The following is a 132,037-nucleotide window of genomic DNA, read 5'->3' as shown; positions in this document are numbered from 1 at the left end:
CTGTGAGTGGCATCAGTAGTAATTGGTTCAACTCTGAAGTTGACTGGCTGCTCAGTCACTGATATGAATTGCTTGCTAGAACATGGTCCTATGGGTCAGAATAATAAAGATGGAGAGCTACTCTATATGCTTGTAGTGCAGCAAATTTAGACTAAATGTACCACCATGGTGCACATATTTAGGATCAGAGTTATAGATGTGCCCATTCCTTCTTTGTTGCTATCCGTGACCAAGTTAGACCTGTAGGGCTGAATGCCAGCTTAGTTCTGCCTCTTGATCTTTGCTTTTCTTCTCCTCCAAACAACCCACCCTTAAAAGATCAGCTTGCATAATCACAGAATCATAGAATTGGAGAGTTGGAAGGGACCCTGAGGGTCATCTAGTCCAACCCCCTGCAATGCAGCTTCTTTTGCCCAATGTGGGCTCGAGACCACGGCCCTGTCAGGATGCTGTCAGTGACCCCTGGCTGGTTGCCCAGGAAAGTATAAAGAGAATGAAAAGTTTCTTACAGGCCTTTTATATTTCAAACTTTACAAAGAGAGGCTATAGAACAGGGGTCAGCAACCTAAGGCTCACAGGCTGAAAGCGGCCCATGGAGATAATTTGACCGGCCCACGAGCCGCCCCCGAACCGAGTTTCCCGCTTGCGTGCTGCGCTAAACCGGCGCAGCACAGCGCAGGGACTCACTTCTGTGGCGCCGGAAATAATGGGCATGCACACTCTCACGTGTGTGCAATTTGGTCCATGGAGGGATCTCTGCGGGACCGATCTGGCCCAGGCAAGATAAACCTTTCTGACCCCTACTATAGAACCCAGCCTCTTGGATAATGGCATTGTCCCAAGTGAATCTCCACTCCCACTTCCTCATTCGTCGTCACCATCACCTTCTCTACAGGTGCTGCTAAGTGCCCTCTGTCTTCAAGCTCTTTGCTCTCTTACTTTTAATGCTCATTGGGTTCTGGGAGATGGTGGGTCTGAAATGCTTTTTAGTGAAAATGTGTCAGCCAGCTGCTGCTCCGGCTCTATCTGCTCCTCCTCCTTTGATTATTTCCCAACTTTCCCCCTCATCTGCCTCTGAGCTATTACCTCCCACAAACCACTGTTGTAAATCTGTCTTTCTCTTCCTCCTCCCTGGAAGGGTCAGGATAGGGAGGCGGTCTCCACCACTCCCCCTCCTCAACCCAGCCCCTGACATCACCCCCATCTCTAGTGTCCTTCTCCTCTGCCCAGTCCCTGACAGGCCTTGAGATTAAGAGTCTCATGCTCTACTACTGACTGAGCCATCAACGGTAAGAGAAATCATATCAGCTTACACAGAACAAACAGGCGATCTGTCTGAAATGCCTGCTGCAAGGTGACAAGTAACATTCAACAAAGTGACACAGCCAGATAGCCCAAGCATGTAAAGCACCATGCAGGTAAAAATACAAGAGAGTGAAGTTATCTCGTGTTAAGGGGAGCTTCTGCAGTTTTTGCATTCCATATCTTTCTTGATTTTGAAAACAGACTTGGTTAAGTGCTTGCAAACGTTACTTTATAGCAGGGATACCCAGTATGGTGCCTTCCAGATGTTGTTGGACTACAATGCCCATGAACCTCAGCTATCACAGCCAATGGTGTGGGATGATGGGAGTTGGAACCCCACAACGTCTGAAGGGCACCATGCTCGCCCCCCTGTCCCCGCCCCCGCTTTATAGATCATGTGCAATCAGGACAAAACAGCATAACATTTAGTAGATTCCCTAAAGTGAATTAGGCAACCTGATTTTCACACAGAATGAATGTAAGCCACAGGGCAGAGCCTGCTTCTGCAATGCTGTCCCCCCAGCCCTGCTTTCTCGTATTCATGATGCACAATTAGAATAACTGAGCAGGGCTCACAGTCTCTGTGAAGATAGCCCATAATATTATTTGCAGGTAATACGTGTTTACAAGAAAACCAGTTGCAGTGCAAGCCAGTACATATGTACTGTGGGAAACACACACCCCTAACTGAAATGGGGCTTAAGCACAGGTAGGTGGGCATAGGAGTGCAGCCTAAAGGTGTCCATGAGCTTCCTAGATGACAATCTCAGTTTTCTTATTATTCCGTCATACCCATGCTGAGGGATGCTGCCAAAGAATGTTAAGTGCACTTAATAGTACTGCTAGATATTTGTACATATTTATCTGGGTTTGATAAAAAAAATCTGCCAACTGTTGCCTGTGTAATAATAATAAAAAGTTAATATGTGACAAAAGATTTGGTGAGGGTTGTTTCCAGAGATGGTTGAGTGTGTGTGTGCCTCTGTTACCATCCTGCTCTCACACAGTAAAACTAAGCTAAACCAGATGACTTTTTTGGGGCGGGGTGTACAAACTGACCTCATAAGCCAAAGGGAACTCTCCCCCCAAACTCTCTTTGAGGGAAACAGAAGATGGGACTGACTTTCAGCAGGCACAGCATGGAGACCACACAGGAGGAATGGACTGCAGACAAATGTTGCTCCGGTTGCACAACTGGCAAATGTGAGATCCTTTGGTGCATGTGGAGAGTGCAGAAACAGCTTTGGCTTCTGTGGAATGTGAAGCTGTTGGGCAGCCTGTGTTCTCCATGTATACCATATGGTTGTAGGTGTCTTCCAGGACCGTGGCACTTTCCAAGGAAGCAGGATCCTTTCTAAACAGCATTATAGCCTGTGAACCTGGACCTTGCAGATTATATTCTGCCATACTGTTACCATGCTATGCTGCAAATACATTCTCCAAGTTGGGCTTGGGGGAAGTAGTTAGTGCTGCTGAACTCAGAGATTTTACTCAGAAGTATGTCTCTGACTGGATTAGGTAGGGCTAAGTCCCATGGGTAGAATGATCCATGTGCTGTCATTTCAGTAGGAATACATAGGATGCTGCAGAAATCATATTTAGGTGTTTAGAATATATCCCTCTTCATAGCCCCAAGAAACTCTCAAAGTGGCTTATGAAAGACAGTTATAATAAATATATTCAAGTCTGGTATCCAGAACAGAAATAACAAGGTGTCCCTAAGGTGCCAGGATTATCCGAGTTGACTGGCATCTCCTGCCTTCATCTTTGGTCTTCCATGTCATTGCCCTTTGGGTACTACTGCTGAGTGGGATGAACTCTGGGGCCACAGAGTGGGTCTGAATAGCCGGAACTCCCTCAGCCCATGATGGAGGTGAATCTTCTATTGCTGGCAGCTGCCAAGCAACAGCTCTCACAGAGAAATCAGAATACTTCAGAAGTGCTGCTCAAGCAGTGCAAAGCAAAATAGCTGGAGATGTTAGGATTAGGCCAGTGGCACAGCTGGTGCAACAACATCTTCTCACAGTGGTCAACCAGATGCCTATTTTATTTTGTTTTGTACATGGCTCAGTTTTTTTTGATATATAGTTGTGTTTTGGTTTTATCTGGTTTTTATCCATGTTTTGTGAAATTTTATTGAATGTTGCTGTGTTTTCTCATTTTTGTGGAAGCTGTTTGGAGATTTTTATTTTCTCAAGCAGTACATTTAAGAAAGGAAGGAAGGAAGGAAGGAAGGAAGGAAGGAAAGAAAGAAAGAAAAGACCAGCCCATTGCCACCTTCTCCCAGCTCTTTGCAAAGATCTGTGGGCCTGGACCCTGGTCAGAAGATTCCTTACATCCTTACATCCAATCAGCGGTTGAGGCGGAACACAAGTTCTGGAATGAACTCCTGGAGGAAGATCAGAAATGTCCCTCTTTCTCTTTCTTAATCTTTTGATAGCTATGGAAAAAGTCTCCTGTTTAGGAATGCCTTGGGAAGCAAACGCTGGCTTGCTGCGTGGGTTCCCTTTTTGCAGCTGTCTTGCAATTCTTTTCTAAGTGGATTGGTTTTTATTAGGGTTTGAGTGTGAGGAACTGCAGATTCCATTATACTCTGCCAGCTCCCTCAAGCACTGGAGAAGCAGACTAAAAAAAACCCCATAATGCAAGTAAATAAACAAGCACTGAATAGCCTGTTCCAGTTATATTTAAAAACAGCATTTGGGAGACAAAGTTGCAATGTGCTTGTTAATCCCACCTGCATTTAAGGTTTGGTGCTGTTTTACAAACACAGGGTTTGGGGTTCATTTAGCTAACCTAGGAATCCTTGGGTCTGTAAAAAGCACATAGATACAGTACAAACTGTATGGAGGCACACTCATTTCATCCCTCTAGCTCAGTATTGCCTGCACTGACTGGCAGCTGCTCTCTAGGGTTTCTGACAAGGAGCATTTCCAGCTCCACTGAGAAATGCTGAGGATTGGAGTTCGGACCTTCTGCCAGTGCGCTTTGTCCATTCCCCATAGATTTTATTCATTCTGTAGTTCTGCATTCCTGTGAAAAAATAGCAGAGCAAATCAAGAGCTCCTGCTCCAGCTGTGCACTACAACAAGGTTGTCTACAGGAAGTGGCAACTTCTCTAGCTAAGAAGGATGTTGGCAGCTGCTTCCTGTTTTCAGGCACATGTTTAATGATGCACTTGACAAAGTCATCCATAAACAAGGCAAAATGATCAGGGATGATCTGACACAAGATACTTCCTCCTCCTCCTCTGGTCTTCTGGACCCTCCCTCTTTCCCAGCTCCTATAATTTCCCATTATATAGTTCACACTGGAGACCTAACGGAAAGCAAAGAGTCTATGTTGATCTTCAAAGGAGGCTTCAGAGAGATGTTGCTTTGATGGGAAAACCTTTTTGTCAATAAATGCCTTTGAGGAAGGTTGTCTTCAGGTGAAACACATGGCGCTGCTTTAGATGTTCACAAGAACTATATTTGGTGAAGACTGATTTCATAGCACCATTTTGAGTTCCCACCTCTTTCTTTCCTTCCTTCTAACCCATTTGTAGCACATTCGTAGTTTTTCTCAGCCTGGAATTGCTCACCCTCAGCATTCAAGATCCAGTCATCCACAAGGTTATGGTGTGGTTATTTGGCATGCATTTGAAAACCAACCTCTTGGTTAGGTTATCCATTCCTTTTCCTCCCAGTACAGGTGAATGAAGAAGGAAGTGGCGACTGGTCAGGTGTGAATACAGTATAGCCCTCATTGTCAGGATCAACTACATGTGTTTTCAAATGGAAAACCCTGCAGGATAATGCAGAATCACCCTGCATTGATTATTTCTGGAATGAAACCAGTTTCTCAATAAGTTTTTTTTTCAGGGGCAAAAAATATGCAGAAATATTGTGTGTGGACTATGTAGAAAAAACAAGTACTCCTAGAAGTGACCACTAGGTCCAGTCGTGACCGACTCTGGGGTTGTGGCGCTCATCTCACGTTATTGGTCGAGGGAGCCAGCGTACAGCTTCTGGGTCATGTGGCCAGCATGACAAAGCCGCTTCTGGCGAACCAGAGCAGCACACGGAAACGCCGTTTACCTTCCCGCTGTAGCAGTACCTATTTATCTACTTGCACTTTGAGGTGCTTTTGAACTGCTAGGTTGGCAGGAGCAGGGACTGAGCAACGGGAGCTCACTCCGTCGCAGGGATTCGAACCGCTGACCTTCTGATCAGCAAGCCCTAGGCTCTGTGGTTTAACCCACAGTGCTACCCACATCCCTAGAAGTACTGTATGCAACCCAAATCCCCAGTTGCTGGGGTAATTAGGCGAGAATTTCTTTTCTTTCATTTTTTGGATGAGGGAGAAAATTAAGATGGGTATTCAATACCAGCCAAACAGGATGTTGTAGATTACTATGCTATGAACTTGGATCTTTTCTAGTACAGAGAGGGAATTTTTTAAAGCTATGGTCTGTTTGGAATGCTGAAATATAGGCAAATGCTAAGGCTGCCAGATAGATTCCTGAACTCCCTGAGCACTCTGGCTAGCTTAATTGTTTATGAATGTGTGTGCCCCTCAAGATGCTTGATGGTGGATTTGCTCAATGCTAGTTTATTCTATATTCTGGCAGGTGTCTTTCTTGTTGGGGGCAGGAATCACTGAAGATGAAATATAATTCTATAACCTTGGATCAAGAATAAGCATTGCAGCAGAAAGCATTATTTACTGACTTTTTTAAAAATGGAAAGAACACAATGCAGTACTGTACAGTATATCGCATGTTGATACAGCCTGGAAACAAAGAAGCAATATGCAAAAACCATGTTCATGCATAAATGTGCATATGCACACACATGTTCATTACAGGACTGCCCTGAAACAGTTTCAGCAACAGAAATGTTTTGCAGGTGGCACATAAGGTGTAAGGTGAATTTCTAGTGAATTGTGCCCCACATGTTAAAATATCTGAAAAAATATAGTATACGATAATGACGGGTCCAGCAATGGGGTGGGGCAGAGAGGGGATCATTGTTTGCCCCCTGCCCCTCCCTCTGGTGCCACCCATTCCCTGAAATCTAAAAACAGAAAAAAGGCTGTTTTGACTTCAAATCTATATTTAAACATTTGCCACAACAGCAGCAAACAAACAAAATGAAACACCCAAACATATTGAGAAGATAGCTCAATTGGTAGAGCATGAGATTCTTAATCCCAGGGCCATGAATTCAAGCCCCATGTTGGGCAAAAAGATTCCTGCATTGCAGGGGATTGGACTAGATGACCCTCATGGTCTCTTCCAACTTTACAAGTCTATGATCCTTCCATCTGTGCAAGCATTTCTGCATGCCAGATGGGAAGATCTCCACTCCTCGCCTTGTGTGGTGTTCTGGTAGTGCTCCTGAACTTGGGCCTTTCCCACTAATATTCTCCATTCCTGTTTCATGTTAGCCAGATAACAAAACAGAACCTCCATCAACAGAACCAGTGTACTTCTGAATATCAGGTGCTGGGGAGAGACAAAAGGGCAACATGTTCAGGACCTGCTTGTGCAGGTCTTCATGATCTGCTTGCAATCATCTAGCTTAGATCTCAGGTGAGCTGGTTAAAAGAGGGACGGGCTTCAAGAGCTGTGTAGAAGAGGGGACTTCGGTGGGTTTGTACCTTCTCATGCAAGCCAAACCTTCTGAAATCCCCTCTTGCACATGACTGTTAAAGCTGTTACAGCCATCCTTTTTACCTGCTCACTCTAGGTGGGACTTTTGGAAGCAGTCCAGCCTGCAACGAAAGTGAAGTGCTCCTGTTCAGGGTTCCAGATACACACTTTTCCAGGATACTCCATGCCATTCTCCCTTTCTGCTGGGGTTTCTACTCCCTTTCCCCTGCAACACTCAGTGGTCTTGCTTGCTTGCTTTAGCGATCACTCGTAGCAGAGTAAGATTGCTTTCCATGAATATGTTCTTAACAGAGGCCACTAAGCATGCTCAGTCCTCATTGGATGCTATGGGTCCACCCCACATGCTTGTAGGGTGTTTTACCCCTTAATTGTTATGTGCTTCCACAAACACAAGCTTTGAGTTTAGCCCAAACTTGGTAATGTGGTCCCTTGCTTGGGCACGAATGCTGCTGCTTTGGCTATGAAACATGATTGGACTGATTTAGCGAGCAGGGTTTGGAATGAGTGAACAAATATCAAAGCACAAGATCCTGCTGAGGACTTTGGCGCCATCCGGCTTCCCCTTTGACTGTCCTGGTTTCCCCCCCTTTTCTTCCCACGGGGAGACAACGGAGGGGCATTGATACTGTTGGGCAATCATACAACGTTAGTGTAGTTCCGCTATGATGGAAGCTGAGAGTTCTAAGAAGGAGACCCCAGCAGATTTCCGACAAGCCACTCATTGTGGGAACTGGGATCTGATCTGGAAATAATTAGATGCCCTAGTCAAAGGTTAAACTGTGGAGGTTAAGTTGCTGTATTGCTGGGGCAGAGTGCCATTTGCGGATACATTTGGAAGATAGTTGGGATAGTAAACCAAGCAGGTAGGTTGCCCATGGTTTAAAACCAGCTTCCTGAATTTTAAATAGCACATTCTCATTTATTTTTTAATTCATTTTATTGCAGGGATCACTGGGACTGGGTACCAGCAGCATCCCTAGGGAGGAGTTAGAGTGCTGGACTTTGGTACTGGGGAGACATTTGGGGGCACAGCTAAGGAAGGCAGCGCTAACCCTCCTCCACAACACACCCACAATGCAATTAGGCTTGGGTGGGGAAATCCCTGTTAGATCTAATAGCATTTTCTAAAAACTTAGATGCAGCGTAGGAGGCTGTCTTTCAGAGGCTGTTACAGAGCATAGGGCTGGGAAGAAACCCTATTTGGCCATGCCTACTTTTGTTTTGGCCAGTCAGTTTGTGGACCCTAGAAGATTTGTGGGAATGTGGCCCTTGGCTTGAACAAGGCTCTCCAACCTCAGCCATGGAGATCTATTGGAAGTGTTGCACTGGAGGCTGATTTCTCTGTATGGGAAAGAGTAGAGACAGGTACCTTCATGTTTCCTAGACTCTCTTCATGAGCCTAAAATGTGCTAACTCACCTTTCCTCAGTTGCTAGATACACTTAGGGCTGCTGACCTCATTTCCTATTTCCTTCTTCATCCTCACCTCAGGATAGGAGATGTCTTTGGGTCTCACCCACTGAGATGGTTCAGGACATCTCTGCCGTTTGAAAGAAATGGGGATCTTTCCTATCCAACTTGCATTTCCTGTACTAATCATAATTTTCTCTCTCCCCACCCCCCCTAAATTCAGAGTCTCTCTGTGATTATATCCAGGGTAAAATGTGCTCCTCCAACATGAATTCAGTATTAAGTTCAACTTCTGCTGCGTGTTTTAACACCAACAGGATGGGCATCCATTTTATTTTATTAGCCTCAAAGACCTTCATTACACACTTTTCTTTATGCCTTTACCTCTTCAGAATCTTTTAAAACTGCTGGAACAGTTTGGCCTCCAGTCACTCCAAATGGAGACAAATGGGACTTTGAGGAGGGTGGGGAATTACTCAAGCAGGGGAAAGCTTAACTTGTTCAGTTTTATTATTGTTGATTGTCAAAGTATGTTTAGGGGCATTGCAGCCCATTGCCAGAAACCCCAGATATACCACACTGCCACATGACTGAGGACCTATCATTATCCTGGAATCTTGAATAATGACAAATCCTCAGCCATGTGGCAGTGTGGTATATGTGGCATTTTTTGGCAATGGACTGCACTGTTCCTAAACATACATGGACCTAGAAGACAGTAATTGTTCAGTAGCTACCCTCTTGTAAGCTACTGACAAATGATCCCCCGTTCTCATGTTCACCAAGGTATCCGTCTTCTGGTTTTGTTTTATTTCAAATCTCAACATGGTAGCGGCTATATTTTTAGGATTTGTTTTTATACTTGGTGGTTTGATTTATGATCGCATATCCATGACATTTGAATTGGTGGTATTAAATGTACAAATTGCTTCCCCAAATCTACATGCTTCAGAGGGATGGTGGGTTGGTTGTTTCTAAAAGAAATGACAAGCATAGGCATCCTAAATTGTTTATGAGTGGCACTGATACAAACTAATCCTGCATATTGACTGCTTTGAATTAAAATATGGGCCCTCTAGCAGATTATCACACTTGAGATTGAAGAGTGCCATTTAGGTTAAATGTTTGCACGAAACAAACATTTTTCCAGTGTGGTGTAGTGGTTAGAGTGTTGGACTTAAATGCAAATAATAATAATAATAATATTTCCCAGAAGGGGTGACAGAGGCATGGTTAGCATCTTGCAGCAAAAGCAACAAAGGAGTCTTGTGGTGTCATAAAGCTTGCAACATTAATTTATTATATATCATCTATAAAACCAGTGCATGTAGCTTATGCACATATAAAATGCACTAGCACCTTATAAGAAGACTACAGTAATAATCTTTATTTTAATTTTTTTATTGAATTCCTCCCCACGGAGCCTGGGGCAGGAAACAGATAGACACTTTAAAAACAGAAACATTCTAAAACAGATTAAAACTTTCTAAAAGCAATGACAAAAATATTTAAAAGCAGTTACCATTAGAAACGTACTTCCACCCAATTATCTGGAGGTTGCCAGAAACAGTATTCTTCAGCCAATAAATGCCTGGGTAAACAGAAATGATTAAATAGTAAATACCATAGAAATTATAGTAGTAGTAGTACTTCTTAATTATTTGTTTATTGCATTCATACAGCACCCTTTTCTCCAAGGAGCTCAAAGTAGTGACTGTGGTTCTCCCCGCTCTTCATTTAATTCCTACAACAATTCTGTGTGGTAGGTTAGGATGAGAGTGAGTGACTGGCTCAGTAAAATTAATGGCTGACTGGGGATTTCAACTCTGGTCTCTCAGGTCCTAGTCCAACACTCTAACCACGACACCACACTATCTGTTTACCTACTTACCTGCCTATCTTATTTTTTTAGGTTTTTCAATATAGCAGCATACATGGCATAACAAGCTTTTTCTATTCACTAGACAGCTTCAGAAGGTACTTTCTTAAAATCATTCCATAAAAAGCATCACATTTCTTCCTAAACAAAGACCCCCTGCTGTCCAGTAATTGTTAGTCAATTCTCTTACATAATCTTGCTTGATGTTGCAAGCTCCTTTGAGTACGGTTCACCAAGGGCAAGCAGCATACAAATAGATTTTTTTAACACCCACCCACCCACTTCTCCGTCTTCCATCCAGGAAAGCAAGAGGCTCACAGCTCAAGGACACTTTGCTGTTAGGCAAAATGTCTTGAGGAGGGTGCAGAGCAGAGCTGGTCAAGGGTGAGGCTTGGGGAGAGTCCTAAGGGCCAGATAGAAATCCCTTGAGGGCTTCACCTGGCCCCTGAGGTACTCCACCTCAGTTTAGAGGTAGGATCTGAGAGATAGTCATCAGTGGTGTACTTAGGTGTCTGCATTTGATGGTTTTACTGCAGGCTCCCTCTCTAGATATCACATGAATTATTTTGCCTGCTTCAAAATGTGGCAAGCCATCCCTGCTGTGCCCTGCCGCCCCTGCCCCAGCTTGTTGCTCATTCTGATGACCCAAAGCCCTGAGAGCACCACCATAATCCATTGATATACAGTGGTACTTCGGTTTTCAAATGTGTCTGTTGACGAATGTTTTGGAACTCAAACGCTGTAAACCCAGAAGTAAATGCTTCGGTTTTCGAATGCATCTCTGAAATCGAACCGGAAACGTGGCTTCCATATTGAGTTTTCCATATTGAGATATCTGTTTTGAGACTTTTGAGTTTTCGGTTTTTGAAAGTTTCAGAACTCGAACGGTCTTCCAAAACCGTTTGAAAACCGAGGTACCACTGTAGATGCTCCTAAAACATAATTCTATGTGGTCTCAAACTCAATGTGTGGGTCAATCCATCTCCCCTTCCAACTCTCCTAGGTGGTCAGTTAGCAACTATGGCCTCACGCAGAAGTCTAGCCTGACTAGAAGTAACTATTGATTTGGCCTCCCTTGGTAGAAACATCTCCTTAAACTTTGGTTGTCCATGGTAGAAGATCTCTCTCCATCACCCCTGCCCACCAGCCACATTTTAGTCCATTGATGGTAGAGCCCTGGCAGAGCCATCAAAGGACTTGGGTTCCGACTGGTATTTTCTGGGCAGTACAATTAGAGTGTTTGCCACTGGCTGCTAGGATCAAATGACAGTAGGGTCGGTAACTGATCTCCAGGCAGATTTGTAGGACGGATTTGGCCTTTGAAAGAACGGCTTCAGCGTACAACAGAATAAATTACGGGCTTCCCAACTTTACAGTGAATATAATACTTTATCTATGGATGCAGTCACGCATGGGTTAATCCCTCTGGGCAGCTATTAAAGGCTAAGGATCGTTTGAAGGCAATCAGATCTCACACATGATGAATTCATGGAAAGTTGCTAGATTCCAGGTGGCTGGTTATTTGATGGGGGGAGGGGTGCCTTTAAAGGATTACCAAGGATTACTAGTGGAAAATGTACACTCAGTGGAGTTTATATATCCCTGGTCTCCTTGCTGGCCCTAGCACTGGGTTCCCCCCCACCAAAAAAAATGACCCTGAATTTTTTTAATTTTATTGACATGGATGCTACATTTATGTTGTATTTTATGCTGTTTTTAAAGTCGCTTTTAATTAATGTTTCATATTTGATGTTAGCCGCCCTGAACCCGGTTTTCAAATCGGGAAGGGAGGGGTATAAATAAATTATTATTATTATTATTATTATTATTATTATACACATACCTTCAACTGTTATGACCCTTCCTATTTGCTTTGAAGAGTTCCTCTCTTGATGTGTAGAGCAGGTCTTTAACATGGTGCATGTGGGCACACAGGTACCCATAGAAGCCTTCCTTGGAACCCACAGGGCCCCCTCCTCCACTACCAAAACATTCTGTTGTAGGCAATGGAATAGGTTGTGGCGTGTGTTTGGCTGCAGGGTGTCTGTGTGCTGCAAATGTGCTCACTGGCCCCCAAAAGTTGGCAATGTCCCTGGTTTAGAAGTAAAGCAATTTTGTGGAATATGGCACAGAAATGTTTCGGTGAAACCATGGAATTGTAGGCTGGATACTGGGAATCATTAAGTCACACACAGACACACACACAAGAGAGAGAGAGAGAGTGGGGGGGGGAGTTCTAAAAGAATCACCTTCGTAGGATAGGTAATAAATACTATAAATCAAGATAAGAAATGAAAGAATGCACTTCTTCAAAAAGGCAGAAACAAAAAAGCCAGATTTTCTACAGGCTGAGAAAATATGGAGGAAACACAGGGAACCACAGGATTGGCAGGGCACCCCCTCCTCAGGGTATTGCTATTTTCAAGATGGATTGATTCCCATAGTAGCAAATTCAGGTGGCACAAGTAAAGTTGATTTGATGCTCTGGGGCAGTAAATGTGCTTTCCTCGAAAGGGTACTTTTTTGGGGAAATGATGGGGAAATGCAATGGAAAGTATGGGATAACAATTGCACCATATAAAACGTCCCTACAAACAAATCAGAATGAATGCCCACTGAATAGCCGAGACCATCTAAGCCCCCTGAAAACTTTGTGCAAACAAATCGGGGGAATGGTCAATAAACTGGCCCTCTGCAAGTGACCTATGTAGATGCCCCATAAGAAGCGAATGAATGAAGCATAGAAAATCCAAACTAGATGCTTAATGTGCAAGCACAGTCAGTGAAATTAGCCACTGCTGTTTTTTTTTGGATTTCCACCTGCCCTCTGACAATCAACACAAGTACCTGCAATTTCCATGCCTGTGACAGGAAATGCAAGTAGCGGAACATCAACTCAACATCTAAAAGCAGAAGGAAATAAAATGTCTGTGGTTTCCCTTTTACATTTTTTAAAAAATAAATGCATCAATTCATTGACCTCTGAGGATGAAGTGTAAATATTGGTAGATTGAAAGGCTAGATCCATCTCTGCTTCCACTACTATCCTTATACAGTAGTCTCTGTGCAAGCCCTGAAGATCAGTTGTTGGTTGGGGCTTGTAAAGAACTGCTCACTGCGCTGTGCTAAGCCAAAGAACCATTTGATTGGCACTTGCGAAAAGCCTTTGCAGTGCTTTTAAGCCCTCTTTGGCTCCCCCACACCTGACATCATATATGGCTTGGCCAAGATGGCCTAGCAGGCCAGATGGGGAGGGTTGGCAAGACTAATATCAGGAACCAGAGTCAGGTGTAGGTCAGCCATAAACAAACATGATGTCAGTGAAGTTAACTCTTTCTTCATAGAAACCCAAACAGTGCAGGCCAAGTGACCCCAGCAACACTTCCCAGTAGCACTTGTCCCAATGAGGCAGTTGTGAGGACTGCCTTCCCACAGCTGCCTAAGTCCCCTTCATTCCATGGTTTCCCCCCAAGCATTCGGAAACTGCATCTGCATGCAGCCAATCTCTCCTCTGCTCTTTTCATTTATCTCCATGTCCTGGGAGTCTGGCGGAGCTGGGAGCTGATTGCAACATGAAGGGGAGATTCCCTTCAGCAGTCTGCCTCCACTCAGCTTCTTGCTCCCCCCCCCCCCCGCTTCTGCCTCTGAATCAGAACTGCACTCTGTTACAGCCTCTTTCTGCTCATTAAACCCTGTTGCCTCTTCAGCTTGCGACACCTCCTCTCAGTCTGCTCCTTCTTCTCCCTCTGAAATATCATCATCATCCCACCACCAGTTCCCTGGCTCTGAGGCTTTTCCCTTGGGGGGGTTCCCCAACTGATGCCTTCCACCACTCCTCTGCATACAGCCTCTATGACATATAATCAGGTTAGCAGGCAAAGGTTCCCCACCTCTGTAGAGTTTGTGAACTGGTGACTTAAAGCAGCCAAAGTGAGCACATGGCTAGGAAGGAAAGAAATTAAATTGTGAATAATTAACCCCAGCATAAAGGTAAAGGTACCCCTGACCATTAGGTCCAGTTGCGGACGACTCTGGGGTTGTGGCGCTCTTCTCGCTCTATAGGCTGAGGGAGCCGGCATTTGTCCGCAGACAGCTTCCGGGCCATGTGGCTAGCTTGACTAAGCTGCTTCTGACCAACCAGAGCAGTTCACCGAAACACTGTTTACCTTCCCACCGGAGCAGTACCTATTTATCTACTTGCACTTTGATGTGCTTTTGAACTGCCAGGTGGGCAGGAGCTAGGACCGAGTAACAGGAGCTCACCCCGTCGTGGAATTCGAACCGCTGACCTTCTGATTGGCAAGCCCTAGGCTCAGTGGTTTAGACCACAATGCCACCCGCGTCTGTAACCACAGCATAAGGGGAGTCTTATCTGTTTTGTTGGTTAATGGTGCAATAGTGAGGTTTGTGAGAGCTTTCATTTCCTCTCCTTGCTGCTGATCTGCATGTGCAACGTCACTGGGAGCAATCTCTCTCTCTCCCTCCCCCCCCCCACCGGCTATTGCCCTGATTCAGCAACCAAGGTCAGTGAATATGAGCAGAATGTAATGGTCCCTGGCGATGTGAATACACACACCTATCTCCATAGGGATGTTGATTTGAGTTTTGTTTAACTGTCTGGATACATCTGTTGATTGATAACAATTTGGATGTGCCTCTACATTCAGGGCCAAGAGTTATTATGTGTGACTAGTTGCTCATGGTTATAGCTAGATCAGGGCCCCAGAATTTTTTTTAAAATAATTACATTGCTATGAAAATGCATAGATAGACTGTTTAGTGGAAGAAAATCTGAAACAGTAAAGCAAGCCAGGGTTAAGTTTAAGACTCTGTAATTATTTTCTCCAAGCTGGTAGAATGTCATCCACTTCTTCCACAACCAAATGCCCTCCAGATGTTTTGAAGTCCCGCTCCCATCCTCAGCCAACAGACCCAATGCTCAGGGGTGATGGAATTGTAGCCCAAAACATCTGCATGAGCACCAGGTTAGGAAAGGCTGCATTTGATCTTTCGGGTGCACCATCAACCCCTTCCCCTTGTTCATGTCACAACAGTACATGAATTATTTGTACTGCTGCTGTCCTTTGTAAGATTGGGGTACAGGGCAGCAGGGTGCAGGGAGAGACAGAGATTAAACCACATAATAACATTTGCAGGCACATTGTCCACGGCTGCCAAAATCTGAACTGTTGCCTTGATGTGGGATGATCACAATGGAAGGGAATGCAAATCGTAATCGTTTATACAATATTCCCCGTGATTTATTGTTCTAACCATATACATTCAGCAGAGCATTATGAAGAAAACTCAGAAGTCTCAAAGATGTATTTACAATTCCAATGATTTTTCAAAATATGATTTGTTTTGTATTTGCTGTTACCTAAGAAAAACTCATTAATGGTGAATAGTTGTTATTCTTTTTGATAGCAGTACATAGAACGTGTGTACATAGAACGATAGCAGTACTAGAACATGTGGCTAGGTTGTCATCCCCCCATCACACTTTATTTTTGGTGGTTATTGGTTCCTATCCCCCAGTGAATTGTGCAACTCTCTAGATCAAATAGAAATGAAACATTACTGTGGCATAAGTTGAGGGTTATTCACTTTCAGTTATTTTTATTACGAAATGTCATTGCTATTTTTAATTATATATATTGTTGTTCTCATTGCTAGTGACTTTCAGCAATTTCTCAGGGCATGCTAACATACAAATAAACCTGATGATGATTGTGATGACTAGGGAGTTTTGTGATGTCAGAGACACCATTGCATCCTGACTGCCCCATTGATGCATATTGAAGTTAGAAACACGTTTCTAACTTATTTCTCCAGTAACTGTTTAAAAAGAAAACCGAGAAGAAGAGTCCTTGGGCCACTCAAAAGTGTCTTAGGAACTGAAGCAATCCCTTGGCCCACTCTTGTAGCATTATTCACAGAAGGTGGTTATAGTGGTTAAGTTAAGCTATGCAGTACTTGAGTTACAGGACAGCTAGAGAGGCCCTGTCCCCATTCCCTTTATTAAACCTTCATTAGCTACTGCTTTTAGAAGGCATGGATTTGCTAAAATTGTGAGGAGTTTGAGATGAGGTTTGTGGCTACCATTAAAAGTTCTCCTCTGCCCCCCTAAAAAAAAAAATCAAGCACTGGCATCACGTGAGAAAATGCCTTCTCTCGGATTCTGCACTTTGTGGTGAAAGCTTCCTGTTGACTTCCCCTAAAAAGGCTGTTCTAAAAGCCCACCCACCCATTTTCTCTTATACATTCTGGGCAAAGACCAACATACATTTCTGAGTAGCATGTGTAGCTTTGGAAAAGATGATAGTTTTGGACACATGTCCCAGCCTTTCTCTCACACAAAAACCAGAGACTGTAAAAAAATAAAAAAATAAAAAGGGCTATTATTAAGCTCCTGAAGAGGGTAGTTTCAATATATTCAAGCAGCTGGCAGGACATTCTGAGGCAAAGTCCGAAGGAGCCAGCCTTACTGTGGTTATATGGCTTTCTAACTGTTACATAACAATTTAAGTACCTATTTCTTAAACAGATCTCATGGCTGAGTGACCACATTCGAACCAGTGTATTGTTGACAGAAAGCCTGTAAGCTGCAGTTCTGAGACAATAATGCAGGATGATATTACTTACCGGTAGAATGCTGATGTATGCTGCTAATGTTTATATCAAGTCATTAATCATAGAGTCCTATATATTTTGTGTGTGTGTGTGTGTGTGTGTGTGTGTAATTAGTATTTGCTGAGAATATACTCAGCAGATTCTTTCCTGGAAAATAAAGGAGCCTTTATTTTGAATAAGGGGAGGGAAACATGTTGAGAGATTTTTTTAGAAAGCCTAATTTCCTATGACAAACCAGATCCATTTCCTATCCCGCTGGTGGATTTTTTTGATTTCCTAGCCTTTGCTTCCTACTCATCACAACTGGTATACTTGCTATATCAGAGCAGCAGTTACAGTACATAGGAGAAACACAAGTTGATGCCTGAATGGGAAAGCGGATCAATGTATTTGGTAAAGCTTTTGTAATTTTAAGGTAGGCAGGGAGACTGTCTGAAATATGGAGGTTACGGCTGGACAGATGGCTAAACCAGCATATGATTCACTGGTAGTATCTAACCTGTCATTCAAATTTTGCACCACGGAGGAAGCCAAAGGAAGCCACTGTAGTCTTCTTCTTCTTCTTCTTCTTCTTCTTCTTCTTCTTCTTCTTCTTCTTCTTCTTCTTCTTCTTCTTCTTCTTCTTCTTCTTCTTCTTCTTCTTCTTCTTCATGTCTGTTTTCACCCTGACTTCTACAGGGGAAACAAATGCACTCTATGTGAGGATGGCCAAACCAAGGTCACTGAGAATCATACTTCTAAATCCTTAAATACTTCTAAATTGCCTTAACTACTCTCCCAGTTAAACTCACATCTCTTTCATAAGGCAGGTTTGGGAGGAGACACTCATTTCTACACACAGTAGCCATTGCTATTATTTAACTGGGGAAACATCCAAGGGGAGATTGGGAACGAAAACGTGGCCATGAAAGGCAATAGCTGAGGGAAAGCTGAGTGCTCTTTTGGCAAGAAAGTCAGATTTGTACAAGGGTTTTTGCTTTGCTTTGTTGAGCAACACTCGTTTCGGTACATTTAAACCCTCTATTTTGAGAATGGTGGAAAGGCAGTGACTCAACAATGGCATCCTCCAGTTGGTTCTGCGAAAATCATGCTCAAACGAGTTATGGTATTCCCTCTTTAATCTACTTATTTAATGGCTTCCCGTCTCTGTACCGAGTGGCTGTATTAGACTAATTCCTTGCTAAATGGAAGCAAAATGAACTTGAGTGACCCCTTTAAATCCAGACGGAGTATTTTAAGAAACTGAATTATTGCTCCTGTGCCACGGGAAGGTAACTGATACATCGTTCAAGCATCCTGAATGTGATGTATTTTGTCTAACCTTTTGTCTGGCCCAAAGTGGATCCAATTCATCATTTTGGATATAACTCATTTGGAGAGAAGGAATAAAATCTCAGGAGATAGGTGAAACAAGCCAAGCAAGCCAAGATTTACCAAAAGGATGTTAAAAATAACTCTCTCATACTGTGTTATGAGCACCTGCATTTAGCGCCCCTCCCATATTAGGTTTAAATTATACTAAGTTAGAACCAGATCACAAAAAAATCATAGCCAAAAAAAATCTGCCTACTGATTTAATGGGAAATGCTGAAGTCCTCTGTGCTTAATATGGTTTTGTTGTTAAGTTAAATTGGCACAAGGCCAACAGACAGTATAGTGTTTAAGGAATAACTTCCTGGAAAGAGAAATGTAGATACAGTTTATTTTAGCACCAGCCCTGCCGTTAGGTAGACTTAGGTGGCTGCCGCAAGCAGCTGATTTTGAGAGTTATTAATGGAAAGCAAATGGTTAGTTAATTGATTTATTTACTTAGGCTGCAATCCAAACTCCCCTTGTGCCAGCATATGTAACAGTATTGTTGTTATTGATTTTATTGTTACACACCACCCCAATCTCTTAGTGGTGTGAGATTACAGAGGACCAGGCGTTTACCCAGGGTTTGTGTTACCATTGGAAATGAGATGCAGCAGAAACTGTGCTGTCTTGATTATACATTGTTTATTTGCACAGTTTGGACTGCCCTGTTATTGAGTTAATAACTGACAGTGAGGAGGAGAGAAGCATGTGGACTTTTCTGCTTGGGTGCCAAAATAACTTGGCCAGCCTTGGGTGCTATGCAACTTGATTTGGGGTGTGTATGTGTGTGGCATTCACTATTCTGTCTCAGGAAGCAAAATGTCCTGGGAACCTCTGAGCAGTGTCAAGAAAATGTATAGAGCAAGGATGGTCCACCATACAGTTTGTACTATTCACAGGGAAAAGGACAAGGAGGCTCCTGCAGCCAATCCGAAGTCACGGATGCCTCTGGGCGATGCCCCTTCCTTCCCACTGAGGCAGCCACATATGGTCAAGAGCCGAGCGGGAGGAAGTGGTGGCGGGGAGGAGGCTGCCTCTGCCACCCAGGCCAGCGGCTTGGGCTCTGTGCCCTGCGGACCCCTGGCTGAGGCAGAGACAACAACGACGCTGTCGAAGATGATGTGGCATCGGTGGCTGCAGTGTGAGTGGTAGCAGGGGGGTCCTTTCAGGAGGGGAGGGTTTCGGGAGAGGGTGGGTCTGGCCCCACACAAGGTCTGAGGGACAGTGGACCGGCCCCCTCCTGAAAAAGTTTGCTGACCCCTGCTTTAGGCTTCTAAATACCTCTGACACTCTGGCCAACATCAAGGACCTTGCTCCTCATTTGAATCATGGGAGGTCAGGAATTGTGGTGGTAGTGATAGCATCACTGTGAACATAAAATCAGGTAGTCTCATTTGGTTAGGAGGCATCTAACATTGGCAAGTTGCTAGCTTTCTTTCTAACGTATCCTACATGGTTTCTAGGAAGATAAAATGAAGAAAATCCCATGGGTTTGGTTGGTTGTTTGAATTCCTTAGTGTAGGGGTGAGGAACATAATATCCAGGAGCCAAATGCATTTTCTCCCCCAAGCCTCACTATCTGGCCCTTGGGACATTTCCTAAACCACACTCCCTCCACCACCATCTGGCCTTGTTCAAACCTCCATTTAAGTATTTTTGCCTGGCTGGAATGTATTACTGAACTCTGATTATGCCTCTTGCTTGCATGTATGATGGACAGGGAGGGGTGTGTTCATAGCTGCCAAGTCTCCCGTTTTTTGCGGGAAACCCCTGGATTTTAATCCGTTTCCCGCTGTTATCCCGAATAGAAAAAAAATCCTGGAAATCCCCCAGATTTCCTACCTGCCAGGGAGGCTCCATTTCGGGTGCTGCTCTGCCCATGTCTGGGCACTAGAAATTGGGCAGCGCCGGCCCCGGAAGTTGCTTCTACGAATGTCCAGACATGCATAGAAGCGACTTCCGCTGCCGCACCGCTGCTGATCCTGCATTTTTCAGCAGGAGACTTGGCAGCTATGGGTGTGTTGTGTGTGAGTGTGCATAGAAACCAGCCTATGGAACAAAGGTAAATGTTCCATTCATTGCTCCACCCACTTTTGTATCTTGGTCTCCAGAAGGTTGGCTTGGTCTGAATGTGGCTCTTGGTTTGAAGTGATCCACCACCCCTGCTTGTCAGGATGTAACAAATGAAATCCCCAGACCATGGAACTGAAGTTTTGGGTGTCATTGGATCTCAGTTTTTGGATAAAATACTGTACAGGTTGAGATTTTTTTCAAGAATGAGTGATCCCTGCTTAAATTCATTACACCAGTTCTTCTCCCCTTGTCATTACAATAGACGTAATGGAAAAATGGCTAATCCATTCCCTTGTATTGTGGCCACACGTTCATGAATGAGTCTCAGGAAACGTAGCTCAGGAAATCAAGGAAGCGGTTTTCACTACTCTGCCATTTCCGAACACATTCATCTTTCTGAACTTCCTTTCAAGTGAAGTTGAGCAAACTTGCTTGCAGCTAACTTTAGCCTACAGTGCACACAAAGGCTTCGTCTCACCTCACCACCTCCTGTTGCAGATATGTTTATTGGTGACAGGGTTTTCTCCCTTGATTCAGTTCCTTCAGTGGAGGCAGAACATTTTAGAGAGGACAGAAAAAGATATTCCAAGTCACATAGGTGTAGTGGCAGAGTGGTATAATGGTTAGATTGGGGAAAATCAGCAACCCAATCTCCATTCTCCAATTGTACCTCAGCCTACCATACATCAGTGGCTTGGATCCTGACTAGCCACCTGCAAACAGAAGGCATCCTTTCATTTACAGGAGAAACACAATGGAGGCTTATCCATTAGAGCAAATGGGGCAGTGCCCCACCAACCTCAGTCTTCCTTCAGCTAGCCTTCACCTGCCTGTGTGATGTCATGGACTAGCTGGATGCAGAGAAGTGGTGGGAAGTACCAGTTGGGGAACCCCCAAGGGAAGAAGGCTCAGAGCAAGGGGATTGGTGGTGGAACAAAGATGGTCAGAGGGAGAAGAGGGAGCAGACTGGGGGGAAGGAGGTGACAGAAGCTAAAGAGTTAACAGGGTTTAGTGAGCAGGAAGAGTCTGTGGCAGATAGCAGTACAGAATCAGAGGCAGAAGTGGAGGCTGGAAAGAAGGGGGTCCAAGAGGCAGAGATGAGTCCAGCTAGTAAAGAAACCAAAGCATCTCCCCCCTCTGCTGTGACCAGCTCCCCTTCCCCCTTGTCTCCCATGACCCGAAAAGGTATGAAGAGGGCAGAACAGAGACAGACAAGGCAACAGAGTCTCAGAATGCTTGGGAAGAACCTGGATAGTGGAGGAAGAGACTTAGGGAACTGTGGGAAGGTGGGGACCTTCAGTCCCCATAACTTCCTCATAGGGGCAAGAGCTATTGGGACAAGTTGCTGTGCTTACTAGGCCTGGCCTCCTGTCTTGTTTGTTTGAATCGAGTTAATTTCATAGATGTCATTTGAGTTATTGCTGGCAAGGCCGGCTCTAGGGGTAGGCTGGGTGGCGCGGGGTACTGGGTCAGCAAGGGGGCGCTGCACGGCAAAGCAGCGTGGAAACCACCAGCCATGGGAAGAAATGGGGCAGGGCGGGGGCGCCGGAGCAATCTGCGCACCACTGCACCAGGGCACCCAACCTGCTTAAGACGGCCCTGATTGCTGGCCTGCCCCTGACACCCATGCCTGACCTCTTCCTACTAAAAACCAGTCCAGGGGTGGCGGTGGCTTGTCAGCGTCATCTTCCTTAGACTCAGCATTGCCTCTGTTTAACTCAGAAGGGAGGAGGATGGGGATAAAACCAGCATTAGTTGGCTCTATCTCTTACTGGCTCCAGCTCCACCATTCCCAATGGAGATGAGAAGTGTGTAATCACTTTAAACCAGAGTTTAGTTTAGACCAGCCGAACAGGCTTAAATCCAGATCCAGTGCCATGATGAGCTGTGATTCTGCAGCAGCCGTTGAAATGACCGATCCCTGCATTTGCAGAGAGATGCACTATGTGGATTTGAATGGTTTCTTGAAGGGGGGGGGGAGAATCTAGGTTTCAGCCAAAACATGCAGATGTTCTTTTACCTTTAGTAGGAGAATTTCCAAGTTTCAAAATCAGTGATTCCCAGTAATCTACAAATTTGTGCATGCATGTGTGTGTGTGTAGTAGTAGTCGTAGTAAATGGCATTTAAATGTGTAAATATTTAAGTTTGGAATGGAGATAGGAAATTTTGTTCAAGCAGCTACATTTTTCCCTCAGTTTTTGGAAGTCAGATAAAAAGAAAGGAGGTAGTTGGCTCCTGCCTCCAAATACCAGTCCATTTATCTCTCATGGGAAGTGCAGATTTAGTCTTTTGCTTCCAAACAGATGGGCAAAACCTTTGCCAAGCAAACAGTTTTCCTCATTTGCTGGGAAGAAGAAAATCAGGCACTTTTGTGTGTGTCTGTATGAGTTTTACTATCTATAAAAGAATCTACAAATGTCCCAATGTATTTAACGGCATCAACTATGGATGCAAAGAAATGGACAAACTTGGAAATGATTCATGTTTATATCTAGGCTGACAAAAAAAACAACAACCCTGAATTTCATTTGCTTCAAATGTAGCAATCCTAGAACGATGGTTTTCATGTTCTCTTATGTCTCGTGTTTTTAATTCATCATTGTTAGGTCTGCAATGTTTAATTCATTACTTGGTTAGATAAATGCACTGAGCATTTTATTTGGGTAGAATTATGTGTTGAATCAAAAGCCAACCAACAACACCTTCATTTGATTTGGGGGGGGGGGGGCGACTTCTGCAGGCTATCAACATAAGAGCATATGAAGAGCCTGCTGGATCAGGCCAATGTCTCATCATATGTCTGTGGGAAACCCACAAACAGGATTTGAGTGCAAGACCATCTCCCTTCCTGTGTTTTCCAGGAACTGATATTCAGAAGAATTACTGGCTCCAGCTGTGAAAGCATAGCATAGCAATAATGGCTACTAGCCATTGATAGCCAAATTCCTTAATGAATTTGTTTTAAAAGTCATCTAGGTTGGTGGCCATCACTGCCTCCTGTGGAACTGAGTTCCATTCTTCTGAATATCAGTTCCTGGAAAACACAGGAAGGGAGAGTGCTCTTGCACTCAAATCCTGTTTGCGGGTTTCCCACAGACATCTCGGTAGTGGCACCCGCCCTGTGGAACGCCCTCCCAGCAGATGTCAAGGTAATAAGTAACTATTCTACTTTCAGAAGACAACTGAAGGCAGCCCTGTTTAGGGAAGTTTTTCATGTTTGATGCTGTACTGTTTTTAATGTTCAGTTGGAAGCCTCCCAGGGTGGCTGGGGAAACCCAGCCAGATGGGCGGGGTATGAATAAATTATTATTATTATTATTATTATTATTCCATAGTTTAACTGTGCACCGCATGAAGAAGTGCTCTCTTTTATCTGTCCTGAATCTTCCAACATTCAGCTTCATTGGAGGTCCATGAGGTCTTGTGTTAGTTCTGAAAGAGGGAAGAAAACTTTTCTCTATCCACATTCTCCATGCCATGCATAATTTTATAAACTATCAAGAATAACAGTAGTATTTTGGGGGCGGGGGGCAGGGGAAGGGAAAGGTAGACCTAACTTCTAAAAGGTAAGCTGTTTTATAGACATCTACTGTGTTCTTCTATTAGTCATTCCCATTGAGAAAAAATGGAAATTACTGGACAAGCTAATAATGAGCAGTAGTGACCACTGGTGAGCTTTTCTCCAGTTCCACACATAATAAATAAATTTACATAACTATATTACTTATTGCAATCTGAGCACTGTGCTACTGTTGATGCAAATTAGAATTGCATTGACTTTTTAATCTGCTGGTTTATGTTTATTTTATGGCCTTTGAATTTTTTTTCTTAGTTTGGGCTCAATTCTCCATCCTATCATGGAGCTGTAGTAGTGAGTTTCCTGCATTGTCTCAGGGTTAGACTAGATGACTCTGAAGTTTCCTTCCAGCTCTATAATTCTTTATAAACATGATTAGAGTGGTAGAGTGAGTCCTTTAAGTTCTTGGGCTCTATGATCTCTCAAAAATTGAATTGGTCAGATAACATTAATATTATTATTAAAAACGGTACACCAGAGATTGCATTTCTTGCGACAACTAAGGAAATTTAATCTGCCCCAAGAATCGTTGGTCCAATTTTATGGAGGTACTATTGAAACTGTTCTCTGTATTTCCATTACTGTCTGCTATGGTACAGCCTCTAAGCTGGATAAGAAGAGGCTCCAATGAGCAGTAAGAACTGCAGAGAGGGTGATTGGTGCTAGTTTGCCTCCAATAGAAACACTTTATGCCACTCGAGTCAGGAAGAGAGCAGAGAGAATTGCTGTAGACCCTTCGCATCCTGGTCATTACCTGTTTGATTTACTCCCATCCGGACGTCGGTACAGGACTCTATATACAAAAATGTCTAGGCACAGGAATAGCTTTTATCCTTGTGCCATCAAATTGTTGAATCTGTAGTTGTGGGTGAAAGGGAGGTCAGTCGGTAGTATGTGGCTTTTTCGCTGTGCTGTTGTATTGTGAGGGGAATTGTGTTTGTATGAGGTACATTTTTCTTACATAGCAATGTAGTCGAAGCAAAATTCCAAGTGTGGTTGATAATTGGCAAATAAATATTCTATTCTATTCTATTCTATTCTATTCTATGGTCATTATAAACTTCTTGATGTGCTGCTCAGCTTCCCCATTGATACATTATAGAGCTATTTGGCCCACAATTTGTCAGACTTTAAGATGTTAGTAAAGTTTGAGCTAGGATATCATTTGAAGGTGGGAATAAGGAAGCCCCCTCTATAGATTCAACACAAGTTTGTGACTGAGATGACTTGCAACTGGCAGAGAAATTCAGCAGTGAAGTTGGCCGTTGGCTGTGGCAAGAGCAACAGAGCAACAAAGGCAGAGCAAAAGATGTCCATCAGCCATCCCAAGGTCTCAGGCTACAATAAGATGAAAAGACAGAAAGAATTATGCTTCTGTGATATCTGAGCCAAGGAACCCACCCGTGGGAAATCATATTGGACTGACCAGCAAGAAGAGCTAGCATGATCCCACGCAGAAATGAGACAGCTGTCTGAGGATTCTGTATCCAGAAATATTAGGTACAGTACTGGGAAAGTTTAAGCCTCTCTTTCAAAAGCTACTGAATTCATTTCAGGTCTCCGCAAACCAATTTATGTGGTTTTACTTTCTTCTTCTTAAAGAAAGTTTTTTTAAAAATATTTTAAATGAGTTTTACATAACCAGTTTCAATTCAAACATTGTACATCAACACCATCATTCAGGATTCCCTGAATCCCTTGACTCTCCTCTGCTCTTCCATGGTTACCATTATCAATTTTTAACCATAGTTCTTCCTATATTACAAACATTACTCAAATCCTGCCATCTTAAAGAAAGTTTAATTAGGCTAATTGACAATAATACACAGCATAGGCACCAACTCTATGGGGCTGAGGACACCTCAGACCCCCCCCCAAGCTTGTGGGGATGGGACTGAACTTCCCCAATATTGAGGGGCCAGGTCTCACCAGGCCTCCCCACTGCCACTGCAGGCCTCTCTGGGCCTCTCTGTGGCAGAAGCGAGCCTCATTGGGCCTCATGGCCTCCTCCTGACTTGCATGACGAGCCCCCCCCCCCCAATTTCAGGCAGAACTCAGCACCTCTGATACACAGCTTTAGGTCAAGTCCTGTTCCCCCCCCCCCAAAAAAAAACCAAGGCTGGCTTCAGGTGCATTCACACAGGTGTTTTGTTTAATTCAGGGAGATATCAACATGTGGGTAGGATTTGGGCTAGTTTTGAAATGGAAGAAATAGCAACATTTTCTAGCTTTATACCTACAGAAGACCGGACAAATCCTCACAGACAAAATTAGGACCCTGCCAGGTCAAGTAGGGCCATAAGCCAGAGGTTGTCCATAATTTTTTTAATATAAATTATAAGATTTTAAGAAATAGCAAACTTGTTTGCCATTTCAGTCTTTGAGCTCCTAGAGCAAAGTGCTGTCTTCTTTTCAACACTCTCATTCCTATGCTGATGGATGGCAAACAAAAAACGACCGCGACAATGGTTTGTTTCTAGGCTCACCGTAAGTCACACATTGTGTTGGGGTCACATATTGATGTAGGGGTAACATTCCCTTGAATTGGCAGCCACACTAGCCGAAGGGAGAAGCCCTTCTTTTAAAATCCTCCCTGCATCTCTACAAGAATGTTCAGAGAATTTAATCTGAGCTTTGAATGTCTAATTGGCCATGTGGCAAGAAGAAGCTTTTCCTTCTCAGAGTTAACAACTGTGTTCCTCTGAACCTTTTGTTTCAGAGGCCAAAGAAACATTTAGAACAAGGAAATCCTGGATAGGAAACTAAATGTCACCATAGGAAAGAGCAGAAAAATCTGCCAAGAAGTCTAAACTGGATTTACTATCATGACTGATAATTGTCAAGAAGATACAAAACTGCAATGCTTACTGCATATTGACCAATTGTATTAAAAATAAATATATATTTTTACTTTATTTTTTTTAAAAAACATACAGAATAATAAAAGGAAAAGAAATAAACACAACAAACACAACATAAACAAAATCTTGAACAAAAAACATACAAACAAAGAATAAATGTAAATAAAACTTTAAATCCAAATCATATATATGTAAAGATAACATAAAATTAAATCATATATATAATACCGGTAAACAAGAACATCCTGAAAAATAACAAAAATCTGAAAAGCTACACCCCACCCCCACCCTCTCTACCACTTCTGACTTCCAACCTCTCCTATATACTATTTCCTTGATAAATTGCATACTTTACTCTATTATAATTTTCTTTTCTCTTTTTTTTTACTTTTTTACTTTTTGTGCCCTTCATACCTCTGCTACAAGATTCGCTTTTTCTACCTGTTTCTTTAGAAATTGTTTAAATAATTTCCAATCCCTTCCTGCTTTCTCTTCACTTAACCCTTTCAATACCCAACTTTTATTGCTAAACTTTGATATATTGTTAATTTAATTAGCCAATCTTCTTTACTTCTAACTTTATCGCTTTTCCAATTTCTTGCGATATTGATCAATTGTAAGCAGGACACCTCCCTTTCAGAAAGCTGGATAAACTATATTTTGTTTAATTTTAATTAATCCCAGCAAGGAAATATTCTGTCCCCAAATTACATGCAAAACAGGTTGAAATGCCAGTTAACCTTGTTGGGCAAAATACGCACCAACTGAGTGGCAACAGCGGCAGGGTCGACGAAATAACAAAGTCGTCTTCAGTATCTTTGCTTGCTTTTATTTACAATTATATACACCACACTCCTCTACTCCTTTCCTCTCATTTCACAATACATCACCACCACCACACCCATGAACCATTTGCTTAAATACAGAATTCAAAATAGTCAATTACCCAATCACATTACAGTAAGCAAACTCTACCTTCAATTATTCAAATTAGCAAAAGCTCACAGGTGTGCTAACATTCAGACAAACACACATCTCTGTGTAGCACCATTGACCACATCAATCTTAAAGGAAAAACCTAACAACCCCCTGCTGGTCAATGATGCGGAGCAGTAACATTCAGCATTTTCTGTGTATGTTTAAGATGCGTAGCTGTTGGCAAAGCTTTTGTGAAAATATCTGCTATTTGCTCTAGTCCAGCTATGTATTCAAAAGTAATCATTTTTTCATCAATCATTTGTTTTGCAAACTCCAAACGTAACCGTAACGTTCTGGTACGTTGGGTATTGCCTTCTGATGTCAAAATGGCTATTCCACTTTGGGAATCAATGTGCACAGGTATTGGTAATTTTACTTTTATTTTAAGGTCTGCAAACAACTGCAAAAACCATTCAATGTCCCTTATGGCTTCAGAACATGCACAAAGTTCACTTTCTGTGGTTGACATACAAATTATATGCTGTCTGCGCGTTCTCCATTCAAATGGACATTCATTGTATCTATAAACAAAACCGGACACACCTTTATATTTGAAAAGTTCAGATGCATGAGATGCGTCACAAAAAAATATCGAACCCCGTATCATTATGCGCCTTAAAATGTAATCTGTAATGCAGTGTGTGTTTAAGATAAAGCACCACTCTTTTTAACGCTCGAAAACACTGCTTGGTTGGATTCTCCACAAATGTGGAAAGAAAATTAAAACTGAAAGATATGTCTGGTCTGGACACGCGCTGAATAAAGTTCAGCTTCCCTAATATTGACCGGTAAAGTGTTTTGTCATGAAAAGGTGTATCCTCTTTAGTAAAAGTAAATCCACATGTTAATGGGGTTTCTTTTCCTTTTGCGTTCTCCAAATTTAGCACTTCTATTAAATCCTTAATTTTTGCAGTTTGATGTACAGCAAAAGAACCATCTGCATCCCTGTCTATTTGCATGGACAGGTAATTCTTAACTTTCCCCAAATCTTTTACATCAAAGCGTTTACAAAGTTGAGAAAGAAACAACTGGTATTCCTTTAAATGTTTACATGAAAATAATAAATCATCAACATAAACGGCCAATTTGACAACAGAATTACCACATTGTTTGGTAAAAATGCAATTATCAGCTTTCCCCTGCACAAACCCAAATTCGATCAAGGTTTGTTTTAAAGTTTCGTGCCAATTCCTGCCACTTTGATGCAGGCCATACAGAGATTTGTTTAATTTACAAACTACTCCAGGTACAGCATCTACACCATCCGGAACTTTCATGTATATGTTTTCATGCAAATCAGCATTAAGATAAGCTGTGGAAATATCACAATGGTACAATTCACACCCATTTTTAACAGCGTCTAGCATCATCAACTTTATACTTTCAAACTTCACACTTGGAGAAAACACATTCTCGTAATCAATGCCTTCCAATTGTTGGTAACCCCTTGCTACTAACCTAGCTTTATATCTCATTGCTTTATTTTTATCATTAAGTTTTACTTTGAACACCCATCTTGAGTCTATGACCCGCATATCAGGTGTTTGCTTCACAAAAGTCCAGGTGTTATTTTGATTTAGAGATGCAAGCTCAGAATCTATTGCTTTTCTCCATTGTTGAGCTTGTGATTTTGGCATGGTTTGTATCTCTTTAAAACTTTTTGGTTCAAAATTAACTTGGTTACAGTATACATTGTTTGCAACTTCCTCTTTTTCCTCATCAACAGTAGCAATATTTCTACGTTTAAACAACTGCTCCTGTCGTTTCTGCCTTTGTAGTTGTTGTTCATTGATGTAACGCTGTGGCTGTCTAGTTATCCTACTGGAGCGTCTAAGCTCTGGTAAACTTTCACTGTCAGCTTTTAAATTTCCTTCCAAAACTTCAGAAATATGGCTAGTAGAGGGTTTTGGACTTAAAGTATGGTCTGAGTTGTCCATTGCCTCTTGTTCCCCTTTAAACTCACATTCTCCAATCTCTGACTGATTACTGTCAGGATCGGTATCAACTGGCTGTTCTTTAGCATCAGCTGTACTCTTTGGGGATATGTCTTTAAGACCATCACTGTCTTGAAACTCAGCTACACCATCCCAGTGTACTGATGGTATAATGCTACGGGTAAGGTGAAACTTTTTTGTGTCTGGTAAATAAATGCGATAATTCCCTTGTTGATATCCCATAAATTTACCTGGGACACCTCTTTCCTGCAGCTTCCCTTTAGCTGGGTAATGCATCATAACATCACTGCCCCAAACACACAAATACTTTAGATTGGGACGCTTTCCAAAAAGCATTTCATAAGGTGTTACTGTTAATGCAGAATGATAGGATCGATTCTTTATATGCGTGTAACAGCTCAAACATTCAGCCCAGAAGCTATCAGGAAGTTGAGCATCATGGAGCATTGTTTTTATCCCAGATTGTAGGTTTTTGTTAACAACCTCAGCAATCCCACTCTGCCAGGGACTCCTAGGTGATGACACTTGGTGTACTGTCCCCTGCGCATTTAGGAACTCTTCAAAATCCTGCGACATAAATTCACCTCCAAGATCAGAGTACAGGTTTTGTATATTTTTACCAAAATGAGTCTTAACCCAATTGCAAAACTTTTTATACATTTCTAGTGCTTGAGACTTCTTAGAGATTGCATATGTCCAAACATATCTGGTTTTCTGGTCCACAAGTGTTAGCCAGAATCGGGACCCTCCAAGTGATTCTGGCAATGGTCCTACTAGATCACAGTGAACCCTTTCAAAAGGCTCTGCTACTTCTCTCATAGTGCTTTTGCCCTTTCGTGCCACCTTAATTTTATGCTTGCAGCATGACAGGCAGTTCATGTAAAATTTACACGGTTTAATTTCTAGGCCATGCACTATATCCCGTGTTTTCAAAACATCTGCAAAGTTTTTATGACAAAGCTTGCGGTGAGCTTCATGTAAGCAGTTTTTATGTGGCTGGCAATTTGCCAACCCCTGCCTGCTCCTATTGGCTACACCACAACAGCTATTGCTTCCTCCTGAAGAGGAGTGAAACTTGAGTCTGTAAAGCCCATGAGTCTGTTTTGCATAGAGAACCTGCTTGTTGGCCCGATAAAACCGGCACATTTTTTTCAGTAAATTTAGCTCTAACACCTTGCCGTGCAAACTGATAAACTGATAATAAATTCCCACACAGTTCAGGGCAATAAACAACATCTGATATAGTAATATTCAAACTATGCAGTTTTATAGTACCCTTTCCAAGTGAGGGCAAAACTATTCCATTTGCTAAATGCACATTTCCAGTCTCTGGTGTGTAAGTTATGAAGAGACTGCGATTGCTGCTCAAATGCTGCGATGCGCCACTATCGATGATGAAAAAGTCCCAGTTACCTTTTTTAACCTCACAAGGCTGTGGTTCTGCAAAGAATGCTTTCGGCTCGGGTCGACTACCTCGCTGCGGTCGCTGTGAAGGCTTCCACGCCTGAGTGACTGTGTGTCCCTTTTGCGACCTAGAGGAAGTCTTTTTACTCTTTGCTCTGCATTCCGAAGCAAAATGTCCCAAAAGGCCACAGGCAAAACATTTCTTGTTGGCTCTTAAAGCTACAACATCCCCATTGTCATTTGAATGCACATTCTGCTCTTTGGGAACCGGCATAACAGAGGCGTCTCGCCTGTCCAGCTCCGCCATCAATTTTGCAGTCACGCCTTCAATACTCAGCTGGTCAGGAGGGACCAAAGCGAGCTGGCTTGCGACTGCATCATACTCTTTGTTTAATGAGCAGAGGATTATAAAACAAAATTGATTAACAGGAACCACAACGTCTCTTCTCAAAAGCTCCAACCTGATTTCTTGTAAATGTCTCAGGTGAGCTGCCAAGTCACCGCCAGGTTGCAGCTTTGCCTGATAAAGCTGGCGGTAAAAAGCCAAGGCTGATGCAGACTCTTTTCTCAAATGGACCGCAGCCAAACTCTCCCACATTTCTTTAGCCGACGTTTTATCTCTGATATATACAACTTGCTGGTCGGACACTGCTAAGTTTATAAAGGCTTTGGCTTTGTTATCCCCCCGTATCCATTCAGGGGTGATTATCTGAGGAGGGTCATCTGTGGCGTAGTCAAACAGGTCCTTACATTCGAGTAACCCTCTCATTCTAAAGGACCAAAGACTATAATTACCATCAGTTAGTTGAGGAAAGGTAAGCGCCATCTTTTCACCGTCATCCATCCTGGATATACTTCCAGCTCCCTTTTGACCGGCAGATAGCTCAGCTTCGCAGCCCTCTTAGCAAGCAGTTCAAACACCCATGCACAGTTCCTGGGCCCATAACCGGATGTTGGGCAAAATACGCACCAACTGAGTGGCAACAGCGGCAGGGTCGACGAAATAACAAAGTCGTCTTCAGTATCTTTGCTTGCTTTTATTTACAATTATATACACCACACTCCTCTACTCCTTTCCTCTCATTTCACAATACATCACCACCACCACCACACCCATGAACCATTTGCTTAAATACAGAATTCAAAATAGTCAATTACCCAATCACATTACAGTAAGCAAACTCTACCTTCAATTATTCAAATTAGCAAAAGCTCACAGGTGTGCTAACATTCAGACAAACACACATCTCTGTGTAGCACCATTGACCACATCAATCTTAAAGGAAAAACCTAACAAACCTAATCAGGGATTCTGCTTACGGTTCTGAATGAAGTAGTGAAACAGCAATGAAGCAGGCGAAGGCTGCCAATACTGAGCCATTTCTTACTCATAGTTTGGCCACTGTAGGAACACATGATTTGTATTGTACATTCATGATTATTTGGGCTCCGTTGCCATTATGAGAGAACAAGGGAGGTGTTCATGGTGAGTTCCGGCACCTCGTTTTCTAGAAAAATAGCACTGGTTGGACCCACTATTGGTCTTGTCTGCTCAATCTTCACATGCAGGGGAAGTCCCAAACTCACTGAGCGTTTGAGACCCATCGGCTACCCTCACCTGGTTTAGCCAGCCAGTCAAATTCATTCCTGGGGTATGACAGCTTCTAGGAGCCACAGGTAAGAGCTGGGTGCAAGGTGGGGACCAAAGGTGAACAAACTACCCCAAAAGAAGCACAATGTGTCGCCCCACCAAAGGTACTACCCCTCCCCTAACACCCAATACACCCCAAAAGAAACAGTATTGTCTGTTTTAAAGACTGATCACCTTTTTCATCTCCTTTTTCTAAAAATCCAGTCCAATAGCTAACTGGTTAGGTTGCTTGAAAGTGGGCCAAAGAATAATGCTATTATAATTGCCTGGGCCTTCTCCATAGAAGGGTTTCTACCAGTAATTATCCTGAGGCCCCCTTGTTCTTATTTAAACATTGCTGCTGTTTCAATGCTTGGAAATAGTTACTGACCAAAAAACATTGACAGAGCTGCATTCCTGGCTCGAGCGCAAACCCTCTTGACTTAGCTGTGGGATTTTGTGTGAATACGACTGGCGTATGTGAGCATTTCTAAGCCTCATAATTATATATCATCAGTATTGCATAACATTTGCCCAAATGAGATCATTTTACCAATTAGGACATCACTGGGGAATGTCTCAGCTGAACTTTTTTGCTCAGCCAACCTTCAGATGAGAGTCAGGTACAACTGGTTCCTTTCAAAGATGTTTGGGAGGGAAAGAGAGAAATAAAATGCAATGGCATAGATAGATAGATAGATAGATAGATAGATAGATAGATAGATAGATAGATACAGACATACTCGGTTTGTGTTAGCTGCGGGTTGCGTATTTGCAACTTAAGAACACGGCAGACCCGGAAGTGTTTACTTCCGGGTTTTGCCATGCGTGCATGCGCAGAAGCGTTCTGCGTGTGCAGAAGTGCTCTATCGACGGCTCAAAAGCACCGCTCTGGATGCGTACTTTTCGGGGTGCAAACGGCACCCCGGAATGGATCAGGTACGTATCCAGAGGTACCACTGTAGATAGATAGATGTGTTGCATTGATGCATCCCTAAGATTTTGGGTGATGTGGACAAAGTTAGCAAATACTAACCATGCACCTGTCTTCTTATGGAAGCAATTCAGAGTGCACATCTGACCTACAAGATTCATAGAATCATAGAATCATAGAACTGTAGAGTTGGGAGGGACCCTGAGGGTCATCTAGTCCAACCCCCTGAAATGCAGGAATCTCTTGCCCAACGTAGGCCTCAGACCCATGACCCTGAGATTAAGAGTCCCATGCTGTACTGACTGAGCTATAATGATTCGGAACAAACATTTTAAGAGACTGCCTATATAAAAAAACTGAGGTGTGAATTATATAATCTGTGGCCTTTTTTCAACTTGAGAAACAGTTGTGCTGCTGCTGCTGCTGCTGCTATTATTATTTTATAATAACGAATTACATGACATAATAAAGATAAAATCAATGATTATGAGCGCGAGAGTTTTAAAAACCAAATGGGAGTCTGCCTGAAAAAAATAAAAGCAAAATAAATTGCATTCAGAATAATTTGAATAATCAAAAAATAATTTAACTAATCTGACCAATTTGTAATCTTGAACACTTGGATTTGGCCATTGACAACCTCTTCATTATGCTGGAACAGGAATGGATAGACAAGGCTTTGTTAAACTTCATAACATGCATAGAATCAGAATTGTAGAGCTGAAAGGGATCAGAAATTGTTTTCTGGACATGGACTCATGATAGGGTTCCACTGCAGTTCTAGGAAATGAGAAAGTTGTAGATTCCTCATACAATATTTGGTTCAACTAGTGCAGGCATCCCCAAACTACGGCCCTCCAGATGTTATGGCCTACAACTCCCATGATCCCTAGCTAACAGGACCAGTGGTCAGGGAAGATGGGAATTGTAGTCCAAAACATCTGGAGGGCCGAAGTTTGGGGGTGCCTCAACTAGTGTATTTGGAAACCACTTGCTGGAGAAGCAGTGGAGCTAGAAGAAAGCAGCAGAGTCCAACTCTTACCTTGTGAGTGAAATAATCTGGTTTCTGGTTCACCGTACATGATAAAGGACCATAGTATTGGATACTATCTGAGAGATTTTGTCATCTCTTTCCAAAGAAAAAAAGAGAGGCCTCTGCACACACTTTTAGAGCCTGGAAGCCTGGTCTGAAAAGCTGAAAAATGAAATATAAAGTAAAGCTTAAACACGGCTTGCCTTAAGTCATGTCATTTACATGATAAAAACCTACTTTTCTGATGTTATTGGGTTTTGTTTTGTTTTTAAAGAAAATATCTTTTATTGATGTAAAGCAATAACAAAAAAAATTGCAGTAAGAGGCAACTTAATGGAGCCAGGAATTTTATTGAAAGATGCAGATCCCCTGGGCTTGTCTGGAAAATAAGAAACATGTTCAGAGATGATGCGTCCTGCAGGCCTTTGAGGTTCACAAGAGAAGGTCTACCAGGAGGTTTGTCTAGACTGAGAGTTAACCTTCTCGTTTGAAATGAGGAAAATAGCACCAGCATTTTGCTTATGAATGCATAAAGTGTTCTGTGTTTGATTAAGGATGTTGGGTGGGTGGGTGTTTTTAGCTCAGCGACACCACAGTGTGTTGTACTGTCAAAGAGGAGTACTGTCAAATGTGTGCAGAAAATAAACAGGAGATGTAATGCAGCAAATGACCTCTAAACATATGAGAGGGTTTAACAACCCTTGGCGTCTTCTTTCCAGAATCCAAGAATCTTTGATTTATTTTTTTTAAAAAAATAGTTACGAAGGTTGCACCCCATCCCCAATCTCTGCCGAGTGGTAGCAAACTTCCAGGGGGTTCTAGATACTTACTCAGGGTTTTGTTTCCGTTGGGAATCAAGGTGTGGCGAAGACTCCTGGGGTTTTAAGAAATATCATTTATTAACACTTATTTACACTGGAAGTTTTCAATGGAGGGAGTGCAGAGTTTACAGCATCTACATTCACATCTCAAGAGGGAATTGTTCTCCACAGTGTTGCAGCATCAGATTCCAACCCCAGGCTGATTTCTGACCCTCAGCCCCTGCATGGAGCCTTGGCTCCACCCTTCTCATTCCCAAGAACCTTTGCAGAAAACAACTTTCCCCCCTCTGTCTGCTGGCACCCCTTATCCAGACCACTGTTTTTTCATTTTTCCTGCCCATTTTTCCTGTGTGACATCACGCCTCTTGTATCCTCCCCCTCACTGGCAGAGAATCTCTTGCCCTGATAATGGTTTTCACTGACGTGTTAACGCAGTGGTTCTCAAAAAACTTTCTCTGGAGCACACTTTTCAGAGTAAAAATTTGCTCGCACCTAATTTTTAATTGCTAAGAAATACGCTGGGAAACAAAAAGAAACAGTTCCTAGCAGTGCTTGATAAATAGGTTCTTTATCTTTACCTTTACCTATCCCTGGCCTGGCATCTTCCCTTCAATACTCCAAATACCAGCTAAATTCTACCCCTTTACTAATTTCTAATATTCACTATGTCCAGCAGTTATGGGTACCCTTGCACCCCTAAACTCTGTTACTCTAGATCTGTAACAATACTATTGGAAGATTTCCCCCCCTCCCTTGGCTCCCAGATATACTCACTGATCTGGTTTGCATGACTTAGTAAGCCAAACTATGGTTTCCTGGGATTTGGCTTAGCACAGGGAAGAGGTGGGAATAAGATGTCCTCAGTTCAGTATATATTTAGGTTTCGTTTCAGTAGCAGCTGAGGGCTATAGGGTTTTCAGAGCAACTGCCCTCCATTACTGCACAATCTCTTGAATAATAAGCATCCCATCTGAATCCAACTTTAGGCAAAGTTTCACCAGCTTTTGGTTTCATTGTTTGCAATATGATCCTCTTTTGCACAGATCACATAACCTCCAGCATTTCTCCAATCAAAATAGGGACATCCTATTTAATGATGGTGGTGGTGGTGATAATTTTATCATTTATTCCACTTACCTTATACTGAAATCAAGATACACTATGTCCACAGCATTTCCCTGATCCACCAAGTTTGTAATTCCATTTAAAAAATAATAATCAGATTGGTCTGGCATGACTTATTTTTGAGAAACCCATGCTGGGTCTTAGTAATCACAGCATCCTTTTATAAATGCTCACAGACCGACTGTTGAATTATCTGTTCTATGACCTTCCCTGGTATTGATGTCAAGTTCACCGGTTGGTAGTTACCGGTACCTGGGTCTCCCCCCCCCTCCCCGCTTTTGAAGATGGGGACAACATTTGCCCGCCTCCAGTCAGTAGCGATCTCAGCTGTTCTTTAAAATAATGCATTTAAAGAAAACAAGAGAGGGTCAGCCAAACAATTTTGTTCTTGTGCTCCTTTGTCCAGCACTTCTTTGTTTGCATGGCTCTGCATGTAATTGTGTGAGCCTTGATAAAATCATACAAACATTTGGCAAGACCACACCTTGTTCGCCTGCTCCCTGAGTAGTTGCTAGCAGCTCCCCCAAACTCTTTCTTCTGCACTTTGGCCTGAATGCCAGGAAACAAACCCAATAGGCAATAAAACACAATGGCCATTATCATTTTTGCAACCCATTTCTCCCCAAACAAATGCTCCGAAGAAGAAAAGAACTGCTGAAGCCTTGTAATGAACTGTTTGAACAAACAATGGCTGGGGCCCAGGTGCTTGATCTAACAGGGATGCAAACTCACCAGGCAGCCTTTGCTGGGTGTTTGTTTCCTCTTGCAATTTGTACAGCTGCAGAGGGAGCAAGGGAGAAACAGGCTCCATCAGGAAGCACTGGCTATGGGGTGGAGGGATACTACTGTATGTAGCATCTGGGCCAGAGGTGTGGCATCCAAAGCAGCTGCTCAAAAAACCAAATGATCCCACAAACTTTAAAAGGTTGGCGACCATCACCCTGTTCATTTCAATGGGATTTCTACTGACCATGTGCATTGCTAGGTTCTTAAAGGACACAGGGCACAGTTCGCACACATTGGTGTAAAATCTCTTTATGCTATTATCTATGTATCGATGACTCTGGGAAATATTGCCAGCGGGTGCTGAGGTCTCACAAGTGCTTTGCTTTGCACTGTGCCCATCTGTCCAATAAGCAAAGTCCAGAAGATTTAAATGGAGGAAGGAGCAGGAGATCTGAGGTCTGATTCAGAAGACCAAGGGCTCAGCCCCCCTAAGCCAACAGCTAACAATTCCCCGGCTACCAGTGCAGAAAGAATGGGGCTGGTTTGCTCTGTTTCATATCATGAGCATTGTTTTTATTTTGTAAAGTGTTGGAACAAGTTTATAAGTTGAAATAAAATATAAGTGTTAGCAACAGGCCTCTTCATTTTTCTTTTCTCCCTCTTTTCTCTTCTTGTCAGTAGTACTTCAAAAGAATGTAAGATCTGGTGCTCTGAAACATTCTGCTGTATGTGTGTTTTATGGATTTTCCACTCTCTGATACTTCTCAGCTGAGATCAGGCCACCTAATAGGTTTTGGGAATTGGCAGCAATCTGATGCAAGAAACAGACAGAATAAAGTTCAAAGTAGAAAATATGCTTCTTTGCTGCTTATTCATGTGTTTTTAAAAATAGGATGTCTGCATTGTATAGCATCGGCATGAATAGGATGACCCCGCCTGCTTAATGAATCAGAATGGTGCAAGAACTTTTTTTGGATGAAGTAGGGGAAAGAAGGTTACCTTTTTGCATTAAAAACATCCAGTATAATACCGGGACCACACACACTATCTCTCTTCAAAATATTTCAACTTCAAATCAATCAGTAATTAGAACATGGAAACCTCCTACTTGCATCACATTCCGACACTCAGAAGCAAGGCATGCCTTTCTCTATATATGTAACTACATGATTAAGAAGGGACGCGGGTGGCGCTGTGGGTTAAACCACAGAGCCTAGGGCTTGCCTATCAGAAGGTTGGTGGTTCAAATCCCCACGACGGGGTGAGCTCCCGTTGCTTGGTCCCTGCTCCTGCCAACCTAGTAGTTCGAAAGCACATCAAAGTGCAAGTAAATAAATAGCTCTGGCGGGAAGGTTCACCAGAAGTGGCTTAGTCATGCTGGCCACATGACCTGGAAGCTGTACGCTGGCTCCCTCGTCAAGTAAAGCGAGATGAGCACTGCAACCCCAGAGTCATCCATGACTGGACCTAATGGTCAGGGCCCCCTTTACCTTTACATGATTAAGAGAGTCGTCATGGAATCAAGATTTGGCTTTAGGTGATATTTGGTTTTCAGGCAGTAGTGGTTAGTCCACTGCAGATGTGCCTGAAGGAAGCAGATTATCTAGATCCTGTTTCTGGTTTCAGGCCCTGGAACAGTTTTAACCCTAGAACAGCCTTGGTCGCCCTGATTGGTCACCTTTATTGGCAGAGAAACAGGAAGAATGTCACGCTGTTGGTTCTCCTGAATGTCTCAGCAGCTTTTGATACAGTTGACCATGGCATCTTTCTGGAACCACTGAGAGTTGGAGGAACTGTATTGCAGTGGTTCCACTTTTACCTGCAGGATGGCTGCCACAAAGTAACACTAGGGAACAGTTGCTAAGCCCCATGGCTTTGGGGCTGTGAAGTCCGGCAGGGGTCTGTTCTGTCTCCCAAGCTACCAGTATTCAACTTCTATATAGTTATTGGGAGCTGTCATCTGGGGATTTAGAGCACAATGCCATCAATATATTGATAACACACAGCTCTATCCATTCCATCTGAATCATGAGAGGCCGTGAAGATGTTGGACTGGATGGAAGCAGTCAACAAACTGATGCCTAAAAGATGGAGGAGTCACTGTAAGTGTGTGGTGTTGTATCTGGAAAGTAGGTGGATTACCTGCTCTGGGAGAAGTTGTGCTACCCCTGCCACTGGAGTCCCAAGTGGCTTCTGTGGATAGAAGTGTTTATTCCCAGCTTAGGCTGTTTTGCCAGCCATGACCACCCCTGGAATGGGATAGACTGGCCTCAGTAGCCCATACTCCAGTGAGTCTGGTGAGAGGGTCTGCCCAATGGGCCATGTAGGGTTTCCTTATGTCCTTACATTCTAGATTGGGGCAACAGTGCAGAAGTTGGGCATACTGTAGATATTGGAATAGTTATGGCAGCAGCACCAGCCTACACAAGTGTATACAGTACCTTCTTCCCTTGATGTTGGCTGGATACAAAGGGCACAATTGTGCGCTGAGCCTCTGTATGGGAACGTGCGGATTCTGTTCAGCCCTTCAAGTTTGTTTTGAGTGGCTAAGTTAAGCATCCATTCATGGGTGGGTAGGAAAAGCCTGAGGCTACAGATTATCATGATGTTTTCTAATTAGGCCCAAGTTAAAATAGCTCTAAATCCCTAGCACAGACAAAATATGCTCTCATACTTAGTGTCGGATAATAATTATGGTTTCTCATAAAAGCTGCTAATGACAGCTTGCTGTTTTGTGACCCAAGGGAGCATCGACTTTGAGTTGTTTCATGCACACTGCCTAAACAACTCCAAAGAGACCACCACAATGTTGGGCTGTCTCCTGGCACAGGGAAGTTCTTTTCCTCCATCTGCCTACTAGCATTAAAAAAGAAAGAGGAAAGCATGCAATACGAATGGACAGCCTCCCACCTGCTTTCTGCCAGCCTTCCTCCCTCTCCCTCAACCTCTTCCTCTAGTAATGTTTCTCACTTCCTTCAAATCCTTCTTTGGGACAAGTTGTGTGTTACTGGGATAATGTAGCGCCCATTTCTGCTCTGGCATGGCCGGATGGCTCTCAGTTCAGTTTGGTAATGTCTTTAGGAATGAATGGTGTCAATTAGCAACTGATCTGAATGCTGCTCAATCCAAACACATCATTCCACTTAAGGTTTGGCAAAACTCAAAGCATGCCATCACTTATTTAAGGGAGTGTGTGGCGCTGTGGTCTAAACCACTGAGCCTCTATGGAAGGTTGGCGGTTTGAATCTGCATGATGGGGTGAGCTCTCGTTGCTCTGTTCCAGCTTCTGCCAACCTAGCAGTTCGAAAGCACACTAGTGCAAGTAGATAAATAGATACCACTGTGGCAGGAAGGTAAACGGTGTTTCCGTGCTCTCTGGCTTCCGTCACAGTGCTCCGTTGCGCCAGAAGCGATTTAGTCATGCTGGCCACATGACCTGGAAAGCTGTCTGCAAACGCCGGCTTCCTCGGCCTGAAAGGTGAGATGAGTTCCACACCCCATAGTCACCTTTGACCAGACTTAACCATCCAGAGATCTTTTACCTTTACCTTTACCTATTACTTATTTAATAGTATATGCTGTCATCTGATAAAATATCAGGGTGTGATCAATGATAAAACACCATTAAAAACAATACAAATAATAATTTTAGTGATTATTTCACCCAGTCTATGTGGCTCCTTTCTCCAGACGCTATGGGAGCCCCTAAAATGTGGGTTCCATGTGTTTCCGGTATCATATTGCTCAGCTTTCCCCACTTCCCCAAGAAATCAAATTTCTAGGGGGCATTGCTACAGTTTCACTTCCTTAGGTTGGGAGTGCAATGGAGATGTCATATCTTTTAAATATCTGTTTTATGAGCATATAAGCAGAACAAAGTGATCTTCTGCAGCAGTCAGCAAAAAACACTGAGCCTGAGTCAGATCCCCGAAGCATTGGTGTGGACTCCCACAAATCTCTGGCTTCCAGGCCAAATAAACTCCTTTCTTTATCTCTATCTTTCCCTTTCTCCCCGCCTCCCCCCTTCCATCCTTTCCTCCCTTCCTCTCTTTGCCCAAATTCTAAGAGTTATCCGGCTACAGCTGACATGCAGTGGTGAAGCTGCATGCTCCGGCACCGGGGGTGAACAGCAGGCGGGTGTGTGGCTGGTGCGCATCCCAGGGGCTGTGGCATGCGTCCCGGGGGTGTGGCACACCGCCCGCAGGGGCGTGGTGTGCACCCTGGGGGGCATGGCATGCTGCCCACGGCAAAGTGGCGTGCGTCCCAGAGGCGTGACGCGCCACCCGGGGGCGTGGCGTGCAGTGTGTGTGTGTGTGTGTGGCGTGTGTCCGGGGGGGTGGCCGCGATGGTACCCCCCTCCCTGATGGTGCCAAGGGCGGTGTGCTCCCCCGCCCCCCCCATTTCTCCACCAGTGCTGACATGAAATAGCATTTCATATTTGGCTGTTGACAGCCTCTGTGAATTTTATTTACCTGTCGAAATTTAGATATGCAAGAGATGCTAATAAACCTAAAGTGTTTGAATTCCTAATTTCCAACTACTTGTAGTAGCTGAATTCACAATGCTGAGCGAATATTTCACATTCTACCATTTTTCAAAATGTGACTTCAGCTCTGTCCTGGAGGAAGCGGCCCATCCCTGGAGTACAGGTGTGTGAAAGCATCAAGTGTTACTGAACTGCAACTCCCACCAGTGCCAGCCAGCATGACCAATGGCTAGGGACGACAGAAGTTGTGGTTCAGCAGTGTCTGGAAGTCCCAAGGTCCCCCACACCTGCTGTAGTATTTATTAATGAATGTGGATGTGTTGCAGATTTCCAATGGTTCTCCAGTGGATATCTCATTTTAGAAGTGGTAGCTGGTTCAAGTGTTCATGAAACAGAAGCCCCAGAAGCCATTTCCCCATATTAGAGATGCATAGAGTTGCCTATCATCATCATCATCATCATCATCATCATCATCATCATCATTTCTATACCCTGCCCATCTGTTTTAGGACTAGCTTTTTCTGGGTATAGTCATATGGCACAATCATTGCACGTAAAAAAAGGTTGTAGGAACTAAATATATGACAGCAATATCACATGCTTTCCCTGCCTTTCTGTTGATTTATTTTCGACTCTATCATTCCAGGAAGCTGTGTGGTGCAATAACCCCTGTGTCTGTGGGTGGGGAACCCATAAAATAATTCACCACTACCGTATTTCCATGGGTGGAGGGTGTTACTATAAATAGGTGGGGGAAAGCAACTTCTCTTATTTCTCACGTCTGTAGGTTTTATTGTCAAGCGATGAGGGGAAAACAATGATGGATGTGGAGGACTTTTCTGTGAATAAAATGGAGAGAAAAACAGGGAGAAAGACAAATGTAGAGAGAGATTGAACTCTTGAATTAAAACCATGTGATTTCGGCCTTACTTGAATCCACCATTATGGGAGAGCGTTCCAGGCCTATGTGACAGCAAATATATTCAAGAGGGAGCCTTTTAATCCCCTGAAAATATTTGCTCCAACTGCTATGATGGCCTTGGAAAGGCTGCAATGGAAGCATCTCCTATGGGAGACTGATGGGGAAGGAATTGAGTGTGCATGTATGCATGTATGCCCCACCCACTGCTGGCTCTAGCCACGCCCACTGGCATGTGACTCCTGCCTGCCCTTCCATCACCACATGTGCCTGCCCCCTCCTATGCAATTCTTCTGAGCCCCTGTGGTTTCTGCCACAAATAAACCCTGTAGAGTGGGTGGTGACTGTATTTCAGGCTTCCCCACAAGCATCAAAAAGAGATAAAAGAACTTTACTATTATTTATTAAATTTGTATACCACCCTTCATCCACAGATCTTAGGGTGGTTCACAACGTAAAATTACTACCGGTATATAAAACCCACAAAATGCATAGTACAGATAAGAACAACAAACCAATAATCCCCCTCCTACAACACATTTAAAAGGGCATCAGATGATAATCAGCCAAAGGTCTAGCTGAAGAGGAACGTTTTTGTCTGGCACCTAAAGGTGAACCTCCCTGGGGAGAGCATTCCACAAACGGGGGGCCCACTGCAGGAAAGGCCTGCTCTCATACCCTCCAACATTTCTCTGATGAAAATAGGGATTTCCCATTCTATAATGAAAAGGACGTGGGTGGCGCTATGGGTTAAACCACAGAGCCTAGGGCTTGCCGATCAGAAGGTTGGCGGTTCGAATCCCCACGACGGGGTGAGCTCCCGTTGCTCGGTCCCAGCTCCTGCCCACCTAGCAGTTCCAAAGCACGTCAAAGTGCAAGTAGATACATAGGTACCGCTCCGGTGGGAAGGTAAACAGCGTTTCCGTGCGCTGCGCTGGTTCGCCAGAAGCGGCTTAGTCATGCTGGCCACAAGGGAGCTGTATGCCAATAGAGCGAGATGAGCGCCGCAACCCCAGAGTCGGTCACAACTGGACCTAATGGTCAGGGGTCCCTTTACCTTTACCTTATTCCATAGTGATAATTTTACTACCGTGTTTCTCATATTATAAGACACGTCTTATATTTATTTTTTCCTCAAAAAAACACACTATGGCTTATTTTCAAGGGATGTCTTATTTTTTTCCTCCTCCTCCTGCCGCGGCCGGCATTGCTGCTGCGCCTATCACTATGTCTTATTTTCGGGGTATGGCTTATATTCCTTGAATGCTTAAAAATCATGCTATGGCTTATTTTATGGGTATGTCTTAAAATATGAGAAACAGGGTATTTATACCCCACACATCTGATTAGGTTGCCCCAGCATTCTGGGCAGCTTCCAACGTATATAAAAACATAATAAAACATTAAACATTTTAAAAACTGGTTTGCCTTCAGACGGCTTGGGGGGGGGGGGTTGGATAACTCCATACCCTCCAACATTTCTCCAATGAAAATGGGGACATTCTAAGGGAAAGCGGGACATTCTAGGATCAAATCAGAAACTGGGACGGCTTCTCTAAATTAGGGATGTCCCTGAAAAATAGGGACACTTGGAGGGTCTGTATTCTTTGTTGCCATCCTCCACACCTCTCATGGAGGAGGCACATGAGGAAGGGCCTCAGAGGATGATCTCAGGGTCTGCATGGGTTCACTTTTCTGATCTGTAATATAAGGAGGGGCATTTTAAAATCCCTAGTGGGTTTCCTATATTCTTTTGCAGAATCCTAGATCGATATTCTTTTCTATGGTGTTTGAAACAAGAATATTGGAACTAAGCAGCCAAGCCTCAACAGAGAGTCAGAATGGTGTGACCTTGTTTGAGCACCAGAATGGTCATGCTTTCATAGCATCGGTCACTTCCTTTCACAGTACAATATAATTGTGAATGTGGAGGAAAATGTTTATTATCCTGGTGTATATTCCCACCTCTTCCTCCTTCTTTTTCTCTTTGTGTGCTTTTTGAATATAGCATAAAGTAGCAAGGTAGAAAAGCCATGAATAAAGAGAGAGAGAGAGAGGAAGGGATCTGTTTCCTGCATTGTTATCTTTGAACTATGTGTCTGCTTCATAAAATGAATGAGCATTTCAGAAGCCCTGGGAAAAGGTCAGCAGATACTTCAGGGGTTGAAATATTTGCACTGAATCACTTTTTGCCGTATGTCGCTGCCTTTCGTGGGAGGGAGAGACAGGAAAATGTCTATATGGAAGATAAGAAAGTGGGAATAGGATGGAGCAGGTTACAGAGATTTTAGGGTGCATAAATTTCTGGAACTTAAATATTACAGAATGTATTGAAGAAATATTTATATGCTGGCTTGGAAGGTCAGAAAGTTTAGACTGAAGCTGCCATTTTATACACACTCAATGGGGAGCAAGTTCAATTGCATTCAGTGGGACTACCTTTTGAAGTGAACAGGGATAGGATTGCACTGTTCATTTAGAACTTAAAACAATCCACTAAAACACACTAAGCACCATTTAAAAAAAGTTATCACCTACCACATCTAATGAGGCTAAGGAAGGCCAGAGCAAGCAGGTAAGTTTTTAAAAATTGATGGCGTATCAGTTCTGTCAGTGCCTACTGGATTTCCGGGAGGAGACTGTACCACAAGGTATGTGCTGCCACATAGAGAGTAAGATCTGTGCTTTTGCTATGTATGCTTTTACATAAGAATTTGTGGAATTTGGAAGTACAAGATGCTGGTCAGCAACATATTTTGTTTAATATAATGGCTTACTATGTATTCATAGTATTGTTCTTTATATTTTCTTTTTGATGTTGATTTATCATGGATGAATTTGGTGTGGTAATAAATGCTGTCATGTAAATATTAATAACTCCACAATTATGTTTTATTGAACGTAAGTACGCACTTTATCATTATGCACATTACCTATTAATGTAATTTTGAAAAAAATATTATTATTATTTTTAAAAAATCATAGAAAGGCAGCCTGGATAGTTATCATGTCAATTTTATCTCCCTACCTTAATGTAGGGACCATTTTTGAGAGTATAAGATAACCTATTTAACAAACAAAAGTTGCCATATATTTGGAGGGGGGGGGAGGTGATCCATAAAGTATTTTTCTCTCTGTTACAGTAACACAGTGAAGAAAAGGTGGGATATAAATGTAATAAAAATAATATGTAATTAAACAACCTGCAGCTAACACTACTATTACTCCTTTTATAACTTTCATCTCATACTGATCAGCTTTGTTTTTACTTCAGTGGAAGTAAGAATTTCATTGTAATACATAATGACATTGTCTCTCTCTCCCACTCTCTCTCTCTCCACACACACACACAAAATCCATGCAAAATAATTGCAGAATAAGAATATTTTTAAGTCCAAAAGTTGCTAGAAAAATAATTTTGATTGCCCCGATGCCGTGTCATGTTCTTGTGCCATGAAAAGAGCTGCAAGGTTCAGCCATTTCGATCCCCTTATTATTTACTGCAGTTGTTTTCAACCAGTGTGCCGTGGCATTCTGGGGTGCCTTGAATGATGGTCAGGGGTGTCACACACTGGCCTCTGCCGCTCTGTCCTTTTCTCACTTCCTCTGATGCCCTCTTGCATCTCTGCCTCCCAGAGGCTTGCACAGCTGTTTGTTGCAACAGCCCTGGCTACAAGCGCCCCAGGCAAATGCCGCCTCTGGGGCTGGATAGGGGGTGCTTGCCAGGCCCCTGTGGGGCAATGTGAGGAGGCACCTCTCTTTGGGGCAGGGGGGCCAGCTCAGAGATCAGGGTGTTCGAAAAAGGGTGAGAGGCTGTCACCTCTGCAGGCAAGCGGTGACATATCTGGGCTCCTGAGCCCCACAGGGGTGCCGCAGGAAGAATGTAGTTGGTCAAGGGAGCCATGGACTCAAAAAGGTTGAAAACTTCTGATTTACTGAAACACTTCAGCAAAGCTGCTATGATAAATAACACCGCTAGATTCCATGATTGCCTTCTATTGGGGCAGTTCCCAAGGGGTTCTGCCATTAGAGAATGAGAATGAAAAGTCTGCAATGGTGGCATTGTCAAACAAGAAAGCTAAATGAGGTCAGCCAGTGAAGCAGCAACAGGGATCCTTGGGAGGATGAGTGATCATCACTAACCATATGAATGGGAAGCAGAGAGAAAAAGACAAGCCTGACCTTTCTGTCAGACCCTGAAGCAGCCATACACACAAAAAAGCATGGTCACCAGAGGAGAAAAAAAAGTCAGACGCCATTGTAACTCCAAGGTCCTTAAACACAAGCACAAAACAAAAGTGCTTATAAGTATCTCTTCTCTACCAAATGGAAGCGGCACTACAGTAAAGCAAAGATTTACTCAGGGCTGGTCCAAGACATTTTGCTGCCTGAAGTGAAGAAAAAGGTGGTGCCTCCCCCCCCCCCCCAAATCTCATGTACAAAAGCCTGCCAGGCTACAGTTGAATTTTGCTTTGACACTGACAATGAGATGATATCCTCCACCTAGCTTAGGAGGCACAGGCCAGGCGTGTGGCACGCACAGCTCGGTCAGCTCCGTGCACCTCAGCATCTGCTGCCTGAGGCAGCTGCTTCGCCCTGCCTCATGGTAGGACTGGCCCCAGATGCACCATCCCCTCAGGGAGTTTTGGAATCCGAAAGATGTCCTAAAAGGACATTGCTGTTGCTGTGAAAATGGACCTATACTGGTGGCCACCTATCACATGGAAATAATAGGAGGGGACACCCCTGAGTGGTCTCTATCTGCTAGCACACAACTGTGTTATTGCCATACTATATTAAGTTAAATTTGCAACTCTTGAACCTTCACATATGGCACACCTTTATCTGCGCTCTCCCTTCCTGCTGCGGTGCGCTCTCTCCCTGGACGGAGTCAAGGGGCGGGCCAGCGAGGGGCGTCACAAGCGTCGCCTCGCTGGCCCGCCCCTCAACTCCACCCAGGAAGAGAGCGTGGCAGCAGGAAAGGAGAGCGTGTGTCGGCCGAGAGAGCAGGCCGGTCCCAGCAGCTGCCCAGCAAAAACCTCGCTAGGTGCTGCAGGGGCTTGCTCAGCACAACATGTGCTCTCCCTGCTGTGGCGCGTGCTCTCCCTGGACGGAGGCGAGGGGCGGGCCAGCGAGGGGCGTCACACCACCCACAAGCGTGACGCCACCTCACGTGCGTTTTGGGGTGTGGCGTGGCGCGGCGCGCACAGGGGCAGGGCACGTGTTTGGGGGGTGGGGTGGGCAGCCGTGATGGCGCCCCTGGGATTGCGCTGCTCGGGGCGGCCCACCCCTACCGCCCCTATCTTCCTACGCCCCTGGTCAGACCCTTGGAGCCGTCCCACAGGTGAAGGAGAGAGCGCCAAAAGCTTAAAACAGGCATAGGCAAACTTGGCCCTCCAGATGTTTTGAGACTACAATTCCCCTCATCCATGACCACTGGTCCTGTTAGCTAGGGATGATTGGAGTTGTTGTCCCAAAACATCTGGAGGGCCGAGTTTGCCCATTCCTGGCTTAAAAGCTCTTTTCATGCTGAGTCCACTTGGCTTGCCTTCTGGGCAAGGTTTGCTCACTGCATCGGCTCTGGAAGGCTAGGGATGATTGCACAGGATCTCACAGGAACTTAGATTGTTCCATTATGAGATCTCACAAGAGTATCTCAGAGCCTTCCAGACCTGGTGCTTGCCCGACAAGCAAGTGGGAGATCTTGAAAGTTCTTTTCACACTGAGTATCCCCAAGAGGACTCTGCACAAAAAGAGCTTTTAAGCTCCCCTCCCCACCCTGCTTGGGATTTGACTTGAGCAATTTCAGCCAGCTCACCTTAAACTGCATATGGTTGGAATCATGCAAGTCAAATGTGCTTAAGATGAGGGATTACTGTACAGTGAATATTTGCAGTGGATATTTTCTCTGTCAATCTCCTTACAGTGTAAGGCTTACATTAGGTGTAATAACCTAATCTAGATCAGGAGAACAGCGCTAGGTCAGTGCCTTGTGGCTGCTTTTTCTTCAAAATAATAGTGATAGCGTTAGTTACCACTCTTTTAAAAGTGTGATTAATGTAACATGTAGTTTGGACCTGAGGATTCTCTATTCCATTGGGTAAGAGAGACGACCACTTCAAGTAACAGATACTGAGGGATGTGGAGTGGACAAGGCTATGTGTGCTATATGACCAGCCCATCTCTGCACTCCCTAAGCTAGCCTGCTGCCCTCAGGTGCAGTGGAGGACACAACTCCATTGTCAGTGTTGTAATAAGACTCAGTTGCTAGTCTGGTCAGCATTTGTGCATGGAATGTGAGGAAGTGCCACCTTCTCCTTTGCCTCAGGCAACAAAATGTCTTGAACTGGCCCAGTGGTGACTGGAGTCCAGTGAGACTGGTAGGGTGGAATGCAGGCAGTCGAAACAGTAGATGGAACCAGAGCCAATAACAGGCAGAGCCAACTAATTCTGGTTTTGTCACCATCCTAACTGCTGAGTTCCACAAGGCAACATCAAGACTAAGGAAGAGGACCCTAGCAGATGGTGTTGCCCCTTGTCTGATTGTAAGAAAGATAGTGGGCAGGTGGGAGCTGGCTGAGGGCAGACCAAGGTTGGTGGGGCAGTGCCCTGTTCCCCTTATGGACCACTCTCCAAGAAGAGTTCCCTAGCCCCTCTTTAAGAACTACAGTTCCCAGGGCTCCCTGTGGCCAAAGTGAACCTGTGGTATAGATCTATACCTTGCATTTTTCAGTGATTTTATCCTAAAGGAAATATGCAGAAAGCACACAGAGCTCCAAGGACAATCAGATCCAATCACCCCCAGCCATTGATCATAGTAGCAGGGGCAGATGGGAGTTGGAGTCCAACAACACCTGGAGGGCCCCAGCTTGGGGAAGGCATGGAATTAAAAATAATAACATTTGTCTGTGACTTTTAGTAAGGGAGATGTGAATGAGTGAGAGACAGATGGTGACATCTTTAAGAGTAAGCTACGTTTCTGCTGTTGCCAATGCTGGAAGGGGAGCGTCTTTTTGGACTGGTTTTTGTTATGCACCATCTCCAGTGAATCTAGATGGCTGGAAATGTTTCAGTGATACTGAAGCTGAACTTTGACCTGAGGCATTAAAAAAAACAAAAACTAGCCAGATGGAAACAACCCACAATCTTCTCAGAAAGGCATATTCCAATTAATCCACAGTCATCACACATAAAAATGTTTCTCAGAAAATCCCCCCCCCCAGGTTTCTGATTCTATTTTGGGTTTCAAAAACTATTTGGGGTTTCTTTTGTGCCTTTTTCCCAAAGTCTGAACTCCTCTACTTTTTCATGCTGTCATTTTACAAAATGCTTAAATCCTTTCTGGGATGGAAAGCTAGAGTCTGGCTCCAGCAGATGCTTTGTTTCCAGATCCATTTAAAACACACACACACACACACACACACACACACAGAGAGAGAGAGAGAGAGAGAGAGAGAACGCTCTTTGGGATTCTGATTAGCGACTTTTAATGGAATTGTTTCTGTGCTTCTTCCCTTTCGTGATGTCGGCTTTTCAGTGTGTGTATTTCTCTGTGTTACAATCAGTGATACATAAAACCAAGGCTGCCCCTTAAATATTTGCCTGCAAAAATGTGGCCTGTGCTTGAAAAAGTGGTTTGGCACCAAGCAGACATTTCTCAATATCCATTTACCAGATGGATCAACTTGTTCAATACAACAGAAAAAGTAAACTGTGTGGAATGCTCTTAAAATACATTGCATTGTTTACTAGATTCCTCATTAACTGTACGTCTTATGGTATTTTATAATAAAGTATTCTTTAAAATATTTTTGTTTTAGTCTGTAATATTTCCTAACAATAACAAAAAGAGCTGTAAATGCATTTCTACAATATCACTATGGAAAAATGTGCTCAAGTGTTTCCATAAATCAAATGTAGCACTTTGGCATTAGCTCCGAGGCAGTAAATTTAGAAAATTAGGACCAGATGAGTTTAAAATAGAAACTTACATAACTTTTCACCGAGATACATTTTTATATGTGTGTGTGTGTGTGTCTGAGAGAGAGAGAGAGAGAGAGAGAGAGAGAGAGAGAGAGAGAGAGAGAGAGAGAGAATGTGTGTGCTTAGAATTAATCAAATTTTACTTTCACTAAAATATTTTGGAAACTATCTGAATGCCATTTGATCATTAAGGAGAATCTTCTAGGATTTCTTTGGCCCACCAGCTAACAGGCACCAACACAAAGATCAAATTGTTCAAACTTACGTTAAATCGTTTTATAAGCAAATAATGCATACGGTACATTGCCCATCTTTTTCTTGAAGAAAACAAAACAAAGTTCCTGTCAAAAAATTGACTGGTGTTCTGTGGTTTTCAGCAGTGGGAGATGGATCTCTGCTACTGAAGTACAGTCCATCTGGAAGTTTGAATTTGAAGCTTTTGAACTTGACTCTGTGGAGTGACACTGCTGTCTGCCTTTCACCTCCATTTTCCTGGAAGCAACAGCTCAAAGTGCAGACCTAATTGGTTCTGGGAAGAAACAAAACAATCATCCATTTCCTTTCCAACACACCAGAGCCCATCTATGAAGCAACGTGAGGTGACCAACCTCAGGCAGCAGAATCCACAAGAGCAGCGGATCCCAATATAGATCTTTATTCCTCCCTTGTTCCTCATGTTCCTCCCAACATTCCTCTCCTTCCAACTAGTCTCTGACACCTACCTGCCTCTCTCTTCTGGACTCCTTCCCACAGTTCTATCTAGAGACATCAGGAATTGAAACTAGGACCTTTGGCACTCAAGGCCTTGTCCTCTGCCACTGAGCTATTGTCCTTCCCGGTAAGCTACAGTGAGCACTGAAGGACAATTCTATCAAATGGTATTAGCCATGAGGCTTCCTTGTTCTCAGGCAGAGCACCTCTGAGTACCAGGTGCTGGAGACAACCACAGGGATGGCCATCACCTTTATCCTCTCCCCATAAACTTCCAGAGGGACCTGGCTGGCAGATATTGGAAGCATGAATGTGGACTTTGACTGTCACCCACAAGGCAGATCTTCTATTCCAATTCTAATTCATTCCTGGTTGTGGGCGTTCACCATTTCTACTTCTTTTTGACCGTGGGTGTTTCAAAAAAAAAAAATGCCTCCACCCAAAAGTAGTCAAACAGAGCATGAATTGAGCCTTTTCATGCATTGTTCCAAAGAACTGTATCACAGTAGCCCCATTGTTCTGCCCTTTTAGAAGTCAGATTTCCCATTGATTTGGATGGTGATGGAGGAAATTAGGACGCGATCCCCAGGGTGGGGAAGGAAGAGAGAGTGAAGGCTGGGGAAGGGGTAAGGGAAATAATACATTGGGGTCTGCATCAAAGGTACATGTGACTTAAAGAGACACTTAAAAATGCCACATGTTTTTGAGACTATTGCTCCGCTTCTGTTATGGGCACAAATATCACTCTTTCTTTTCCTCTGGCACAAGTGGGAGGTTTGGCATTCTCAGTTCGACTGCTGGAGCACATCTACAAGGAAGAAGCATTCAGTGCAGAAGTCGACGGCAAGTTGGCTTTGTTTCAGAAATGAAAGAATATTTTAAAGTGTCATTAGAAGCAATAAGCTCCAGCACACCACATCCTCCCATTCCATTCCTCCTGCTCTCTTCCCCACATAGTTCAGATTCCTCCTTGACTCCCAACAACAATGGCTTGTGCCTGAGTGGGCCCAGCAGAGACACTGGACCTGCAGTTTAGGAGACGTCTATCTTCTTGGTTCTGACTGTTCAACTCATGCAATGATCTGGAGGAAAGAGGCGCAGGAGAGAATGTACCTTCGATGATGTTGACTGGAAACCACTGTACAGTATGTAACATGATCACCCATCTATCATATTGTTGTTGGATGTTAGGAATTTGCTTCTTTATCCATCTAGAATTAGAGCAGGGAACTATGTGTTGCACAATAGCACAAAACAGGAAATTGGGTTTCTTCCATTAGAGCTGGTGGTCATTTGGGACATCTATTTAAATTGTTCTGAGTGGGAAGGGTCACACTCTCTCCTCTTCTGCTTCTCTCTCCCACCGCTACTTTCTCTTTTGGCACAAAGTCAACGGGGGGGAGTGTGTATGATCATAGCATTAAAACAGATATGGGAGTTAGCTTGTTGTTGTTGTTGTTTAGTCATTTAGTCGTTTTTGACCCTTTGTGACCCCATGGACCAGAGCACACCACGCACTCCTGTCTTCCACTGCCTCCTGCAGTTTGGTCAGACTCATGTTAGTAGCTTCGAGAACACTGTCCAACCATCTCGTCCTCTGTCATCCCCTTCTCCTTGTGCCCTCCATCTTTCCCAACATCAGGGTCTTTTCCAGGGAGTCTTCTCTTCTCATGAGGTGGCCAAAGTATTGGAACCTCAGCTTCACAATCTGTCCTTCCAGTGAACACTCAGGGCTGATTTCCTTCAGAATGGATAGGTTTGATCTTCTTGCAGTCCATGGGACTCTCAAGAATCTCCTCCAGCACAATTGAAAAGCATCAATTCTTCAGCGATCAGCCTTCTTTATGGTCCAGGTCTCACTTCCATACATCACTACTGGGAAAACCATAGCTTTAACTATACGGACCTTTGTAGGCAAGGTGATGTCTCTGCTTTTTAAGATGCTGTCTAGGTTTGTCATTGCTTTTCTCCCAAGAAGCAGGCGTCTTTTAATTTCGTGACTGCTGTCACCATCTGCAGTGATCAAGGAGCCCAAGAAAGTAAAATCTCTCACTGCCTCCATTTCTTCCCCTTCTATTTGCCAGGAGGTGATGGGACCAGTGGCCATGATCTTAGTTTTTTTGATGTTGAGCTTCAGACCATATTTTGCACTCTCCTCTTTCACCCTCATTAAAAGGTTCTTTAATTCCTCCTCACTTTCTGCCATCAAGGTTGTGTCATCAGCATATCTGAGGTTGTTGATATTTCTTATGGCAATCTTAATTCCGGTTTGGGATTCATCCAGTCCAGCCTTTCACATGAAGAATTCTGCATATAGGTTAAATAAGCAGGGAGACAATATACAGCCTTGTCATACTCCTTTCCTAATTTTGAACCAATCAGTTATTCCCTATCCAGTTCTAACTGTAGCTTCTTGTCCCACATAGAGATTTCTCAGGAGACAGATGAGGTGATCAGGCACTCCCATTTCTTTAAGAACTTGCCATAGTTTGCTGTGGTCGACACAGTCAAATGCTTTTGCATAGTCAATGAAGCAGAAGTAGACGTTTTTCTGGAACTCTCTAGCTTTCTCCATAATCCAGCGCATGTTTGCAATTTGGTCTCTGGTTCCTCTGCCTCTTCAAAACCCAGCTTGCACTTCTGAGAGTTCTTGGTCCACATACTGCTTAAGCCTGCCTTGTAGAATTTTAAGCATAACCTTGCTAGTGTGTGAAATGAGTGCAATTGTGTGGTAGTTGGAGCATTCTTTGGCACTGCCCTTCTTTGGGATAGGGATGTAGACTAATCTTCTCCAATCCTCTGGCCACTGCTGAGTTTTCCAAACTACACAGCTGCAAATAAAATGTTTTAAATGTGTTGTAAAGTGTGATATACAAATATGACACTGGATGGTGACAATGAGCTATGCAAAACTCAATGTATTTTTCAAAACAGTTTTTTTAAAAGTATTTTTGCAGCATTTTTTATATGTGTGTAGATTCCACCATGAGCTGCCATGTTCAAAAGGTTTGTTTTCTGAATCTTAAAACCCTATGGTGTTTAATGAGGCTTATTCCTTCGTAAACGACTTTAGGATTGCAGTGTCAACACACTTTTACCACTCAGAAGAAAGCCAATAAGGCCCCCATCTTGGTTAAAGATTGACCTTAACATCATGTTTATTGCCATCTACAGTCTATGAAAAATATGGTGAGCTGGGTTTTAAATTGCTGCTTTTTTTTGTTTCTGTAATTGTTGTATTTGTTTCTTACTTAATTGTTTCTGCTGTATTTGTTTTTTTTTAAAAGATATCTCTGTGGCTTTAATTATATTTTGTAAGTCACCTTGGGATAGAAGTCAGCATGTAAGAACTTTGAATAAATAAATAAAGGACTGGAAAAATCTCAGATCTCACTATTTGTTAAAGCAGAGATTAGTGGGCATTTCACTTCATTGACCTGACCTCTGAAAACTGTAATCAGTATGCTTAAGCTCTCCCTCTTAAAACACACACACACACACACACACACACACACACACACACCACAAAGCGGGTCTGTTAGCTACACACTTTCCAGCACTTTCCCATTCCTTTTATATATATGTATCCTTTTCTATATATATAGTTTTACTAAATCAGAGAGAGTAAATTTTCCAAAAGGGACCTGTAACATAATATTGGGCTGTAAACCCATTAACATCCACAAGGTTGTTAAGAAAGCCTAAGTAGTTGTATTAGCCACAAATATGCTCTTTATAGAGGTTTGTTTTATTTTGTCATTAATGTGCAAGGATAGCAGTTTCACATTCTCTAATGTCCCTTTCAAACTGTATCCAGTTTCTGACATTTTTAAAGTCACGGGAAACACTGTAGATCAAAATGACTGTTTTAAGCTGGAGTCCTTTAGCCCAGAGGAAAACAAAAATAATTCCAAAGGAACCCCTGAGAGCAATTTGATATTTTCAGTATTCTTGTATTTGACATTGTTGTATGTTGAGCTTTAAATACTGTGAAGTCCCACATTTTAAACACTCTACTTATTATTCAAATTACTTATGTGTTTTGTTGCTAAATACATAGCTGAAGGTCTGCTGTGACGGCCTTAGAAAAGCTTGGAATAATACAGGATATAAATCCAAATGCATAAATGGCAGAGCATTCCAAACCCCCTGATATATTGTGCTGGAGGGGGCTTGGATGGAATAAATATATCCCTCTGCCCAGTCTTGCCCAGCTCTGCTGATCTCTGTGAGTGAGAATTTTGCTCTCTTCCTTAAACAAGGACATACCCTCCAAGTGTCCCAATTTTCCTGGGACAGTCTTGGAATTACAAAAACCATCCTAGTTTCTGATTTGATCCTGGAATATCCTGTTTTTCCTTTTCCTCCCCTCCTCGTTTTTGAAACAAGTCTTTGCTCTATCTGTGTGTGTGAAGGTGCAAAAACGGATTCCTGTTTATACTGAATATAAAATATCCGCACCACGAAGCCCTTCCTAAAATTTTGAAGGAAAATGTAACCAGTCCACTTTAAATTCTTTAATTGCAGTGATTCAGCAGCCAGTCATTTTTTTTAAGGAAATGCCTGGAGTGTTTATTCCTTTACTGTATTGTAAATGGAGCCTTACACTGTCTACTCATAAGTAAGTCCCACTGCATTCAATGGAGCTTACTCCAAGGTGTCTGGGTAAGGACTGTGCAGCCTTACACTGCAATCCTAAACATTTTTTTTTTACTCAGAAGTAAATCCCACTGAATTCAATAGGATTTATTATCGGGTATGTTAGGGACCCAGGTGGCGCTGTGGTTAAACCACTGAGCCTAGGGCTTGCTGATCAGAAGGTCGGCGGTTTGAATCCCTGTGACGGGGTGAGCCCCCGTTGCTTGGTCCCAGCTCCTGCCAACCTAGCAGTTCGAAAGCACGTCAAAATGCAAGTAGATAAATAGGAACCGCTACAGCGGGAAGGTAAACGGCGTTTCCATGTGCTGCTCTGGTTTGCCAGAAGCGGCTTTGTCATGCTGGCCACATGACCTGGAAGCTATACGCCGGCTCCCTCGGCCAATAATGCGAGATGAGCGCGCAACCCCAGAATCGGTCACGACTGGACCTAATGGTCAGGGGTCCCTTTACCTTTATGTTCCTGATCATTCTCACAGTTTCCGTTGTTGTTGTTTCCTGCCTTTTCCCCTGATAGAGACACAAAGCAGCTTACAGCCTGGTACGCAGGCTGAGACCCTACCTGCCCACAGACTGTCTCGCCAGAGTGGTACATGCTCTAGTTATCTCCCGCTTGGACTACTGCAATGCGCTCTATGTGGGGCTACCTTTGAAGGTGACCCAGAAACTGCAACTAATCCAGAATACAGCAGCTAGACTAGTGACTGGGAATGGCCGCTGAGACCATATAACACTGGTCCTGAAAGACCTACATTGGTTCCCAGTACGTTTCTGAGCACAATTCAAAGTGTTGGTGCTGACCTTTAAAGCCCTAAATGGCCTCGGCCCAGTATACCTGAAGGAGCGTGTCCACCCCCATCGTTCACCTGGACACTGAGGTCCAGCTCCAAGGGCCTTCTGCTGGTTCCCTCACTGCGAGAAGTGAAGTTACAGGGAACCAGGCAGAGGGCCTTCTCGGTAGTGGCACCCACCCTGTAGAACACCCTCCCATCAGATGTCAAAGAGAAAAACAACTACCAGACTTTTAGAAGACATCTGAAGGCAGCCCTGTTTAGGGAGGCTTTTAATGTTTAATAGATTACTGTGTTTTATTTTTCTGTTGGAAGCCGCCCAGAGTGGCTGGGGAAACCCAGCCAGATGGGCGGGGTATAAATAAATTATTGTTATTATTATTATTATTATTACAGCTAAAAATTTATTTCATTCCATTTATCTATGGAAGATGTTCTACATTATCCTTTCATTTGCACATTTTTTCTTTACAACAATCTTGTGAGGTAGGTTCAGCAGAGAGGTTGTAATTGGCTCAAGTAACAGACATATATATGATGCATATGTGTGCAGCAAGATCAAGTACGGGATAAGCTTCCTGATGCAGAATAGAATGTTCCTATTTTCATCTGAGAAATGTTGGAGGGTACGTGAGCAGTCATAGGGAACTCCCATAATAGCCTAAGTCCATTGCCAACTAGTCACTGAACCATATAAGGACAGTATCCACACAACCACATCACATAGTCTACTTTCTGTAACTTGGAAAGGCTGTCTATTCCAGATTTGTCCTAGACCAATGGTTCCCAACAGGTGGTCCGGGGACCCCCAGGGGTCCGCGCGCTATGCCAGAGGGGTCCGCAAGATGCTATTAGAATAAAAAATATATTAAATATATTTCGTATGATAACAGATTTTTTGTTTTGGCCGCTTCCTGCATGAGCAGAGTCTAGTGCAAAACTAGAATTAGATAGAGGCAGTAGGTCTGCTGTATGCCGTTAGGTGGCGCTTTACAAACACTACTGTTTTGCATTGAGGCAGCACGCGCATTCTACTAACGCTCACCTCCCCAAGATGCTTTGCGCGCGTCGGCTTCATTTGTGCGCTACTGCGCAGGTACCCTGTCTTCTCCATTCCCCTCCCTCCTCCCTGGTGCGCGCTGCCTCTTTGCAAAACAGTAGTGTTCGTAAACAAAGTGTTTTTCACGGAAGCTACAGTTTGCGTAGTTAAAAATGGACCGTTGGTTAAAAAGTGGTTCATCTCATTAAGAACTGAAAATTAAAACTAACTGTATACTGATGGAGTACTCTGTTGTAACTGTAAAAAAACTTATAAATATAAAATATAAAAAGACTCTTAATTTGGCTCTCACTTTTTAATTTTAGGATTAGGAATTAATGGGGGTCCTTGTCACAATAGCGGCTCGATGAGGGGTCCTCGAGAAAATTTTGTTGGGAACCCCTGTCCTAGACTAAGGCAAGTATATGAGAAGGAGATTTTAATACGAATGGTAATTCTCCCTTGAAGAAAAGCTCTGGCAGGAGGTAGGAATCAGAGTGTAGTGTTCAAAGTGCAGAATGGTTTAATTCTGGTTTGTAAATACATTGATATGGATTGGTACCTATTTATCTGATATCTCCACATAAAATGCTTGGCTGTAATATGGTGTCCTTCCTGCCAACCTAGCAGTTCGAAAGCACGTCAAAATGCAAGTAGATAAATAGGAACCGCTACAGCGGGAAGGTAAACAGCGTTTCCATGTGCTGCTCTGGTTTGCCAGAAGCGGCTTTGTCATGCTGGCCACATGACCTAGAAGCTATACGCCGGCTCCCTCGGCCAATAATGCGAGATGAGCGCGCAACCCCAGAGTTGGTCACGACTGGACCTAATGGTCAGGGGTCCCTTTACCTTTAATATGGTGTCCAAAGGAAAGCAGACCCTCCAGGTTTCCCCGTTTTCCAGTGACAGTCCCAGATTTACAGAAGCCATCCCGGTTTCTGATTTGATCCTAGAACGTCCCGCTTTTCCTTAGATCGTCCCTATTTGCATTGGAGAAATGTTGGAGGGCATAGAAAAGGGCAGAGCACGCCTAGATCAAGATAAATAGCTGGTCTTCTCTAGAGCCTCTGGAGCTGCCTTTGCCAACTGATGCCTTCCCAAAGTTTTGGACTATAATTCCTTTCAGCCGCAGCACCCAGCTGTAGTGCAAAGCATTTGAAGGGCACGAGGTTAGCAAAGCCTGTTCTGAAGACCCAGCCGTGTCTGCTGAAATACTTGTAGAGCAGGGATGGGGAAACTGTGTCCATGCTGGCTGGTGCTGAAGGGCCACTGGTCCCCCCATCCCTAGTGCATAGTAATCGGGTAACACAATACAGCTTACTGTTCATTTTTATATCACTGGAAGCAATCCCAGTCCATCTGCAGCACTTAGAAATACTGGTGCAGGTCCAAGTTGGTCAGAATAAAAGAAATAAACGTGGAGCTCTCTCACCAGAGGAATGCTTTGAGACTCAGTCTGGAGACTTTTCAGTCCAAATCATTTTGTCTGGCTGGAGTTCCTCCAGTCAAGATAGTGAATGTCTGGCCAGGAATCATCTAAACCTAATAAAGAGGCCCAGTTTAAAAGAACGGCAACAGCATTTCACATTTGACTCATCTCTGTCCTGCCCCCACATGAACCCAGCGGGCTTTTCCGATTTGGCCATAGTTTTATACCACCAGGCATTGGGGTCACTTTAAACCAGTTTGTCTTCCAACACCTAAGCAGCATGTAAATACAGACGTTTTCCCCACGCAAAACAAACCTTTGGCCTTTTTATTTTTGGACTGAGGGGACAATGAGTGGGTGTTATGGGAACATCTTACAAGGAAAAAAAGGGGAACAATTAATGTGTTAATGGGGGAAGAGATCTCTACTGAACAGGAAGACTTGCAAGATGCATTTTGTCCCTCAAAATTATAAATCCCGCCCCTTTAGTCAAAGTTTGTTTGATTTTTCAAACAAATATTCCACCTTTATTTCAGGCTCTCACCAGCCCACACAATGTTATGGGGCAACACTTTCAGGGTATTTAAGTGGTACAGGGGTCTAATGAATATTCCGATATCTTTGCAGCGCCCTCTGCTTTTGCTGTCTCAGTGAAACACTTCAGATATATTGTCTTTAACGTTAATAGGATACACCCGTAGAAGAAAGCCTTCCATGAAGAGAATGTGCATGCTATACACCATATAGTAGCACCATGTTGGTGCAAAATACACATTTGCTGCTTAAAAACAAAGCTTGGGGGGGGGAACCACACAGAAGGCTACTTCATATGGGGTTAGCCTATTTGTCCAACAAACCCAGCCTTGTCTACTCTGAATGGAAGCAGCACTCCAGGGAAAGGGTCTTTCACATCATCTGCTACTGGATCCTGGAATAGCATGAGACTTTTAATCTCGGGGTCATGGGTTCGAGTCCCACATTGGGCAAAAGATTCCTGCATTGCAGGGGGTTGGACTTGATGACCCTTTGTGGAGCCTTTCAACTCTACATACTAAGTACCATACATAAAAAGTAAAATTATAAGTGTGGAATGGGACATCCCCATTTTAATCGGAGAAATGTTGGAGGGTATGGTACAGCTTGGCTGGTGGTTGTGGTGCAGTGTGGCAGAGCACGGTGTCAACTTCCCTAACACCTAGTAGATTGCCAGAAATGTATAAATCATAAATATGTGTTGGAAATGTAAAGAGAAAGAAGGTACTTTTTCCATATGTGGTGGCCTTGTAATAAGGTTAAAGCGTACTGGGAAATGATATATAATGAACTGAGAAAGATCTTTAAGTTAACATTTGTAAGTGAGTGTCCCACGGGTGGTGGTGCTATGGTAGTGTGGCTGAGCACGGTGGCACTTCCTGGTTTGCCTCAAGTGGTGAAATGAGACGTACCACCGCTGACCTCATGATTTGAGAACTTAAGCCTGTCAGTTCTGATAAAAGGCAGGCAAGGACCTACAGCCCAGGTGGGGCTCACTAGCTTGGGGAGGAGTTGTCTGATTTCTCAGCTGGAGTAGACTCAAGACAGGTGGGGGGTCACATGCCTTGTCAGTCTCAGAAGGTCTAACAGGAAAGCTGTCCTGGCCGACAAAAGTCGAACAAGTGAAATCTTCCATGATATGTTGGGCAATAGATATTGGTCACAATATAGAAATGGAGGCTTTGGGACAATTGTGGAATACGGATGGAAGATTGACAGCGTGCTATGAAAGAAGAGAAAAGTATATGAAAATGTTGTATAGATGGTGCCGAATACCAGCAGATTAGCAAAAATGTATAAATCAATTAAATGTTGGAAATGTAAAGAGAAAGAAGGTACCTTTTAACCTAGCAATAAGGTTAAAGCTTACTGGGGGAAAGATGTTCCGGAAATCACCACAAACACCTCCCTTGTTCTCTTGGTATGGCTATGGTGGCCACCTGAGATGCGCCAAACTGAGTTCCTGTGAAAAAACAAACCCTGCTTGTGGTATTGTTTTGCTGGGTGATGCCTCCCTCCAGGATCCCTAATTCCATTTTGTTTCCATCAGACCAAAGGAAAGGTTGTAGTCTGTCTTTTCTCACCACCAACTGTTGAAGGCACATTTATGGTATTTTTATTTTTACGATTAAAACATCTGTTTTGCATAGAAATGAATTCGCACAAAAGAGCAGTATTAAAAATAAAAAGTTTCCCTTGCAGGTACAAGCATGGGCGTAGCCAGGATTTTGGTTCTGGGGGGCAGCCAAAGTTGTTGAGGTTTTCTTGGGAAATCATGGGCAAAAATATCCTGTAAATAGGACATTGTAGGGGGCAGGCTTCTGCTGGGGGTGAATGACAGAACCTCAGATAAATGAGTACTTCCAATACTTTTCAATAATTTTTGTGGATCGGGGGGGGGGGCGACACTGCTCCCCTGCCCCTCTTGGCTACCCCATGGATGGCAACACTTTCTGAATGCTCAAAGCCCTTCATGTCCATTATCTCCGCAATCTTTGCAACAGTAATTCCTAAGTTGTGTGCTGAATGACACTAATGCCGCAAGAGACCTGCTAGTCTGCAGTGAGAAGTGAATTCATTAAAAAGATGGATGGGAGCTCTGGGCCCCTGTGAGTCCAGCGCATCCCATCTGCAGAGGTGCTGCCCGCTGTGTGATTTAGCGTCTGGCCTTGCAGTCTTCTGATCAGCCTCCACTGGGAGAGGCAGTTCTCATGTTTACACAAATGATAATTCCTGAGCCAGAAACAGAGAGGTATTCAACATGGTAACTCCCCCTTCCAAAGTTGTTGAACCTCAGTTCCCACCAGCCTCAGCCACCGAGGCCAATGATCAGGGACATCTGAAGAGCCACAGGTTCCAGAGGAGAAGAGGTCCTAATTGTTAGAATAACTCCACCCACCCAGACCTGGTCTGCAGATGTGATGTGAAGGGCAACATGCATCACCAAGGGACCCAAGGGTGACATGCCCTGCCTCCAAGGAAGAACTGTGTGGCAAAGGCAGACCAACCCATCCCCTTCTACTGGCCACAATAGAAGCAGAAATAGGGAGTTCGTGAGAAGTTCCTTAGTGAATCCGGTGTCAGCCTCACTTGGGCTCCAATTTCTTATATGCGGCATGGGTGTAGCGGCAGCCAGGACTTTTCCAGAGGGCGGCAGGACTGGGGGGGGGGGCAGAACCGACGTGATCGGTCAGTTAAGTATGTGTATCACTTGATTAAGGGGGGGGACAGCTACCCCCCTAGCTACGCCCAGGATGTGAGACCAGTTTACAAGAAGAACGTTTAGCGGCTTCCCCACGTTTTACTCCGGGCGGGAGCGACGCGTGTTGCACGAAGATTTCATTCAGTAGGGGGCGTTGCCCTCCGCCGCAACGCGTCTGGCTCTCTAGCCAATAGGCGGAAACTATGCAAATGAGCGCCGCGGTTAGCCTGCGAGCGAGCAAAGCAGCTAGCTCAGAGTCGCTGTCTGAACGCAGCTCGGCAGTAGCGTCGCGGCGGCCGGAGCTGGCAGGCGGCTGTTTTCGTTTTCGATTGCAAGCAGCGGTCAATGGAGTATAAAACCCGCCAGGGCTCGAGGTGGTGGGACTGACTTGTCCAAAAGGGAGCACATCTTCCATTCCCTGCCCCAGGCCTGCGAGAATGAAGTACAAGGTAAGAAGATAGGTTGCTTTGAAAAACCTTTCTTTCCGTGCGTGGGGCAGGAAACGCGCGTGGGACGGCAAAAGTTGTGCATGTACTTTTCCTGCTCCGGAAGATGTACTGGCAGAGCGGGGAATGACGCGAGCCTGACCCGCCTATGTGCCTGGATTCAGGGTCGAGCCAAAGTTAAGGATCTGTCGCGAAACTTTTCCAAACTTCTCCAGCGGTGTCTCAGTTGTGTTCAGTAGGTCTCTTGAATTTAAAAGCAAAAACAAAAAAACCGAGTGAATGATTGCGTTTAGTCCTTGGTAGCAGCCGGTTTTTTATTTTGTATTTTGGAGGGGAGTGTTTTGTTGCTGTTTGAAAACTTCTAACCAGCCACCTCAACTATGCCTCTGACAAGCTCGATATTTTCTCATCCGCTGTTGATCTGCAAGACAGCTAACGCTGTCTCTCCCTCTAGCTCCTTACTTGTAGAACAGCCTCGCTCGCTTACTTCGGAGTAAGGCTGCCGTTTCAGGGAGAAAGACCGAAACAGCAGCACAGCCCTATACATATGTCTACTCGGAAGTAAGACCCATTGAGTTCAGTGGGCCCACTCCCAGGTGAGTATAGGACTGCAGCCTCAAAGTAAAGGAGACACTTGAGATTTTATTACCTACTTTCAAAGCTCTTCGAATCCTTTTTTGGATAAAAATATGTGTGGGTACCTTTTTTGGGGTGTGTGTGTGTGAAACAATGGGTTAAAAGAAAACTGTTGTGGAGCAATTTAAACCTTTGCCAGCAGAGATATCATTGAATAATAGATAACTGAGAAGAGAATGTCGTTTACAGTCAGTGATAAAAATGATTTTCAGAAAAGGTGTATCAGAGAGTTTCTCTTGGAGTGACCAAAGCAAGATAGCCTGTCCTTCTTTCCTTCAGAAATCAGGATGAGATCAGGATTATGTTGACTGAATAGAAAATATTTAGATGTCAGCATAAGGTTTAGCTGTAGACTGGGGCTTGGATTTATCCCCATTTTGCATGCAAATCTATGCAGAAGATCTGAAAAGATTTCCTTCCATCACCTAATGGAATTGCTTTGATAAAGTATAAAACATCTCAGTTCCTATTAAAGAACCAGTTTTAAAAACTTAGTGCAGTGGACCAATGAGGTCTGGGTTCAAGTTCCTCCTACTCAACCAATTTACCACACTGGCTGCCTGCGGGTCAGTCCCTGTATGTCTGCCTAGTTGTGAGGATAAGAAGGGACCGCCCCCATGTTGTTCACCAGCTTGGACACTTTGAAAGATGAGTGCTTTACAAAATGGGGCAAACAGAGTTAGATTAAATATAAAATTCTAGACCTGTACTTTTAGCAAGAGGGCTCACATGTTGATTTAATGTGATTCCTGCTGCAGAGATGTTACCCATTAATTCAAAAAAGTGTAGCCAAAACCCTGCACATTTCAGTCTCTTGGAATGAATTGTTGTCTAGCATTTTCCCTCTTTCCAGTTTGCTTAGTTTCTAGAGTTCATTCTAGTCATGTTAAAAAACGCACATTCGGGCTGTGATCCTGTGTGCATGCTTACAAGGGAGTAAAGACAACTGAAATCAGTAGGACTTTACTTGGGAATGTGCGCATTGTACACAATTCTTTAGGTAGCTCTGAGCAACAATCTGGACGAGTATTTGGTAGCAGTGACCCCTGTATTCCTTCGTCTCCCAGGGGTCTTGGAAAACTCTTTCAAGTTAAACTGGGAAAGAGATTGAGTTTTGCAGAGCTCTTTCTAAAGGAATTTTGTTTCAGAGCTTTCATGATTGGCTCCTTGCAGTCAGTCACAGCTCTATACTGATTAAAAATATGTGTGCTTGGTACAAGAACACCCCGGGGCATCAGATCAGCAAATAGCATCTACTGCAATCTTGTTTTGTTGGACTCAGAGGGGAGGGGGAGGGAAGGAAAGGTTGTTCCTCTGCCAAGAAAAAGGAAACCTGTCAAGGTCAACATGAAACCAAAAGAGTGAAGGAAGTTCTTTACCTTCCAAGTCGAAGTTTGTAACTATTTATAATGTTGTGAGTTAATTTGGCCACAAGTGGTGCTCTTATTATATGGCTGTACAATGCATTGTACAGCCATATAATAAGAGCACCACTCCATGCTAGTCCCAGCCTATGATTATAGCCTCTAGAATGCAAAAATAAATAGAGTAGCAAATAGTCATAATGATAATTCATGCCTGGAGGTACACTAATTCTTAACTGTAATAGCATACATGAACCTTCTCAGAATTTCCCGCATGCCGCAGGGGAATTTAGAGCCAGATCTCATGAATGATGGGCCCAAGCTTAGGATTGCTATAGAAGATTCTGAACAGTGTCACGTGGTTGAATCTGGCCACCATTTTCATTTCCCACAATCCCCATGACCTAGGATGATAAATTTAAAGGCTGTTTAGGCCTGGCTCTTCTTGAAGCGCCGCCTGGCACTGCTAGGAAAGCTTTCCAAGGTTCACAAATGGAGGAGTGGGTCTACCAGAGGCCCCTGAAACCCAGATCAGACCTGGATCAACACCCAGGCAAGTGAGCAGGTGGAATTGTGAACTTGGGAGTCTTGGAGAGGGCAAATGAGTAGGTAGCAGGTTCTGGTGGTCAGCAGTAGAACCTCTGTTGAGGTATGAACCTGGGCAGGTAGTAGATAGTACCAACTCTGGGAGAAAAGGAAGGGGCTTACAAATATTGGCTTCCAAGTAATTTTTGGAAGAAATCTATTGGCTATTCTTCGTGGCTGCCAACAATCCTGCCGTTTCCTCAGTTCCCATTGCACGGATGGAAGATACAGAGAGCAAGGATCTGTGACTTAGTGCTACTCTTTGAAAGCTCTCAGGATCTCAACCAACCTCAGTTCAGAAATACACCCACTTATAAACAGTGTTTTGAAAGGAAATGCGAGGCCAATGTACCTTCCCAACTATTGAGATCAAGGAAGATTTTGCTTTTGGCTTCAACTGGATATGGGATACTCTGCCTTAATTGCACAGTAATCCCTTTGGGGTTATAAAATCACCTTGACATTTCTGGTTATCCCTTTTTTAATCCTTCCCCCACTGCCACAAGTGACGATCCTATTTCATATATAGATGCAGTCTCCTTCAAAACACTGAGTGCATATGAAATGAGTAATTTAATTCAGATGACTGACTGAGTGACTGAATAGCCATACTATGTGATACTCTTAGATGGAGCAGGCCAGGCAACAGAAAAGTGCCAGTGAGCAGGCAAACCATAAAATCAGAAGATTTTTGGCCTCTATAAAACCTTCCTGGTAAACTAGTTTGTTTACATTTCTTAGGGAGCCTGAAGTATTTATTTAAACAGTTTACCCAAGGCTAACATTCTTAAGCTTGAAGTCCACAAATCATTCACCCTGGAGTAATTCTATAGATTTCACTAATACTACTACAAACTTAAAACCGTTTATCAAAGTTGATGTAACTTGAAAAACTGCTTCTATTGCCTTTCTTAAAAGCAAGGCAACCAGCCAGCATCTAATATATTGCTTATTTTATGTCTTGTCATTTTTATGTTTATTTTGCTTTTGTTTGCATACCAAAATCAATACCCCTGGTGGTTTAATGGATAGAGAATTGGTTTGGCTGCAAGACTTCAAAGTCTTGCTCAAGTATAGAGCTCATTCACTGGTCATCAAAGTCATGCCGCTAATCACTTTCCTCAAATCCATTCTGAATGGCAAAATCTGGACACTTCTCTGAAGCATACATTTTATAACTTGCAAGAATACACATGTTCCAACAATTTCCCTACATCTTTTTAAATGTCCTGGAGTTGTAATCCTAGAGTTTCTACTGTTGTGTGACAAAAATGCCTACTATTCTAATAAACAACCGTTGTTTTCCTAACAACAAAGCTTTGATTTGGTCGCTACTTAAAAATGGACACGTGGTAAGATGGATAGTTGGCCTGAGCATGTTACAAAGATTCACCTGCTGGGGCAATAAGCTGAGTATATTATGCTTTCCAACAAAATATTGAAACATCATTGATACACAGCAATATTAATCTCCCCACTCCCATACATTGCACTTTGTGTATAATTTAGTAGACGTTTGAATACTTGTAATGTGGGGGGTAGGGAACCCTTTTCAGCCAAAGGGCCACATTCTCTTCTGGAAAACTTTCCAGGGGCCGCATGCTGATGGTGGGTGTTGCCAGAGGCAAAAGTGGATGGAAGAGTAAGCGTAAATTTTACCTCTGTGCAGTAGGGTAGTTTTAATCAATCAATCAATCAATCAATCAATCAATTTTACATCCTGCCCTTCTTCCCAAAGGAGCCTAGTGTGTACACACCCACCCCCTCTGTATTCTCCATCCAGACCAGAAAGAGGCATGATCAGAGTTCTAGGACACAATCCAACCAAATTTGGAGAGTATTCTAAGGCCAGGTAGAGAGGCTGGAAGGATGCAGTTCACCTTCAGGCCTGAGAGTCTCCACCCATCCTGTAAGGCATAATAAGAGTTGGGTACGACAACTGGGGTTCCCCGGGGAGCAATTTTCCTAGTCGCACCATCGGAGAATTAACTTCCAGGTTTGCACTGTTGAGAACCACCTGCCACGTTTGAGCTTCATTGCCAAGAGCATTCTATCCCATTAAAATAATGAGAGCTAGGTGTCTTCCTTCTGTCATGGCAACAAAGGGTCTTTGTTGTAGCACCTCAGAGGCCATCACATTGGTTAAGACCCAAGTTGTCAGAAGCATTGGAAATATATCTGTGCATTTCTCCAAGCCTTTCCCCCATGCCCCTTTGTGTGCCAAAGTCTGATGTGCATAGACCCTGGCAAATAAGTCCTCCCGCCCTATAATTTTTTCTGATGGGAGTGACTTGTGGGCGGAGGCCCAAGGCAGAAAATTGTAACTTGGGAAGCGGCTCTGAGCTGTGCATTCCGAGAAACAGAGGCAGCCACCAGGACGGGCAGTTGCCAGAAAGTGTCTGGCCAGAGGAGGAACAAATGAAAGGCAGCAGAGCCTGAGCTTCAATGGCCTGCAGACAAATTCCTTCAAATGGCAAACTGGCTGAGGAGAAATGCCTCAGAGGGCCAGTTTATGGGTGTGGCCCCCCACATCCCTGACCACAGCTGCTTCTCGTCTTAAACAAAATGGCCTTAACGACAAATTTCCCACGGGTGTCTATATGCCATTTTAGAAGGATGCCACAATAGAACAACTCTTCTGTTGCCTTAGAGATGCTCTACTGGCAGTGGCATGTAACCCATGGGTGTAGCCAGGATTTTTGTTGGGGGGGGCAGACCTTTCGTGGGGGGGGGGAGAACCTCAGTTAGCTATGTAGTTTTATTGACTTGGGGGGGACAGCTGCCCTTCCCTTCCCCCCTTGGCCACGCCCATGACATAGCCTATGGTAAAGGAATCAGAGAGCATATATAATCTTGCATCCAGAGAGACTGGAGGGATGTGGTCCATCTTGTGAGGAAGAGTTGGAGAAGCTGGGTAGATTGTAATCTGGAGAAGAGAAGGTTAAGGAGAGACATGATGGCCATCTAATATCTGAAGGGCTATCATGCAGAAGATGAAGCAGGCTTGCTTTCCCTTGCAGAAGAGGGCAGGACTGAATCCAGTGGGTGGGTGATGGCAAGAAGGGGATTTCAGCTAAATATTAGGAGAAACTGACAGTAAGAGTTGCTCAGAAGTGGGACAAATGGCCTTGCGAGGTGGTGAGCTCTCCTTCACCAGAGGATGGCTGTCTCAGGGATGCTCTAATTCAGGGGTGGGGAGCGGAGCCTCATGCCAGGGAGGCAAATGTGGCCCCTGAGACATCTCTTTCTGGCCCTTGGAATGTTATCCAGGGCATCCCCCTCTCTCCAGGCTACTCCCCTCACTGGCACTGCTTCAAACCCCAAGGTTTTTTTAATCTACCTGGAACACATCCTTGAACTCTGATAAGCTCTGATAACATCTCTTAGAGACTAGCCTACTGTTCAAAGGCAAAACTTACATGTGTTGCTCCACCTGCCTTTGCCTCTGGCTCCGCCCACCACTAGCACATGGTTCAACTGGTTGCCTGGAACAGACTGGAAATGATTTTTCCTCCCTTGTTGTGGTTGCAGATTCTTGTATGGAGCAGGGGGACTGGGCTAGATGACCTGAAAGGTTCTTTCCAACTCTAAAACTCCATGATCGTATTGAAACAGATTTCAGTCAACCAAGCTGTAGGCATAAAATTGGGAAGAAATGACTAATAGCAGCGAGTAATTGCAGGTGTATATTTTTTAAATGAAATAACATATCACTGCACATCTTTCAGTTAAGAAATAGGTGAATGAGCCTCTCTTTTTTTAAAATGCCCCATTAGAGAGGGGGAAGGGATTAGCATTTGTTTAAAAGGTGATTTGTAGATAATAAATTGGGATTTCGAAAAGACTTCAAATCAACAGTGTTTTAAATAGCTCTGTTGCTGTAATTAACACCCGCCTGTTACAAGCCCTCTCCCCACTCCTGTTCATTGCCAGTGTACTGCGAACAGACCTTAAGGTCAAAGCAGAAGAGGACTTTATAGAATGAATGGCTTTACAACCAAGGATCTGACCGCTGTGATTTTTAGGAAGTGCAGGGTATTTGCTTCAAGGAGGAGTTCTGAAACTGTGCCCTACCAAGCCTCTTTAAGGTCTGGTCCGTGTGTTACGCTCAGCCAGGGTGTGGTCCACAGTGATCTTGCAAACATGGTTCTCCCAAGGGGGACGTGGCACTCACTGTGTTCCACGCTGGAGCTTTTTAGGTTCATGCAGGGCCAACGGCTAATCCACGGTTTGGCTTGGCATGTCATCCAAACCCAGGACAGTGCTGAAGGTGCTTCCTGCTTGACCATGATGGGCAGCCATAGGACAAACTGTGGGCCTGCAGCATCTTCCAAGACAGAAAGGGACGACTACAAAACGTTTTGTGCGCAGTCGCTGGCATCTCTAGGAAATCCTGCTCTGTGAAGCCCTGGAGAGTCAGTGCTGCTCATTGTAGACCAAGAGTGAGGAGCCGAATGCCTGGGGGCCAAACGCTACCATCCAGGCCTCTCTGCTGGTTTTCAAAACTCTACCAGTCCTAATTTGTATTCTTCTCCAGTATCCCTGGATTCTGATAACACCTCCTGCTGGCTTGAATGGAGGACAGAGAGGGGTGTGTGAATGCATGTATAAACCAGACTACTGTTTTCCTAGCCCTCCCACCTCTGCTTAGCTGGAGGTGTCAAGGAGTGAACCTGGGGATCTATACTTTCTGCACATGCGGTACAAGCTCTGTTGCAATACTCCAACCTTTCAACCTAAAGACCCTCAATTTTCAGCAGCCCTCCTAACAGCAGCAGCAGCAATAACAACAACAACGATGATGATGATGTCACTTGAGCCCTCTCTTCTTGATTCAACAGTTGTGGGACAGATGTCACTCTATCCTCCAGTTTTTATGCGGACAGGAACATATGTAAGCTGAAATGTGCATGGATCCACTGATGATCCTGCATACCTTTTTACAGCCTTTTTTTACAGCCCTGCATACCTTTTTACAAGTGAACTTGGCACACCTACCTAGAGTTCACTGGGGTTTGGTAGCTAGCTGATCATCTGAAGCAAACCTAGGGAAATGGCGGGTAGTTCACAATATGCAAGGCAGGGGTTGGGCATGTGTTGCCGCTGCAGAAAGCTTGAGGTATTGATGATATATTTTTAGGTACTTGGTAGGAAAGGGAGAAACCTGAGCAAATTGGTCTGTGAGGCCTTCGATTTGGGCTGCAGCAGAGTTGTAAATACGACGTCGGCATGCCAAGGCAAACACAACAGTACTGTATAACTGGGAAGGATTACTGTATTCCTAACCATAAGTGCTTGCTTGCTGTCTGTAACCAAGGCAATGGAAGACCTGGGGCATTAAGCCATGTAAAAAAAAAGGGGTGGTGGTGGTGGTGGTGGCGGCATGTACTTTGCTGACCCAAACTCCATGGTTGTGTTTATTCCTGACATTCCCCTCTGAATGTCACGGCACAAAGTGTGGTAAATGAGATCAGTAAAATCTTCATACTAATAAAAGAGATTCCTCTGATTTCACAAGGCATGGGTAACTAGCAGCCTTTAGGCAGCTATAGTCACCCAATACTTTAAAGGCTGTGCACATTATTTTGCCTCAGCATTGACTCAAAGAGAGGAAAGATAATTAATGACACTCTTGGTCACTGTTTGTAGTCTGTTGTAAATCCAGCACGCTATCCGTCTCCTGTTACAGTCTTGCATCCTGATGAAGTGGATGCAAGATGAACGCACTGCATGTTATGGGAAGTCTATTTTAGCATGAGTGAAGAGAACAAATGCAAACGAAAGAGATTCTGTGGGACATTTTAAATTAGAATTTCAGGACATCCTCATTTATCTGGATGCCCTGGAGAACAATGAAGGGAGCTTTGTCTGAAAAAGGAGTTATTATTTTCCTGAAGGTTACATGAGGAACTGTCTGCACTTTCAACTACACTATTAATGAATTGTTTTTGTTTGAGACGTTCATTTTTTATTTTACATTAAGGCTGCAATCGTGTACATACTTACCTAGGAGTAAGTCTCACTGAACTTAGTAGGACGTCCTTCTGCGTAGGCATGTCTAGAACATAGCTGTCAAGTTCTCCCTTTTTTTAAGGGAAATTCCCTTATGCTGAATAGGCGTCCGAGCGAGAAAAGGGAAAACTTGACAGCTATGGTCTAAAAGTGCACTGCCTGAACCAAACATTACCACTCCGTATCAACTATAGTTCTGTGGATTTGGGCTGCACGTTTTGAAAATATTCGTTGCTTCCCTCCTTTTGGATTATCAGCTGGCATTATAGTGGAAACCGCCTTTTCTAGTGAGAGTTTTGCTATTTAAACAGATCTGTTTGATTCATTTTACTCCCAAGGATCTCAGAGAGCAGCTGTACTTTAGCCTCACAGTAAAGCAATCACATGAGGCAAATTGGGTAAGAAAGTGATAGGGATTTGCCTTGTCTTCAGAGAGCCTCATTTCAGAGCAAAGATCTGAACTTCGTTCTCCCACACCCAAGCTGGACACTCTAAAGATATCTGCATTAATCAGTGTTTCAGGCAGAAGGCAACAGTTGGCACCACCTATGTAGCACATGAGATGTTTCTTGGCTAGAATTCTCATCATCCCTGACCATTGACCATCTGGCTGGGGCTGATGGGGGTTGGAGTCTGGAGGTCCACACAGGTTCTCCTCCCCTTATCTAGCATGACTTTCAGCATGATCCAGGCTTTGCAAACCCACACCGCCTTGTGTAATCTTGTAATAAGCATTGGCTGTTACATTTTCAGAATTGTGCTAAGAATGGGCATATAAACCGACCCAGAACTGGGTAGAATTTGCTACCCAGAAGGACAGTGTTGGCGGTAACAGAGCCAGTGGTGTTTTGCAGAGAATTGTATTGGTTGCCATCTTAAGACAGTGATGCTAAGTAAGTGTGTCGTCAGCTAGCTGCCCAGTGACCATGTTCATCTGTCCATGAAACTGGAGACACTATGCACTGTATGTGTGGGAACTTTTAAGAACTAAGCAGAACCAGAGTCTCATAATTCTTTGTTCTGAGTCATTTTTGAATCCAGCTAAGTGGGAGTGGGAATCTGCTGCTGAATCACAGATTAGCTAGAATTCAGCAATATGTATTGCTCCTTCTGTTAGTCCACTAGATGTCCCATGTACAGCTAAGCACGCTCAGCGAGAGAATTGGAGTGAGTTTCTGCATACCTAGGAGACCCCTGAGATAAGCAAGAAAATCTTGGCTTCTTGGGGAGGAAAAGTTCTTGAAAAACTTGTAAGGACCAAGAATTGTACTTATGTGCAGAATTGCTGCTGTCGCTGAATGTTGGCAGGAGCAAGCCCTACACAGTCACTTGGGTTTCCTCATAAAGGGAGAGAGGGTTAGGTATTTGCACCTCTGAGCCCAATTCTCTTACAGGATTCAAACAAGATATTTCATGGCTCGAGCAGGGAGGCTTCTATGGCTGTCGGTGGAGCTGACTCCATGCAGCCAGGTTCTCCGACCCAAGTAAGGAGACCACTGTGCAAAAATACATGTTTGCATCACTTGCTGGATCAGTTGTGCAGATGCTCATTCATATACACATCTGTGTTCAGGGGCCACATATCTTGTTTTGCATTGCTTTCAGCAAGATGCATGTGGATCTCCTTAGTTGGATTAGAGCAAGACAGCAGAGATGGGAGGATGTAGATATTAAAGAAGATCAGACTTACAAAGTGAAGTATTTTCACAGGTATACACTTATGTATCTGTAGATGCATTTTAAAATACCGTTAAATGCATCAATGAATTGTTCTAGTAATAAGGAGAGGCTTATGTTACAGCACAGGTAATCTACCAATCAGCAGTGAGAACATTATGTGTATCATACAGAACAATTTCTGCCAGTTACAAAAATCTAGATTTATGCATCCTCTAAGCCAAAATGTGATGTCATTTACCTTGGGCCAGTTTGTCTCTGACAAGCTCATACTGTTCTTTTAAAACGACTATTTTCTTTCCGCTTCTTTATTCTGAATAATAGTGGAAATTCTTGTTTATTCTTTGCCCTAAAAGAAATAATTAAAAATGAGAAGAAACAGGGCTGTTAAAATTTCAGTGGAGAAACATAGTTTCTGTACGGTTGGTGAAAATGACCCAACTTTTTCGTCTCAAAGGGGACAAGGCCAACTCCTGCTGTTTGAAGTTTGTGTTTTTACACCCATTCATTCATTCATTCATTCATACAACCAGGCTGGATTAGTATGCTCCAAAAGAAGGGGAGAACTAAGAATGGATTTAGTCTGCATGAATGTAGTTGGCATATTAAGAGGCCCTTCTTAAGATGTGCCCCATTGACTAGGAAGTTGAAATTTCAGCGGGAAACCCTGTGACATGTACAGAGACAATAGCTTTTGAGGAATGCTTAAAAATCGTGGGAATAAAGTCTTGTTTCCCACTGAATGCAATCTAGCTCTCACTTCATCATTATTTTTTTAAAGAACCATGGAGAATTGATGTTTAATCTACAGGTTCAAACAAACTGTGTACGTAGAAAAAAGTCTTTGGCATTGTAATTTGTAATAGTAGAGTCTGGGTTTGTGCCTTCATTCTTTTCACCAGCTAATTCTTTATAGAACTAAAATGACTCTGGAAATCAGCTGATGTGGAGTTTTCACATATTGCTACTCTTAACAAGACTATACTGAAGGGATCCTACTCTCTCAACCCAGCTCTAGTAGGTGGAGGTTTTCCATTCTAGTTTAAAAGTTGTGTGGAACCTCCTTCCATTTAAAGTAGTCCGATCTTAAGTAATTACATTTCACAGGCATAATGGGGATGAGAATGGGCTTTCCTTTGGTATGTTCGGCTTTGGTTCGATCAGAGTTTTTTTTTTAATAGCATTGAGTACTACGATGCCGGATAACATATTTACATGTTAAAGTTCAGGTCCAAATTATGCCCCCCATCTCTATTGCACTGTGGGGGACACCTTTTAAAGCAATGTGTTGGATCCATCATTCGTCATACTTGGAGTAGATCCATTGAAATTAATGGATATGACTCCTGGTAGATAGAAGTCATGCATCTGAGCTAGGTAACCACTAACAGTAGCTCTCCTGAAGACTTCATTGATCAGGCAGGGATATAAGAGATCAAGCAGCCCCTGAGATATCATGGACCCAAATTGGAAATTAATACAAAAACCTTAACCCTGGCAACCTGAGCCAAGCTATTGAGTACTGTTATGGAGTAGCTATTGGTTCTCCCACCCCCAATATGTTATGGGAATTTTATTCTAGATTGCTTATATGGGAAAAATACAGAGTGGGGGCAGTTTCAACCACAGCAGATTTCAGTGGGTTCTTACCTCTTTTGTTTCTCTCATGTCCACATTTCCCCCCCCCACTTAGCTTTTTGCCTCCTAGCACCCAACAGCCAGTCTCCTTTCACAAGGAATTTCCTGGTTTGCCCGAGGGAATGAAGTTAGCTTTTCCACCACACACTTCTGGGTTTTTGGCATGGTAGTACAGTATTTAAATCCTAGTGAGATCATCCTTGCTTTGCTTGGTTCTCTGTCATCTGCTACCATCCCTTTGGTTTTGTAGTTTTCCTACTTCGTGCACAGAAATGATGGTGTGGTCTTTAAAAGGAAGCCCCCTTCCAGTTTAAGAATTATTTTAAAATAGATAGCTCTATAGGAAAAGGGTGAGGGAGGGGGGGTTAAATATATATATGACCAAAATCCTTTGACTTTGTAGAGTTTCCAAACACTTGGCTAGTCTGAGCTGGGAGGCAGAGGGTGGGGTCTGTCTCTTTCAAAGGATATGTAAGGGCACGTCATTGCTAATGTTCCACTGGAAAAGAAATGAACGCCCCATGGGGTTCTGGAAATGCGATAGGGTAGCTCGGTTGCCTCTCCCCTGCTTGCGATAACTGCTTCATCTGGAGTTGTACTAATGTGTGTCTCTCCCTGGTCGCTGTCCGTCATGTGCTTTTATGAGCTTACACCTACTTCACAGCAAGGCTACATAGAATCAGTCGGCTGGTGATCTCATAAATTCCTCAAGTCTGCAGCAGAATCACCGGCCCTTTGACACACTAACCTACCTAAGCCAGAGGATAGTGTGCCAAAAGCAAAGCAAGGGAGCAGACATCTCCTATCAGCACTTGGTAGCCCAGGTAAAAGCATAGTGTTTTAGATATTACAACACTGTTTCTCTTGTGCCACAACCTTTGGGCATATTCTGATAGAGACCCGGGATTTCTGAGTATGTGTACATTCAGAAGTGCGTGGGGATCAGGGTAGAATGTGCTGGGTTGTGTGTGTGTGTGTGAGAGAGAGAGGGGGGGGGAACAGTGTGAGAAAACAAGCAATAAAATGAAATCCAACTCCACCCTGAAATCTGTTTTGGGTTTTGTAAAGCTTGTTCACAGGTCTTTTAAATGAATAACAATCCTGTAGGCAAACAAACAAGCCAAGAGCCCAACCTTCACCCAGACTAGCACCACTTAGCATGTGTTGTTAATTAATTGTCATTGTTCAGAACGAAGATCCTTGGTGAGCATTCATATGATTTGCTGGAAGGGACAACCATAAAATTCCAAGGGAGGAATTCAACAATGCACTCTTCCGCTCTTCCCATCAGGGCAAACATTTCTGCTTGCCAGGTGGAATGAAGCCCCTCTCCTCTTGCCATGTGCTGTTCTGGGGGTTCTCCTCACCCTCCAGAGGCAATCTGAGCGAGTTGGCACAGGGGGCAAACGGGGAGGAGAGGAGGTGGAAGCCCCATTGCACTAGTAGAACCCCTTGTATTGACATCCACCAGCACGCTGGCTTAGTTAAATCTGTCCCTGAGTGTTTGCACACCTAACATCCTGATTCTTGCAGGGTGGTGGCACTTCTTTGTGTGGGCGCCATGTGACAAGCTGCTTCTGTGTAGTGCTTCTCTTGTGCTGCTGTGGCAAGGTCAACCTTCTCAGTGTGGCCTGTTTGGGGGAGCAGAGAAGGAGGGATATTCCACAGGAATGGCTTGCCACAGGCACATCCATGAAATTGCATTTCCTAGTGTGGCAAGCTCCCTATTTGAAAGAGGCCAAAGCAGTCTTGCATGGTTTCTCCATCCCATGTGATGGAATGAATGTGCTGCTACAAGGATTGCTGCATTTTGAAGCAATGCCATCTAAAGTAAATGTATCTCTTAATATCAGGGTCATGGGTTTGAGCCACGCATTGGGCAAAAGATTCCTGCATTGCAGGCGGTTAGGCTAGACGACGCCCATGGTACCTTCCTAGTCTAAAATTCTGTGATTCTGTGAGGTGGCCATCTGTAAGAATATTAAGTCTGGAGTCTTACAGGATCTGCAGCAGCAGGCTCTTGCCACCAGTTCCTTCTGCTGTAAAGATATAGAATAGCTGAAACGAGAATATCTGTTTGTTTCCTAACTGATCCCCATCTTTTTGCTGCAAAAGAGAGTATAAATTAGAGTAAGAGAAAAGGGCTGACGTGCTTTCTCAGGATCATTCATGAAGCCTCAATCATCCCTGGACTGCATCAAAGTCTTGAAGAGTGAGTGAAACATCTGGAACCTAATAAACCTATTGGATATATGCCCGACACACCTTTAAAATTAGACTGGCATTGCCTGGTTCATCTTGGAAGTGAATCTGAGTTGTCGGGCCAAAAGAGAAAATGCAACTGGTATGATTTTCCCGCCTAAAGCAAAAGACCTTAATAATCTTTTTTAAAAAGGGGGGGGGAAGCATTATGGTTGAGAGTGCATTTTTAAAAAAACTTCTATTGTTTGAGGCTGATAAACTCCACCACTGCATATTCAGACCCTCCCGCTTTGTAATGTATAGTGAAACAAAGGCAGGCAGCCCGCTGGAAGAGTGAATTGAGAGACTTGCTTTTCTCCTGCCCAGGCCAACATTTTTCCACACTCTGCTGCTTCCAGACAACTTGGCAGGGCTAGTGGGCTCAGTGACTGGCAGCCTCTGCCCTGGAGATGCACAGGAATGAAGTGGCTGGGCATTCAAAACTCAGCACCTTTTCATGGCTCCTGCCAAGGCTGGGAAGCCATCACTCTTTATTTGCATTAAAAACACATCATCCAGTTTTTTGGTGGGGGGTGGAATATCTTGCTGCCAAATAAAGCACACTGGTGGAATTATTGTTGGCCAAAGTGTTCTGCAAAGAGATCCCTCCGATCTCCTCTCACGAAACTCTTTGAGAACGGTTTGTACTTGATATGAAGGTTTGGCCTTCTGTGATAATGGTTGTCTTTTGCCTGAGGGTTGCAAGAGTAATGGCGAACATACTGGCTTCTTAGGTCTGTACTTTGCAAGTGTCTCATTGCTCTAAGTAAAGGCATATCAGCAAAGCAGTCTATTGATGAACTTGGTGCAGCTCCTGCAGGCAATTTTAGCTCAGCATTTGCATGATCAAAATGCCATCCTGCAACAACATTGAGAGTTAGGGCACTGCTCTGCTACAACCGCGGCAAGAACTTTATTGGCCCCAAAATGGAAACTACAGGACTTACCGACAGTTGAGGAGTGGAGGACGAAGATGATGGACTATGCAGAACTAGCCAAGTTGACCTACGGGATCCGATACCAGGGGGAAACAAGGTTCCAAAAAGAATGGAGTAAATTCGTTGAATACATGGAGAGGAACTGCAGACGTTTAAGGACACTCGCAGGTGTCCTTAAATAAGTCCTACGAACTGACTTTGAATAAGTAGGTAAAAGAAACTGTGGGATAAGAGTGGAAAAACAAAGCCAAAGGATGGGAGGGAGGGAAGTCTTAGCTCGGTAAGATACAAGAGTATAAGATGCAAGAGGTTGTGTTATGTGTGTATTTCTTTGTGTGTGTTTGTTTTATGTTTGTTAATTTGTGTGTTTATGTGAAAACCAATAAAAATCTTTTAAAAAAGAGATTTAGGGCACTGATCAAACAAGGTGTTTGTTTTGTGCTGTCCGTAAGTACTGTCTTCATCAAAATGCCACCCCAACCCGCAAATTCAATCTGGATTTACAATTTTCATGGAAAATCCACTTAAGTAAAATTAAAAATGTGGAAACAAAAAATAAAAACAATACCTTCCAGTAGCACCTTAGAGACCAACTAAGTTTGATATGTGGAACTGGGAAATCTGGCTTAAAGGGAGGGTGCAGGAAACCGAGGGACATTTTGATGTGTGCAATATTGCGCGGACAGTGTGAAAAACTTTCATGTTTGTGTAGCACTAAATTCACAGTAAACTCTGATGTGGAAGTGAGCTTAATCTCAATACTGTTGTGGCAAACCACTTTCTGGAAGCTGTTTCATTTTCTTTAAATATATAAAAAGATCATCAGGTTGGAAGCCCACCCCATAACCCTCTTGTATAATAACCACCCTGTTTAATATTTCTGTGACTAAGGCAGCTCAAGGAACAATCCTCAACTCCCACAAATGGCAGCTGAAGGGGGTCATAGGATCCTGTGGACTTCCTCTCTGTGACAGAAGGAGAGGTGGGTTAGGTTAAGAGACAGACTGGCCTAAGGTCACCCAGTGAGCTTTGTAGTTCAGCAGGGATTTGAACCTGATCTCCCAGTCCAGTGCTCCCAGTCCTTTGCTGCTACCATGATGCTTGCATGAGTTTTTAAAGCTGTCAGAGAGCACCAGAACAGAACAATCATCTGCATCCTTTAAGCAAAGAAACAAAAATCAAAAGAATCTAAAGCCATCATGTTTCTATCTGTGGCGGGATCTGCACAGCTCTAGTTCTCACAGAATCTCCTGCTTTCCACAGACAGATTTGTGACACACAATGCTTCAGTAGTTTTCCTCCTTGACGGTACAATACAATAGGCACTTTATTCCAGGGATGGGGGGGATGAGGGAAGCGGAAGATAAAAAAGAAACGACACTGATCTGCCTGCCAGCTTCCCGACTAGAGATGTCCATTGTCAGCCTCCACAACACAGCATGTGCTTCTCTCTGTTGATACCCTGGCCCTGCTTTATGACTTGGGGCGTTTTTGCCTCCTCCTGTCTGCTGTGTCAAGTCTACGCAAGTTACTAGCTCACAAGGTTTAATAGGCCGGTGGCGCACTGGTGGGAGGAACTCTTTTAACTTATTAAAGCTTCCTTGCTGGCTCACCAAGAGGCTGTTCTTATTTGCCATGTTGAGAATCAGACCTCAATTCTTCAAGCTCATTATGGGATACTATGCCACTCATTCTCTCTCTGCCTAGCCTACCTCACAGGGTGGGTGTGAGGGTGAAATGAGGAGAGAAAACTACATACACCACTCTGAGGAACTTGGGCAGTGTGTGTGTGTGTGTGTTTAGAAAACAACAACTGGGTTTTGTGTGGAATGTCATCATTTTACAAAGCAAAGAGTCGTATCTGCTGCTATCATCACTGGCCCCTAACAGGTTACTCATGAAAGGACTGCGGCCCTCAGACTGCCAATTCCTTTAGACTTAAAGCCATGCATATAGAGAAAGGGAGGCAAACAGTATTAGAGACAGACCATTCTATCTGCCTTTAAATTTTTAGTATTACTGTATTAATAATCTTGGGAAATTACAGTCACTTGCTTAAGCTTCTGCTCGAGAGGCTTACATCATTCTTTTTTTTGTTTGAGCTCTTACCGCTCCTCCCTCCTTTTTTCCTGTTACTGTCTAAACATGAGTGAGAGAAGTGGATGACCTGTTTAGCGTAGTTTAGAAACGGCTCCTAATAGGAACGAGCAGGCATTTCTCCTTTACTCAAAGGTGATAGTTTCCTTGGTAGCTGTAATAATAAACTCTCTGTGCACGTAGGTGGCATTAGTTGGGGAGGCGGGGGCAGAGAAAGAAAAGTTAATCATTCTGGTATATGATAGCTCAATGTACACAAGTGTACGTGCCTGGGAGCAATTTCCCCCGCCTCCTGCTATGGCAAAAAGATTCTGGGGAAAGAATGGATGCTTAAGTTGTTTTCTGATGAATAATTGTTGTCTGGGGAAGAGGCAGACAAAGGGTGCTAGGTTGTTGTTTTTTTGTGGCCAGTTTTGTTAGCCTTTAAAGAAGCCATTGTGCACAATCTCATGGTGCTGCATCAGTTATCTCTGTTTGCTCCAAGGCTGCAACACCCACCCACCTACCACTGTCTTGCAATGGACGTCATTCGGCCTGTTTACTTTATGAGGCCGGATGGAATACTCCCTGCGTTCCCACCCCTGCCTCTGGCTGGCCTCTTTCCCTTTGGCATTTTAAAGCTGTCACTTCATAACCCTCGTGAACGTTTCTTTCATCTCCTTGCCCTGGTTTTTTATTTTAATGAGTAATTTAAAAAATAGCAGACTCCTGTTTTTATATAGCTACTTTTGTGGCCTAACAACCCACATCATGGTGTCATTTCATGGAGGGGTATGCTGAGATTAGCATGAAGGTTGGGAGAGAGCTGCAGCTCAGTGGTTAGAGCAGGCATCCCCAAACTGCGGCCCTCCAGATGTTTTGGCCTACAACTCCCATGACCCCTAGCTAACAGGACCAGTAGTTGGGGAAGATGGGAATTGTAGTCCAAAACATCTGGAGGGCCGAAGTTTGGGGGTGCCTGGGTTAGAGCATCTGCTTTGTGGTCCCCGGTTCAATCCTTGGCCTCGCCAGGTAAGGCTGGGGAAGAGCTGCTGCCGGTCAGTGTCAACAGCACTGATCTAGATTGAACAATGCCCTGACTCAGTATAAGGCATCTTCCTATACTGTATATTGTAGCAACCTAAACATTAAAAGAAACACAGAGGCTTCAAAGGGTGGGAGCCCCACACAGAATGATGCAAAATAACTGGCTATGTGAGTGATCAGTGCTACTAGTTCTGAGGAAATGGAGGGAAAGTGGCTTTTTTCAATAACTGCCACGCTTGTATTTAATTTGCTTGCTTGCCACAGGTATCCAGGAATTCCATGCAGGTGAGTGAGCGGGCAGGATCCTCCATCCCTGACTAGTTGTCTTACTTTCTGTGCAAGCTGCAGATAAAGTCATTCTTTATTCACAGCTAGTGAGAAGCTGCAGCAAGGTGGCAGTGAGGGAGGGAGGGAGGGAGCAAGCACCCCTTCCCACCTCCATTGGTCCACTTCGTAGGCTGTTAAAGGACTAGCATCCTGCATTTCCATTCTGGCTGCAGAGGAGGGAGCTTCCCCCTACACACTCCATGTCCAACACAGAACTGTACAGCACAGACGACTCGCCTCCTAGAAAACTAATAACATTTGCAGTCCAGTAACTTGTGGGCTTACTTTAAAAAACTGTTGTAACTTTCTTTATTTGCCCCATTCTTTAGCAGGATAAAAGATTCCTGGAGCAGTGTACAAATATAAGTACAGACAGTCCCTGCCCTCAGGTTTATAATTTAAAATGTATGACAGGCAAGGAAAAAGCAGTGGGGAGGGAGGAGAAAAAGGTAAGCTCAGACTCCAGTATATTTGTTTGCATTCATCTTGAGCATCCTTAACATTTCATGTGAACAGTGGCCTCCCAGCTTGTGATGCCAGTCCAGCAAACTGAGGCCATTTTAGCTCACTGGCCAAGTCCTGGTCAAAGGAAATAAAAAAATCCTTCCAGTAGCACCTTAGAGACCAACTAAGTTTGTCATAGGTATGAGCTTTCGTGTGCATGCACACTTCTTCAGATCTGAAGAAGTGTGCATGCACACGAAAGCTCATACCTATGACAAACTTAGTTGGTCTCTAAGGTGCTACTGGAAGGATTTTTTTAATTTTGTTTTGACTGCGTCAGACCAACACGGCTACCTACCTGTAACTGGTCAAAGGAAAAGAGGGAAGACTCTTATTGATTCCTGTTTATTGGCATTCGTGGTTCTTTTTTCCCTGGCACCCAAAATTATTACTGACATTTTGTCTCTCTTATTCCCCCCCTCCCCCGCTCCTTCTTCCTTCGGTGCATTTGTTCTAATTAAAAGCTGGAAACCTGAATGGTTCTGCTTGACTACTCAAATTAATGTTTGCTTCCTGTTCACCCAGCTGTAAATCAGGGACCTGGCATGTTAGGTTTTGGATAAGCCAAAGGTAGTTAGGCTTGGTGCTTTAACTGGCTGTAGCACCTCCCCATAAAATGCAGGCAGGAGAAAGTGGTGTGCTATAGATACATCTGGCCGAGGGTAGAACTTTGAAAAAGAGAAAGATTTCAACAGTTGGGGAAGTTTTCAAGTGACAATTATCATAGAGTAGATCTATGCTTCGGGTGTGAATTTGGTTGCTACACAGGAGTAAATAGATACCCCTAGCACAGGGGTGGGGAAGCAGTTGCCTTCCAAATGTTGTTGGACTGAAATTCCCATCTGTTCTGGCCAGCATGGCAGATTGTCAGGGGTCACTCATCTGTGATATCTAGCTCTCCTGGAGAAACAGACTTGCCAGGCTCTGCTCTCCAGAAGCTTGATCATACCTGATACCTTCTATGCAATTGGGCGTTCCTTTATCACATATTAATCGTGGCTCATCTCTTCCTAGTCTGGCAGTCTTTTTGGAAAGATAGATTTGGCTAAATACATTTTTATCTGCTTATACAGTCCTGTTTAACTCACACGATAGCATCTTTATTTGGTCATATGTGTTTGTCTCAAAGCTGGATATGATCTTTGTTAATTTGTGTTGATTTGTTCTTCTGTATTCATTTTGCCTTGTATCCTGTTGATTAACCCAATAACATAGAATTAGGATTTTCTGGCTGACAAGCTGCAATTGACCATATTAGTTGAGCTTTTGTTGAGTAGTCCAAGGGGGCCAGTTTTCATTTGTTGAGAGAACGTATTTTAATCAGTAGTAGCATGAGTGTAAAGGTAAACCAACTTAGTTGTTCTATACAAGGCAGAGGCAACCTTGGCTCTCCAGATGTTTTGGAACTACAACTCCCATGATCCCTAGCTAACAGGGCCAGTGGTCAGGAATCATGGGAGTTGTAGTTCCAAAACATCTGGAGAGCCAAGGTTGCCTATGCCTGTTCTATACCATCTTTGGTTCTTGTTCTTGCAATAGTGAATAAAGCATTTAATCTTGAACATAGCCTCTTACCCTTCTCAAGAAGACACCTGTGTTGATATTTTGGTAATATGCAAATTTATTTAACTGTAGCTATGTTATCAGTGAAAAGTCTGATTAAAATCTCTCTTAATTAGCTGACAGCCCTACTTAAAACGTATTCTGTTATTTGTGTTGCTCTCTCAAGCTTTCTCTCCCCTGGGCCATCAAATCAGCATAATTTCACCTTCAAATAAGAATACTTATTAATTAAAGGCAACAGAAATGCAGGTTGTTGGTTTTTTTAAATAAAAAATTAATCTATATTTGAGGCTCATACACTCATTCCAGATTGACTTTATTCAGCATGGTAATCAACCATGTAGTACCTTATTTTAAGATACATTAAACTTTAAAAAAATTACTTCGCGAATCCACTCCCTGCCCTTTTTTGAACGAGTAAATAATAAATCTTTCTAGTACTGTTAGAAACTTTTTTTGTGTTTGAGGCAGGGAGAGACTGGAGCTTCATCCTCTGCTGTCAAAGTTTGGCTTTTTTTCAAAAAGTAAAACTGCTTTCTCCTTCGTATAAACTGCCTGCTCTGAAAAGGACTTTCCAGAAGCCACCAACCATCAGCTTGTTTAGGATGGGCTGTAACCATTCATTGCTATGTCTGTGTGTTTTTTGCACTACATATACATTTTCCTCGGAGAGAAGAGAACCCGTGCAATTCATCTACAGCTATCTGGCTCCTCTGGAGTACAGGAATGGGCAGCCTAATGTCTGCCAGCGTGCTTTGCTTAGGACCACGTGAGCCAAGAAGTAAAGCGTTCTGGGCCTTTGTGAAGGCGTCCAAGAATGACAGCCTATACAGCTTGCCTGTTTCCCACTGATTGCCTAGTTTGGCTGACAGCTTCAGTACCGAATGTGCCAGACGGCCATGTATACAGAAAGAAAGAAAGAGCGTGAGACAGGCAAAGCATGTTTTGTCTGTGAATGGAAACGGCATATTTTTTAAACGAGGTTATGGGTTGGCTCATGTTATGAAGTCGCAGAGCCGGCGTGCTGCTCTGTAATGGTGGATGCAGAGTTAGGCCCAGTGCTCGCATTATTCTGGTGGGATGGGAACCTTCAGCGGTAAACAGCTCCTTCTTGAGAAGCCAGAGACCATGCAGGGAGAACCTGGTCCAAAGCTCCTCCCCATGGCAGGGTTAACCCATGCTCCTGAAACATGAGGCTGGCATGGACAAGCCACATTGCAGCCCTTTCTGTAGGATCTTCTAGGGTGTCTCTTAATCCTATGGTGGCTCAGGAAGCAGTGGGGCTCCAGGGCTATCAAGATAATGTCACCGGGGGCCTTTCAACCTGGGAAGGTTGCCCATCTAGGAGAAGGAAAGCTCTGATCCTAAACCTCCACAGCCTTACGGGACATCTTTGGAAGAAGAAAAGGCTCAGGAATACAAACCTTTTTTCAGCAACTCTGCAGCCAGTCTGGTGCCCAGATGTATTGCTCTGCTTTACTTCGAACCACATCATCAAAGCCAGGAGGGGGATCTTGTTGTCTAGGCAGACCAGGACCTCCATCCACCATGCCCAGGCTTGTGCCCCAGGGAAGTCACTTCGGTGCTGCTAATGCAGTGGTTTGACTTCATCCCCGGAGGCACACTCCATTGCTTTTTGAGATAGATGGGTGCCAACGATAACAAGGACCTTAGGTTTGGTTTTGACAGATGAAGCTTTAGATCTCAGTTTGTCCAAAGGCTTTCTGGGTAGCCAAGAGAGTGTTGTGCCTCTGCTTCTCTATTCTGCATCTTTACAATTAGTGTGTGTGTGTGTGTGTGTACAGAACCATGGGCATACTTTTTAGTGGCATGTTTTCAAATCTTTAAAACAAACAGAACAAAACTTTTTTTTAAAAAAAAGAGAGCAGAATTAGTTACATTTTAAAATTATCCAAAAGCTATGTGGAAAGAAAAAGGTTTTAATGGCCCACCTAAAATGAAGCAAAGTGGAAGCCACTCCCTAAGGAGAGAGTTGTTTCCACTTTGCTTCATTCCTAAGGAAAGAGTTCCATAGTTGGAGGAATCACCACAGAAAAGGCCCTGTCCCATCTTCCTCAGCAATTTAGTCTCTCTTGGCAATGAGGCACCAGCAGGTTGTCCAAAGCAGATCTTAAGCTGCCAGAATTGCCTTTTCCAGGACATTTGCATGCTAACCCTTGCAACAGTCCAGTGAAGTAGTTTTTTCATAGTTCCCATTTTCTAGAAGGCAAACTGAGGTTGAGACACAACTGACTGAGCAAACATTTGAACCTGGGTTTCATTCCAGCATGATTATCCCTTTTATTGCTATTAAATAAGTTAGCAGTTTTATGCAATATTTAAATCAGGCATCCCCAAACTGCGGCCCTCCAGATGTTTTGGCCTACAACTCCCATGATCCCTAGCTAGCAGGACCCAGTGGTCAGGGAAGATGGGAATTGTAGTCCAAAACATCTGGAGGGCCAAAGTTTGGGGATGCCTGATTTACATCATGCCACATGAAGTAGTAGAGATTTACCTTCCATTTATTCCTTTCAATACATGACTTAACACTTTTCATACTTGAGTTTAAAGGCAGCAAACCTCATAGGAACCTCCATGGAAAATTTTCACAAAAGAGGCATACCTTTCTCAGGGTTTTTCAAGACTAGACTGAGGTTGCAGTTTAGCAAATTCAGATTCCTGATCTCCTGTACACATGATGAGATCCTTGGTTATAAATGTAGAACAGAGAATTTTTTTTGGCATGCATTTGAACTGGTATTTCAGGACAGGAATCCTAACTCCTAACTTCCAGGGCCCCATCACACCCCCACAGAGGATATAAAAGATTATGTATGTATATTTAGACAAATTGACTCTTACCATAAAGCAGGGATCTTACACCATACAGTCATACCTCGGTTTAAGTATGCCTCGGGTTAAGTACACTTCAGGTTCAGTACTCCGCGGACCCGTCTGGAACAGATTAATCCACTTTCCATTACAGTGGTACCTCGGTTTATGAACACAATTGGTTCCGGAAGTCTGTTCATAAACTGAAGCGTTCATAAACTGAAGCGAAATTTCCCATTGAAAGTAATGGAAAGTGGATTAATCCGTTCCAGATGGTCTGCGGGGTACTTAAACTGAAGCGTTCATAAACTGAAGCGAACTTTCCCATTGAAAGTAATGGAAAGTGGATTAATCCGTTCCAGATGGGTCTGCGGAGTACTTAAACTGAAGCGTTCATAAACTGAAGCATGGGTGTAATTGGTTCCGGAAGTCTGTTCATAAACTGAAGCATTCATAAACTGAAGCGAACTTTCCCATTGAAAGTAATGGAAAATGAATTAATCCGTTCCAGATGGGTCCGCAGCGTTCATAAACCGAAAATTCATAAACCGAGGTGTTCATAAACCGAGGTTCCACTGTACTTTCAATGGGAAAGTTCGCTTCAGGTTAAGTATGCTTCAGTTTAAGTACTCCACGGACCGTCTGGTATGGATTAATCCACTTTCCATTACTTTCAATGGGAAAGTTCGCTTCAGGTTAAGTACGCTTCAGGTTAAGTACAGACTTCCGGAACCAATTGTGTTTGTAAACCAAGGTACCACTGTAAATCCATGTCTCTCCAGATATTGCTGGACTCCAATTCCCATCAGCCCCAGCCATCATAATCAAGAATGATAGGAGTTGTAGTCTAATGATGTCTGGAAACTCAAAGGTTCTCCAGCCCTGCACTCTTATTGCACCCCAATCTCTTTCTCTCTGTTTTTTTAAGGATATGAGCCAATTGAAAGTGATGGGGGAGTGAAGGCTGCCATTTTGACTTTTGACTTCAGGTGTGACAATGTCCGTGGACGCTATCATTTTGTTTTTAATGCCACATTTGTGCAATGATTCCCCCTTCCTCGCACCGAGCATTGTTACTTCTTTAAAGAACCTGAGTGTGTCTGAGATGGAATATGTTGTGCTGAAGTTCTCTTCTCTCTGTTTTCTCCGCAGAATCTTATGGCAAGAGCTCTCTATGATAATGTTCCAGAATGTGCAGAGGAGTTGGCTTTCCGCAAAGGCGACATTTTGACTGTGATAGAACAGAACACGGAAGGGCTGGAAGGATGGTGGCTTTGCTCCTTACATGGGCGGCAAGGCATTGTCCCGGGCAACCGTGTGAAACTTCTCATCGGCCCTGTGCAGGAGAGCCCCTCTAACCAAGACATGGCCAGTTCGGGATCTGTACACCAACCCTTTAACCAGCCAAAGATCTACCAAGTGCCTAGTGCTCATGCTCCTCCTCGGGATCCGGTCTACCAAGTGCCTCCTTCTTACCACAGCCAGGGGATCTACCAGGTACCCACCGGCCATGGTCTTCAGAGCCAAGATGTCTACCAAGTGCCTCCATCTGGTCAAAGGAGTTTTGGCGGAATGGATACCTCCCCTATAAGCAACAAGGTGGGTCCAAATTATCTTGAGGCATCCGTTTCAAAACTGTTTCCTTCTGCTGTTTAGTTTTGGGATAGGGAAAGTAGCTGAACGTGGTGGACTTCGACCCTCAAAAAACAGATAAAACCTCAGTTAGTCTGTTTTTTTCCCTACCACCAGTGATAATGAGATTATCTATTTTTTATTTATTTATACATTTCCCAGCATTATATATATACATCTTGGGGGGGCGCTGTGGTCTAAACCACAGAGCCTAGGGCTTGCTGATCAGAAGGTCAGCGGTTCGAATCCCCGCGACGGGTGAGCTCCCGTTGCTCGGTCCCTGCTCCTGCCCATCTAGCAGTTCGAAAGTATGTCAAAGTGCAAGTAGATAAATAGGTGCTGCTCCAGCGGGAAGGTAAACGGCGTTTCCGTGCACTGCTCTGGTTTGCCAGAAGCAGCTTAGTCATGCTGGCCACATGACCTGGAAGCTGTACGCCGGCTCCCTCAGCCAGTAAAGCGAGATGAGCGCCGCAACCCCAGAGTCGTCTGCGACTGGACCTAACGGTCAGGGGTCCCTTTACCTTTACCTATATGTGCATCTTACATTTGCCTTTGATCAACTCATATCTCAAGACTTCCCAGTCCACCCCTCCATGGCATCTTATTTGATCCTATTTGTGCTACATATCCTTTTATTCCATCCAGTTTCATTCTATACTACAGTATTCCTAGTTGTTATTAACTGCTGTTCACAAATCAAACCCTACATGGAGGCTTATTTGACTATTGTACCTCTTTAGATGCCCTCCAAAATGTTCCCACTCCTCTCTTATCAATGTTTCATCTCGATTTCTTATGTTTGCTGTCATAGTAACTAACCCCCACATACTCTATTATCTTATTTTGCCACTGTTCTTTTGTTGGGATTTCTTTGTCCTTCCATTGTTGTGCATAGATTACTTTAGCCGCTGTGGTCTGGTCGCATAGAGAAATGTCGCATAGTACCTTCTTGGGGATGTCACCCTTTGTTATACCTAATAAAAAGTTCTCCTTTTTTGGAAATGTAAACCTAAACATCTTTTTTTAAATTCTGTATAGATTGTCTATTATCTACAGGGGATAATAGAACGAGTTGAGTCTGTAGGACTCAATCTTCTGTCTTGCTTAGGACCAGTAGCTGAGCCAACTTTTGGTCAGCTTGGATATTTGTTCCTCGTTGAAGTGGTCCCATATAGTCCCTGACACCGCATACTAGGGGACGTTCCTTCTCTTCCATACTGTGATACAAGAAGAATCTAGCATGGATGGATTCTGAGAAAATGGTAAATGAATAATCCCTAATTGGTTGCTAGTAAGCTTGCCGGCTTTGTTTGGCTTATTTATTTGGCTAATCGACTAAAGTTAGAGTTCATTAATTGGTGGTCTCTGGTGAAAGTGTGAAAGCTTTAAGCAGCCTAAATTCTTGTGCATGGGGGCTACAAAATGTGGTACTCTGTGTTTCTCATGCAGTCACCAATAGACCTCTATTCTGTTAGACAGCCTTGTCTATTATTAAAACCATGCAAGTGCCAACATTATGTAAAGGCAGCTTTTTGTTTAAGGAGTTTACAGGATGTATTTTAAGAAATGGCGCCAGATGTGACAACAGTGCCCGACAAGGAGAAACAGGAAATCTAGGTAATCTTTGATTTGAAAGGGTGACTCAAATATTAAACCTAGAGCAAATAAAAGTGACACTTGACATCTCTCTGCAGGGGTACGTGCCCATTGCATGAGTCAAGGCAATTGCTTCTTGAAAGTTAGTGGAAGCCCTGCTCTATAAAAAAATCCTTTGCATTTCATCTGATATGGAGCAGCTGGAAGGCAGGGCTATCAGTAAATCCTCTGTAATATTTAGAGCTCGTTGCTGAGCCCTTATAAATGTGTCTCGGTGATGTACAGCAGACAGGGATACTCAAGCAGGAAGTGCATGTCTGGAAGGTGCCATGGTTTAATCTTTCATTGCAGTTGATGTTGGCAGGAATTCTGGCTCTTTCCTTTTAAAACTAAAGCTGCGATCCTTCTAGCTTGTCCTCGATTCACGCCCCATTCACTTTAAGGTAATGACAGGCAGATAAGTCTATTTCCAGCCTGTGTCAGTTTTGCATGAGTTCATTCATAAGACTGCTCTCTCTTCTTTTTACATCCATCTACAATTTTCTTTTTTAAAAAAGCATGGGGATCTGCATTATCTTTGAATGCATTTTTCACAAAACACATATTTTCACATGTTTCCTCCAAAAATATGCATTTGTGTATGCATTTTAACCTGCTTTATGCATTTAAAACACACATTTCTATATATGCATTTTGGTGCTTTTTTTAAAAAACCCAAGACTGCAAAATTCAGAGCAGTGCAAAGACTGAAAGCTAACTGCCTTCTCATCTATGCATTAGTTTGGGAAGTGTGAGTCAGGTCAGTTGACTTTTTTATAAAGCCAAACAAAATTGTTCAGCATCCTCACTTTTTGGAAAGCTAGCAGGAGCTTGTGTGGACTCTTACTTTCCATCGGGACTCTTTAGGAACTTTTTCCTGGTATTCTGATTGCTAGCTTTGGTGTGTTCCCCATCCCTTGGTAAAGATCAGGTTTTCTAATGGCAGAGAAGGAGTTCTAAACGAATTCATTCACAGATTACTCGAAAGCAGAAATGCAAAAGCTATTAGTCCAGCTGCCCACCAATATTTGCAACTGTCTTATATCCAGCATTAGCTTTTGGAAAGCTTCCCTGCCCAGTTAGTTGGAGGATAGATACGTGACTGTTTACAAACTTGTTCTAAAGGGATGTGCTTTGTTACTGGTTGAATCCTCGGGGAAAAAGTAGTTTTGGACGGGTGGGATTATGCAAGCAGATGAGATACCACTGAATGTGTTGCTGAGATTAGTTCCATCAGAACTGCACAATGTGTAAGCTCTCTCTCAGGTGCTTGATCGGATCCTGAAGCAAATGTCATATTCATGTCTCACTCCACTCTGGATGCCACTCCACAACCAGACACCTTCATCTGCGCCAACTGCAACAAAACATGTCTCTTGCATATTGGTCTCTACAGCCACAGCAGGCGCTGTAACCTTCCAACATTTTTTCACCTCCAAAGGTGCATTCCTCCATCATCTCCCAAGGCAGACAGGTGCCAACAATTCTACTCTGCCATTCAGCTTTCTGAACTCAGCTGTGGCCTGGAGCACCTGTATTCCACAGTCAGCACCAGGTTATGGGCTGACCCAAAGTGGGATTTGATCCAGCAAGCTTCATGTGATGGGGCCAGAGGAGCAGCAGAGGGTGGTTGCTGCTGCCCAGCCAGGGAAAGTAGCACGTATCAGAAGATTGCCCAGATAGGTCGAAGGGAGAGAAATAGATAGAATGCACTTGTGAGAGAAGACTTGTGCCTCCAGATGTCTCTTCCTCCATCTCAGAGGAGGTACCCAACAGTCAACTTGGAGTTTGCCTGCTTCCTTAATGGGTGGGGAAAGGGAGAGGGATAACAGCCTGTTCCTTCCCCAGCTTCCCAGCAGAGATGGACTCAGAGAAGGCCAAAAGATGGGCTAAGAGACAACCGTTGCAGACTTTGTGGAGCAAGATCCCCTGAATGAAGGGGTACTGTTTGATATGCAAGGATGGCTGCCACGTGAGAGCAATGCTGGATCCTTGTAGGCTGAAATGAAGAGTCTGTGACCTTCCAGATGTTGCTGGAAACCAACTTCCACCATCCCCAGCCCTCATAGCCAATGGTCATTGGTGGGTGGGAGCTGTGGTCCAACAGCGGCTGGAGGACATAGGCAAGATGAGTCCAAGCACTGATCTCTCACACTGTGTTTTTTTCAGTCCCAGGTGAATATTTCAAAGCCAGGTGGCTTATGAAGTCCTTTGTGTGCTGCTATATGTGGCTGCTGAAATTTGTTCAGTTTAGTGAGTTGCAGAATGCTTGATTGGAAATGGTGTAGATAAATTAGGATCTTTATCACAGTGGTTATCATGAGTGTTGTTCTGTTGCCTATGCCACCATTTTCCATGCCCGGAGAACTGGAAATACCCACTCTAGGCCTTTTGGCATTGAGGCAAACTTGGATAGCTCACTAGTAACATCCTTCGACCTCATGCTTTTGCATTGTGTATCTTTGTCTTTGCTTCAGGAACAATCACAAAAGGTTATTGCTGTTATGTTTGTTTATTTTAATGTGTTTATGTACCTTCAGCGGTAACACCTGGGCAGTTCGCAACAATACGTTACAATGCTGATAAAATAAACACATCAAAATATATCACGGTCCACAGTACACTAGCTCAGCTCTGTATTAACAGCCCTCAAATGCCTGAGTGAACATCTGGGTCTTTAGCAAACACTGAAAGCCTGGGTTGAATAATTCTCTGCAACAGCATAGGTGGTGCCGTAGGGAAACTAGCATTGAGTGGTTTAAACCAGTGTTTCTCAACCTTTTTTGGGCCACGGCACACTTGTTCCGTGAAAAAAATCACGAGGCACACCACCATTAAAAAAGTTAAAAAAATTAACTCTGTGCCGCCCTATATTATAATTATGACTGTAAGAAACACTTGCCAAATATTGCTTTCCGGCGGGTTAGTGCTGTGTATAGGCGGCCGCCAGGCTCGTTTGCACTGAGCTTTGGGAAAGAGGAGGAGAAATATTGCTTTCCGGCGGGTTAGTGTTGTATATTGGCGGCCGCCAGGCACGTGACAATGCAAATCGCCCTTCTCGTCGCCGCACGTCGCGGCACACCAGCCAGCGTCTCACGGCACACTAGTGTGCCACGGAACAGTGGTTGAGAAACGCTGGTTTAAACGATCAATCACAGGGAATGCTGGGGCTTGCAGCTCTGTGGGAACAGGGGTCTACCAGCAACTCTCAACACTTTTAACCAACTACAGTTCCCAGGATTCTTTGGGGTAAGCCATGACTGTTTAACGCAGTATGATATGGCTTTAAATGTACTGTACAGCTTGCAACACGTAGATATGTTAGGAGGGGATTCCAGGTACAAAGGAAACCAAAGGGCTTGTTGTTGTTGTTGTTGTTGTTGTTTGTTTTGCTGCCTGGGACTCATAGAGGTAGAGTCTACAGCAGTCATGGAACAATGCCAAACCTTAAAGTTTCTTTTAACAGGCTATTAGCAAGGCCAATATGATTACACTTCAGGGAAACATTTGTTGTAACTCTAGAGTAGTTAGGAAAAGCTCTGAAAACAAGAAAGGAAGGGAAACCATCTTCAAACCCATTATGTTGGGCAGTTTTTTAAAAGGATAATCTTCAATGCTTTCATGTTTTTCTTTTAAAATATCTAATTAAAAAAGGATTTTTTAAAAATCTGCTGTGCCTTCCCTCCTCATCTAAACAAGGCAGCCTCTCATCTTAGATCCTCATCCTCAGGAGATCAGTAAAACAATCTTTTAAGTATTTAAGGGAGCTTGGCGTAGTGAACAGTTGAGCTCTAGGTTTCCTTGACGTCTAATGTGATGAATATCTTTCCTTCAACTGGCGGCACCTGTCCCCAGCAGATTAAGTGAACCGCTGTGCCTTCTCTCCCTAATACAGCCCATGCTTACAAGTGTTCTGTGTGTCTTGGCAAGGCTTGGGAGTTAAAAATATTCCATCTCGCATGATCTCAAAGACCCGTATTAATAGCAGAGGGTCAAAATATCTACAAGGCTTGTGGCTGCCCTGCAAATGGGCAAGTCCAGCCTTCTCGCAGGATTTTTCCATACAATCAGCTTGTAGCAAAAGTGAGTGTTTGTTTATTGATCTGTTGCACGCACTACAGATAGTTTTCTTCAAGAGTGTGGCGCTTGTCTCATTTCCACAGCACTGGGTGTGTTATAATTTGTACACAAGAAAGCACAGCCCTTGTCCTATGTAGCATTGCCATATGGAAATGTAGATGCCTAAATGTCACAGGCTCCTCCAGGACAGTGTTCGAAATTAGCCAGGCGCCAGGTGCACTTTGCACCACTTTTGACCAAGCGAAGATGCCTGGGCGCCTGACATCTCCGCCATCTGGAGGTGCATGCCTGGGGATCATTGGATCTGGACTGTTTTCACACACTAATACCACATCCTGTAGAATTCTATCAGTTATATTTTATCTGCACAATCGGAATGAATTTCAGGAACCAAAATGCTTTTTCTGTGCAGCCTGAACAGGAGCGCTCAACCTTAAGAAAAAGAGGTTGGAAGAGGCCAATAGATACGTGGATTGCCCCTGGATCAAGTGACTTTTCTTCTCAAAGTTCTCAAGCTAGCTCAAGGTTGTCATTTGATCTAGCCAGATGTTTAACTGAGAATCAATCACAGTCAGTACGTCGTTTGAAAAATAAGACTTTAGAGTTGTCTTTCGCCAAAATGGCAACTAGACATTCTGTTTTGGTGACTGTAACCTTGGTTTAAGGAGTCCTTTGCTGCCTAGCTTATATATCTGAGTTTCTAACACTGTTCCAGGGTGGTGGTGATATAGCCTCTCTTAGGATTTAGAAACACAATGACTCTGCTGGATCAGGTACATCTACTCTAGCATCCTGTTCTCATAGGGGCCAGCCAGATGTCCATAGGAAACGTGCTAAGAGGACGGCACGCTTGGCAAATCCACACCATGATCAACTCCCGCCTGGAAACCAATGTCCCCACTGTGGGAAGGACGTGTGGATCCAATCCAGAATTGGCCTCCACAGTCACTTACGGACTGATTGTTAAAACCGTGTTTATGGAAGACAATCTTACCCGGCTACGAGTGATTGCCAAAGAAGAATAAGAAGTAGTCCATAAGCTGGACCTGAGTATACAGAGACATATGCTGCCTTTGGCTCAAGTAGAACACAACCATAATCGCTAGTAGCCATCAATGGACTTCCCCTCCATGAATTTGTCTCTAGTCCTCTTTTAGAACCACCCAAATCGGTGGCCATCTCTTTTCTGGATTGCCCACAAAGCAAATGAAATAAAAACACAACTTTAAAGAAATGTTAATACTGTATAGCTATTAACAAATTCTTCATTCAACTGAAACACAATTTATAACTCTGTTATTAACTGTCCTGTATACAGCACCTTTGATGTACGTGGTGCTTTTTAATAAAAGTAACAAAAAAGACAGGCCATTGCCATGAAGAGCTGGTACTCTGAAGTTTTGATGGGGAAGAAAACAGTGGGAGGTAACGAGAGAAGGAGGGCAAGGTAAAAAAAAAAGGATGCATAGGTGGGGAGTACTGATGTGCGAATGAAACAGTAGAATTCTGAGGTGGTAGAATTGATTGTACCAGTTCAGGATAGAATCATAGAATTGGGAGAGACCACAAGGGCCATCCAGTCCAACCCCCTGCCAAGCAGGAAACAGGATGCAGGTGGGCGGTTCACAATTCTTAAAAAGTTGACGGAAATACACAATTAGCACTACAGGGTGCCAGAACCAGACTAGAACCTTTCTTTCAGCTATGTGGGTTTTTGTTTTGTTTTGTTTTAACTTAAAGGGAATAATTTTATATGCGGGGTGGCATTCAGACTGCTGACCCTTCCAGTAGTCAGAAATAATACAGTCCACTTCAAGATCACGATGACGTCATTCTGGTTTCTTTTTGGTTGGGGAAAAGAGGTGCAGCTCTGCAGTACAAGGGCCTTGGACTGTTGAAAATCTTCTCTTTCGTGCACACTTCCCTCTCTTTCCCTCCTCTCCTGCATCCCAGTTCCTGCCGGGACATTTCCAGTTGTCAAATCATCTCCTATTTTTGCTGGTTACTTGTTTTGAACTTGATTCTAAAATGTTCTCATTTGCTAAGTAACTTCTACAACCCTCTCTCCAGATTAGTTGGAAGTCAGCTAATCTGCAGAGAGAGGAACATGGGAGTTGTTTCACGAAATCAGTTTGTGCCTTCTCCCCAAAGCAGCAGATATCTATGTGTGGGTTTGTGGTTCCAGTAAGCTTTTGAAAGAAGTGCCTGCAAAGTGAGCGCTCATCAAGCTGTTTGCAAGTAGCTAATTCCCTCTGTGCAAATATGGTGTGTTTTGCTTCTGCGCAGTTTCCATTAAATAAGCACTGAGCGCCATAAACCCATGCTAACACAGCAGTTACTGCTGGCAGACATGGTAAGGCAGGTCAGAGAGACGTCTCAAGGCAGGTGATTAGAGTGATGTCATGACTGGGGAATGCTAAGGCCATTGCTGTATCCACTTCTCTTCAGGAACTGAAACACCACTCTGAAAAGAAATGGTCTCAAATTGACTTGACAAAAAATAATGGATGGCTTGAATAAGCCTTTGTTTGAATCCCTCGCTGGAAATGATCCTTTGACTGAATGTCTCATTAGAAACGAGGTTTTCAGTCAAGGTTGTTCACAGTGCAAAAATTACCTAAGGGGCTGATTCAAACGGTCAGTTTTCCATAGGTCTAATCTGAACTAGACATTCAAAGCAACTATAGTTTTTGAAGAGTGCTGGGAGTTGCTGGGAGAACCTTATTCACCTCACAGAGCTACAATTCCTTGGGAAGAGGGATTGACTGTTAAACTGGTCTCTGAATTGAAGTCCTTTGAGGGGAATCGGGGTCTCTCAGCACCCTTAACAGACTACAGTACCCAAGATTCTTTGGGAAAAGCCATGAATGTTTAAAAATGTTCAGTTGTGATCTATAAATTATAGAATAAATAATACCAGTATCACCCGGGGCAGAAAAAGCACTTCTGCAAATCAGCACCAGAGATGTTGTGCTCTCAAATCAGTCTTGGCCTGAACCACAACAGCTTTAGTCTTTAGTGAACCTGACACAGGAAATGCAATAGTGTTGACTCTTTGGCATAGATATAGATCACTGTTTCATACGGCATTGTTTGGTACTTGATAATGGTTGCTCTCTAGAATCAAGTGTAAAGTAACATTGCTGACTTTCTGACATAGTCTTCTAGGAGTGGCTTGGCTTGGCAGGAGGCACAGAGCCACGCCAATAGCCTCCTGGCAGCGGTGCTACTGTGGTGCGTGGCACCACACCCGCTCTGCACAGCCCTAACCACTCTGCTACCTGCCCTTCGTGGTAAGTGGCACTGATGCCTGGAGGCTGTTGCTGTGGCTCCATCCCCCTGGATGAGCCACCCCTGTAATCTTCCACTATTGCTTCATATACCTTTGGTGCTAACTGCTAGAAACAAAAGATTACCCCAACAGCTGTTTCTAGACAAACAGCTGTTAGGATAGTTCTTTGTTCCTAGGCTCTGTAGGATGAAATAGCAAGCTTACAGGCATGTGCGTGCATGCAGGGGTACTAACTTAGAATCCCTGTTATGCCAAGTCAATGGATGGATTTAGCTAACATAATTCAGTGGAGGAGGTAAATTCTGCCCAGAGGCACTGTCTTCTTGATGATGATGATGATGATGATGCAGGTTTTAGGGCCAAGACGTGACACCGAAAACAGATTCTGAGGCTAAGCCAGCTTTGTATTTAAGCACTCGCCTTGTCACCAATGGTAATGAATTGCATTCAGACCCGTGCATGGAAATCCATGCCGTGAGTTAATGGGCTGGTGGAAGGGAAACGGGCACTCCATCCCTTCTCTGTACCCAGCATAGAAACCAAGGAGGTGCCAGTGGAATGTGGCGTTCTCTGTCCTTCCCTTACTAGCACATTAGTGTTGTTGTTTTTAGTTCCACATGGAGGGACTTTTGTTTAACTTATAATATTGCAAGCTTAGTAACTTTTGTGGGCTTAGTAAGCCGTGACTCATAGTAAAGTCCTGGTCAAACCTAGTACAAATCGATTGGGCAGTCCCCTAAATCCAACGCTTCTTATTTTATTCTTTGAAATGTGTTTTTTTGCAAAATGCCACCCTACCAAGTACTCAAAGCACAGTCCAGCAATCTGAAAAGCAAACTGAACCACGGTGCCATAAAATGCTCAGATCACATAAACACAGAAAACATGGGAAAAATTCAGGCAAGCAATTAACACTTGTAGGTTTACACAAAACCTCCATCACAGTCCAGGCCTTTCAGCCTTTGGTAAGCAGAAAGAGCCCCCCCCCTCCCCTTCTTCATCCACAGTTGGCAAATAACTCTCACAGTAATGAGTCTATTCACCGGGTCGTTCATGTTCACATGTCCTTCCTTCCAATTAAGCTGCAGTTCCCGTCTCCATTGAGAAGCAAAACAATAATAGCAAGCAAGATGTATTCCAGAAATATTCTCCCTCTGGCTCATTATTGTTTTTATGCTGTGGTTCACATGCTGCTGAAAATGTCAAAGGCTTTGGTTATGGTGAAAACAGCTTAGGCTTGTTTGTTCTATATGCACAAGGCATGTTAACATCAAAGGCAGGAAAAAAACATCTGCACTATTTGAAGTTTGGTTGTGAACCATATCCCCCCCCCATCTGAACACCACTTCTTTTTTCTTTTTCTTTTTTTTGAGCGCCCTCATTTCACCCTTGGTCGCATAATGCCCCAGTTTCTTGCAGCATGCTTTTCAAACCAAAGTTTTATTTTAGAAAAGCAGACCTCTGAAGAACAACTTGCAGTTTCATTTTAACTATACAGAGGATGCAAAACTGGCTGTGTCTCTAGTGTGGAGGGTGCTCTGGTTCATAATAATAATAATAATAATAATAATAATAATAATAATAATTTATTATTTATACCCCGCCCATCTGGCTGGGTTCCCCCAGCCACTCTGGGCGGCTTCCAACAAAACGCTGAAATACAGAAATACTGAAATACAGTCCAGTCTTCTGTCTGAAATTTCTCTTTGCTCTTTTAGCAGAAGGTGAAAACACCCTCAGTTGTGGGATACGCTCTTATTTTATATTTAAAAAATTCCTTCCAGTAGCACCTTAGAGACCAACTAAGTTTGTCGTTGGTATGAGCTTTCGTGTGCATGCACACTTCTTCAGATACCATTATTTTATGTGTTTGCTTTTTAAACGGTTCAGGGGTTGCAGCTGCATCAAAGAATACCCTGGTCCATATATCCATATTTTCAAAAATTTTTAGATTACCAAATTAACGAAGCTCTACTCAAAATAAGTAAAGGGACCCCTGGCCATTAGGTCCAGTCGTGACCGACTCTGGGGTTGCGCGCTCATCTCGCATTATTGGCCGAGGGAGCCGGCATATAGCTTCCAGGTCATGTGGCCAGCATGACAAGGCCACTCCTGGCGAACCAGAGCAGCACACGGAAACGCCGTTTATCTTCCCGCTGGAGCGGTTCCTATTTATCTACTTGCATTTTGACATGCTTTCGAACTGCTAGGTTGGCAGGAGCTGGGACCGAGCAATGGGAGCTCACCCCGTCGCAGGGATTCGAACCGCCGACCTTCTGATCAGCAAGCCCTAGGCTCAGTGGCTTAACCCACAGTGCCACCTGGGTCCCGGGGTCTACTCAAAATAGACCCATTTAAATTAGAAGACCAAAGTTAGTCTATTTCCATGGGCCTATTCTGAGCATGACTTAACATTGGATATAACTCAGGGTGATTATATTTGGCTCAATCCTATCCACATCCACTTGGAAGTAAGTCCTAATGAGCTTGCTAGGGCTTTCTACAACATGTAGGACTGCAGCCAGTAGCCACAAGAAAGTAAAAGAAATAAATACGAATAGATGTATCGATTTAGGACAAAATCAAGAGGTAAGGCCTTTTTCCCAGTGTCCCAGCGGTTCCAGCTGTCAGTGCTTGTGGTCTTCCTGCTTTCTGGTGCTAGCCTTAGTCTTTAACTATGGAGGGGGTTAATGTTTCACTTTGCTACTGGCAGTGGCACTAAGCAGCCTCTGGACTTTAATGACCATGTGAGGCCTGGAAGGTGAGTGGATGCAGAGCTAGGGGCGGGTGTGTGTGTGTGCACTGGGCACCACTCACCCTGGGGGTGGCACTTACTGCGTATAAGCATGGAGCTTATGTCTGCCCACTGCCTCCCCCTCAGCTGCCCTACAGTTACCTGAACTTCTATCTGTTGTGTTTGAGGTGTTTCATTCACACATCCAAGTCATCACTTGATAACTGCAACGTATGCATGAGTGTGAAATTATCCATGTTATTACCTGGCCAAAGCATTTCTCCGGACGGAAAGTGTAAGAGGTGTGAACCGTTGTTTTTGCAGTCCTGGTTCTATTGCAGCAGAAAAGTCCTCATCTGTTACTTACCACACATAATGGTTGAGAACAGTCATGTTATCTCAGCCATTTGCATGTATATCTGTGGTTATTCATCAGCTTTCAGGCTTTCTCAGAAAACCACTAATTGAAGAGTCCTTCTACCTTGAATATGCAGTAGTAAGAAATGATTCACTGATGTGTGGCTGATGATTATTCTAAGGAAAATCCCAGAGTTTTTATAAGATGTCTCTGTGGGATTAACTGAATGCTTTCATTTTTACACCCACTCAAGCTCTCAGCTGAGCATTAATTGGTTTTTGATCTCTATGGCAGTATGGATCCATTTTAAAGGAGAATTAAATGGTGGCACTGTTAAAAAACTCACAACAGCAAAGGCTCTCTGTGGCAAAGGAAAGCATTTGGATTTCAGGAGTTAACACAACTGTACATCAGCAATAAAAAGGGGGGGGGGTTACTGTGCAGGCCCCACAAGAAAATTTCCAAAATAAAAACTAATGGAATATGCAGAATTGGCAAAACTGATAGAAAAAATACGTGAAAAGGACAACAAAGACTTTAAAATGGGAACCATTTACAACATATATGAAGAGGCAACATAAAGAAATGGACTCATTGGCAGGGTTTGAGTAAACAATCACAACTGTATAAAATAAAATAAAAAGACTATATGTACTATATTGGGAAAATTTTGGGGAAACAGTACACAGGGTGAACAATATGGAAATGAAACAAAACGGGAGTATGAGGGAAGTCCAGGGGAAGAGGGTGGAAATGTGAAAACTTGTTAAAAGATATATTGTTAGAAGTATCCATGAAAGATCAATAAAAAAATATTTTAAAAAGAAAAAGAAAATTTCCAAAATACATATTAAGGAGATACTTAAAAGCAATCAGTACTATTTTTTTCTTCTTGTTTTTAGCTAGGGGCAAATAGCACACAATTGATTGGTGGAATGCCTATATTGCAACTGTAAAACAAGTCTGAAATAGGTTGGTTAGTTGGTTGGGAAGTCATCCTGAAATGTACTTCGGCACATGGTTGGACTTCACCAACCTTGTGGCATCAATGTGCTGTGGACTGCAACGACCATCATCTCTGAGCATTGGTCATGCAGGCTGGGACTAATGGGAGTTGTAGTCCATCTGGATGGCACCAGCTTAGAGAATGGTGCTACACACTATGAGCTCTCTCCCCCTTCCGCCCTCCCCAGATTTCCCTGATACTCCCACAGCACAGTAATCTGCATCCACCCACAGTTTTGACCAATTTTTGACAAGTTTCATGATGTGTGGAAAACGTGGTGAGTTTCTATCTCGCCTAGTCTTACTTGGGAGTTCATTACGCTCATAGGCGATAATTTATGGAAACAAAAGTTTTTATTTTGCTTTCAAAGTGTATCAGCTTACAATGAAATATATTGTACATGAGCTGAGAACACGTTTATCAGAAGAGATAATTCAGCAAGCCACATAAGAGGGGCTTCCCCCACCCACACCACCTCTTTCCCTGAAAGTGACTCACTGCAAAGAGCACAGGCCTTTAGAGGCAGGTTTCTAATCCAGCTCCCCAGCTAGGCAGCTCTATAAAGCTAGCCTACCCTGGGAAAGGGGCCACACCAAAGAGAGTCATCCCTTTGGGGGTTGGCATTTTAGGGATGGGGCGAGGGCATGGACCAGCCCCCCCCCCTTGTGCCAAGTTATTAATTTAATGGGGATGGGGTTTAAACGGGGGGGGGGGGTGTTTTAAAGTGTTTTAACTTGTATTTGTATTTTTAGTTTACCCTTTTACGTTAGTTAAGTGTTTAAGTTGCTTTGCTTTAAGCGGGGTGGGACAGGGCTGCCTGGGATTGCAAGTCTTGCTCTGCTTTCCTTTGGACCACATCAGCGAGGCAAAGAGGGGGGTCTTGTCATCTGGTCAGCCCAGGACGGCCATACACACTGCCCAGGCTTGCACCCCGGGGAAGTCACTTTGGTGCTGCTAAAACAGCGGTTTGATTTCACCCCTGGAAGTGCACTCCATTGTTTCTTGAGACAGACAAAGGCCAGCAACTACAGCGGCTCCCAAGGTCTCGAAAGGCAGAGATCCTTCCATGCTCCACTCCCTGAGATCTTTTTCACTGAAGATTTGGTGGGGATTGCACCATTTATCTCCGAAGCAACATACTGTACAGTATTTTCTCTCTCAGCTTTGGATTCTTTCATTAAAACAAGCGACTTGCAGGTAACATTCTGGTTCCCCATCTGTGCTCATGTTACTCTGCTCAAAGAACAGCATTGATATCTGTATCTAACTAGCCAACACAGGGAGGGGATACTTTGATTCACTATCAACCCAGTTTATATTTTTATTCCCATTTAGAACACTTGATTTCATAGTGCCGGTCATAAAAGGGCTTCATATTTTCATACGATGCAAATACAGAGCAGGGGAAATGCATATAACTTCAGGCATGTTACTACTGTAATGTGTTGATTCAAAGAATGCATAGAGTCGGGGAAAGCCAACAGGGGTATTGTTTGTTCACAGATACACAGTGAATCAACCTTTGTTTGTGTCTGATGTTGAAATATAGCACCACAGGCTGGTTGAGACTGGTTAAGGCAATTGCTTTTTTAACAGCAAAGTGAGAGGCAGAGTATCATGGATTGAAAAAGATAATTACTGTGTCTTATCTAGCCTAGTGACTTACAGCTGTCTTTTGTCAACATTATTTCTGGCTTTTAATGCAAGTCAGAGCATTGTTTCTCTGCAATGTTATCACCTTTATTTAAAACGTGTTCCTATTTTTCTGCCTGAAATATATAGTAGACAAGCCCAGATGGTGCTGATTAGTTATAAAATGATAGAGGGCTCTCCAAATCAAAAGTAGGACTGCATCATACTTTTAGATGCCCATGTCTGGTTTTTTTTTTAAAGTAGGCGTACACCTAAAAAAAAAAGTCATATGTGAGAAAGTTATACAGCTGTTTGAAAACATAGAGGCTTGGTTGGGTGATGGGCTTGGCTGCCACTTCCTGTTGAGGTAGCAGCAAGCCTCTTGGGCTTGTTCTGTGTAATGTGTGAAACAGTCCTTGGTGTTCTGTGCAGTGAAATTGCTGGGCTGAGGCCCCATCTCGATGGAGGACTTTGTGCTTTCCTTGAAGAAGGTCCCGGGTTCAATCTGTGACATGCCCTGCTGAAACAGGAATGGCTTATCTGTTGTTGCTGATCTACACTTCCCACAAGCCCTACCCATTGTTGCTGATCTACACTTCCCATAAGGCCTGGCCAGCATGACCAATGGTCAGGGACAGCAGGAATTGTAGTTCAGGAACATCTGGAGGGCTGTAGGTTAGCCTCCCTTGTGCAAAACAGGATATTGGGAAGCAGTGCTAGAAAATGCCTGAGACATTAGAGAGCAACTGCCGGTCAGTTTAGAGCAGTGTTTCTGAAACCTGTGTCTCCAGCTGCTGTTGGACTACAAAGCCCATCATCCCTGACCCTCTGGTCCTTCTAGCTAGGGATGATGGGAGTTGTAGTCCAACAAAGGCTAGAGACACAAGTACTGGATTAGACAGTACAAGATCAATTGACTCAATACAGCATAAGGTCACATCTACACCATCATTTATAGCACATGGCTTTCCCCTGGGAACTGTAGTTTGTTAAGGGTGCTGGGGGTTGTAGTGCTGTGAGGGTTAAACCACAGTTTCCAGGACTCTTGGGGGGGGGAGTCGTGTGCTTTAATGGTGTGGATGTGACCTAAGGATGCTTCGTAACTTTTCTGTTTTAACAGGCATGCTTATATATGAAAATCTAAAAGCTTGATTTTTGTATGCAGTGGCATTGCACATTCACTGAACAGTGCGTATAGTTCTTCAGGGGTTGGCCTATCTAGCACAACTACCAAGAAAGGAAAGGAAAGGTAATAAAGGCTACCAAACCAAAACAGATCCTAGGTTTCTGCACTTTTAGCATACGTAGATTCCTTGCTGAGATTTCGTAAGCAGCTTCATTTGCAACATGTTTCCGTGTGGGAGCATTCCTGAAAAGCTGGAGAGAACAGTGGGTTCTTTTGTTAAGGACAATCAGTTTTAATTAGATTCCGTTTGCGAGTTTATTCTCTTCGGAAACTGCTACTCAACAGGAGCGGAGACTTTGGTAATGGCTGGAAATATAAGAGGCAAAGCCCTCGTCGCAAAGTCTTTAATCCGATGCACCTGCCTCTGCCGATCTGACGCGAAGGATATGGTGGCAGAGGTCGAGGGCACCCTTGTTTGTTCTCTGATCTGACCCCTCTTGTTAAGTCATCGCACACCCACAGACCTTTGATCTTTAGATGGCCATACGGAAGTCAGGAGGAATGTAGGGAAACGCAATATTTCAAAAGAATCGCTTTATCAAGTTGTTTAACAAAAACCCCTGGCGTAAATGGGTCGAAGTTGCTGTTGAACCATTTTTTGGAATGGGTAAGGCAGTGCGGTGCAGTGGTTGGAGTCTTGGACAGGGACCTTGGAGGTCAGGGTTCAAATCACTGCTCAGCCATGAAGCTCCCTCAATGACCTTAGGACTGTCACAGCCTCTCTAGCCTAACCTACCTCACTGGGTTGTTGTTGTAACGATAAAATAGGAAGAGGGAGCAGCATGTATGTCGTCCTGAACTCCCGGGAGGGCTGTAATGTAACCATAAATAAATAAAATACCTTTCCGGGATCAGAAATCACTGTGATGTGATAAATGAAGTTGTGTTGTCGTGGGGGCACTGAGGAGAGACAGGTCTGTGACCCTAGTTGCCTCTGATGCTCACTGGCATGTCACCATTTCTCAACCCAAGCGACTTATAAGAGTGTTAAACTGAGGACAAGAAGGAGAATAAGAACATGCAGTGAACCCTTTTTGCATCTTTACGCATAATTCAGCGCCAATGAGTTCAGTGAAGATTACTCCAGGTAAGTGTGCCTTTTCTCCAAACCCTGGTAGGAAAAGGTACCAAACACACCGATACTCTCACATTTCTGGCTTGGTGATGGGATTGAAGAGTGAAGAGAGAGGCAGAAGATTAAATATGGCTCTTTCCTGCCCCTGTCAGGGCACAGTGAGTGGGAGTGGCTCTCATTGAGTTCTCTCTAGTAAACATAACAGAAAAACTCTGTGAGCTTCAGCTCCTGTCATGTCCTATCTAGAAAACATGCATTGTTGGTTTGACTAAGATCAGAGAACAAGGGCCTGTTAGTAGTCACAGCTCTGTCCTGCCCCCACGCCCCAAAAGTCCTTTGCGTAGCACATCTGTGCTCTGGGAGAGTAGGAGTAAGCCAGTGCAACTGTGCCATAGGATTCTCTTCCAAACTGCTCTCTTAATTGTGTCAACTGTTTCTATGTCATGCTCTACATGACAGATATGCACTGGATATCGGCGTAATGTCGAATAGCAATGCTTCCCCGCTGTGTTAAACGTTATGAGGACCTTGGCAGTTCTGCCACTTCCCAACAGTGCATAGATGTGTCAGATTCTGGTCTGGTGTGCTGCTGCTACTGGTATGAGATCCATAGCCATGATTCCTCACTGGGAGTCCATTGTTGTGTGGGTGGGGGGACAACCTTACACATAATGTACTTGACATAACCAATCAATCAATCAATCAAAACCTTTATTGGCATCATTTACAAACATTTAAAATAAATAGTCCAGTGTGATCACGTCACCAACCCATCAGTACAGTCACTTGCCAAAAGGGAGGGGAGGCCAGCGATCTATTTTACCTCTGTGGGTCTTCTACAGGGGCAGGATCCTGTAATGTACTTCAGCGGCAAAAGGAATTGAGGAACTCAGCTACAGTCCTGGTACGCTCCTGGTCTCTCCCCTGTAATAGGAAGCGTGTCACCTCTATCTCCGGTTTCCAGTTTGGAATAGTTGGTCCAAGTATTGCCGGCGGATATCAGCATACATTTTGCATTCAAGGACCATGTTACTTGACATAACTAGACATTTCTTCAGATTTCATTTCCAGCTACAGTAACAATGAAAACGGCTTGTCGGTTATTGCTGAAAGACTGCTAGTCTGGATGGATTGTTGGTCCGATCCAGGAAGGCGGTTCTTCATATGTTCTTAAGTGCTCTCCTGGTTGCTGTTTCCTCCCCTCTCTCTGTTAGGTAATGAGTAGGAAAGATTTCTTTCTCCCCCTGCCCCTTTTGTGTAAGGAAAAGGGATTTAATGAACCGCAGAGCTGGCTGCTTGACAGGGGACATGCACACTCAGCGTTTTTCTTTGGTAAAAGAACACAGAGCTGGCATAGAAAAGACCCAAGTTGCCACTATTGCAGGACTAAGGACTCTGACAGACTATCTTCTTTGTTCTTTTGATAATTGTTCTTGTTGTTATATGCATCTCTTTCACAGTGCAGGTTTAACGTACGGTACGTTCTTTACTTTTTAAAAACCACTTACCCATGCTTAGTTGTTCTGCGTAGTTGAAATGGTCGCAGTGTTTGGCAGTTATCGGCGAGTGTGTCAGGGAGGGAGGGAGAGATTGTTTGTGGGCGCACCATCTGGTTCTGTTAATGCGTAAACAAGTAAAAAATTTCTGATTCGAGATGTAGGGTTTTCAAGAACCAGATGACCACAGGCATTCTTCTAAGAGAAAGGACGGGTATGTGTGGAAATGACAGCCTGCAGTTCATTGACATTTCTCAGGAAGCACATTCCTGCATACCAGAAACTCAGAGGAAGAGAGGGCAAAGAAGGGCCAAAGCATCTTTCCCCCCTCTGCCTTACGGTCCCCTTCCTTTGGAGGCTCATTATACTCAACTGCAAGAAAATGTGCTTTTGGGGTTTGTTTTATTTAAATGCATAGATGCTCTGAAGGTGTAGGGAGGGCAAAGTAATCGCTTGAAACTAGACCAAAACGGAACAGATATGAAAACCCCATCTTGGCTATCCATAGCTCAGCTTATCCCAGCCACCAGACAAGTCCAAAGAGAACTTGAAGTGCTTCTGAACCTTCAGCTTTTAACTCCATTTCAGTTTCATGTGTTCATCAGAGCTGCTTCCACGTGGCTGGAAGCCGCACTGTTCTAGCCATGTCTGGTAGGAAGGAATGGTGTGGGTTGGGTGGACAATGTGACTCTTTCCCACACCAAGCCCCAAGGGAGGAGTAACACTGGCATGGGAACGGACCAGGACACTTGCCCAACCCACACAACTTCTTCCTATAAGGCTTTTAAAAACAACTCTTTTAACCACTTGTATGAAGTTGTCTTGCTGCTGCGTTTACATATGCCTTATGTTACATGATTTCTTCTTCTTGTTGTTGTTGCAGCATTTTATTCAATAGAATATATTGTGCACTGCCCTGGAATCAGTTATAAGGATTTTTACAGAAACAAACAAATATACTGGTATTATTCCTGGAGTACTGTAATCCAGTCCCTGTAAATCATGGATCTGACATGGTTAATCTCCACAAAGGAAGCAGGCTTCTTTTTAAACTCAGATAACCCCCCCCAAAAGCTGCCTGAATGTGACCTTATTGTATGAAATAGTTGCATGGATGGTACAACCATTAAGGTGCTTTATCTTTATCTTAATGCAGGGCTGCGGAACCTGCTCCTCTCAAAATGCTATTGGACTCCAACACCCATCAGCCCTTGCCAGCATTGGTCAGGGATGATGATGGGAGTTGTAGTCCAACAACATATGAAGGGCTACCCAGGTTTTCCATCCCTGCTTTAGGAGATGTGAGAGAGTTGTATGCCTCTAAATGTTAAGCCTGTATCCAAATCTAGGCCTGGGTTCGATCCAGACACAGGAAAAAACCCCTGCTATTAATAAGTCAGAAATTAGACCGTTATAACAAAAGAAAAACACTATGGAAAACCACATTTTAAAATTTCCTGCTCTCTGGCGCCATCCGGTGTTGCATGTTTAGAGCCGATTCAAATTGCTGTTTCTTTACTAATGTAGCTGAGTCCCTGGAATTTTATTCCAGGTCCCTGAAATAAACATCTGGAGTTGGGGCTGAAGCTGACATACGGGCTGGAATCTGCAGAACCTCAAGGTCCCTTCCAATTCTATGAAGTAGAGTAGTCCTGGAAAGGGCACAAATGCAGGCTCCTAGCACCTATACCAAGTTCATCACTCCAGAGACTTCACCCTGACTGCCAATCCCAGGTATTAATGGTGCACATCCTGGTTCTCCTTTGCCTCTAAAGAGAGCTCAGTACACACCTTCCAGGCTCACACCACCCCAGACTCTCTGTCAGTTAGGACTAGGACATAGTAAGTTGCCTTTTACCAGGTCAAACCAGTAGTCCATCTTAGCTCAGGAGAAGATGTGTCCATAGGGAGGATGACAAATTAGTTCTTTCAGGTGCTTGTTCTTCCTAAGAAACAAGTGCCAATGTTTTTAACAGGGCGAGGGCTGTAAGATTTCTTTAGATGTGTACGATTCGTCTCCCTCATGCGGAGTGTGGCTTTGGATGCACCCGGACAAAAGTCAGTCTGTTTCTTAATCCGTGCATTGCAGGACAAAGAGTCATTAGAGTGGTTCTTCATCATTAGAAGTAATTTCAGAAATATGAGATGAGAAAATGTGGTGGGAAAATGAACAAATCCCCCAAACATAGGGATTAGAAACAAACTGTATGCCCTTGAGGGATGAAAATTGTACTAGTGTCTGTGCATCCCGCATTGTGGGTATGGAAAACAACCACTTTCAAATTTAATTTGGCTTTCATACTCTTGAATTACAAGAATACTCTGTCTCCCAGGTTCTAGTCCAACACTCTAAGCGCTACACCATGCTGGCTCAAAACTCTCCATAGGGCTACAGCTCTGCATGCAGTCAACCAGTTGACAAGCTGCCACCGCCAGCAGTTTTTTATGCAAATGGAACTATCCTCAGGTGAACAGGCCCATGTGAATCGCAAACCTTGCAGACTTGCTGCAGAAGTCATCTGTAAATACAAGGGTCCACACAGGCAGTTAGGGGGAAAGGGGGGCACCCATGTAAAATAGGAGCTGCATTGTTGCCTTCCTCCTCCCATGTTGCAGTACACAAACGATCAGTTGCAGAGGGAGAAATCCAAAACTAGATTTTCAGAAATTTAACATGAAGCCCTGTGTATGTATGTGATTACTTGCGTATGTGATCATTTGGCCAGGTTCCAACAGCAGCACATTTCAGCATTGCTAAGATTGAGCATTTTCTCCATAGCTCGTATAAGCAGCCTGACGCCAAAGTTTTTGCATTAAGAGAAAGGATTAAAATTTAAGGCTGCCTGGGGAGGAGACTCTTGTTTCTCATTTGCCATATCTGTTCTCCTAAAGGAAAGGTTTGCAACACCGCAGGGACTTGTTATTTATGTTAAACAGAATCTCTGCAACTTAAAGAGCCCCTGGAGGACAAGTCATAAAATGAGCGCTCTCTCCCCCCCTTTTATTTTCTTTGAAAAAAGTCATTTTGTTGCAAAGCATTTCTGCCGCAAGTATGCTTAGCATTCAGAACTAGTAGGCAGCCTAATAATAAACTTGTCACTGAGAGATCTGGAGTAGATATTTTGCACATTTGTCAATCCTAGGGAAAACATTGCTTTAAAACTGTTTGGGGGCTTAAGGGAGGAAAGAAGGCTGGAACCGCTTTTGGCACTCCTTGGCTGTGTGTGTGAACATTTGCAATTGCGATGGCAATTCTAATAATGATAATGATGATGATGATGATAATAATAATATATTTATACCCCACCCATTCGGCTGGGTTTCCCCAACCACTCTGGATGGCTCCCAACAGATTAAAAACAGAATACACACACACACACACACACACACACACACACACACACACACACACACGGTACACAAATGCATGATATACCGCTTTGGGGGGATCAGCCTTGGTGTTTTAATTTGTGAAATTGGACTGTAGGCATACCTAATGAGCCTGCATAAGTGACAAGTGAAGGTAGCTCTGATCTGGTATGAAGGACGGTATAGGAATTTATTAAATAAATAAATCTTACAGCCGTGTTAGCTGCAGTACTTGTGACATCCTTTGCACCTAGCAAAAGGCCAGAGAGAAAATGGTGGTGGTGCTTAGCAGATTTAAATGAACCACAATTCATTGGCGGATAATGTGTTTTGCGTGCACAAGGGTCCAGATCTGATCCCTGTCATCACCAGCTAGAAGCTTTCCTGAGATCCTGGAGAGCCAGAGTCAGTGCAGACGATGCTGGACAAATAGCCTGGCCTAGTATAAGGCATCTTCGTGTGTCCCAAATATTCCTTTGTTAAACCCTTCTTTAGTACATCAATGTACAGTGAAACCATTCTGCATAATTGAATTAGATTTCTCGTGAGGGTAGCCATGAGATTTCAGTCATGACAACAAGAAGAGATTTGGAAAAGTTGCCACATAATGTGACCATGTATTAAAACAATGCTGTTTGCAAATAAATGTCTTGCCCAGAACTGTAGCTACATATTGGGGTTTGCTGGCATTAAATTAAAAGTAAATTTCATCTCTGTTTGCCTTCTTTTAAATTAAGCAGCACTGCTTCCTAACAACCCATTCTCATGCATCTTTTTTGGTTCTGTGTCTGGGCGTTAATAAAAAAAAATGTGCAGCTAAATAACATTTATTATTTTGGCAGTATCAGTTTCCTCTATAAAGTTTGTCGAGGGCTTTAGTGTTAGTTTTTTAAAGTTGCACTTAACGGCATATTTGCCGGGGAGAGTCAGATGTTCATTCCAGATGTAAAGCATTTATTTGTTAACCCAGTTTAATCTGAAGGTGGGTTATAAAATCAGATGAGGAGCTCCTTCTTTATAGCAGGTGAAGAAAAATTAGTGATGTGATCAGAACACCTGGAATTATTATTTTAAAAATAAATATAGATTTCCAATATACAACAGCAATGACAAAAAATAGAGAGGAAATGCAAAAACAAAACTCCAACTTACCCCCTCCAGGATGGATTTTAAGAACACCTGGAATTCTTAAAGATCAGCAGCTGGATGCAGAATAAGCTTAACAGGTGTAGAGTTTAGTTCAGGAATCCCCAAACTTCGGCCCTCCAGATGTTTTGGACTACAATTCCCATCTTCCCTTACTACTGGTTCTGTTAGCTAGGGATCATGGGAGTTGTAGGCCAAAACATCTGGAGGGCCGCAGTTTGGGGGTGCCTGGTTTAGTTCATGTTCCTTGCTGGCTCCCCTTGAGCTCCCCTTGACTCCCCAAGTCCTGGAATGGATTAGCCTGTGATTGACCCAGGACATTCTAGATCAGGCATCCCCAAACTGCGGCCCTCCAGATGTTTTGGCCTACAACTCCCATGATCCCTAGCTAACAGGACCAGTGGTCAGGGAAGATGGGAACTGTAGTCCAAAACATCTGGAGGGCCGAAGTTTGGGGATGCCTGTTCTAGATATTGCTTTGGATCGAGGGAAGGGTCTGTCACAAACACACAGATTCCCACAGACTGTAGCTTGCATAGGAAGCTACAACCAACCATGGCTGTCTGCTGAGTGACACACTCTGAAATCCGTCGGCCATGTTTCTCATTCATGCATTGGTTTTTTTTGTCTGTGTGTGTACTTGAAATATGTAATGTGTGAAGCATCTCATAATCCTAGGTATACAATCACTGGACACCCTCTCTCCAAACACTGACTCTGAGTTTAAATGCAGTCCCCAGTCTCATCATTCAAGCTATCACTGCAGAGTAAAATCCATGGGTGAATGTGGTCTATGTGCCAGATATGCTTGTTGGGTACATCTGATCCACAGCTAATCTCCATGTGGGCATACAGATCGACTGTATTGCTGGCATCTGCCTGTCACAAGAGGCAATGGAGTGCTCCTTCAAGGGTGTGTGAAGTCAAATCATGTCGTTAGCAGCACCAAAGTGACCTCCCCCGGGGCATAAGCCTGGGCACTGTGTGTGGACGTCCTGGGCTTCCCAGGTGACAAGACCCTGCTTTTGGCCTCACTGATGTGGTCCAAAGGAAAGCTGAGCTATACATTTGGCACCAGCTGGGCTGCAGGAATTGCCAGAAGGGGGCGTACAAGCCACCATCCAACCATCTTAGGGAGTTCACTTTGGATTTGTGTAGGGTTTACTCCTTAGCCCTATATTCTCCCAAAGATATCCCACAAGGCTGTGGAGGTTTAGGATCAGAGTTTTCCTTCTCCCAGATGGGCTACCTTCCCAGATTGACTAGTAGCAGACAAATACAGCAGGGGTGTGTGTGTGTGTGTGTGTGTGTGTGTGTGTGAGAGAGAGAGAGAGAGAGAGAGAGAGAGAGAGAGAGAGAGAGAGAGAGAGAGAGATATCTCACACATTAGGCTGCTAGATGATTGATTGATTGATAGAGTGGTGTTTTTTTCAGGGGGTACACAGGGGTACATTTTGTGAATTGAAGTTTGGCCTTATTGAGGGGCAGTATTTCAATATGAGTAGGAAAATGAGAGTACCCCTAAACATTTTTTTAGGAAAAAAAAGCACTGGATAGACAGACAGACAGACAGACAAACAAACAGACAGACAGACACACACACACGATTAAATTTGTTATGAGCTATCTTAGGTATACTTTTTTTTAACCTCTTAATGATGGTTTGGGTTTTCCCTCTGGTAAAACTGCCATCAACCAGTGAAATGAATGTTTGTATACTCTTAACATGGTTGACCTGCATCTGGCCAAGTGCCTCAGTATTTATGTTTTCCTGTCTTTCTCTTTGAACCCATAGGTAGTAACTCCAGTCAGGTCAGGACAAGGTTATGTTTATGAGTTCCCTACCAAATACCAGAAGGATACCTATGACATCCCACCGATTCGTCCTCTCCAAGGGGTAAGTACCAATAAAGCTGTCAATGGCCGTTGTAATTAATCTGCATCTGAGGTCTTGGCATTTTACCTATTTCCTAAGTGTAGATCAGGTTTACTCATTCCAGATCTTTTTTTTATAAAAAATAATCTCTGACCAGATTGCCTTTCCCACTTTCTAGATGGCCCCAGAGTTTAATGAATGCACTGCATGTGGCTCAAAAATAGAAAATCTGCATCTGTTTTCTAAGGGAATAATCTATTCAAGTGGTCACACAGAATACCTGAAAGCAAAAAAAGCAGTGTGTTGTGTTTTTTTCTTCCCAAATGCTGTCTCTCAGTTCAAATGTTTCCCCCCCCCCATATAAGAAATATCGGCCTCTTGAATATAAGTACAAATAGCTTAGCTGGAATTGCATACTGTAAGAAAATAGAGCATACTTGCCTGTGTAGGTTCGGGGTTTGTCAGCTTGTTTTCACTCTGAGGTTATCCTGGCACAAAGACTGTGTCTCCCAGTATGCCCAGAGGCATCTCAGGGAGTTCTGGATAGCTCAGTGGGTAGTGCTGATAATGCCAAGGTTGCATGTTCGATCCCCAAATGGGACAGCCACATATTCCTGCATTGCAGGGGATTGGACGAGATGATCCTCAGGGTCCCCTCCCATTTCGCGCAGGGACTTGTGCATAGTTTCCAGTGTAACAATAGATTTGTGCTCCAGGCAGCAGCCTTACTTGTTGCATGATGGAGCCCTGCCTTTCTACTGCATGTATGGTTGGTGTCCTGCTTAGACATTTTAGAAAGTCTTGCTGATCTCCTTTGCTTCATGCCATGTTATATTGGGACTGGCAAAGAATGAAAGCATGGCTGTCATGTGTTAGGGGGGCCCGCACGAGTGCAAAAATATCTGGGCGAGGAATTGCTCGTTTCTGTCATGCATGTAGAAGTTCCTCGCTGGCTAGGAGTTCAGCAACATGGGACTTCCTCATGAGCACGCCGTCTGGCGTTGGTGGAGCAATCTTTGCAAAGAGCAAGCACCCAAGAGAGAGGGGGAAATACCCAACTCAGCCCTTCCTGCTCCACATCTTAAGGTCCAGGGGGACTGTAAATGGCACACATATGTGCTGATCTCAGTGGAACAGAGCAGGGAGGGATAGTGGGGCGGGGAAAGTTAATTCACACCTCATGAAAATTGTTAGGGATTAGGCATCAATTACCATCAGCAGCTGTGTTCATACTTCAGTGGAGAAGGAGCAGGGCGGCAGCTCTGAGATAAATCACAAGTGTCAAAGCTGCTGGAGGATCCAGCCCCGTGTCAGAAGCCTTTTCCTGTAGATCTCTTTCCTACGGCCATAGTCAACTTATTTCTATAGCACGTTTTCCACAAATGCATATGCTTGAAGCAAAAATTAAGCAGACTACAGTAATAATAGTACACAAGCACAATGTTAGAATATTATTATTATTATTAGTGCTATTTTTGTAGAAAAAGAGGTGCCAGAACTCACCATGAACACCTCCCTTGTTCTCTTAGAATGTCAATGGCGCCCACCTGTGAGCTGCCAGAACTGAGTTCCGGCAAGTTCCAGCTGGGAAAAAAAATGCCCTGATGATTAATATCACACTTCTATCCCATTCTTCTTCCAAGGTGATCAATGTGGCATACATGGTTCCTCCCCACTCCCCATTTTACCCTTACCACAAGCCTGTGAGGTAGGCCAGGTTGAGAAGCAGTGACTGGCCCAAGGTTCTCCCAGCGAGCTTCAAAGACGACTGGTTGATTTGAACCTTGGTCTTCCAGGTTATTGTCAGACATTTTCACCGCTGTGCTACAGAGAATGGAAGTTGATGTTGGAATTTGGACAGAAGGTGTTTCCCAGGAGGGGGCAGGTATCACAGTTCAAGTGCATTCACGAGGCACAGGTATATAGTCTGAGGCTGCTCCTCAATGCCAGGTTGTCAGCTGAATCCCAGGTGGCCTTAGTGCAGGGTGCCTATGCCTCATTCACCAGCTACAGCTGTTTCTGGACTTGGATAAGCTAGCTTCAGTGATTTATGTTCTCCATAACCTGCAATTGGACTGTTGGAATGTTCCCTGCTGATGCTGAATGTGTGAACTGACTCCGTCTGAAAGTATTGCATTTAAAGTGACACAGGATCACAATAATGTTCTATACCAGGCATCCCCAAACTTTGGCCCTCCAGATGTTTTGGACTACAATTCCCATCATCCCTGACCACTGGTCCTGTTAGCTAGGGATCATGGGAGTTGTAGGCCAAAACATCTGGAGGGCCGCAGTTTGGGGGTGCCTGGTCTACTCCATCTTCTTAGCCACCCAAATCAAGCTGCATAGTACCAAGCTGGGTCAAGCTATTTGGGGGCCAGAAAAAATGATATATATACCTCCCAAGTGTCTCTCCCTGGCAGTAAAATATATAATAATAAATTAAATCACTAACCATTTATGGCCCTTTCATCACCACCCAAAATCAGCTGCCCAAGGCGACCCGCCTAACAGTTAAGGCCAGCCCTGCTAATGTACAAATTAAAATTTAACAAGCCACTGGAGCTCAAATGTTAAATTGTGGGACTTCTAAAAAAATACACAGCTTGTCATGAAAGTGGGCCTCCTTCTTGAAGGACTGGAAAGTAGCCAAGGTAACCTCAATTAAAAAAGGGGGAGGGGAATCCAAAGGGAAGCTGGACAATTAACGACTCGTTATGTAAGCCTTTGATGGCTTTAGAAGGGGCATAGGGAAATTCATGGAGGGTAGCTTTAATGGCCATTGATGTAATCCTGAGTAGACATATAATCCTGTACGTGTCTACTCAGAAGTAAGTCCCATTGGTTCAGTGTGAGTTGACACAGGATATCAGCCTAAATGGAACTTCATGTTCAGGAGCTGTATGCCACTGAATAGCAGTAGTTGGGCAGCGAGTCCAGGGCAATTGCCATCATGTCTTCTATGGGGGGGGGCTCTCTCTGATGGGCAACTAATCCCAAATTTCCAAATCCTTTTGAACGCAGGATCCTAGCCTAGACAGTGGGGGTTGATCTGTGGGGGCTCATCTTATGTCCATGTTTTGAAAAATCTCTCGTACACATTTCTCTTCTACTGATCTGGAATCCGTCAAAACTATTCCAAATCCTACTAAAACCACATTTGATAGTGATCATGATAAGGTAGTTGGTCTGATTTGGGAGTTAATCCAGCCACTCACTGGGTAACCTTGGACCGCTTGTTACTTATTAGTTGGATCCTATCTCACAGGGTTGTTGTGAAGAGTGAAGAGGCCACATAAGCCGCCTTGAGCTCCTTGGAGAAAAGTCGGGATAGAGATGTAATGAATAAATAAACATGACCCCAGTCCTTCAGAAATATATTTCCAAAATACATTTGCTCTTTTCCAAAACTGGAAAACCGGTCCTTTAGGAAAGCATGAAAATGGTCTGGAGATGTCTTGGCAGGTCGCTGTTGTTTGGTTTTTTTAAAACCCTAAGCAACAGCAAGTAAACCTCCAAACCTCATCCTGTTTGTTACAGAAGTAATTCCCAAGCAAAGGGTCATTGATTTGAAATGGCTGTGGGTCCCTCTGGTGCTTCCTTCCGTTTGTGTTAATGCAACTCTTCTCTCCTAAGATTTACGATGTCCCCCCTGCATCATTTAAAGGCCCCCCACACGCCGCCCAGATGGGGAACGGGGAACCTCAAGGCGTCTACGATGTGCCTCCTGCAAAAGGCGTAAGTCTATTCCTCCTCCATTGAAAGCAAACGTGTCGTTTCATGCCGCGTCGAAGGCATGTTTGAACAAAAAAAGTACATTTTGCATTTTACAGAAGGCGGGAGAAAAAAGAAGAAGCGGGGAGCGCTTTGAACTCTCTAGCCCTTTCAACATTCCCCTCAAGCTTGCAGCTCGTTTATTTATTTTAAATTGTGATAAAGATAAACTTCAGAATGTAATTACTAGCTTTACGCAAAGCATTCTTGTAATTAGAGTTCTGAAAAATCAACACTCGTGCAGCAGGCTGATTTGGATCTTTCTGCTTCACCTGAGAGGAGTTCATCCGTGTTGCTTCGTTGCTTTCCCAGTTACTTTGATGGTTTCTCCATTGCTCCGACTGCCTGGTGCTCCCGTCCCCATGGAAGTTTCCCATTCATGCGCAACCTGCTTATGCGATCTTCCCTTCTGCAAGATGCCACATAATAGGCTTATGTGCGCCACGGGGAGCGCCACAGTCATAGGCAGGCACCCCCAAACTTCGGCCCTCCAGATGTTTTGGACTACAATCCCCATCTTCCCCGACCACTGGTCCTGTTAGCTAGGGATCATGGGAGTTGTAGGCCAAAACATCTGGAGGGCCGCAGTTTGGGGGTGCCTGGTCATAGGAGTCCTGGAATCTGACTTACATTGTGGAAGCTGATATAGCTCTATCGGTAGAGTGTGAGACTCTTAATCTCAGGATCGTGGGTTTGAGCCCCACATTGGGCAAAAGGTTCCTGCATTACAGGGGGTACGGCTAGATGACCCCTGTGGTCCCTTCCAACTCTACAATTCTGTGAGTCAGACCTCAGTAATGCATTGACTGGCAGTGGCTCTCCAGGGTTTCAAGGAAGAGACTTTTCCCATCCCAAGTAAAGCAGGTGCAGTGTCTGTATGGTGTGAACAGGGGATGGAGAGGGTGTTGACACCAGGTCAGGGAATCATAGAATTGTAGAGTTGGAAGGGACCCAAGGGTCATCTAGTCCAACCCCCTGAAATGCGGGAATCTCGGCTAAAGCATCCAGATGGCCACCCAACCCCTGCCTAAAAACCTCCGAGGAAGGAGAGTCATCCCAAGCTACGTTGTTTCTTTTTTTGGAGACATGGTGGGTGTCTTGGCCATTCCCAAACTTCCTTCCTGCCTGTTGGTGCTACAGCTTTGGGGAGTGCAAACATCAGCTAAAAACACAATACAGTATAGTGCTTAACACAGCTACTGATAAACCATCAGGGTAAGGTGGATTACTTTCCATGGCGTCACCAACCTTCCCTGGGCACTGAGGAGCAATTACATCATGTGTCTGGCCCAACCTGGTGTTACTGAGGGTGGCATGAGTGAAAGTCCATTCCAGCCTCACCACAGATTTGTTTAATTGCGTACTGTTTAATGTTTAATAAATTATTGTATTTTAATACTTCTGTTGGAAGCCGCCCAGAGTGGCTGGGGAAACCCAGCCAGATGGGCAGGGTATAAATAAAAAAATGTTGTTGTTGTTGTTGTGACCCTGCTGATCCAGAGATCCTAACACCGTAGCCGAGCATGCATTCACCTTCTCTGGAAGCCAGTGCAAGCATTTATGTTGACCTGCACTTCCTTCCAAATAGAATGCTTAGGACTGGGATATAAACTAAAGAAGCATCCATGGACAGCTCTTTCCCATACTCTTACTTCCTGTTGCTTGGGGAATGTGCCAAGCTATTTTTATGTTTGTTTATGTGTTGCTTTTGATAGCAACACACCAGCTAGGACTGTGATCAGTCGCACCATCTAGGCCTAATGGTTGCTTCATCTGAGTAATCCAAAGGCCCCAAACACTCAAAAGTTCGTCTTAGCAATCTTGCATTTCAGCGATGCTTTAAAAGTCTGATGTCAGGAACCATATTCACCAATGTAAGCTGTGTTATAAACTCACAGGCCTCACGGTATGGAGGCAATGCCTTTTCGCAGCTCATGGATTTTTCCCCCACTTTTGTGTTCCAGATCTACTCAGTCCCACCTTTGGAGTGCAGAGATGCTGCAGATCCCAGGGAGCGCTCGCCCGACTCGGCCGCTTGCATGAAGCACGAGGCAAGGCCAGAAGGTGTGTACGACATCCCACCTCCCATGGCCAAAGGAGCTGCAAAGGAAACCGGGCAGAAATGTGTTTGCAGCCCGCCTGCCCCTTCCGACCTCCCTCCCCACCAGCAAGGCCTGTACGACGTCCCAGTGAGCCACCAAACCCCGTTTGCTGGGCAGCAGATAGCTCCCCAGATGGATGTCTATGACACCCCCAGAGGAGTCCCGTTCCCCGGACAGCTCTTGGGATTTGGGGATGGTGAAACCAAAGAGGGTGTGTACGATGTGCCTCCGCAGGTGACACAGGACACTAAAAGGCTGCAGGACGTGACGGACGGGATGAACAGGCTGTCCTTTTCTAGTACGGGGAGCACCAGGAGCAACATGTCCACCTCTTCCACAACGTCAAAAGAATCGTCCTTTTCAGCCACCCCAGAAAAGGACAAGAGATTAGCGCTAGATCCCGACGCAGCCATAGAGAGACTCTACAGGCACCAGAGCACGGTAGAGACCACTGTCTCCAGCTTAATGGCCTTTGTCAACTCCGACTGGCGGTCTTATGAGTACATGGAGAAGCACATCAACAAGATCCACGCGGCCGTCGAGAAGGTGGAGCAGTCCCTGGTCGACTACCTTCATTTTGCCAAAGGAGCTGCGGCCAACGCCTCCTTCCTCCCTGAGCTCAGCCTCTACCACAAGATGAGGAGGGAGCTGCAGAGGCTGGAAGATTCGCACCAGATTTTAACCCAGACTAGCCACGACCTCAGCAGCTGCAGCTGGTCCTTGAACGTCCTGGCTGTCAACAAGGTCCAGAACAAATGCGACGATCTGGACCGCTTTGTGATGGTGGCGAGGACGATCCCGGACGATGCGAAGCAGCTCACCACCAGCATCGGCCTCAACGCCGAGGTGCTCTTCAAGCAAGGGCTGAGTGGCTCTTATTTGAAGAATGCGTCGGAGATTGCAGATTACGTGTATGACAGCCCTCAGGCCCAGACGCTGCACCCTGGAGAGAAGAGCCAGGGCCATTGTTCTTCTTTGTCACCACTCCTTTCCAAAGACCAGCATTGCCAGTGCAGCAGCAGCAGCAGCAGCGATGGCTCGGAGAAGAGCTGGATGGATGACTACGACTACGTGCACTTGCAGGTGAGTACTGCTTCGCTGGATTAAGCCAGGTTTGGGGAAGGGCCATAGCTCAGTGGAAGAGCACTTGTTTTGCATGCCAAAGGTCCCAGGTTCCAGCATCTCCTGGAGAGACCCCTGCCTGAGATCCTGGTGGGCTGCTGCCAGTCAGTGTACAGTAGTCTGACAGCAGGTTCTTGTGCTCAGCATCCTGCTTTCAGTATGGACCAGCCAAATGCTTTTGGGAAGCGGCTGACAAGCAGGGCAGGAGGAAGGCAGCAGCCCACCTCTGTCCTTTATCTCCCAGGAACTGCTGTTCAGAACTATTCTGCCATGAAACATGGATGTTCCTTTGAACTAGAACAGGCATGCCCAACCTGCGGCCCTCCAGATGTTTTGGCCTACAACTCCCATGATCCCTAGCTAACAAGACCAGTGGTCAGGGATGATGGGAATTGTAGTCCAAAACATCTGGAGGGCCGAAGGTTGGGCATGCCTGAACTAGAATGAATATTAGCAATAATGGATATGTATTGGCCCATTTTCCATGAATCCATTTAAATTTCCCTTTAAAGCCATCAATAATAATAATAATAATAATAATAATAATAATAATAATAATAATGCTTTATTATTTATACCCCGTCCATCTGGCTGGGTTTCCCCAGCCACTCTGGGCGACTCCCAACAGAATATTAAAAATACGATAAAATATCAAACATTAAAAACTTCCCTAAACAGGGCTGCCTTCAGATGTCTTCTAGTCCGTTGGTTGTTTATTTCTTTGACATCTGATGGGAGGGTGTTCCACAGGGCAGGCACCACTACCGAGAAGGCCCTCTGCCTGGTTCCCTGTAACCTCGCTTCTCACATTGGGGAAACCGCCAGAAGGCCTTCGGTGCTGGACTTCAGTCTCTGGGCTGAACAATAGGGGTGGAGATGCTCCTTCAGTTATACAAGGCTGAGGCTGTTTAGTGGCAATCATCATAGGTCAGGAGCAGGAGAGCAATGAGTCACATGGCATCAGTGAAGTTAACTCTTTATTCAAGGAAACACGGTTGGCCCAGAAGGCCAGGCCTAGTGAGCACCGCAGCTCGTCCCAGTAGATCAGGGGTCGGCAAGGTTTACCTCACCTGGGCCAGTTTACTCCAGCAGAGATCTCTCCATGGGCCGGATTGCGTGTGCGTCCACGATTTCCGGCGTCTGCGCAAACGCGATTTCCAGTGCCGCGGAAGTGAGTCCCCACGCCACACTGTGCCCGTTTAGTGCAGCACACAGGGACTCACTGGTTGGGCGGCTCGGTTCGGGGGTGGCTCATGGGCCGGTTAAATGACCCCCGTTTGCCGCTTGTGGCCCATGGGCCTTGGGTTGCCAACCCCTGCGGTAGATCTTGCCCCTACGAAGGGAGTTGTGGAGCCTGAAGGTCCCCCCACCTTCCCACTGTTGTCTAAGCCTCCTCCTCCCCCGGGTCCTTTCCAAGCAATCTGAGACTCCACCGCAGTGCTAGTCTTTGCTCCTCCCTCTTTAGGCCTCTTCTGGTTCTGGCTTCAAGTGCTGCAGGGGAAGGTGGAAATCCCTCACACTGGCACCCATTTTCTGGACAGCAGCTCACCCCAGGGTATGATGTCTCAGTAGTAGGCTGTTTGTCCTATCTCCTACCAGTGACTACTAGTCACAGTGGCTGTGTTCTGCCTCTGAATGCCAGTTGGTAGGAATCACATGGGGGGGGGAAGAGTGCTGGCGCTCTTATTGGAATCATTTCACATGGTGAGCTCTCTCTGTTCTTGTATCCCTTCCTTCTCCTCAACGAGAACAACTGGAGTGAGAACATAATGAAATGCGTGACATGGCTTTCTTTGTCTTGTTTCTTAAATGTTATCCAATCAGGGGAAGGAAGAGTTTGAAAGGCAACAGAAAGAGCTTCTAGAGAAGGAGAATATCATCAAGCAGAACAAGATGCAGCTGGAGCATCACCAGGTAAGAGTTTGTGGAAGCACCAAAAACAGCAAAAGAGGAAAAGTCACAAAATGCCACTGAATGGAGAATTTATGGGACTGTCTCTTTAAACCATGTGGCCAGCTGGCAGGGGGCAGGAGAAGCTGTCCTCTTTTTAGAACACACATTTCTTTATTATTTTATTAAGCATGCAAAATGTACTACCATAAGTCCCTGAAAGCACATTAAAAGCATGGCATCTCTTCCCACAGGCTTAACAGACAAAGCAGAAAGCGTTTTTTAAAAAATGTGCTTGTGCACACCTCCAGATTCGCCCAAGCTTGCTGCTACTCTTGTTTTCCTGTTACCCTATTTTGTCCTCAATCCTGTGTCAATCCTGTTGGCACTTAAAGAGCTTGCTATTAGAGGGAATAACGTGGCATTGACTCTGCTGTTTGCTTTTCAGCTGAATCAGTTCCAGTGGCTGGAACAAGAAATTACGAAGCCCGTGGAAAACGACATTTCGAAATGGAAGGCACCTCAAGGCCTTCACCCTGTGAACAGCCCAATGGCCTCTCAGGAAAGGCAGCTGCTTTTGTTTTATGCGGACCAGTGTGAGACTCACTTCATCTCCCTTTTAAACGCCATTGATGCATTCTTCAGCTGCATTAGCGCTGCGCAGCCACCGAGGATCTTTGTTGCGCATAGCAAGTTCGTCATCTTAAGTGCTCACAAGCTGGTGTTCATTGGGGACACCCTCACTAGGCAGTTGACCACTCAGGAAATACGCAACAGTATAATGAACTCCAGCAACCAGCTTTGCGAATTGCTTAAAAGCATCGTCATGTCCACTAAGGTGGCTGCCCTGAATTATCCCAGCACAGCATCCTTGCAAGACATGGTGGACCGGGTGACAGAACTCTCCCATTACGCACAGTCATTCAAACGCTCTTTGGTACATATGGCATCATACTGAGGCACAAAAAAATGGACAGAATCCAATGCAGAATAATGCCCCCAAAAATAAAAGAACTGGAAATGTTTTCTATATTATGTACAAAAATGAAACTTGAGCATTTAATTTTATTTTTTTCCTAGAAGTTTTATACTAAATATTTTAAATTCATTTTATGGATTAGAAATTATAAAGGGTTTCGGCAATCTCAGCCTGTTTCTTTTATCATTTTAAATACAGTATACATATATAAATATAAAGTGATACTCTGCATGTATGTATATGTTGCGACATTCCATAAAGTTCATTAAGTAAGCACCTTAACAAAAGCATCCGTCAGTTTTATGGTGTATATGTGGCCTGGGTTTTTCAGGATATCCATGAACCAGATACTATTTTTGCCTCTTGGGGGCTATAGTGTATATTGTATTTTATTGTAGCCTAATTATGTCTTGGCATAGGTTGCTACTAAATAAACGATGCCCTCTTACACTGAACTCCTGCACATTTCTTTGGAAGCAAAACTCATTTCTCTTTGCCAAGCTATGAAATTCGCTCCCACAAGAGGTAGTGATGGCCACAACTTGGAACGGCGTTAAAATAAGATTATTAGACTAATTCATAGAGGATAAGGCAATCTGTGGTTACTTTCCATGATTGACTACATTGTGGCTCCACTGACAGAGGGGGTGTGCCTCTGAATACAAGATACAGTGGTACCTCTGGTTACGAACTTAATTCGTTCTGGAGGTCTGTTCTGAGCCTGAAACCATTCTTAACCTGAGGTACCACTTTAGCTAATGGGGCCTTGCGCTCCTGCCGCTGTGCGATCTCTGTTCTCATCCTGAGGTAAAGTTCTTAACCCGAGGTACTACTTGCGGGTTAGCGGAGTCTGTAACCCGAGGTACCACTGTACTGCAAACCACAGAAGGGGAGAGTGCAGTTGTGCTCAAGCCCTGTTTGCTGGTTTCTCATAGGCATCTTGTTGACCTGACAAAAGGATGCTGTACTAGATGGGCCATTGGCCTCATCCTTTGAAACGAGCATGCACAGAACAGGACAGCAGCCTTCATTGCTGTCTTGTAGTGGTATGAATTGTTTTTCTTATAAGAAACAACCAATTAGCAATGCAGGGTGGGTGGTGGTGAAAATATCATGTCCTCAGAGACAAGACTCCCTTGTTTCGTACCTCTGTTTAATGGTAAATCCGTAGTTCCTCAAAACTGGACAAGTTTTATGTGTCTGCCATTCACTTGCATTTGCAAACTGATAATAGTTGCTAAATTGCTTTGGTTCTTATGTAGCCTTGGGGGTACTTGTTCAGTATGCCAATGGATGCCTCTGATACATGGAGATACGTTGTTCAGCTGTATAACCTTGCACTAAATTGCAGGGCAGTTCAAAGGTGTTCAGCAATGCAGCAGTCTCACCACATCAAAGCTTACCTATGCTCTACAGTTCCCTGGGCAATGATGACTAAACAAAACTAAATGCATGGCAATTCTTGCCCTTGCAAGATGTTTTTCCGCACGTGCATAAATTCCTCTGGATTGTAACCACAATGTAGTTCATATAAAGAACCTCAACCTTCCATATTTAAAATACGGGTCTCTTTCACAAAAATGCAGCTCTGGTACTGCATAAACAGGTATAACATAACAACGTGATCAAATGACAGCTTTGGACATTACAGGAATGCCACCAAAATGCTATAGAAATGTCTTGTGCACATCCCCAGTGCAAGTGTTCTTTTTAGATATAGTAAAGAAATGTGTTTGGCCACATGCACAAATCATGCAACTGGTACTAGTGTTTCCATTAATATCCAAAGACACACATTGTGGGATTGGGTTTAAACAACTAGGAGCCACACAGTAAGTGATTAAAGAAATTCTAAGCAAGGCCAGAAATTCTGATCAGTCCGTAATATGTAGCCTCTGGCATTATATACAATGCAAACATACACCAGCCATAATCCAGCGGCATAGAATATGTTGCAAACAGGAGAACCTGGATTCAGTTCCCAGTATCTACTGTTATAGGTTATCAGATAGAGACTGGACCACTGCTTACATCAAAGTGCTAGGCTAGGTGGTCTACTGGTCGTATGATACAAGGCAAGTTCTTATATCTGGAGAAGAACACCAGACTTTTTTTGTAAAGTTTTTTTTAACTATTTCATTTTCTAATGTGCAATTTATAATGAACAATTACAATAAACAGAGAAAATTAAAAGATGGGAATGGACACGTAGAGTGAGTAGTTGCATGAGTTTAAATAACAAAGCCCAACTTGAAAATGGTGGTTCCATTGTGTATGTCACACCAAATCACATAAAAGGTATCTGGGGGTTCTAGTCCTTGTTGAAATTTCAAATTATGCATATTTTTTTCTATTAGAGCTGTATTCCAGAGTGAGTGCTATCAAGCATCCAGTATAATATTTTGGGCTGTTTTCTGTTGAGCTGCAATTACCGGTACTCTTTGTGCTGCCAAGGTCATATATAAGACCAATTCTTTTGAACCATGTGAGACTTTTTGATAAGGCAATCGTGTAGCAAGTCCTGACTGAGATCTCTTAATGAAAAGGGAGAGAGAGAGAGAGAGATGGTTGCTGTAACTATCTTGTTTCACACAAACTCACCTCTTACAATTGCAGATGCCATATAACTGTGGAGTCAGTAGCAGTGAGGATTAAAGGACAGGTGTACAGGCCATGGTCCATCATGATTGAAAGCTGCCTGGCTTTCTGTGCCTGTTGCTCTATGATCATTTCAGCTAAGCTATCCCGCGAGTCTGCAATATTCTTGCACCGCCTGCCTAGCCAGCAGGTTGCCGTTGGCTAAACGTTATTTACAATCCAGTGATAGCTAGTCTACTTAAAATTAGGTCTTTCCTGCACACAGCATGCTTGGTATTATCACAGTCTGTGTCTTTACATGCTTCTCTTAAATGCCCAAGAAACGACTGCTCTTCTTTATCATGCTTCAACGATTAACATCAACAGAGAGCATTTATTTGACTACCTTCCTTGAACTAAGAATGACTGATGGGGGCCATGAAAGCAATTTTTTTTGCTGCTGCTCTGCAGTTCTGTAACTTCTCTCCTTTCCCAGAAGATTACAGAGTTGGCAGACAATCCCAACATCCTGACAATCCCAACATCTCTCTCTCTCTCTTTTGTTTCAGGAAAAGCAAGCTGCTAGCCCTTATGTTAGGGAACACAGGCTTGAAAGTACTTGTACAATTGCTAATGAAATCTCCAAAGCCCCAACAGAGTTCTTTTTTGTTTTTTTCTAGTAGTCAGGTGGAAGGACTTTCCCTTCTCCAATGACTAGGAACAGTATGATAAGCAGTTCTTTCTTTCTAGAAAAATAGGTGCCGGTCCTCACCATGAAGTCGTTATAGTAAATGCCACACTTTTTAACAACAAAAAGAGGTGCCATTACTGCCTACCCTTGAGTGCCCTCTGAAACACCCCCTATATCCAGCTACCTGGAAGAAAATCCTGCTGAAGTTAATGAAATTTTCGTCTGAGTAGACATGTAAAAGAATTCCCTGCAAATAATGCAAAAGGAGCAAAGAATTAGGTAACACAGGTCCCAGCTCTGTTTTCAGGCGGCAGACAAGCTGGTATTGGTTGCTTTTTACCAAATCTTAGTTCATTTTATATGGCATAATTTTAACCTGACTTTAACGGGGGCGAAATTAATTTGGGGACCTTGAGAGAGTAAAGGTAAAGGAACACCTGACCATTAGGTCCAGCCATGACCAACTCTGGGGTTGCGATGCTCTATTGGCCGAGGGAGCCGGCGTACAGCTTCCGGGTCATGTAGCCAGCATGACTAAGCCGTTCCTGGCAAACCAGAGCAGCACATGGAAACGTCGTTTACCTTCCCGCTGGACTTGCACTTTGACGTGCTTTCGAACTACTAGGTTGAGATACAGGCTTTAAATACCAAATATGTTAATAGAACAGCATGCCCTCTTTGGAAGTATCTTGGAGAGCAGAAAGCAATTGAACATGGAGGGACATGATGTATTTTGAGTGGTCACAGATATTGCTTTCCTAGGACCTTGATCTCGCGCATTAATGCTGAGAGAGCTTGAGATCCCCAGAAATAGCACCAGGCCTTAACGTTGCATCTGGCATAAGTATTTAGAACTGCTCAGCTAAAGGAGATGGGTTCATCTCCTGTTACCAGTAGAAGCATTTTAAAAAGAAAAAAAGCTAAATTCAAGTCTGATGGAGGCACTTCTGGGTTTTTTTCTTCATGAAAGTGCCCTTTCAGAATATTGTGGTTCATGATTTGTTCTTTGTGCATGGTGCATGTCCTACATAACAATGTTGTAAACTGCAATATATGAAGGGCATGATCCAGCAAACGCTACCTGCAAAGTAAGCGCCTTTTAAATTTTAATGGGGTTTTAAGCATTCAGCTGCATGCCAGGTTCATCAATTTCAAGGTTGTGCTTTATTGTCTCATTTGAAGGACATATGAAGCCCAAGTCCTGTGGGAGTGCATTGCTTCCCATTGTCTTCTGTGAGGAGCAGAACTTTCCATATGCACGGATATTCCCCTTTGCACATGTCGAATTTTCCTTGTTCAGAGAAGCTTCTCACATTGGCCTCTGGACTTGCAGCCCACACTTGCTTCAGAGCACCACCAGCAGCCATGGTCTCTCTTGTGCAGATGTGGAGGTATAGGTAGTCTCTGGCTATGATCTACAGCTGCACATGTGCAAAGCTCCCAGTCAGAGCACCAGAAATGTTCAGAGCCTCTTTCACCCTCCATAAATTGCGGTGGGGAAGCCCTCTTCCATGGCCCACACTGCTCACTGCTGGATTTCTCAAGCGATGCCTATATAAGGCAAATAAATTCCCTTTTGCATTTGTTACCGTGCAGAATTAAAATCACCATGTGTGCAAAGAATGCTTTTAAAATAAAACACTTTTGTGTTGACCAGTTTTATTGTCGTCTCCCATGTTGTACAATATGTTTCCTCCAGATGGGGATCAGTTATCCAAAAGAACAGCTATGTGGTGTTTTGTTTTCCTTTAGCTGGTATTATCAATAGCTGCGGTGCTTTTAAAATAATGTCAGCTGAAAAAAGCAGATCCCTGGCCCAAGGAGCACAGAAATGTAAAAGCCCTGCTAAATCAAACCAAAGTCCCATCTAGTCTAGCCAGGGCTGTCTCAAGCAGGTCGGGCGCCCTGGCGCCGTGGCACTGTGGCGCGGAGATTGCCCCGGCGCCCCCGCCCTGGTGGGCGGGCACAGCGCATAGCACAGCTTCTGCGCGGCTTCACCACACAGCGCCCACCTGCCGGCCCCACGCCCTGGCGCCCCGCACCACCAAGACTACCCCTAGAGTTGGGCCTGAGTCTAGCACCCTGTTCTCCCCAGATTCCTATGGGAAGCCTGCAAGGAAGACAGAAGCACCACATTACTCTTTCCACCTGTGATTCCCAGCAGGTGATACCCAGAGGCATGTTGCCTGTGACACCGAATGTCATGCATGGCCATCATGGCTAAGCAGCCACCTAGCTCCGGTAGTGCAACAACGATCGGTCACCAGGTGGAGGTTAACATCCCTCTGCATTGAAAGGTGCACTCAGTGAGCTCAATACTCCATACTTCTGCTTTTGGCTCTCCTTCGCTAGATGAGAATAACCCAAATTTCATTAGAGTGTGAGGCACCAAAGGAAGAGGCGGAAGTTAGAGGAAGGAGCAACGGGGGATATGTAAGTACTACGGTAAGTTTAGCTATACGAATTTCCAGGGATCCTTTCAATGATTATCCAGTTTCCTGAGGACAGATAAATGGGAATATTACATTAACATAGAGGTTAGTACTTAGGGTTGCCCAATGAATTTTGAAGAAAAGCTCAACAACTTTTGTGTCCAGATTTTCACTTTTTGAAATATGGCAACCCTACTAGTACTGAAAGTTTCCTATTCATCAGAGTCTCCCAGGACTGAGCATATTCAACTATTCTGTGATCACATCACACTAAGAGCCAGTGTGGTGTAGTGGTTAAGAGCGGTAGACTCGTAATCTGGGGAACCGGGTTCGCGTCTCCGCTCCTCCACATGTAGCTGCTGGGTGACCTTGGGCTAGTCACACTTCTTTGAAGTCTCTCAGCCCCACCCACCTCACAGGGTGTCTGTTGTGGGGGAGGAAGGGAAAGGAGAATGTTAGCCGCTTTGAGACTCCTTCGGGTAGTGATAAAGCGGGATATCAAATCCAAACTCTTCTTCTTCACCATGCAAGCACAGAATATGGAACTTGGTGCAGAAGTAATCCTTTCGAAACTCTGAGCTTTCCTCTCTTTGTTAAAGACAAAAAGAACTTCAAGGACTTAAGGCGGCAGAGGCAGACATGAATGTTTGGCTCATGCCTGGTGAAATTACAGGCACCAATGAAAAGATGACTTGAGCAGGCTTCAAAGCTCAGCGTTCAAGTGACCTGCAGTTGTGCCTTACCCTGCACCATATAAATGATGCAAAATCTATGAAAACTTGCTTAGTTTAATCAGGACTCTGACTCCAACTCTTCATCCTCAGCCTGGCATAATACGAAAAGTTGCACAGAAGTCTTGTGGAGCTTGGAAGCAAATTTTGCAAGGAAGCAAATCTCCTATCTTCTGCTGCCCTTAACTTTCCTGAGCTTTTAAAGGTCCAGAATCTGGTTGGCAGCATCTTTACTTGCTGAGAAAGGTCCCCAGACAGTAACCCCCCCACACACATTGTTCTTCTGTAGCAAAGCTTCCTTGCAAATATACTTCTACACGGTCAGCTTTATACATAACCTGCAGTCTGAAGCAGATTTGTCTATGTTACAGTCATTTTTAGCAATGTGTCGTAAGCCAGGCACATCCTTTGTTAGGAAACTACAGCTGATACATTGCCATGGGGACAATATAGTTAGCTAATTGCTTCCTTAGTAGAGGATCATTTTTTGGAACTCCCTGAATAGGAAAAAAAGCAGTCGGAGAACGGGGCCGACTTTCTTCCCAGTTAAGGATGATGTAATCTAGACCTATGTGAAAAATGAACAAAAGAACAGAATTCAGTTTTGAGAGTTCCCTATGAAGAGAGATTGATGATTAAACTACTCTGAGAACTGTACAAATGACCCTCTGCACCCTTAACAAGCTATAGCTCCTGGGATGATTGTGCTATCAAAGCACTTCCAATGCATGGTGTGAATGCTTACCTTCCAACATTTCTCCAATGAAAATAGGGACGTCCTCAGGTGGCACTGTGGGTGAAACCACAGAGTCTAGGGCTTGCTGATCAGAAGGTCGGCAGTTCGAATCCCTGCAATGGGGTGAGCTTCCGTTGCTCGGTCCCAGCTCCTGCCCACCTAGCAGTTCCAAAGCACATCAAAGTACAAGTAGATAAATAGGGACTGCTCCGGCGGGAAGGTAAACAGCGTTTCCGTGCGGTGCTCTGGTTCGCCAGAAGCAGCTTTGTCATGCTGGCCACATGACCCGGAAGCTGTCTGCGGACAAGCGCTGGCTCCCTCGGCCTATAGAGCGAGATGAGCGCCGCAACCCCAGAGTTGGACATGACTGGACCTGATGGTCAGGGGCCCCTTTACCTTTATTCTATAATATTTTTTTTTACTATTTATACCCCACCCATCTGGGTTGTCCTAGCTACTTTGGAGGCTTCCAACATATATGAAATAATAATAAAATATTAAACATTTAAAAACTTCTCTATACAGGGCTGCCTTGTATAGGGATGGCTTGAGGGTTCGGATAACTCCATCCCCTCCAACATTCTCCGATGAAAATAGGGACGTCCTAAGAAAAAGTGGGACATATAGGGATCGAATCAGAAACTGGCACAGCTTCTGTAAATCCGGGACAGTCCCTGGAAAATAGGGATACTTGGAGGGTCTGCAAACGTGGTCCAAGTCTGGGTAAGTTCTGTGCTCCTGTAACTTCTCACTACTTGCAGAAGTGAGATGGGAATAAGCTCAAAGACGAGTGCAACAAACTGGCCTCCTTTAAACACTGAAGCACCTGAGATCCCTCTCTGGGCCATACAGCTCCCTAACACACAGTCTACTTGGACCCAGAGCATAATAACTCAGGGAAAGAGGAGCCCTGAAATGACTTTTCTCGGTGAAATAGAAAGGCCGCAGGGAACCGAATGAGTCAAAGGCCTGGCTCCACAGTCTGGGAGGGGCTGTGTTTCATTTCTTAGATGTAGGTCAGTGCCAAAGCTTCGGGCATCAGCTTCGGGGTTTTGGAAACTGACACCAGATGTTAGATGCCACTGGTGTGCCAAACCTTGCAAAAGTTTAGGGATGCCTAGGCACAACAATAACAATTGGGAGCAAGTGGGCAGCTATGATGGGCTTTGCATTCCCCCCCCCCAGTCCCTTAAGAACTGCCAAGTGTCCCTATTTTCCAGGGATGTCCCTGATTTAGGGAAGCTGTCCTGGTTTCTGATTTGATCCCAGAACGTCTCACTTTTCCTTGGGATGTCCCTATTTTCATTGGAGAAATGTTGGAGGGTATGGAGTTATCCGACCCCCGAACCATCTGAAAGCAATCCTGTATCGCGAAGTTTTTTTAAAAAAATGTTTAATGTTTTATTATGTTTTTATATATGTTGGAAGCTGCCCAGAGTGGTTGGGGCAACCCAGTAAGATGTGGCGTATAAACAGTAAAATTATTGTTATGGAATGGGACATTTCATCGAGGAAATGTTGGATTTTATTAACTGGACTCAACTCAAGATGGTTTACTGCGTTGGGCAATGAATGCAGTCATCAGAAGGCTCCCAGTCAGCCTTTTCTGTTTAATGTTTTAGCAGCAGAGCATTAAAAACATTTTTTTGTCCACACCCCCACCCCCCACCCCCAAAAAGCAACATAAAGCAATCCCTATGAAAAGCTTGCATTTGATGCTCTGTAAAAGGGGGTCAGGAATGATGTTGTTGCAGCTTGTGGGTTCTGGATAATCTATCCTGGGCTCTTTTCCGAGTCGAAAGTTAAAAATCTCTGCCTCCAGCTATGTGGAAATGGAAAAACCCAGGAGGATGAGTGGATAGGGACATGAAAGAGAGAGGTGGATTTTCACCGTCTTTTCATCCGAAAAGACATTGTTTCTTTTTTTTTTGAAAGATGATAAAATTCCTGAGGGCAGTCTGCACACAAATGCTTTTATCTTTCAGGCAGATT

The 132,037-nt window shown here is 44.0% G+C and overlaps 1 protein-coding gene across 1 annotated transcript; it reads left to right on the top strand.

Moving 5' to 3' along the window:
* The first annotated feature begins 62,858 nt into the window (after positions 1-62,858).
* NEDD9 (neural precursor cell expressed, developmentally down-regulated 9) lies at positions 62,859-123,333 on the top strand. Its single transcript, XM_035124977.3, has 7 exons — positions 62,859-63,054; positions 87,647-88,093; positions 112,931-113,032; positions 116,648-116,749; positions 118,750-119,970; positions 121,834-121,923; positions 122,348-123,333. The coding sequence occupies exons 1-7, from the start codon at positions 63,043-63,045 to the stop codon at positions 122,855-122,857; spliced, it is 2,484 nt and encodes an 827-aa protein (XP_034980868.2). The 5' UTR covers positions 62,859-63,042; the 3' UTR covers positions 122,858-123,333.
* Positions 123,334-132,037: the final 8,704 nt, after the last annotated feature.

The sequence above is a fragment of the Zootoca vivipara genome, chromosome 8, assembly GCF_965207765.1.
Source record: "Zootoca vivipara chromosome 8, rZooViv2.hap1.1, whole genome shotgun sequence".
NCBI lineage: Eukaryota > Metazoa > Chordata > Lepidosauria > Squamata > Lacertidae > Zootoca > Zootoca vivipara.
The sequence above is the reverse complement of the archived record's forward strand: the minus strand, read 5'-3'. Positions and strand labels throughout refer to the sequence as shown.

Bases quoted from the DNA above. Each gene is read 5' to 3' on its own strand.
- NEDD9 (XM_035124977.3), top strand. The intron at 88,094-112,930 runs GTGGGTCCAAAT...TTGAACCCATAG, and splicing joins CCTCCCCTATAAGCAACAAG to GTAGTAACTCCAGTCAGGTC. The intron at 119,971-121,833 runs GTGAGTACTGCT...TTATCCAATCAG, and splicing joins ACGACTACGTGCACTTGCAG to GGGAAGGAAGAGTTTGAAAG.